We start from the raw sequence: 110,829 nt of genomic DNA, 5'->3' as shown, positions 1-110,829 counted from the left end.
AGTATGTCCTAATAGTTCGGATCCGTTAGATTATATAGTGTAAAATGGCAACAAAATGGCATGGCAATTCGCAACTGTTTTACAATATCTGATGAAAATCTTTGACTTGTTGTTCACTGTTTTGTTCCAGGTGTGTCTGGTGTTTATAAAGATGAAACTGAATTGATATCAGTGATGGAGGGAGAATCTGTCACTTTAAACACTGATAGTGAAATACAGAGAGATGATCTGATAATGTGGACATTTAGACATAAAAATTCTGAGACTCGTGTCGCTGAAATCTAAACAGATCATCTCTATTTATGATAGTGGTGAGAAGGAGAGATTCAGAGGCAGATTAAAGATAGATGAGAAGACAGGATCTCTGACCATCACAAACATCAACAGATTACACTCTGGACTTTATAAAGTACAGGTCATCAATGATGTGTATGTCAAACACAAGACTTTCAACATTGCTGTCTATGGTGAGTAAACTGAATAAATCATTTCAAATTGTGTTTTTTTTATTTCATTTAAATTGGACCATCTGTCAATGCATTTCTTTGATTATTTTTTATATGATTATTGCAGATATTATCATCATATATATATATATATATATATACTTTTTTTAGGTCCTCTAACTGTTCCTGTCATCAGTGATTTATTGCAAAACCCTTCAGTGTCAGAAAGATCATCAAAGCAGAAATGTTCACTGGTGTGTTCAGTGGTGAATGTGAGTGATGTCACTCTCTCCTGGTACGCAGGAATCCGTGTATTGTCCAGCATCAGTGTGTCTGATCTCAGCATCAGTCTCTCTCTACCTCTGGAGATTCAGTGTCTGGATGATTCATACAGCTGTGTAGTGTCTTATTCATTCACCAACAGAACTACACACCTCAACAACACTGATCTCTGTCACACATGTCCAGGTACGTCAGCATTAATGTTAGTACTCTTTACACATCTGGACGAGTTAAAGTGCACTATTGTTCTTCTGTTTCTTCCCTCAGACTCTGTCCACTGTTGTGGTTTCACTGAAGCTGTGATCCGATTGGTCATCTCTGCTCTGGTGGGCGTGGCTACTGTAGCTGTGCTGGTTTATGACATCAAATCTGGAAGCATTCAATATGACAGGACCAGGGGGTGATGCTTTTAAATCTTTCCACACATTTAAGGAGAACTATGCTTTTTTTATTGTATTGCATGTCTTGGGGTGTGTTGCATGTAAACAATCTGTGAAGTAACAAAGCACATGTCCATGACAAAAGGGAGTTAACAAACCTAATATTTTCAACAGCAGGCTACAGTCTATCTTGTTTTTGCATTTTGTTTTTGTTGTCCATTGCTGTTTTTTTATAGCAACTTGTCGTCTTTGAAATGTCAAATAAATTAAACTTTAAAAAATGCGTCTCAAGACCTTGCATGTTTATTCATTCCACTCTACGGCACTGCTTCTCATGTTATAAAGAGCAAAAAAGCATTTTGTGTGAGCTACATTCATTCAGCTCACTGCGATTCATTATGTGTGAACAACTGACAGAAACGCTAAATGATTTATATATATATATTACACATAATATACAGTCCTTGAGGCTCTTGCATTGCTGTTTATGTTCATTTAATGAGTTAATTTGCCCATAAAATCTTAAAGATATTAGGTTAAACTTATTTGGCTTGCTCTCCACTGATAAGGGGCTCGATGAAGCATCTTCAACTCGAGCTCTGATATACCCCCAAAAAGTGCATAATGAATAAGGGACAGCAAGTTAGATTAAGCATGATCAAAGTTATTAAGGTCTTAAGTATACAGGATGCCTAAAAGCTTGAACACTGCTGCGGCAGTGATATTTAACGGGGCTCCTGTAGGAGCCGGGCTGGAACTCGTCTCCCTACTATGTCCACCATGTGGAGCTATAAACGGTGCTCCGGTGGGAGCTGTGTTTGAAAGAGAGTGCCTGCATTCGTTGCTGAGTGAACAACATGAGGCTTGTGGAAGTTTGACTGGGGTACATCTCACCGCTGCACTGCTGCGGCAGTGACATTCAGAAATTACTCCTGCGGGAGCATCTTGGGACTGGAGGTTTGAGCATCAATGACATGGAGCCCCATGAAGTCAAAGGAACATGGGGCCCCCAGATGTCATGGACGGGGAATGAGGTCCTCGTCCCTAAAGGCAAACGGGCCACTGATATCCAAAGCGAACCTCCCTACGGCAGAAAGAGGGAGCCTACAGTATACAGAGAAAATGCAGAACTACTGTCCTTCTAACGCCCGCTGCGCCCAAGGGACCGACGATCCTTGGTACCTCCAGTCCGCTTGTTCGGATAGGAGGGCCCACACTGCAATCCTAACAGTAGAGCCTCCATGGTTAAAAACATGAAGGATCACATAGCAATTCGGAAAGGGAGAGCCCCCATGGCGCCCGAACGGAAAGCTCGCACTGTGACTCGACTGGGAGAGTTCCCGCTGCGTTTCGAAGGAGAGAGTTCCCCCGATATGTATAAATGGGAAGTTCACTCTGCGGTCAAAACGGGAGTTTACACAGAGATGATAAAGTTTAAAAGTTTGCATTCTCAGGCCGCCAAAATGCTGTAGTCGTGTAAATGAACGACCAGAATGTATAAAGTTTACGTGTAAACGGCCCCTAAATTAATAAAGATTTTTTCAACGGAAATTAATAAACCCTGAACTTACTTAAACTGGACAATGACTTTCTTCTAGAGCTGCTGTACAGCCCAAAAATAGATATGCTGCATTAATGTCCTGTTATCACTGTAAAGCTGCTTTGAAACAATCTGTATTGTAAAAAGCGCTATAAATAAAGGTGACTTGACTTGACTAAACTTTGTTTAATTCAAGTAAAATAAATATAGGCCATGTTTTTTACCTTGTATGTTTTATAAATATATGCAAGTGATTCTTGTCACAGCAAGTGTTTTTGATCACAGCCCCAACTTCTCCCAAAAGGGTGTGGTGTCATGTAACCAGAAAAATGATAACAATTTCCTCATACCCCCAAGTTTAATAACCTGCCTAACTGTATCTGCTGCAAACATGGAAAACACACTTTCCCCAGCTCAATGGAGACTTTAATTATCAGATATGTTCGGAAATATTTTGAAGAATATGCTTTCAGACACTGCTTTCATCTGCTTGTGCATTCTGATCACAAATGGTAAGTTGGATTTAATTTCATGAAATGCTGTCAAAACCAGACCTACATAACATGCAAGTAATTGTTTAAATATCAAAATTGTTTTTCAGTTAGACACAGCAACTGTTTTCTTAAAACTCATTTATTAGAACACTTCAACACACTAAAAATGTCTGGGTTAATAAAAACAACTAAAGTAGGTAAAACGATATGGCTCTATGTCAGTATGCCTGTGACAACCTGATCCGTATCGCACGACTGTGAGTGATATTGTGTTTATAAAAGCTGTAAAGGCGATTATAAAGATGTCCAAAGGCAATTATGGTTTGTGGTTTTACTGAAACATGGCACAGGAACAATTGAAGCAAAATAAAGAGTTTTATTACAGAACTGCAACCGCGTCACACTTTTACTCGAAAAACCGTTCATCTTCTGAACACAAATGAAGATATTTCTGATGAAATCCGAGAGCTCTGCAGTGTCGTCGCTTCTTATAAGGGTCAGAAACCTCTCAGATTTCATCTAAAAGTTCTTCATTTGTGTTTTCTGAAAATGAAGGAAGGTCTTACGATTTTGGACCAACATGAGGCTGAATAATTAATGACAAAATGTTTATTTTTGGGTGACCTAACCTTTTAACATAGTATTCATGTAATCTTAACAGCAAAAAATTAAAATTCTTGAATACACACCCCAAGTTCGACGGCACGCACAAGTGAGTGAAACAACAACGGAGTGTCTCTAAAACCACTCTTTTGTGCGGAACTACTTCCTTCATCCATGGATTCAACTCTCGTTTGGCAGTTCAGCCCAAGCCTTCATTACAAATGCTAAAACGTCACTTAAGAACTAGTAAAGAATTCCGAGTCGCTTCATTGAAGTTCATTGTGTTACGGAGTGGGGGATTATGAGAGAGAGATTGACTAAGCTAGTATTACCTGCATCTGAGACTTCTGTTTTCAAACTGGGGTCCAGGGACCCCTAGGGGGACTAAAGAGAGTGACAAGGGGTTTATGAAAAAGAGAGAAAAGCTGTAAAAATGTAATTTAGTTGTTTATGAGAAGGTGCATAATTTCTACTATCAGTGAAAAAATTATTGCAGCAGTGGGTATCAGTGTGAATATAACCCAACAAAATGTCCTATTAGGCTGAAAATTTGGCCTTTAATAACATTTTGGTTTCTCATATGTATTCATTACAAAATGTATTTGTTCCTCGTTATTGGGCATAAATTGTATTAAAATCTCTGTTTCAGGAGTGTTTTATGCTGATACAGATGGCGTGAATTCAATATCAGTGACTGAGGGAGATTCTGTCACTCTAAACACTGAGGTTACTGGAATACAGGGAAATAATTATATATTATGGATGTTTGGACCTCAAGAGACTCGTATAGCTGAATGGACCATTAATATGTTTGACAGTATTGAGACATTTGGAGCAAGACTTCAGATGGACAGTCAAACTGGATCTCTGACCATCAGAAACATCAGAACTGAACACACTGGACTTTATAAAGTACAGATCATCAGAAACACAGAAAATTTATTCAAGAGATTTAGGGTTACTGTCTATGGTGAGTAAACTGCATGAATCATGTCAGAAATGCTATAATTATTAATTAACTTTTAATTTTAGTCTGAACTCAACTCAGTGTGCTATACGTTTTTCCAATAAAACAATAAAGTGATAATTAAAATGCACAATTTGCTGCTAAAATTACTTACCAAATACTGAAATGACAAATCAAATATGTAAAAAAACTGATTAAATAGTTGCTTAAATGCAATTTCATGTTCTCAGTGGGTGAAGCATAAGAATACATTTCAAAACAAATAGAAAAATAAACGTATTATGCACAATCTGCTAAATGTTTTTAGTTATTGATTGTACTTACTAATACTTTTACTTTTACTTTAATGTTTTGCAGCTCGTCTACCTGTTCCTGTCATCACGAGAGACTCTTCAGACTGTTCTTCATCATCATCATCAAGATCATCAGAGTCCAGATGTTCACTGGTGTGTTCAGTGATGGATGTGAGTCATGTGACTCTCTCCTGGTACAAAGGAATCAGTGTATTGTCCAGCATCAGTGTGTCTGATCTCAGCATCAGTCTCTCTCTACCTCTGGAGGTGGAATATCAGGATAAAAACACTTACAGATGTGTGATCAACAATCCCATCACACACCAGACCACACATCTGGACATCAGTCGACTCTGCCAGACATGTCCAAGTACGTCAGCATTATTAGTCCATTCACTGAACTGCCTGTGTCTTTTAATGAAAACATATGAAACACATTTTTTTCCTTGATTTTAAAGTGCAGTAAGCGATTTCTGAGAATCTTTGAACGTTGTTGCTATATGAAATCAACCCAAACAAACACACCCCTCCATTCATTGCTCTTCCCCCAAAGTTCTCTAATGTGTTAGCTGGTGTTGCATAGCATGTTTGTTATTTTGAGGGGCTGAGCAGTGAAAGGAGGGGTGTGTTTGTGTGTGTAACCAGTCTGACCCGCTCAGAGCAGGATTCGAACCGTGGTCTCTGGCGTGGGAGGTGGACGCTCTAACAAGGCTAAAGACCACAGCTTCTAACATCAGTCGCTAGCGCGCCTCTTGAGATCAAGGGAGTGAGGTTTAAATGCACAGCTCTTACTGGCCTACGACAGTTACACTCACCCCCCCCAAACCCCACTCCCATCCGGGTCACGGCACCAGGTGTAACTGGTTGTTGTCTGCGTTGTGTGTTTTGTGTAATTAGACACATGACAGCAAGCGGCAGTTTTGCTGGAACTTTTATTCCTCTCCTCTCTGTTACAAAAGAACAATTAAGCAGCCTCTTAGTGAATTTCCCTGAATGTTCTCTCTTCCCTTCAGTTACAAATCAAAATGAGTAAAAAAAGGAGCAAGAAAAATTAAATAAATAGAAAAATAGTATAAAAAGAAAAACATACCTGAGGCAAGAGAACAAATAAGCCGCCTCTGGGTGAATTATCCTTAACGTTTTCTATTAAATAAATAAATATGACGTACACATCACCATGTGCTCTCGTTTCCACATATTTAGCAGGAGACAAGGTAAGTAAAATAACATTATACAAGTAAATTGGGATGAAATATAGATATAAAACCAATAATTACAATGAAGATTAAATAAAATGATCAGAAACCAAATTAAACTTACCTCTTCCATGCAAAAGGAAAGAGGAGACAGAACAGTACAATTATTTTGTTTCATGACATCACAACAATTAAAGGGGAAAGCACTCAATTTGATCAGGCAGCCACGTCAGGTAAATTAACAATTTTGTGTGAATTCTACTTAATGATGCATATATTTAAAAGTATAATTTTTATACCTGTTACATTTCGGTGTCGATTTCAAATAACAAGAGTGTTTCTCAGAAATCACTTAATGCTAATTTTAAGCTTTAAGAATATTTCATGTTTGTTGATGTGTGGTGACACTTGTTTACACTGATTTGTGTTTTTGCCTTGTCCATTGCAGAACTCCACCAACATGTACTTGGGATACTGCTGATAACAGCTGCATTTCTGCTACTGGCAGTCCAAATTGTAGTCGTGTTTAAGTTCTGTGGCTGTATATTTAAGAAACTAGCAAAACGTAAAGGCAAGTATTACTGACAACCGATACATTTATGGGTAGCACTTAATTTTACAATCCTGTTCTGATAGTGTTCAAACGTGATACAGTCTTGTAACCTCCCTTTCAAATTCATAAAAGCCTTTTTAATTGTATAAATTGAATTGTATTCAAGAGCCCAGACCGAAGAAAAGAAAGATTGTGATACACACAAACCTACGGTAAGACCTGTTATTTCATAATTTCTGACACCTGTAAATGGTTTGTTTTAAACAGATTGTAAAATGTTTTTCATCTTGTCTAAAGGAGTTCAGATACTCAGTGTGTTGGGTGTAACATCTCTGTTTTTAATGCATAGCTTGTGACTTTTGGCTTCAGTCAGTTATTCTTCATCTGGTGCATTTATTTACATGATCATTTCATTGCATAGATGTTGGAACCTATTGTTATTGATTTGTTGAATTCTCTAAGACATTTTATTCCCCGATTTAACGTGAACTGTGTTTTTGTTTTTTGTGAATTTCCTGCTTTTCTTTTCCTAATCTTTCTGCTTAAACCGTGTGTTGTATCAACACTGGTCTCTCTGACTTCCAAATGCGTTTCTTTACTTACAGGAGGCTGATCAGGGCCATGAATAAGAGGAGGACAACTGTGCATTTTGGCGTGAGAAATACCCATAGTGAACCCCTCGTAAATACAAAAGCGAAAGCAAACTCGCTCCATCCCCTTAGGGGGAACACCTAAATGTATTCATTTGTGATTTCAATCTTGACTGCACCTGTCCAACTTCATTCCAACTCCTAAAACATAATCATGTCTAAACTTGAGTTGAGCTGGTTTGTGTGTTTAATATTCTTAGTTATTTACACAGTTGTGAACTGTGTATGAATTTACGCATTAAACACTTTAACAATAATAAATAAAGCAAGAACAAGTTTTAGCTAAAAATTATCCAGTAAGTAGTGAAAGCTTCAATCCAAGCATGTATTAAGATTTAATATTGCAGCCAGTTAATGGGCGTCAGGGTTACGGGCACCCGAGGCTTATTTATGCACAAGGAAGAGATAGAAGAACACAGTGCATCGCAGATCATAGAAGGAGACCAGTCAGAATGTTCATGATAACCCCTGCCCATCATCGAAAGCGCCTACAAATGGCATGTGAGTGCAGCTAAGCCGCATCTCTGGGTCTCATCAAAAAATATTCAGACTCATAATACCATGCATACACCAGAACCTTTATAAATCCCAGTCAGAGGAAAATTGTTCACATGCGTCTCCACCCCGAAATAACCATACATGGAGCTTACAACGCCTAGTTTTACTATGCATATCCTCATCTGCATATCATTTGCAAATGATTATTCATCCACGTGATAACATGTTTAACGGTACAAAACATTAGGAAAATATGAGATAGGCTACGGATGTGTCCTCACATTACATGCTAAAAATCATTTAGTAGCCTATCCTTGCCTTGTTTTTGAATAAATAAATAAAATAGTAGAATACATTTCAGAAATTTCTTTTAAAAATCTTTTTCACTGGCCAAATAGTATTTTTAATTGCTTTGTATTTTTAATGGAAACAGATAAGCCTCATTGTGCACGCCGTCACCGTTTTCACAGATTCACATTTTTGAAGTTTACATGGAGATAAGTTTTTTTTTTTTTTTTATCTAATTTTGGAACCTATTTCAGAGTTTGCGTTCTCGAGCCACCAAACACTGTTGCCGTGGCGTGTAAATGAACAATCTATATTGTTAAAAGCGCTATAGGTAAATGAAGGTGACTTGATTTGACATTATTGATCATTATTTGCGTGAAAACATTTTCTCCGGCCATGAGTGCTATGCGCTAAGCCATCCTCTCTGTAGTTAAAACATTAAAACACAGCATGGCACAGGAAAAGTGTTCAAAAGCATCGCATCCACTACAATTATTTATATTTATTAGATTAGAAACATTTTTGTAACTTCTTGGTAATGATTTCAAGTAATTTACGTGCTTAGGCTATCATTTAAACCATTTAAAGTGGTTTCCTTCATCTGCCGTCAGTCAATCAGCTCACCATCGGTTCCGTCTCCAAAATGTTTGTACACATGAGTCAGAGTTTACGCGCAGGTACGAGTTTGTTTTTAAATTATAAATCACAATTTATGCGTCGGAAGTTGTAATGTATTTGAGTTGATGTTACAATGCCCGACGGCCACTAGAGGGCACTCGCGTGTCATGTGTCTTTGCTGTTGAGATGTGCCGAATAAATCAGTCTATAAACAATGCAGTCATGTCTCCCTCGTGTATGTTCTGAAAAGCAACAGAGTATTATATGTATGTCAACTAGTGATGGCAAAATGAGGCTTCCTGAACCACTGAGACCTCGCAGCCCATTGCTTCACCCAAAGCTTCATTCATTATTGCTCACTAGTGACACCTAGCTACTGTGCAACGATGTAGCAGACAAATTAAGTAATTCTGAACCAATGACCTGACCAGACTTATGATGTCCGTATCCCCCCCCCCCCACCCCCTCCCTCCCCTATTTCATTTATTTATATATTTTCTTCTCACTGTAATATCTGTAACCTTTCATTTGCAATAATAAAAGTACATGAGCAGACATTTGTCCATTGCCTGGGTATAAAATACAATATCTATCTTTCTTTGACTGAATTTACTTCTGCAGAAACAACTGTCACGTCGGAAAGAAGCGATCAATGTCCTTTTCGTGCGAAGAAGAAAGCGACATAGTAAACTTTTTTTCTTTTCTTTTTTTTTTTTTTGAGAAGGCTCTCAGATTATTCTGAAAATATTTTGATGAGAATCACATATTTCCACCTATTATTATGCCAGCTCAGGAGGTGGTGTACATGTACGCACGTTTTGAGTTAGTGCTGAAATGCGCAGAAAAACTATTCCTAACACACAAAATGCACTGACAAACTAAATATATGATATATTATGACCCACTGTAAAAAAAACAACAACATAGAAATTATAAACTTCAGTGTTTATTTTTGTGAGTTAAGCCCGGCAGGTGCGCACGGACTGGGTTCAGTAGGCTAATGATAGGCTTTCAATGACCAAAAAATAATTCAGACTGACAAAATAATTAAAAGGACATTCTTCTTCTTTTAAATAGCCTATAATACAAATAATTCAGACTGACAAAATAATTAAAATGACATTCTTCTTCTTTTAAATAATAATAATACAAATAATAATAATAACAAAGACATTCTTCTTCTAAATAACAATAAGCGTCATTAATAATCAACATCATAATACTAATAAGAATATTACAAATTGTCATGCAATTATTCACATCATCATCGCTATTGTGATAATTAGCTACCCCATTACATGTGACGTCATGCGAAATTAAACGCTAATAGTTTCAAAACACGTGCTGTAAAATAATGCATTGTGATAGGTAATTTGCTCAACCAACCAGCGATTTAAACTGGAATTCCACCGGAGAAGTTTCTCCTCTTTGCCGTCTTCCGTGTGTCCATGGCGTAAAATGAGGGCGTGGGGGAGGCGGAGACGTGAATATAAAGGTGTTAATCTAATGACGATCATTTTCAGCCGCGGCATTTATCAAGGGCAGGTATTGCGTACACCTGAATTTCAAAGGTACGCACAGCTTCGTAAATCAGACGGTGAGATGAGTGTAAGGCCTTTTTATGCTTCTGCGTCAACTCCACGCCGTAGCTACGCCGTCACTCCTACGGCGTCGTGGCCGTTTTATGGTTCTGCGTCGGGTTGTGTTGCCCCAGCTAGCAGGGAACGTTCTTAGAACTTTGGCTAACATTCCCTACAAGTTTGGTTAACGTTCTGAAGAAAACATTTGAATATAATGTTTAACGAATATTTTAAGGATGTTTTCTCATTTTAAAAAATGTTCCTATAACGTTAAATGTAAACTAAGATATAACATTTTAACTGCAACATTCAAAGGATGTTTTGGGAATGTTTCTGCAGGTAAGAAGTTGTACAATGATCTCAATAAAACATTGTTCCAATGTTTTATGATAACAAAAGAAGAACATTCTCTCTGTCACATTAGGAAAATGTTTTGAGGATATCATTGAGAGATGAGATGTTCAATGTTCTTTATAAAACGTTCTGCTAATGTGACGAGTTAACACAATTAGAACATTCTACTTGCAACATTTTGAGCATATTTTGGGAATGTTGTTAAAGTTAAAATTTGTACAATGATCTCAATATAACATTGTCCCAATGTTTCATGATAACAAAAGAAGAACGTTCTCTCTGTCACATTAGGAAAATGTTTTGAGGATATCATTGAGAGATGAGATGTTCAATGTTCTTTATAAAACGTTCTGCTAATGTGACGAGTTAACACAATTAGAACATTCTACTTGCAACATTTTGAGCATATTTTGGGAATGTTGTTAAAGTTAAAATTTGTACAATGATCTCAATATAACATTGTCCCAATGTTTCATAAAAACAAAAGAAGAACATTTTACTTGGAACATTTTGAACATATTTTGGGAATGTTGTTAAAGTTAAAGTTTGTACAATGATCTCAATATAACATTTTCCCAATGTTTCATGATAACAAAAGAAGAACATTTTACTTGGAACATTTTGAACATATTTTGGGAATGTTGTTAAAGTTAAAGTTTGTACAATGATCTCAATATAACATTTTCCCAATGTTTCATGATAACAAAAGAAGAACATTTTACTTGGAACATTTTGAGCATATTTTGGGAATGTTGTTAAAGTTCAAATTTGTACAATGATCTCAATATAACATTGTCCCAATGTTTCATAAAAACAAAAGAAGAACATTTTACTTGGAACATTTTGAACATATTTTGGGAATGTTGTTAAAGTTAAAGTTTGTACAATGATCTCAATATAACATTTTCCCAATGTTTCATGATAACAAAAGAAGAACATTCTCTCTGTCACATTAGGAAAATGTTTTGAGGATATCATTGAGAGATGAGATGTTCAATGTTCTTTATAAAACGTTCTGCTAATGTGACGAGTTAACACAATTAGAACATTCTACTTGCAACATTTTGAGCATATTTTGGGAATGTTGTTAAAGTTAAAATTTGTACAATGATCTCAATATAACATTGTCCCAATGTTTCATGATAACAAAAGAAGAACGTTCTCTCTGTCACATTAGGAAAATGTTTTGAGGATATCATTGAGAGATGAGATGTTCAATGTTCTTTATAAAACGTTCTGCTAATGTGACGAGTTAACACAATTAGAACATTCTACTTGCAACATTTTGAGCATATTTTGGGAATGTTGTTAAAGTTAAAATTTGTACAATGATCTCAATATAACATTGTCCCAATGTTTCATTAAAACAAAAGAAGAACATTTTACTTGCAACATTTTGAGCATATTTTGGGAATGTTGTTAAAGTTAAAGTTTGTACAATGATCTCAATATAACATTGTCCCAATGTTTCATAAAAACAAAAGAAGAACGTTCTCTCTGTCACATTAGGAAAATGTTTTGAGGATATCATTGAGAGATGAGATGTTGAATGTTCTTTATAAAACGTTCATTCTAATGTGACGAGTTAACACAATTAGAACATTTCAAATGAAACATTTTGAGGATGTTTTGAGGATGTTGTTGAGATAACAGATTATATAATATTCTCAGTAAAACATTGGCACAATGTTCCATAATAACATAGGAGGAACATTATCAAATCAACGTTTGTAAAATGTTTTGAGGATATCACTGAGACCTGAGATGATGAGTGTTTTTTATAAAACGTTCTTGTAATGCGACTTGTTAACAAAACTAGAACATTTTAAATGTAACATTTAGTAATTAAACTACACAATTATTGTTAAATTGAGCTTGCTGGTCAGACAGCAGGCCAACGGGGTTCACGATGGAACATATGGTGCTTTTAAGTCCTCCTGGGAAGTTTGTATTCATGAGGTTTTACAATTTTTTTTAATGTTTTAAATTAATGAAGCCACTGTAAACTTTATCATCACATATTATATTGTTATATTATAATGCTATCATATTTTGTGCAAGCATTAGCTTACTTCATTGTCACTGCTGAATATCTAAGTATAGTGGTATCCCACAATGTTTCTCTCTGACACACCCCTAACTCTTCAAGATCGGGGTTAAAGAAAATCCTGAGCTTCCTACTCATATTCTCATCATTGTGTTGGCGTTCAACTTGTAAATACGATCTTTATGACATGACTTGAATGCACCAATAGCTCTAGCTTAATTAGGGACAATCCATACAAACACTCTTGGCTAAAATACATTACAGACTGTCACAGAGAGAAGTTATTCATCATGTATCAACGCTAAAGGCCTAACCACTGCAATCAACACCTTGGAGTCTATCTATGCTGTTAAATAAAAGTCTGTAGACAAGGGTTAGGGTTAGAGTTAGGGTTAACCTTAACCCTTAATTTTTTAACCCAGACCCGGTTTCACAGAGTTTAGATTAAGCCAGGATTAGGCCTTAGTGCATTTAATTAGCTTTTAAAAATGTGCCTTAGAAAGAAAAAAAAATAAACATTACTGGTGTGCATCTTGAGACAAAACAATGGCACTGACACATTTTAATATATGTCAGTGCAAGTTGCTTTCAGGTAAAACAGCTCAAACGTGCATTTTAGTCTGGACTAGGCTTAAACCTTGCCTGTGAAACCCAGGGTGTATGTTGCAACTTGTATAGAATTATGCCAATGTTAGCAAAGTGTTGCGTTGGACAGAGGATTAACCCTAAACCAACAGGTTGTGTAACAGTGCCACACAGGGTGAAAAGCAAGTTGACATTATTAGGCATAAGAGTGTTTCTAAGGAAAGGTCAATATTTTGTTAAAGTGCAAAAGGATCATTATGGGTCACATGAATGTCCCTCTAATGTCACCATGATACCAATCCATTAGTTTTTCATATACAGAATTGTATATGAATAGCCTACATATGCAATGTTTGCTCTGTTTAATATATAATATGTTTGCTCTTTTAAATTGCTGTTTGGCAGAGCAGTGGTAAATATATGTTGTTATATGGTATATATTATTTATGTTATTTATTATTATTATTATTTATATGTTATTTGTATGTTTTTGTAATTTTTTTTATCATGCACTGCAATGAAGACACCATTTAACCAATTGATTAAATATAACAGCCAGCTTACAAATACAACTAAATAAATAGCACGTGTACATTTTTTTCATATTCTTTCTTTTAAAACATGTCATCTTTTCCTGTAATTGCAATGTTACCACATTATTGGCTGTCTCTTCGAGTTGTTTTGAGCATGATTGGTTATTCAGACTGTCATCCAGGAATCTGGCCAATGACAGCTATGCGCGCCTTTTACAGGTCAAGTTTGAATATTCGTCTGTTGGAGTGAGTGAGCGAGCGAGTGAGTGTGTGTGTGTGCTGCTCGGGATCTTCAGTAGGCCTCCTTCGATTCTGTGGCTTTTACATTGTTTAAAACATGGATTATTTTGCATCGTGCTGTTACATTTGTATTTTGAGCGAGTTGCGGGATGTAAATGGACAACGAATTTTAACAACGTGTGTAACGGACATATTGCAATGCAATCTGCGGAAGGTAAATAACTTTATTTTATATAAAAATACATTCTGCTATCAAAATATAGTGTGTTAAATTGAGAATCTAATGTTAAATGCGATTAGAGCAATATCGATATTATGTCAATGTTGATCAGGCTATGTGTTGTCAGCTAACTTAGTTTTTGATAAAAAAAATAAAATAAAACTCAGCATAGGAGCTTTGCAATGAGTGAACTGAGAACATTGTGTCTTTATACAGAGAGGAACTCGAACCACATGCAGACGTTAGGCTTTTGAATATTGTTGATCGTGGGATATCGGCCTAACGTTACCGATCCGTCAAAATGATGTGTCATCATAATATGTTTTTGAGCTGGTGAGTAAAATTTTGCACGCTTTTGCAAATGTCTCTTTTAGTAAGTAAATACAAATAGCTAATAATATTGCTGTATGTCTGTGTTTCCCTCATTATCCAGGAATTTTGGGAATAAATATTATCCAGCCACACGATCTTCAGTTGGTGAGTATTGTCATAGTAAAATGCACGTGAAATAGAGGCAGAACATATAAACTATGCTCAAAGGCACACTGGTCCAAACCCTCCAGACAGTATTTTACCTGTCTTCTTGATATGAGTTTACGGGCCTAGCTGACCCAAACATAAATGTCCTTTCAAAATGAAATTAATTTCAAACCTGTATGACTTACTTCTCTGAAACACAAGAATGTTGGGAATAAAACAACACTGGAACCCAAAACATTGGAACCCATTGATTTTATTAAAAAAAAAAAAAAAAAAAAAAAGTGAATGCATTTCTCAAGATATCTTAATTAAGGTTATACAAAATAAATTCATACAGTTTTGGAACATCATGGAGTAGCCTTAAATAACGAGAGAACTCTATTTTTTGGATGAGCTGTTCTTTTTAGGACATGTTCCTAGGGTCCTTTGCTAAATTAACCATGGTTTTTATTATAGTAAAAGTGTAGAAACCATGTTTTTATGGTGGATAATTTATTACCATTTAGTTAGTGTAGCAAAACCATGGTTAATGTTTGTAAGGGTTCTCCAGATATAACACTTAAGGAACACATCAAAAATGGTCCTGTGACCCAGATCAATAGTCTGTTAACACACATTAACACACTTTTTACATTTTCTTAAGATCAAGCATGGGAACAATGTTTACGGAGCAGAACAGGCACCAACAAGAAACAAGTCCATCACTAGTAAGTATCCACTGCAGTTTATAAAACCGTAGTCAATTTTAAAGGCACAATGCACTCCAAAATGATCTCTTTTTTCTCCCTCGTGCCATCCCAGATGTATATCTGACTTTCTTTCCACGGAGATTTTTAGAAAAATTATCATTAAAGAGAATCATATAAAGAGAAATGTGGGAGGAGCTTGAATTTATTGCCTAGCCCTGTTAGTTTGAACCGCGAGAGCCATCAAAGCTTATGCTACTCCTACGTCGTACATTGACAAGAGTTACTCTTTGGGCGTAATTTGACTTGCATATGGCTGTCTGCCGGAAGCTAGTTATTTAAGTTGATAAAGTTATATGGGAGGGCTGGGGAAATGAACGCGTTAATTTGAGATGCTTAACTCGTTTAAAAAAATAACGCAATTAACGCAGCACTTTTTTTGCCTCGTTTTAATGACTTCCTGTTGCGGAAAAGGCTGAAAATATGCCATCCCGCCCCTCCGTGTTCGGAGATCAGGTTTCATTCTCGCGCAGCTTTCATGAGCGGGTCTTTTCCGCGCCGCGCTCTTCATTCCGTGTGTGTGTGTCGCACTGACACACACAATGTTGTGTCACACAACATTGAGCTCTTTGCTCAATGTTCTGCTCCGTGTTTGCGCTGCGCGTTCTGCTCTGTCGTTAACGGCCCAAACACTCCAATCATGTACCGATCACGCACTGGAAAAGCAAAGTCAAATAACGTGAAATTTCTCAGTAGTAGTCTTCTGTGAAATAGCCCTACTGAGCTGGTATAGTCATGCTGGCAACAATGGTAAAATTACCTGCTTTGTATGACTATGTTTTCAGCCCTAAAATATGGATATGTTTCTTACACGAACGCATCACTTCGCTTCACCTTTCGCCTTGATTAACCTACCAGAGATGTGTGGAGTGCTTTTATCATGGATGGATGCATTTTTATGGACTTATCAAAAAAATCCCACAGGGAGCTACAGAATAAGAAATCTTTAAAGTCCACTTTTTTAATGTCTGTTTCCATCAGTAAAATTACAGGGTTTTTTTTTCTCAGAATTGTGAGGCAGGAACACACAATTGCAAGAAAATATCAGAATTGTGAGCTGGCTTTTTTACTCCCCTCAGAATTCACCCTTCGAGGGAGTTTGATTGACAGGTATTTATTTTTTACATTCTATTTTTACAAAAAAACTTTTTTACAAAAATTACACAAATTAAACGTTGAGACTTTGTTTCATATAAAAAGTAACCTGCTCTGTCTTGTCTCGGCGTTGAGACGTTTCAGCGTTTTTTCTTTGATCCGCAATGTATTTTTCATTGCATGACAACATGATGTGTGACGTGAGAGCGCTATGGCTTGTTGGACATAGCAACAGTAACTAAAGGGCAAATTGCAAGTTTTGCAAATTGCATTAACCATGGCTGTCTTTTAATTATCACTGGACTACTTCGCTCTCGCATCTCCCAAAAGTTATTTTTTGTTTTGTTTTCTTGATTCCATTTTAATGGTTTAATTAAATTGCTATAACCAATTATTTAAAATGTAACGATTTAAGCAAAACTTTCTTCAAAGGTTAAACCAAACTTTTATTTTGACGGATTGCCGTGTAGACCTTTGAGTCTCTCTGTGTTTTATGATATGATGATCGTTTTTCTCAAATGAAGCTAAAATGCTGCTGAAGGGACTCTCAGAGCGGCTGTATTGATGAAGTGCATTAATGTCCTCATATAGGCTAAAAACATCGCAAGCGTCATGCGTGCCTCAGTGTGTGTGTGGTAAATGAAACAGCGCGTCTGTGCCATTCATTCACAGAGACACAGAACATGCACGATTCCTATTTAAATGGTCATTATGCGGTTTAATATTGACAGACACTGGTCTATATCGCGATTTTATTTAAGTTTACTGACCTACTTTTCATCTAAAGATGTAACTAAGTAACCACCGGAAGTGAGTGCACTGCTTGGCGATTTTGAATGTTCCAAAACCAGGAAATGAGATAAGGGCCTATTGGACTTGATAACTTGCAATTGTACCTTTATATCTCACAATTCTGAGAAAAGACAGCAAAAAAAAAAAAAAGCCAGAATTGCTTTTTTTTCTCAGGTTTTACTAATTTATCCTGTGATTCTGACTTTCAAACAGCCAATTGTGAGTTTATCTCGCACTTCTGAGAAAAAAAAGTTTGAATTGTGAGTCGCATTTACCTTTAAAAAAAATTGTATTCCATGGCGGAAACAAGCTTTCATATGCACAGACAGTAGCTCACATTTAACGTGCAGATTGTGCGCACACAGAAACCTACTGAAGCACAGAAAGTTAGTGTCAACACTGTCCTGTGATTTCTAAATAAGAAACTGCGTAGAAACAGAAGTTATAGCATTTCTTCATGCTTTTGAAGTAACTAAAACTTACAGCTTAGCTAATAGTAAAGAGACGATACACAGGTATGATTAAATCACACTAGAAATTGTTCTATCGCCAATGCATTCAAATGCAGTGCTACTTTATCTGTATCTGATTTAAAACAAGCAGAAATCTGCAAGAAATGTAACAATCCATAGACAGTATATCTGATGAAAATGAGCTGTTACGTCAGAGCAAAAGCCTCGTGGGCAGTGCTGTGACATGCTGCAGCTGTGCTCAAGGCGACCTGAGTTCAAGGTCCACACTTCTCAAGCCAAGTTTGTAGTTTGTTCACATAATTTAGCCTCTAGTTGTGTTATTAACATGTATATAATGGATTAAATATATGTTTTAAATAAACATATCTACAAAATAGATATAAGGTATTATATTTATACTTTTAAATAAATTAATCTTTACATAATTTCTGATTAATAATTAGGCTGGCTAATTTTGAAAGTTTTCAAAGTCAATATTGCTTGTGTTCTTAATATGTAATATGTATTTGTATTCTTTCTGTTTACACTGTTGCATGATCTTCTTTTATAGGCTATGAGGAAAAACTCTACCATGCACACAGAGAAAGGAGCTCAATTCTGCTAACTGGGAGAGCAGCTGAAAAACAAGAAGAGAAGAACAGTAGAACACCTATTAATGCAGATGACTCTATTATTTTTCTGCAAGAACCAGCAAAGACTGATTATGAGCGCTCTGAGCAAACAGCAGTCAAGACGTGTGATTGCACATTGGACTTTACTGAGTTCTTCATGTAATGTTGGGCATCTATTGTACGCAGAACTTCAAATAATTTATGTGGATGCCATTCATAAACCTGTTAGATTTTTGTGTTTTATTTTTGAGATTAATAAAATTTTATGTTTTAACAATGTTATTGCTAAGCATTTTTTATGTTTAAGAGAACATTTTGGGAACAAAAATAAAACTTCCCACTAAAAACTTTATAAGAATGTTAAGTAGTATTTTTAGGAGTATTTTTAGAGAATGTTATCCTAACTTTTAGAAGAACATTCTAAGAATAAAAATAAAACTTCCTGTTAAAACTTTATGAGAATGTAAAGGGATAATGTTCTAAAAATGTTATGATTAAACCTTTATAGAAGGTCATCACAAAACATTTTTAGAGTGTTCTTAGAGAATGTTATCCTACCTTTTAGGAGAACATTCTGGGAACTTTAATAAAACGACTCAATGAAAATGTTATAAGAACATTAGGGAATAATGTTCCAACAATGTTATCATTAAACATTTTTAGAATGTTTTTAGAGAATGTTATCCCACCTTTTAGGAGAACATTCTGGGAACTTAATGAAAATGTTATAAGAATATTAGGGAATAATGTTCCAACAATGTTATCATTAAACATTTTTAGGGTGTTCTTAGAGAATGTTTTCCTACCTTTTAGGAGAACATTCTGGGAACTTAAATAAAACTACCCGCTAAAAATGTTATAAGAACATTAGGGAATAATGTTCCAACAATGTTATCATTAAACATTTTTAGAGTGTTCTTAGAGAATGTTATCCCACCTTTTAGGAGAACATTCTGGGAACTTTAATAAAACGACTCAATGAAAATGTTATAAGAACATTAGGGAATAATGTTCCAACAATGTTATCATTAAACATTTTTAGAATGTTTTTAAAGAATGTTTTCCTACCTTTTAGGAGAACATTCTGGGAACTTAAATAAAACTACCCGCTAAAAATGTTATAAGAACATTAGGGAATAATGTTCCAACAATGTTGTCATTAAACATTTTTAGAATGTTTTTAAAGAATGTTTTCCTACCTTTTAGGAGAACATTCTGGGAACTTAAATAAAACTACCCGCTAAAAATGTTATAAGAACATTAGGGAATAATGTTCCAACAATGTTATCATTAAACATTTTTAGAATGTTTTTAGAGAATGTTTTCCTACCTTTTACAAGAACATTCTGGGAACTAAAATAAAACTACCCGCTGAAAACATTATTATAACATTTCAAGATAATGTTCTCAGAACAGTTTTAGAACAAAAAAATTCTAGCTGGGGCATTTCACCGCCAGAACGCTAGGGGGGTGGGGGTGTGACCAATCACAGCCCTTGTGGTCTGCGTCGCCTCGACGCGTAGTTACAATTTTTTGGAGGTGCACGTCGAGCTACGGCGGAGGGGTTCGCGTCGACGCAGAAAGGCCTTTTTATGCTTCTCTATGGCGGCAAATCAATGACAATAATAAACGAGCGCACAGCTGATGCTGGCGCGCGCGGTAAATGACTTTCGCGAGCGAATAACAGATCTACACGCGAGGAAACGGGAACTCGCGAGCTCATTCAAGCCCTGCGCGCGCGTAGACATCTCCTCTGCACGCAATTCAAGCCCTCGCGTGCGCGCAGACTTCTCCTTTGCACGCAATACAAGCAATCGCGCGCGCGCATGATCATTCCCCACGCTCTCGCGCTCGATCTGCTCTCGCCTGCTGATTTTGCTCGCTCGAACACGTTTATTTTTGGCAGTCGAGGGGCGGGGCTTACTGTTTTAATAACCTCAAATGTCATTGGTTACATCCCTTTTCCCGGAAGTCACTTGTGATTGGACACCTGTGATTGTCAATCAAGAGCGGCAAAGGCACGACCCAAAAGCTGGTTGTCAACCACCGTTAAAAACAAAGAAGAAGAAGACAATCACTTAAGACATGGCTTCATTAACAGAGCAGATGCATGCGAGTTATCACTTAATTTGTTTTTATTTTATTTATTTATTGTTGTTTATTAATGTGTAATGTGATTTAATGCATTGTTAATATAGAATAGATTCTTACCAGAAACTACACTAGTCTTAGGGGTAGTGATTGCATTCTTGTGTTGTTAAGAGATATTTACAGACTGTAATGACACATTTCCATGGTTATTCGCATTGTAAATCTACCAAAATGTTTACAATTTTCTACATTTTATATTTATAACACTATTATTTGTGTTATTTGTATTAAAATATTTTTTAAAAATTGGAGGAAAATGGCAAAGATATATATGCTGTTGAAAATGAGTAAAAATTACAAAATTACAAAAAAACTGCTTGTTAACATCAGGTGTCTTCAATGTTGGCAATAACATATATTTTGTAATTTTTACTCATTTTAAATGGTTAACATTTAAGGAATTAATTTAATTAATTATTACTCAATTCTAATTTGTTAAATTTAATTAATAATATTGCTTGTAATCTGTTGCCTCATTTTTATTAATTAGATATAAATAAAATCTATGTTTTCATTTTTACAGTGCTTATTGATATAAACACATAATTTATCTTTCATCCAAAGCCCTTGTTAGATTTACAACTATTTAATGGACACTTTTTACATTTCTGAGGTTCTCAGAACCAATATCATTTTGGTTGGGTAAACGTATGGTGGTGAATGGGAGGGAGTATAGTTGTTATGTAGTGGTGAACTACAGCATATATCTTTGCATTCCCATTTTGCTCCAATTTTAAAAAAAATATTTAATACAAATAACACAATTAATAGTGTTATAAATATAAAATGTAAAAAATTGTAAACATTTTGGTAGATTTGCAATGCGAATAACCATGGAAATGTGTCATTACAGTCTGTAAATATCTCTTAACAACACAAGAATGCAATCACTACCCCTAAGACCAGTGTAGTTTCTGGTAAGAATCTATTCTATATTAACAATGCATTAAATCACATTACACATTAATAAACAACAATAAATAAATAAAATAAAAACAAATTAAGTGATAACTCGCATGCATCTGCTCTGTTAATGAAGCCATGTCTTAAGTCAAGTGATTGTCTTCTTCTTCTTTGTTTTTAACGGTGGTTGACAACCAGCTTTTGGGTCGTGCCTTTGCCGCTCTTGATTGACAATCACAGGCGTCCAATCACAAGTGACTTCCGGGAAAAGGGATGTAACCAATGACATTTGAGGTTATTAAAACAGTAAGCCCCGCCCCTCGACTGCCAAAAATAAAAGTGTTCGAGCGAGCAAAATCAGCAGATCGAGCGCGAGAGCGTGGGGAATGATCGTGCGCTGCGCGCGATTGCTTGTATTGCGTGCAGAGGAGATGTCTGCGCGCGTGCGAGGGCTTGAATTGCGTGCAGAGGAGATGTCTACGCGTGCGCAGGGCTTGAATGAGCTCGCGAGTTCCCGTTTCCTCGCGTGTAGATCTGTTATTCGCTCGCGAAAGTCATTTACCGCGCGCGCCAGCATCAGCTGTGCGCTCGTTTATTATTGTCATTGATTTGCCGCCATACTTCTCCGTCAACTCCACGCCGTAGCTACGCCGTCACTCCTACGGCGTCGTGGTCGTTTTATGGTTCTGCGTCGGGTTGTGTTGCATCGCGGTGCATTTCACCGCCAGAACGCTAGGGGGGTGGGGGTGTGACCAATCACAGCCCTTGTGGTCTGCGTCGCCTCGACGCGTAGTTACAATTTTTTGGAGGTGCACGTCGAGCTACGGCGGAGGGGTTCGCGTCGACGCAGAAGGGTCTGCGGGGGTACGCCGTCGATATGACGCAGAAGCATAAAAAGGCCTTATCTTCTGCGGGGGTACGCCGTCGATATGACGCAGAAGCATAAAAAGGCCTTAAGCATAATCTTACGCCAACATATACGCCCGTTTTGACGCAAGATTGATAAATGAGGGCCATTGTGATTATTATTTTGGGACAAAAAATACCTTATGTTGCAGCCTGACCAACAGTTTGTCAGTTTAAATGATGGATGTAGAATGTGAAATTGCCAAAGTTTACATGAGGATGCATGTCTTACCTGTATCTCTTTTTTTTGTTTTTCCAGCAATTTCAGCATTAGACCATCCTTTTTGGCCGCATCTCTTGCACTTGCTGTTTGGAAGTCATTGCTTGCATCTGATTCAGCATCATTCTCTGTTTTCATTTGCTTTGCTTACATTTTGAACCCTTGGCAATAATAAACGTTTTCTATTTGGGGTATAGTTGTACATTCAAGTTTGTTTTTCCTTGATTTAATGTATTTGTGTGGATATTTGTTATGCAACAATTATTTATTTCACAGTACTTCATAATTGGAAGTATGCAAAGACTCTGAATGAAAAAACACATTAACATTGCCATATTTTTTTATTTATTAGTTAATCTATAACTGCACAATGGTGAAAACTTCCACTATTGCCTTAGATTATGCAACACATTAAATTGACAGTATTTAAAAGTCACATATGGTTGGGGAAATTATTTAATGAAAACAATTACAATGTATCATATATTTTTTATTCATTTTAAATACAGTAGAATCATTACAAATCTGGTTCAGTTGGTTCCTTGTAATACAATCAGTAAAGGATCAATATTAAAGCCATGTTTGACAAAATATTGAGTAGTTTCCAATCTTAAGAAACATGGTTTGTTCTATAGAACTTATTTTTTTATTAGTAAAACCATATCCACAAATAAACACAAAGCCATATCCACAAGTAAACACAAAGCTGCTCTGCACATCCCAAACACTCAAATTGGGCTCAGGTGCAGGACAACTGAGTGATATAAACAAAAATAAAGAAGTGTGAAGTCCGCACACTGATATTAACTGCTTCCAAAATGGATTTTATTATTTAAAAAAGCAACGTTTCGACCCTCAGGTCTTCATCAGGCACAAGCAAAAGATAATAATCTCAACAAAACCTATTTTTGTGAGTGTCAAAACTACAATACTGAACACATTTTCTCTTTCTGTTGCTGTCTCCTTTGAGTCATCTGCGTTCTAGGTCTCTCTGGTGTTTGTGTTGTATCTTCTTCTGGTAGTGATGAGACTGTTTGTGATGTTCTTTCACTTTCTTGTACCTGTGATTGCGTAGTTGAGGAGGATCCCACTTGCTCTGTGGCAACACTCTCTTGTCTCCTTTCTTGCATTATTGTATTTACTGATGTGTGTTCTCTTTGCAAAACCAGTGATGACACAGCTGGGGCCAAAAACTCTTGCTCAGAGGCAGTGTTCTCTTCTCTTGTTGGTCTTGTGTTTTGATTGCTGCTCTCTCTTGCTACTGCAATATTGACACACAAGCAAAGAATCAGGACATGTACTTTACTTTTAACTAAATCACAAAATTAAATGCAGCTGCAGTGGTGCCATAAGTCACCTCTTCACCAAAACAAGCAAACTCATACACCAAAGTTTATTTCCAGATAGGTACTAGGCAGTACATCTTTACTCTGAACCATGCATGAACAGCGTTTGGGGTAACTTACTACACATAATGCGAGTAATAAAATCGATTACTTTTTCCAAGTATACATTACTTTTAAATTTACAACAACATATGTGTTTCTTTTTTTAATTAACTAAGTAATTTCCCATTTATTCTCCTGTCCCCATGTTATGATAAATTGGGAGTAAGTGCAGAGGCTGATCAGACATTTACTCATCTCACTTGAAAATAAAAAAACAGATTCAGTATTCCTCAAAATGAATAAAAAACAGTATAGCGCAAACTCAGAATATTACGCAACCATATGATAATTAAATGTTAAAAATAGAAATATACTTTATGTATACTCTTTGACGCATACGCTGACATCGGTGTGATTAGAATGTTCAGTGCATCACATGATAAAGGAATAGAAGGATGCAGCCTTTGAATTGGGACACAGCCTGCATGTAGGTAAATATATTGTTTACTCTGTTCTTCTCCCACTTACTTTCATGTATTTCGGGAGAAGAGGATGCATTACGTGTTGTAAACCTGACAAACAATTCTCTGAACTGCGGTGCAAACTAACATGATGGCATAACATGTTCATTGTGAGGGTTTTCAATGGCAAAACACATTCACTTACACATATTTGAGAAACGGGTAGTTGATGACATAGCTAACAAGTTTGTAAATATTTTTAAGAAAAAAAAAAATAATAATATGTCTGTCATACAGCGCTATTGTGGCTGCAGTGTGCCACGTGACAAGCATAACGCGTCGTCATGGAAATAATAAGGTAATACGTTTTCAAATAACAGTCACCTTAAAAAAAATTCACACTGAGGTGTCAGCTACAACATTTTAAACTTATGTGTGAAAGGGTTAGAAAAGTGTCCGAGTGCATTCCGCCTTGCTCTGATGTCATGCTGACGTATGTCAAAAAACTCTCAGGACCGCAAGGCGCACGTGTCGTATTCTGCAGTTGCGCACAGTTGCTCTCCACCGACTGCGCTGATCAAAAGCATGATGGGCAACGACACAGCATAATGCTCATTGGTTTAAACAACCATAATGTATTGTTCTCTTTTAAAATGTTTGATTTTAAAACTCTGATATCATGTTTTATGTGTATAAATTATGTGTGAATATTCCCAAACTCTCTGACAGTGTGATGTCTTTATGGATTATGTGATTATGTAATTTTTATTTTTTTTTAAATATAAAAACACATGTCTGTATTAAAGAAAAAAATTATTGATAAACACGTATTTGGAATGGGATTAAATAACAGGGCTTTGGGTGTCTTGTTAATTATATTTATTTTCATATAAAAGCAACAGAACTTAAATTACATCCAGTTTATTAGCAACACTGTGCACAAGCGTGAATCCCGTGAATCCCTCGATATCCATCTTTGATCTCACAGGTGTCAGATCCACTGTGAGAAGAGAGAACTGTCCGGCTTGCCTGCGCTTTTTTCACTCCTCCCCTCACTTCAGCCGCCTACTCTCACATACATTTCAGGCGAGGCAAGGCGCATCTCAAACTGGCCTAATCCGTCCACAACTCAGCAGTGACGCTGCTGACATAAGACGCTGTAAACGAAGCTCGGGCGCACAGTCTATATACACTAGATGTCGCCTTGGGGTTCTAAGCTGTTTCTCAATGTCAAGGAAGGATCCTCGGAAGCCGGAATTTCGAGGATGCTACGTCATCGACATACGTTGAAGGACTGTTCCAATGTCCTTCGTTCGGAAAATTTCTCATAAACAGGAAAGGATGCATATGTGTATCCTTCACTCTCCCAAATCACCTACAATCCAATGCATGCAGCTGCTATCTTGTTCAAAACAAGTGGGACAATTTAAAAACCAAGTACAAGGTGGGAGAAAAGTATGGAAATAATTGTTTATGCACATTTTAACCCTTTCATGCATGAATTATGATAACCTCAGTCAGGATTTTTCCCTGTGTTTTTATTGCTCTTAGGGCATGAAAAGCAAGATTTGATTAGATTTTTTTTTTACAAATTTTTCACAGAGGTTTTCAGATGTCCACTTGAGTTCAATTGCTGTACAGCAACCAAATCAGTAGCACTTCAATTTCTGCACCTAAAGCGGACCTTTTCACTGACGTAATGATTGACGTGCACTTGCTAGCCTGTTCCATTTACGTGTTCTCCGAATGCTAAAGAGGAGCCTCGCCTCGCCTCTAAAGGAAATGACTTGGAAGGACCAGTCCTGCCAAGGAAGTATCCTTGACATTGAGAAACAGCACTAGTGTATATACATTAGAACCCCAAGGCGACATCTAGTGTATATATCTATGCGCCCAAGCTTCGTTAACAGCGTCTTATGTCAGCAGCGTCACTGCGGAGTCGTGAACGGATTGACAACAGACCCGGAAGAGAATACAATGCTGAATAAAGTCGTAGTTTTTGTTATTTTTGGAAAAAAATGTATTTTCGATGCTTCAAAAAATTCTAACTAACCCACAGATGTCACATGGACTACTTTGATGATGTCTTTATTACCTTTCTGGACATGGACAGTATACCGTACATACATTTTCAATGGAGGGACAGAAAGCTCTCGGACTTAATCTAAAATATCTTAAACTGTGTTCCGAAGATGAAAGGAGGTCTTACGGGCCTGGATCGACATTAATGACATAATTTTAATTTTTGGGTGAACTAACCCTTTAAATAAACATCAAATTTGGGGTTCATTTTCATTTGTTTTTATTACTGAAGTAAGAGTGTTGAACCAGAGCCCGTGTACGGAGAGCCTGGCCACTCCCTATTAAATCCTATTGTACCGAATTTTGGTTGTAGTTCCACCAGAGTTCCACTGGGGGCGATTGCCAATGAGTGCAAAATGAATGGGAGTCTATGGAGCTAGACGGCTAAATTTGTCTCTTTCACCCGATTGCCGTTGAGAAATCTCAGATTTGATTGTAGGTTTTGCAAGTTCAACATGGGTTAGGTCGAAAGTTGAATGAACGAGTACTTATGTCCTTTCGATTTCTTACAGGTTTAGTTGTTGTTGCCCATAACACGCTAGCATTCTGCTAATAAACGCTGATTGGTCAGTTAAGGACTGATTACGACCAGAGATACCGCTTGATGGCATCATGGCATCCGAAGCGGGACCAGAATGTCTTCTAGCAGAAACTCTTCTAGCACGTGTGTTTACCTGTGTCAGCTGTGCTGTCGATGCCTCGAGAGAAAAGAAAGTGCAAAGCCTGAAAGCACCAAAGTGACTGAAGGATTGCCGTAAAGCAGTATCTCTGGTCGTACGATGTGTATGACGTCATTGACATTTTAAAAGACTTTTTAAAGCAAATAAGTGACTCTAAAAATCTAACACCAAGCAATGTGTAATTTCTTTGCATCTCCTTTCGAATACAACATTCAAATTACTAGACAAAAAATTATATCCTGAGAAAATTGGATTTATTTTGAGGGGTATAGCTCCATAGACCTCCATTCATTCTGCACTCGTCCTGTGAGCGCCCTCATATGGAACCAGAGCGGAACTGCAACCAGTTCAGAAGCCGGAAGTTTACTGAGAGTGGCAGTTCTCCCCATATTAGACATTCTCTGGTTGAACTCATCTCCTGCATCCTATTCTTCTGTAATCTAGAATGGCAGCACAGTTGAAAGGTTTGTTTGAGTGGCGCCCTCTACTGTGAGGCTTATTCATTTGACTTTGAAATAGACCTTTATGTACGTTTTCACACAAAAAAACAAGGAAGCCCAGCCCAGGAAAGGAAAGGTAACACAAAAGTAACATACATAACACATTACATTCCATAAAAAGTAACTAACGCAATATTTTTTTTAACAAACGCAATTGTAACACAATACTTTTAAAAGTAACTTTCCACCACACTCTGAGTGAATACTAAAAAGATGAACTAAAACTCCTTTCTAATCCAGCTAAAGTGTAATAAAAGACAAAAAACAGCAATTGCATATCCACTCATATTTTTAAGTCAATGAATATGCTAGAATTCATTTCATGAATGTGACTTATTTCATGAGCTGTTCTCTGGGATCTCTCCCATATTCCATTTTGTGTCCCATCATACATTGAAAACAATCGCAATATATGAATCTAATAATACATCTCAGTGACACACACACACACACACACAATGAGCATTTAAAGTGATATCTTACTGAGTGGAGGAAGTCCTTCCAAGCTACCTCTACTCCGTATTGTATGACCTAAAATTGAAAACAGGTAAATTAATCAGAGGAGGAAATCTCTAAATTCTAAATAATATCTTACTACTACTGGCATTTAATACAATGTATGTTATATATTTTGTTCCACTATGTTATGTAGGAAATGTCTTCACATCTCTCACCTTCCATTAACTCTGTCTCTGTTGTGCTTTCATCTCCCACTGAAGAGAAAAAAATATGTAATTTAGTATGTAAACACAAATTAAATTAAAGATTAATTGACAGTTAATGACAGTTACAGTAATATAATAGAATTATCTAATAATTCAACCTCAAAAATTCAGATGGCAATTAAGCACAAACATACACTTTTTTTTTTTCATGGTGGAGAATTTATGGCGCTTTTCCACTGCACAGTACCAGCTCGCCTTGGCTCGCCTCGCCTCGACTCGACTCGCCTCTGTTTGGTTTTCCACTGTGTAAAAGTTGTACCGGTATCTGCTTCCGGGTACTTTTTTTCGTATCACCTTCAGCGAGGTTCTAAGCGAGCTGAGGCGATACTAAAACGTGACGTGACACACGGCAGACTGCTGATTGGTCAGCGAGAATCGTCACTATTCACTGCGCCATCATTGCACGCGCCAGACGGAGTATCCTGAATAACCCCGGCATTTTTAAATAGTTTTGCCAGAGATTGCGTGATATACCCATTACTAATATTATGTAAAACAGCATACACTCGATTTCCTCCATTGTCCTGTGTGTGTGGGTAGCGGGTGTGTGTTGCGTCGCTATGACGACCAGGTACTATTGTGGAAGTACTATATGCAATGGAAAACGGAGCGAAACGCGAGCCGAGCCGACACGAGCTGAGATGAGCTGAGTCGAGTCGAGCTGGTACTGGTAATGGAAAAGCGCCATTAGATAAACTTGTGGGACTGTGGAAACCAGGCAGCCTCTCCCCACAATTATGTAAAACCTGAACACACACACACACACGTTGGTGCAACTACATTATGAGGACTCTCCATACACTCTTAGAAAAAAAGGTACAGTGAATGTACAATTTTGTTCAAATGGGTACAAATAGGGCTGCACGATTAAGGCCAAAATGATAATCACGATTATTTTGATCAATATTGAGATCACGATTATTTATCACGATTATTTGTTGATTTGAACCAAAACAAATTTTATTGTCACGGCTAATTATAACTGCTTTCTCATCCATATTGTGCAACATTTCCTGCTAATGTACAAATATGTGCATCTAAATAAAATAGGTCCTCTTATTCACTAAAATTCATAAAAATAAATAAAAATGCATAATTGATTATTATTTTATTTTATATTGTATTTATATTTTATATATATTGTATTTATAATTAATTGAAATTACATTGAAAACAATCGCAATATATTAATCTAATAATACATCTCAGTGACACACACACACACACACAATGAGCATTTCACGAGTTCACCTCTACATAAAATTAATACAATAAAGGTTATGCGTATTTGGCGTGCTGTCTGGGGGGTGTTGTAACGTTTTCTTTCATCGAAGCAAGGACCAGGAGACTTTTGGATCACGTTCAAATTAGGAGTTCTTTATTGAGCGCGGCTGCAATTCTTTCAAAAAAGTATCCTGGTCCTTGCTTCGATGAAAGAAAACGTTACAACAGATGGTGCCGTGAGACCCGGATATAGTTCCAGCTTCCTCACCTGAATGCAGACTGAATTCCAGACTGAATTTCAACAAAGATCTCAACTGACTGAGTTCCAGACTGAATCTTGAAACCTCTCAACTAAGGGTTGTGGGTGAGTGCTGCTCTATACAAAAGAACCTTTTCCAGACCAGTACAAAAGTGTGATCCTCTGCGCCGTCAGAGAAGCGTTAACAAACAGCTGCAAGTTTTGTTAACTAAGTTATCCTCTAAAGTTTTTATTTTAGAGATGAAAGTTATCCTCTGTTTTTAGGCAGGGAAGTTTAGCTTTACGCTAATATTTTGGTATCCTTTGTTTCAGGCAGGGAAGATTAGCATTACGTGCTAGTTATTTTGTTTATCCTTTGTTTCACAGAGAAGATTAGCATTACGTGCTAATATTTTGTTCTCCTCTACGGTTGCTAGGGACGGTTCATCCTCTTTAAAGTTAGGGAATGTTTATTCTTTGCTTTACCAGAGAAGTTGATTTATCATAGAAGTTTAATCCTCTTTTCAGGCAGAGAAGATTAGCATAAATTGCTAGTAATTTGTGTATCCTCTGTTTTCTTGTTAGACAGGGAAGTTAAGTGTGAAGTGTTGGTAATTTGGAAACAATAGTTCACAAGTGTACCCTCTTGATCAGAGAAGTTTAAGTGTTTGTTTGTGTGGTAACATAGAAATTCACAATGTTTAGTAAAAGTACTAGACAGACAACAGCTTTATGGACAGATAGTGAATTCAAGTCTTTGTTATCAGAGCACATGGACTCCATCGTGACTGAGCCAGTCAGATTGAATTTAACAAAGAAATTTGCCATTGATGCAGACAAAGTATGGTCAATTGAAGATTGCAAGAAAGTGTTGGGTGCATGTATCAGAAAGAAAAACGTGAAAGGTATTATCTTATGTCACAGAGAGTTTAGCTTATCCATTGTACAAGAACAAGCTTGTTGTATTGATAAGTTAAAAGAACAGAACAAACAATTTCACACTTGAATGTCCTGTCTCACAGACAAGGTGGGCCATAACAAGGCCTCAACCAAATGTGACTCAGAAGACCAACAGTCAGATGAAAGCTATCCTGATTTACAGTCTTTTGATAGAATAGAGGACAATGTCAATGCAGATGTAAATGCAGTTGAAGTGTGCGTAGCTAGACAAAAGCCTCAGGGAAAAGGTGTTGATACAGTTTCATTTGCAACCCCCATATTGCAGCCACAAGCAGTCAAAATATATTTAGGTCCTAAAGATATTGAGAGAATTGCTGAAAGTTTGCCATCAGTGCAAATACATTTTTCTGAGTTTAGGAGAGAGTTGTCCAAAAAGATGCGGCTCTATGATATGACTCTAGCTGAAATCACCCAGCTAATATCACAGATCTTGACTGAGTCAGAATTCAATGATTTTGAAAGTGCTGTAAACAATTCTGAACTGCAACAGGCCAGTAAAGATGAATTGAGAGAAGGTGTCTTGAAAATTCTAAAGAACATTGTTGGACCACACATGGACTGGTCAAAGCTCACTAGTTGTTTACAGAAGAAGGATGAAACTGTTTGTGAGTACACAGAAAGATTTTGCCAGACCGCTGCATCTTACAGCGGAATTGCTGACACGTCAGAGAAGGTGCTAGGTGATAATGGTCCCCTAGTTCGCACATGGTTTCAGGGTCTTCTGTCAGAACATAAAAATGCATTGCCTTACTTAGAATTTACATGGTCCAGTAGAACCCTGGAAGACAACCTGGACAGTTTAGTCACTTGGGAAAGAGACTCTGATGTCAGAGAGAGAGTAAGAATTGCAGCAGTTACTGTTAAGGTCAACTCAGAGAATCAATAGAAACGCAAATGTCATAAGAGAGAGGGCAGTTGTTATTGCTGTGGTAAGCACGGACATTGGAGAAGAGAGTGTAGAAAAAACAAAAAGAATTTTAGAGACGTAACCAATATTGCTCAGCTTTTACTCAGTCTGTTTGCTACTCTGAAGCAGCCGCTCCCCTCGTCATTAAACTTGTGGGGCAACTTGTTGAGGTGTTAGCCATTTGGGCTGTGAGTGCTTAATTTCCCCAGTAACTTACAACAAAGATGAAAGAACAAAAGGAAAGTGACTGTCTCAGTTTTCCTTTGGGGGACACTGGTTAAGTAAACTCACAGCCTAAAATGTTATGCTACAGCACAGGCTTCATCAGTAATGGTGTTAGGTCAGACTGTAAATGTAAAATGCCCTGACTAATGAATCAAGCAAAAGAAATTGGTTAACTACCCTCACACCTCTGAAAATTGTATTACAGCATGCACCAGTAACGAACCCATCCTCATCATGTATGAAGTCTGCAATGACTGAAGTTGTGTTAGAGGATGAAGGTGAAATGACTCATAATTGTGTTACGCTTACTTACGCAGCGACAAGTGAAATAGCAGAAACTCCCATAGAGAACTCAGAATCGGAGTTGTTTGTTGATGGTTCCGCTCAAGTTATTGAAGGTAACAGAAGAGCAGGATATGCAGTAACTTCAACTGAAGTTAACAACACTGAAGTAGTTGTTTCAGGTCGTCTTCCAGATCATTTTTCAGCTCAAGCTGCAGAACTAGTAGCCTTAACAAGAGCATGCACGCTAGCTTCAGGATCGGTTGCAAATATCTACACAGATTCCAGGTATGCTTTTCCAACTTCTGCTGGATCCCCCATTAAGCATGCTGGATTAGTGAAAGATCTAATGTTTGCCATGAAACTTCCAAAGAAATTAGCAGTGATCAAAGTAAAAGCACATCTTACAACTAACACTGAGGAAGCTAAAGGTAATAATCTTGCAGATGTAGCAGCTAAACAGGCTTGTTCCTATGAGACTGTGCAAGTGTGTTCAGGTAATGCAGCACAGAAGACAATTCTGCCTCCTGAATCAATCATTGATCTGTACAAAGACGCTCCTTTATATGAAGCATGGACATGGTTAGACAAAGGAGCCACAGTGAATCCATCCGGTTGCTGGACCAAAGGGGGGAAGTATGTCGCTCCCGAATCACTGTTGCCATATTTGGCTCAACAAATACACAATTTGGGTCACAGTGGTCCAGCAACTATGAATCACAGGTTCTCAAATCAATGGTGAAATCCAAAATTCAGAAATGTAGCCACCGAAACAGCCAAAAGATGTGTTACATGTCAGAAAAAGAATGATGTACCAGCAGCCACTACACCAGCAGCACATACCCCAGCTCCACCAGGACCATTTCGTCACCTGCAAGTTGATTACATATCGTTGCCTCGTTGTAAGGGAAAAACTGACGTTTTGGTAGTAATAGACAAGTTCTCAAGATGGGTAGAAGCTTATCCAACAGGGCGTGCTACAGCTACACATACTGCTAAATGTCTTGTCACTGATTTCATTCCCAGATGGGGATTACCAGACAGCATTGACTCAGATCAAGGTACACACTTCACAGGACAGGTAGTCAAGGAAGTGTCTAGAATGTTGAAGATTAAGTGGAATCTACATTGCCCATATAGGCCACAAGCATCAGGACAGGTTGAACGGGCAAACAAAACAATCAAAACCAGGCTAAGCAAAATGCATCAGGAAGGAGTATCGTGGGTTGAAGCACTGCCAGCTGTACTGTGTAGTAGGGCTGTCACTTTTTATTCGATATTCGAATATGCATTCGAACATGACGTGAAATATCCGTAATCGAACTTCAAATAAACTATTCGGTTTTTAAAGTGCCATGTCTAGCGCATTTTTTACAGTCTATGATTAGACCGTTTGCTTTTTATTTTAAAAAAGCGTGTTACAGGCTATATAGGCTATGTTATAGTCAGATATGACGGCGCGCTGCAACACGTATCACCGCAGATGATCTATTCATCAAGCACCAAGCCAATGTGCAAACTATCGCAAATCAAAGTGAAAGTAAGTCGCAGACGCTTTAACACACAATAATAATAATCTTCATTAAAAGTAAAGAAACGAAATTATCTTACCAGGGCTGCCGCTCTCTCTTATTGCAGTCTTTGATGTTAGCTGATGATCAATAAAATGCAGCTATCTGTTGCTTTCGGTGACATTAAATCCATTAAATCTGCATAGCGTGGGAATTGAAGATCGGATTTATATCCGGTTTAAACCACATTTAGGCCTATGTGACCAGGTGTAAATGGAATCGTTTTGATAGCTATCCGATCTGAGAAAACGCATGAAGTGAACAGGTTTAAACAGCCCCAGAAACGCAGCAGACGGCCAGAGCATCGCCAGGCGTCCAACATCGTATGACTGCATAACTTACTTTCCTGCACAAGCGGTCGGCACCGTGCAGATGCACATGTAAAGGCAAGGTTTATTTGCAGATATGAGTCCTATAAGTGTAATTTTGGGAGTCCTGTTTATGACTGTCAAACTGTTAGTAAAGTTTCGATTGACGTTTTTTTTTTTTTTTTTTGCGCGCGCGCGTGGGGTGGGGTGTGGGGGATGGGATGGGAATAGATATTCGAATACATAGGCTGGTATTTGATATCCGTTCGAATTAGATTTTTCTCAAAAGTGACAGCCCTACTGTGTAGTATGAGAGCGTCACCTAACAGGTCAGTAGGATTGAGCCCTCATGAGATTATTACAGGACGCCCAATGCAGATGCCAGGTGTGATTGATCTTAGAAATGCTGATGTTCACATTGCCTCAGATGCCCTGATCTCTTACTGTGAACACCTTACAAAGGCAGTACACAGTGCCAGAGAGAGAGTTGAGTTGTGTTGGCCGACTCCACCAGAGGGTGGACTCACAATCATCCCAGGTCAGTGGGTCATGATAAAATCATTCAGACAAAAGCCGTTAGAACCTAAGTGGCACGGACCACATCAAGTAATGTTGATTACAGCAGCTGCAGTATTGTGTCAGGGAAAGAAAACATGGACTCATGTGTCACACTGCAAAGTGGTTCCTCCCCCTACAGGGATAGGATAGGACACATGGACCAGTGAGGAGCCCAGGGAAGAACTGGAAGCAACAGGCTTCTGGGGGCCAAACCTGCGGTGAAGACTCCCTTATAGGCCCTCCCCCTCCACTAGTCCATCCTCACCTCACTGTTTCTTTAGGTGTCTCATGAATTAAGAATTAGGGAAAGAAGGAACCACAAATAGCAGACTCAGATTGAACAGAGGATACAACCCTAATGTTTGCAGTCTTTACAACAAATACTGCTCTGTTGCCGTTTTCTCTTTTTGTTTTCTCTCTTCCTCTGTGCAGATACCACATGGCTGTCCTGAGACCCATATGCACCGACCTCCTCACCTGTTTATGAAGCCACAAATTTCCAGAAAACGACTCGACCCACTGCCGAGCCAACTATCACAAAGAAAAAAATACACAACGCAGAGACTCACCTACGGGAACTTCAGTCATCCCTACAACATGATCAAGATTGTCGTACTACTAACCATCATGGACATCGCACAAAGTGTGGACTCCAAAAACAACATATTCTTAGAGCTGATGAATATGTCAAAGAACGCCTTGTTTGCTGGAAAGAACGTTTGCATGCCACACGCACCTTCAGTAGGAGCAGGAATCCCATGGGTGGCACACCCTATCTCCAAATGTGACACGTGTACCTTATTCGATCATCATACCAGTGGATTATACCACAGGGATACATGTCACAACGTAACAATTCCTCCAGCTTCTCCGTGTTGCATTCCTGGACTACCATCCTGCAACCTAACTTCAGCTACTCCCATCATGACAGATCTACTCCTGCCAATGATGTTCTATTGGTGCATGGAAAATTATGCCCCAGCATCGACTCCACTGGGTGAAATTCCTCGTGAACGTTGCAGCTTTGTGATTGAAAGAGGAACAGAATCCCATGTGTACGTTACTACAACAGATAAGAAAGAGGAAGAGGACTTAAACGAGTGTCTCTCCAGGAACCCATCCCTACCAAATTTCTTTGCAATACATCAGTTGTGTATGATTCCTCCACCAACTGGCACTTTTTGGTTATGTGGAACTTCTGTCTACAGCATCCTACCCAGCCAATTCAACGGCAGGTGCACCCTGGTTTATGTTCTACCAGCTATCAGAGAAAATACACACTCCACCCCAAGCTCTCCACAGTTAGATAATTCAGCTCCTTCTACCAACCAAGAAGATGGCTGCATTCCCGGACTCACTTGTGCACAAACATGGTGGTCACGAACTCTTGGAGCATTAATCCCATCGTATGGTGTCATGCAGGCTCTCGATCAAGTCAGAAGCCTGTCGGATTCTGTACAGAAATTGGCCAATGATACGGCTTTGGCCCTAGGCAACATCACGGACACTCTCTCTTCGCACAAGATAATGATCTTACAGAACAGAGTGGCCTTGGATTATATTCTTGCAACACAAGGGGGAGCCTGCACCATTATCGGCCCTGAATGCTGCACAGGTTTAATGGATCCAACAGAGAACTTGAACAAAATCCAACTAGACATTCTTGATCTTTCAGATAAATTACACAAGATGACTGAAGATAATTCTTCATGGTTCGGAAACTTGTTAGGTAAACCCTGGCTGTGGATTAAGGAACTACACAGATCATGTGCTATGTGCCTGTAACTTACACCAGTTACAAGAATTAACTTTTAAGTGTCTAAATGTGTATATTATGTGAGAGTTATTAGAACTCTCAAACGGGGGACTGTAGGATTACAAATTTATTAAATGTTTAATTTAGTTTTTCCACTGCAATAGTATATAAACTGATAAAGTTTAGTAGACTGATTTCAGATGATTATTGAGTCTCCAGCAAGAGTCTCCTTTCCTGCCAGCCCTGTTTTTCTCTATTGTATTTTAAATGAGTCAGATCACTGGGATTCTCACCTTTCAGCCTAGCTGAAGGGGAGACTTTCACCTTTTGTCTTTACTGGCTCTGAGATGGCCCTTGGAACTGGAGTTCCTGGCCAGCATCAGCATGTGAATAGTTATGCTGATTCCTAGCTCAGACGTTGAAGAATTAGACTGATTAGATTGGCAATACAATAGAGTGAATATGCTGATTTTGCTCGGTTTCTCTAGATAACCTGCCATACCGGTTTTTGCTGGATAAGAATTGTTGTGGCAAAACAATATTTAACAAACGCAGCATTCCCAGGCAAAAGAGACGTCAATATTCAAATTGTATTTAAAAGAAAATATACATTTATTCTGCAGAATAGTTCCCAGTCTAGCCACACAGGCCAGCTGCAGGGTGAGGGTGAAACCCACCAACCCTAACAGCCCAGTATGCAGGCAGAGTGAGACCCAGACAGGTGTTTTTCTGGTAGTCTTATAATGTTCTCATCAAAGCATTCTATAAACACCCTCCCCAGAGGGCAGGACCTGAGGAACCCCCATGGTTGCCTCAACCCCTCCCTAGCCATAGGGTCTTCTGTCTCAGTGTCATAATCACAGCTGTATCAACGTTACAACATAAAGCTCAAAATACAGAACACATGGCATTCATATATTATCATTGAGAAAACAAAATAAACAAAGAAAAGATTAAAACTGCCACTACAGAATCAACTCCTCCCCTGCTTTCGTATGATTTGTTTGAATTTGTCTCCACCCCCAGAAGTCTCCACCTCTATGTAATCCCTCCCCCTTGGAATGTATAAATTACAATGTATACTGTTTAGATGTAGACTGATTTTGGACGAATTAGCTCAATAAAAAATAACTTCTGAACGCGATCCCAACTGTCTCACTGGTCTTTGCTTCGATCAAAGAAAGCTTTACAACAGGGGAGGGCTCCGAGCTCGGAGTTCGGCCCGACCCCAGAGTACTCCCCCCGGTTGTGGTAAGAGTAGATGGAACTAGAAGTGAGGAGGGTGGAGGAGGGATGCTGATAAACTGTCAATGAACAGAGGTAGGTCTGCTGTGTATTTATACCCTGTCATTGAGTTGATTACTGATTGATCTCCACTTGTGCTAATTGGGTTAATTATCTGAACCTGCTCCTCCCGAACTTTGTTACATAAAACATAATTTAAAGTGACATCTTACTGAGTGGAGGAAGTCCTTCCAAGCTACCTCTACTCCGTATTGTATGACCTAAAATTGAAAACAGGTAAATTAATCAGAGGAGGAAATCTCTACATTCTAAATAATATCTTACTACTACTGGCATTTAATACAATGTATGTTATATATTTTTTTCCACTATGTTATGTAGGAAATGTCTTCACATCTCTCACCTTCCATTAACTCTGTCTCTGTTGTGCTATCATCTCCCACTGAAGAGAAAAAAATATGTAATTTAGTATGTAAACACAAATTAAATTAAAGATTAATTGACAGTTAATGACAGTTACAGTAATATTATAGAATTATCTAATAATTCAACCTCAAAAATTCAGATGGCAATTAAGCACAAACATACACTTTTTTTGTTTGTTTTTTTAAATCATGGTGGAGAATTTAGATCAACTTGTGGGACTGTGGAAACCAGGCAGCCTCTGCCCACAATTATGTAAAACCTGAACACACACACACACACACACACATGTTGGTGCAAATACATTATGAGGACTCTCCATACACTCTTAGAAAAAAAGGTACAGTGAATGTACAATTTTTTTCCTATGGGTACCGTACAAAATATATAAGTGTTTCTTTAAAGGTACACAATCCTCAGGGTACAATTTTGTTCTCAAAACGACTTATAAAGGTACAACTTTTTAGTTTTGGATGTGAAAGGGCCATTTTTGTACCTTTTGAAAAAAAAAATTTAAACAGGCTTTTCACAAGGATTCTTCTTGGTGTGACAACGGCCTTTATCAATGGACTATAAACTTTCATACCTTTTTTTATTTTATTTTTATAAAAACTGGCAAACACTTTTATTTATATATACATATATATATTTCCAGGGCTAGTCGTTGTAATTTGTGGTTATCTCAGTTTTTACATTTTGAGACCAAAAATGTCCTGCTATTGGGATTGCAACATTTTGTTAGGCCGCACGGGACTTCCCCAACGCAACGCTCCGACTCATATTATAAACGGCCATCAAACGGAAGATCAAGTGATTACTAATTAAAGTAAAATGGACAGCACAGAAGCGGTACGAATATTTAATGCATTGTTACAAACACACTTGATGATATTAAAAATAATAAATATTACTTTTTGATTTTAAAAGTCCACCACTGCAAAATGATGTCCAAAAGCCGTCTTTTCAACATCTTTGGCACAAAATTCTTACGTTGAAAAGACGTCCACTGAGGAGCCAGATCTAAAGTCCGATATAGACGTTCATGGACCCTTCGTACGAGGTTAAAAAAATGTGGCCATTGTGGACATACTTTCAACATCATTTATTAAAACTCGCGTTTACTTCAATGTAATTTCCTTACATTGTTTAGATGAGGTTTAGATATTGATATTTGTTTCATTTTAAGTCACCATTGTGGAGATAAGTGTTTGCTTTAGTTGGGCTTTTGTTCCTCGTTCTTCTTGCGTTAGCCTTTCCTTGGCTGCTGTAACTGTATTTGTAAAACATAATTGTTGTTGCAGAGATAGCAAAGATAAAGCAAGATTAGCTGTCATCAGCTCCTTGTTTTTTTCATTTATTTTTTTAATTTTTTTATTACAGAGTAAAATGACAAGACAAGCTTCAAACCCCCCACCCACCTCTCCATGCATTCATACCACAATCATCCACACATTCATAGTGTTATCACAAAAACAAAAAACAAATACAAGGAAGCACAAGGCAAACCGAATAACATAAGTTTTTTTTTTTTTAAAAGTAAGTAAATCAATAATACCAATCAAAAATCAATAAACAAAATACCACAGAATTAGCAAAACATGTATGTCATGACACATGGCGCATCTTTAAGAAAGTACACATAATATTTATATCTCTAACTCAAGTAAGCAGACATTCCATTTATTTATTCTCATGCTCAGTTATTCTGTTGTTATTTCCTGCTATAATTGTTTCCAGCATATACTGATGAAATACTCTATTCCTAAAATGTTTTATACATAAATTTGATAAAGCTCCTTGTTTGTGAGCACTTAATGTTGTGTTTAAAATTTTGACTGTATATTTGGCATTTATAAGTATAACCACTAACTGTCATGAAACTGCTCCGAGACTCGAAGGTGAGATCCAAATGTAGCTTTATTTGCTCAGAGATGCAGTGTGACACAAACAAAACTTTGCAGTGAGTGAATGGGTGAAGCAGGCTTATATGGGGATGAGCTAAACAAGATAATGAGACACATGTAAATGTGATCAGTGATGATGAGTCCGGGCAGTGAGTAATGGGAAATGTAGTTTGTGAGGGAGTGATAATAGTCTGATGTGGAATGGTCTCTTGTGGTTCTCAAGGGCACTCCAGTTACACTAACCATGTGGAGCTATAATATTGGCACCAAATTATCAAATTATCAATTATCATTAAAATTATCACTTATTTGAAGGTGGATAAAAAGCATGTGTACACAATGTTTTGAAAAAATATATCATGTTGTCACACACAGACATCAAGATTTTGGATATGAATCACAACAACGATGACAACCAAAACAAAAAAGCTTGGGAATCAAGGATGAGTTTTGTACTATGAAAGCTACCCATCATGCATTGCAGCATGACACTTTTTTATTGTCACCATTGTTGTGAATAATATGCAAAATCTTGATGTCTGTGTGTGACTACATGATACTCTTGCTCAAAACAATGTGTATACATCCTTTAGATTCACCTCTAAGTAAGTTATAATTGAAATGTTATTAGTGCCAATAATGCAGTTTCATACCAATGTAAATACTATAAAACTAGTATATACTATAAAATAATGCGGCTATAAATACCAATGCATCTGACAACATTAGATGCTTGTTTTGTGATGACAACAAGGACCTGATGACAGCTGATCTCAATTTTTCTTGACTATCTCTGCCACAAAAATTGTGTTTTACAAACACAAAGTTAAATCAGTCAAAGAAAAAGCTAACGCAAAGGGAATGGGGACCAAGAGCCCAACTAAAGCAAACACTGATCACCACAATAGTGACTTCAAATGAAACAAATATCAGCATCTAAACCTCTGATAATTTTCACTAAGATCTTCTGTAGATGTCTGACAGAAATAGTCAAAATATCTGTATTTTATGTCTGTGATTAAGTTCAGCACAAGTGTCTGAGCCAGAAAGTCTTTCCTTCAGATCTGGTTTCTCTCATGATCCAAAGATGTGTGATTTACAGAAGTGTCTTTTATGTTCATAATGTTTGGACAAACAAAAACTGTCTGTGAGTTGCTTTGCAATTACAAAAGGAAACTAGATTAAAAAGTTCGTCGAGACAAACTTTAAGTTGGGTTGAGAAAGCCGGACCAGATAGTTTGAAGAAGTTTAAAGTTCAAAGTAGTTTAAAGTTTAAATTAGTTTAAAGTTTAAAGTAGTTTGAAGTTTAAATTAGTTTATAGTTTAAATTAGATTACATTTAAATTAGTTTAAAGTAGTTTAAAGTTTAAAGTAGTTTAAAGTTTAAAGTAGTTTACAGTTTTAAATAGTTTGAAGTTTAAATTAGTTTGAAGTTTAAATTAAAGTTTAAAGTAGTTTGAAGTTTAAAGTAGTTTAAAGTTTAAAATAGTTTAAAGTTTTAAGTATAGTTTGAAGTAGTTTAAAGTTGCTAGGGTGTTTCTATAGGGTTGCTAAGGTGTTCTGGGTAGTTGCTAGGCTGTTGCTAGGGTGTTCTGGGTGGTTGCTATGGTGTTGCTAGGCGGGTTCTAGGGTATTTTGGGTGGTTGCTAGGGTGTTCTGGGTGGTTGCTAGGTGGTTGCTAAGGTATTTTGGGTGGTTGCTATGGTGTTGCTAGGGTGTTCTAAGGTATTTTGGGTGGTTGCTAGGGTGTTGTGGGTGGTTGTTAGGCAGTTCCTAGGGTGTTCTGGGTGGTTGCTATGGTGTTGCTATGGTGTTGCTAGGGTGTTCTAAGGTATTTTGAGTGATTGCTAGGGTGTTATGGGTGGTTGCTATGGTGTTACTAGGTGGTGGGTAGTTGACACAGATGGTTACTATGGAGATTTTATAGAGTTCTTAGCATGTTCTTGGCATGATTTAGCACTTAACTAATTGCTATTCGCTCCGTGCACAAAATGGCGACCGTTGACGTTCGAACCCTGACTGTGCGGGCCAGTACTTCCGGTGATTTGACAGCAAGAGCGGGAGACAGCGAGAGCAAGAGACAACAGTGACCGAGTTCCATTACTAGAGAGATAATTTTTCACGAGTGTTTTTAGGATTCAAGAGAGGGGCCTTTCCTTTCGTAGGGCTGTAGTCAACCAAAGAAATGCTTAGTCGACCAAAGTCCTGTCCTGAGCAACGATCAGTCGACTAAAAAAAAAAAAAAAAAAAAAAAAACCCGATGTTTTGCATTTTGATTGAACATTATTAAACAATTGTCAGAGCATTTATAAAACGAAAACGAAAAACATCAATAATACATAAAAAATATATAATAATAATACAATTCTTTGAAAATTAAAAAAGCAGGAAAATATACTGAGACACCCCAAGTATCTGTACTTCTACTTGAGTAGGCCTACGAGAAGTGAGACGGACTATTTTCTTTAGCGGAAGCAATATAAATCGTTTTTAAATCCATAAACTCCTTTTAAAATCAATATTTTGTGTCAAATTATTTATTTATTTGTTAGGTAGTCATGTAATAAGCGGTATAATGTAGAGTTTGTCTTACATGTAATTCATGAGTGTTGTGGGATGTGCCTCCAGTGTGTTTAGTTTAGGACAGCTCAGTGTGTGTGAATGAGATTGAGTGAGTGCGCGTGTCCGAGATGCGCCCCTCCCCCCTGTATGACGCCCGTGAAACAGCGGATGAGAGTGGTGTGGGAATAATACGGTGACCAGTGCAGGTAGTTAGCTATGTGCAGTGTATTTCAGTGCAGCCAGAAAAATAAAGACACCCAAACTCTTCGGCAAGACGGCCTCTTTGTTTTTGTATGCTACCATCACACTAAACAGCGTGAAGTTTAGGGAATTAACCCCGGGAGGAAAACTTCCGGCCCTGGAGAAGACGGATCTCCCCTGTCTCTCCCAACCACGGTTAGGAGACAGAAGCAGGAAAGGTTAACATTGGCGACCACGAAGGGACATTTCATGTTGTTAAAAGACTGGTGAGCATCGAAAATAAAAGGACAATAAAAAGTAAAGCCGAGTGACTGTGTAATACAACAGGGCGGCCGCTCGCTATCCCTCCGATGTTTACGGACGAGAAACGAACTACTCAAACCCGTTCATGTCACTAACCAATGTTGAGGACAACAGTCAAGGTACTGTGAAAGCTTATGAACGAAAGGCTGAGAGAAAACGCGAACATTATAACCCATTCCTGTGTGATGAAAGTAGCACTAACACACTTGTTAATGGAGAAGATCTGTTCGCGCCGTTCGAAAGCCCCGCCCCCTTTTCGCCCACAAATCCCTTTTGCAGAGGCAACAGGCAAAGCCACGGCTACGTGGGAAGGCCAGACATTCACATTTTCACATATCCTGCTCCAGACATGCCATTTAAGGGGCACTATGAAGTCACAAATCCCTTTGCCGATGCTCACATGGGAAGTTTTGTACATAGCACACCTGCTATATCCAAACCTGAAGCCAGTACGCTTCCCATGCCCTATTCTTTTATTAATCCAGACATGACTGGAAAACATAGACATTTCCCATTGCGCCAGCCCTGTCCCTCATCTCCAACACGTAAGAGCCGCTCTGCGCCCCGTCAGCCTCCTCTGTCGGACAGTGATGAGGACTATAACCCCAAAGAGAGAGTCCCCACTCTACGTCCCGGCCAGTACGATGGCAGCACACCATGGAGGGAGTTTCTGCACAGGTTTGAGAGCTGCGCGGAGGCAAATCACTGGTCAGTCAAAACAATGGTCATTCAGCTGAAATTCTGCCTCACCGGAGCTGCAGGCGCCATCGTCCACAGAAACCCTCGTTCATCCAAATGGGACTACCGCCGCCTGCTGGAGGAACTCGAAACTGCTTATGGCCCTTCTTCAGATCATGCAGCGGCTGTAGCAGTAGAGCTGAGGCAAAGAGTGCGTAAACATGGTGAGGCGCTTCATGTGTTCAGGGATGACATTTATGGAAAAGTAGCTATAGCTTATGGTGATTGGTCAGAGGCTGAGCAAGACGCTATAGCTGTGGAAGTTTTCACAAACGGCCTGGGTGATGCAGAGCTAGTTCAAAGACTGTTGGAAAAACGTCCAGCTACACTAGCCAAAGCTTATGAGATAGCCCATCGTCATGACACTACCAAAAGAGCTGCTTCCTATATCACCAGCATCATGCACCCAGGGGCCCGCAACATCACTGAACGCAGGCCCCGGGCTGCTGTTGTCAGAGAAAAAGACAAAAATGAGACTGTGACTACCACGACCTCTGCAGTTAGCCCAGCACCCAATCACTTTGTTCCACGCGCATCTGCAAAAACATTTAAGCAGCACAAGAACTTTAAAAAGGGTGATATTCGCTGCTATAACTGTAATGGTTGGGGTCACAAACAGAGCCAGTGCTCGTCCCTGCAAAGAAATACAAAGACTTTCTTTTCAAGCGCCGCCAAAGAAAGCCTGCTGACCAATGTGTTCCACCTTAAAAGCCAGAATCGTGAAATGAACATTCGCATGCGCATAACTGAGCTGGAGGTATGTGCGGTCCTGGACAGTGGAGCGCGGAGGAGCGTGCTGCCCCTTCACCAATACAACGCCATTCACCAAGACGTGAGACCACCGCTTCAGTCATCCATCGTAGAGACTTTGCTCGGGGTGGGACCGGGAGACGTGCCAGTGCTTGGTGAGGCCAAGGTACCGGTCAGTATCAACAACCGTCAAGTTGAAGTGGACTTCCTTGTAGCGGACATAGAGGGCAATGAGGTGCTGCTTGGCCATCCTTTCCTCACCCAAGCTGAGGCCCGCCTTGATTTTGGTAAGCACCGCATAATTCTGTTTGGGGAGGAAGTGCCCTACTTTCACCCAGAGGCTGTTCCGAAGTCACACGCTGTAAGAGTAGCCAGAACTGTTGTGGTTGAAGCGGGACCAGAGTACCTAGTCAAGGGCAACGTGCACGTTTGCAGAGAAGCTCAGGGAGACATGGTGCTTAGCCCCACAAAAGGCTTCGTTGAAAAGCACAAAATACTCATTGCCAGAGCCCTAGATCGTTCCATTACGCCTCTTTAACCCTGGCAACAAGGCTGTGACTATTAAAGAAGGTGCCATTGCAGGCCTCCTCCAGCCAGCTGAAGCTCTGTCTTCATCCAGTGTCCCCACAGCGGCAGACTTTCCAGCCAGCCCCCCTGCAGTTCAAGAGCACCTCCAGGAGCTCTATGCCCAGAGTTCCACTGACTTTAATGACAGTGAAAAACTTGAACTATTTAACCTGTTGTGCGCCTATGAAAGTGTCTTTTCCAGGGGACCTGGTGATCTGGGCCGGACCAGTCTTGTGCGGCATGACATCATGACCCGGCCGGGACCTCCAGTGAAGCAGCCTCCTCGTCGTATGGCTGGGGAAAAGCAGCAAAGCGCAGAACGGCAGATCAGTGACGGCCTCCAGAGCGGCATCGCCACACGCAGCCACAGCAGTTGGGCCTCACCGATTGTTATGGTGCGTAAAAAGGATGGGACTTATCGCCTTTGTGTAGACTATAGGGCACTCAACAGCCACACCATCACCGACGCGTACCCGCTACCTCGCATCCAAGACACGCTGGACACTCTTGCCACCGCCAAATGGTTCAGCACTTTGGATCTTGCGTCAGGTTATTGGCAAGTTGAGCTAACACCAAGAGCCCGCCGTGCAGCCGCCTTTTGCAACCGTAACGGACTATTTGAATGGAATGTTATGCCGTTTGGCTTATGTAACGCGCCGGCGACTTTCCAATGTCTTATGGACCGCGTCCTTGCCGGCATGCAGTGGGAGACCTGCCTCGTCTACCTGGACGACATCATCGTGCTGGCCAAGGATGTGCCTGAGATGCTGCAGCGACTGAGCCAAGTGTTCCAGAGACTTAAACAAGCAAATCTCAAACTGAAACCTGCCAAATGCTGCCTGTTCCGCCGCCAAGTTACCTATCTAGGTCATATTGTGTCTGAGCACGGTGTGGCCACTGACCCCAATAAAGTCAACAAAGTTCAAGCCTGGCCCACTCCCACATCAGTCCAAGAGGTCAGACGTTTCATTGGCCTCGCCTCCTACTATCGCAGGTTTGTGAAAGACTTTGCCTCCATTGCCGAACCGTTACATAACCTGACGAAGAAGAATGCACACTTCCAGTGGCACGCTGAACACCAAGCCGCCTTCGACACGCTCAAGCACTGCCTCACCACAGCCCCTGTCTTAGGCTATCCACTGGACCATGGTGAAATGATCCTGGACACCGATGCCAGCGACACAGGTATCGGCGCTGTCCTGTCGCAAATGCAGGGTGGCACCGAACGTGTGTTGGCATTCGGCAGCCGCAAACTAGCCAAAGCTGAACAGAATTCAGTGTGATTTGGACTCTGACACCAGCTCCCTATTGCTGAGTCCGGTGGGGGTAAGCGCTGTCAATGTTACCAACACAGACACTTTAAAACACACAGCGATTATTAATGTGACAAACACAAACGAGACCAGACTGTTTCCTGGCTGGAGTATGGAGGAGTTGCGCCAGGCTCAAGCTGCTGATACAGACATTGCACCAATCAGAGCTTGGTTAGAGGTCAGCAGCGAGCGGCCCCCGTGGGTCACAGTCTCCCCATGCAGCCCAGCCACCAAAACGTGCTGAAGTCAATGGAGAAGACTTTACTTCAGAGATGGAGTACTGGTCCGCCGCTTTTATTGTTTAGACGACACACAGTTCTATCCTCAAATCGTTCTCCCACGCAAAATGCAACCCAATGTTATGCGCCAAATGCATGAAGGGCCAGTAGGTGGACATTTTGGTATTGAAAGGACTGTGGCCAGACTTCAAACCAGATACTACTGGTACCACATGAGAGAAGATGTGGCTCTCTGGTGCCGGACTTGTACAAACTGCGCATGCAGAGCCAGACCCCACAAGACTCCACAAGCGCCCATGGGAACTGTCAGAGTTGGAGCCCCCATGGAGCGCATTGCACAGGACATTATGGGCCCACTCAATGAGACAGAACGTAAAAAAAAAGTTATATACTCGTAATACAGGAGTATTTCACAAAATGGACTGAAGTATTCGCAATACCTGACGAAAATGCTGTGACAGTGGCAAACGTTGTTGCAACTGAATGGGTGTGCCGCTTTGGAATGCCTCACTCTCTGCACAGCGATCAAGGACGCAATTTTGAATCAGAGGTATTCCAAGAAATGTGCCGTTTGTTTGGCATCGACAAAACCCACACTACACCATTCAGACCGCAGTCCGACAGCCAAGTTGAACGTTTCAACGCCACACTCCAACGGATCCTGGCCTCCACTGCAGAACACTGTCACTGGGATTGGGACCTGATGATCCCATATGCAGTTATGGCCTACAGAGCAACCAAGCACAGCGCTACTGGTTTCACCCCAAACTTCATGATGTTCGGCCGCGAAATAAGTGAGCCAGTGGACCTTGTGGCTGGTTTGCCCCCGGACTCTGACCATGCACCTTCAGCCCCCGAGTATGTGCAACAAATGCGTGAGCGGTTGGAACTGGCTCACAACATCACCCGAGAAGCCCTTGGTGAGTCAGTCACACGTGCAAAAAGACAATACGACAAAAACGCTTGCCACACACAGTACAAAGTCGGTGATGCGGTGTGGTATCTCATCAAAGGAACACGTCATGTCAAAAACAAAGTCAAAAAGTTCCTCCCCTCCTACGAAGGACCTTACTTTGTTATGGGACATTTAGATGATCTAGTCTACCGGATCCAAAAGGGCCCCAGAGCTAAGGTCAAAGTCGTCCACCATGATCAACTCAAATGCTACCGCAGCCGTGAGCCCCTGGATAACACCTGGGTCCTGGACCAATCCCAGAACTGGACGCCTTCTGAGATCCTGCCACCCGCTGTGGACGGGCACCCAGCAGACCGGGAGGATCTCGGCTTACACAGCCTCTACTCTATTGCCTCGAGTGATAGCCCCAGTGACTCCTGGCCGTCCACTCCACCTGCTACTAATTCTCACATGATCGGGTCTCTTCCATCCACTCCTTCCCATGTGATACTTGACCATGGTGGGGGTGCGGTAGGAGAGCCAGACCACCAGGCTCCGCGCGAACCTCGGCCCCAACGTCAGCGCCGAGGACCGTGCCGTTATGGGGACTGGGTCACTGAGTGAGTCACCTATGACAGTTCATATTTGCACTAGAGACTTTACAGTTTACGTTTTTGGACGTTTTTGGAGTCTAGTTTGTTCTATGCTTTTTCTACAAAAAGCACCCTTTTCACGTAAAAAAAAAAAAAGCGAAGAGCTTTTCAATGCTTTTACATGCTTGCACTTTATTGCATCCAATGTATGTTTTGATTATTACCGGAATAGTCAGGCAGTATTACCTCTGGTCACCGAAGAATAGGATTTAATAGGTGATGTACTCTTATGTTTTATTTGAGACTATTTCATTTCTATTAATTTTTCACTCCTGTGTTCACTGTTGAATGAGCTTTAGAACTTTTAGCACTGTTTAGGCACTTGTTAAATTAGTATAACCTACCTATTTGGATTTACATACTATTTGGGACACAGCTATCTCTTCACATTTTAGGCCTACAGATATAGAGAGTGTGTGCTAAGTATATTTAGATGGAATGGAATTAGTGTTAATTGCCAGTCCATGGTGGGGGTAGTGTTGTGGGATGTGCCTCCAGTGTGTTTAGTTTAGGACAGCTCAGTGTGTGTGAATGAGAGTGAATGAGTGCGCGTGTCCGAGATGCGCCCCTCCCCCCTGTATGACGCCCGCGAAACAGCGGATGAGAGTGGTGTGGGAATGATACGGTGACCAGTGCAGGTAATTAGCTATGTGCAGTGTATTTCAGTGCAGCCAGAAAAATAAAGACACCCAAACTCTTCGGCAAGACGGCCTCTTTGTTTTTGTATGCTACCATCACACTAAACAGCGTGAAGTTTAGGGAATTAACCCCGGGAGGAAAACTTCCGGCCCTGGAGAAGACGGATCTCCCCTGTCTCTCCCAACCACGGTTAGGAGACAGAAGCAGGAAAGGTTAACATGAGGCACACACGCGCGCGGTCTCTTGCTCTCTCTCCCTCTGTCATGCACGCGCTACGCGGTTTGGAGCACAGTCTCTGTCTCGCGGGCGCGCTCGCTCGCTCTAGATTCCGGGAGAAACTTTTTGCGGGCATCAGTGAGCTATATATTTAATATAATCATTAAAATATAATTATTGATTTTTCATTAGACTATTTTTTGCTGCCCCCTCAGAACTCGGCACCCTACGCACAGTGCGTGATGTGATGCGCGTGGTGGGAGTGGCAGCGCTGAATGAACCTTGTTGAAAAGTGTCTGCATGATTCACGTAGGTCACATTTTCAGGTCGGAAAATCCGGAATTCTGATTAGAAGTGGAAGTAGCGTTCTAACTGAGTGAATACAGCAAAACTACCTCTATTCCTTAGTGAGCGCAAGCAGCAGTGCAGCCAGCCACAGGTGCGGTTACCGAGTGTTGTGTTGTTCTATGGTGCGCTAAACTGTGGCGCTGTTACAAAATAGCCTAAATTAAAGCATTTAAAGTTGGGGATAAAACATATGCTAATTATATTTAGAATACAGTAATATATAAATGCTTATAAAGGAATAAATATCAAGGATTAAATCAATGAAAATTTCTTTATTGGTGAAAAAAAAAAAAAATGCAACTGGTCGACCAATGAGAATGTCAGTCGACCAAGACGGCATCGACCGATTAGTCGACTAAACGACTAAAGTTGACAGCCCTAATTATTACCGAACAGAACGAGCTAATGCCTATCAGCTAGCCAACACTGTTTTCTTTAAACAACAACGTTCGTTGTTTCGCAGTTAAGAGATAACGTTCGTTACAAAACTTTTATTTTTAATGTTACATATGAGTTGATATGATGTAATATTTGTTGGCTGCTAGCTACTGTTAACAAGTGTACAGGTCTCAACTTGTCCATGTAACTTTAATATTAATAATATAGATTGACCATAGTTCATCACTAATGTTAAATTCTGTGTTGATTTTGCAGGGGGCTGATGAACACACCCGTGCTCTTATAGAGTGGCTAATGAAAGGGAGGAAAGAAAAGGAGATCGACGAGAGCTTGAGGAGAGACAAGAACAGGAGGCCAGAGAAAAAGAGAGAGAAAGGGAGACGAAAGAGCAAAGATTCCTTCAGCTTTTAGAAATAATTTCTAAAAGAAATATTAATAAAGAAAACTAATTTTATGCACTCTCTTTCCATTTATTTGTTAGTAAGTTAATTGTGTCATGCCGTTTTAGCCAGTTTTATTACAAAACACTTAATTCCCAGGGACTCACAGTAGCTAGATTGTCAGTAAAGTGTTTAATATGTGGCATTGAGTAATTCATATGTGTAAAGTTTGTTGTCTGTGCACTTATTTTGTGGCAGATTCCAGATGGTTTTTGAAACAAGCAAATTGCAAGTATATCTGGAAATTGTTGTCTGAATATGAGTGCCGCACTGTAGAGAAATACCCACACACTCTAGACACCTTTAAAATGTATTTGCTTTATTTTTGTGTATATAACTTTTAAATGGATACAGAATACAAAGCTTAACACTTTGGCACAAAGTAGTAATAGAGTTTAAAGCACCACCAAAAGTTTTAAAACATTCTTATGTCATCTTGAGTGAAGAAAATGATCTTCAGCAGCTTCAGTAAGGTAACCTCCACAGGTTTCTAAAGGGACTTTAATACTAGCTGTCTCATTTGTAGGACATAGCTTTAAAATAATTCAAAATCTGTTTCTTTCAAAGCATGTGTACAAGATGAGGACTTTACACCTTTGGTAATTTTTGGATTTTCAATTGAATTTTTTCTACCCAAATTGAATTTAAATTATTTGTAAAAATTAAGCTCAAATATGTGATATGTAGCTGGAACACCAGCACTTCAATGTCCTTTTTTCACCACCCATGGTCGCAAACAGCTGACTGGATGGACTGGCATAAACGTCGGAGGTTGGGGCGGAGGTCAGCTCCATCTTTAAAATATAGATGAAGAATTAGCACAGCAGCATTGAGGTGGCAGTAGGTTGTAGGGCTCACAATCTGTAAACGTGTATATAGTTTATATTAGAATACAATTTGAATCGACAAGACATTTGTATGTTTTCTGCGTTGGCTTATTTATAAATATATGTATTTGATCCATTTCTTATGTATTTTTGACACAGAGATGTAAAAGCCTCTATGTGACATCTGAAATTTTCTTCTTGTATGTTTATGTTCAGTTATTTCACAATGGCAATGAAAAGGACCTATTGATTGTCATTAAAGTTAAATTACTGAACCTAAATACACAAGCTTGGTAAATTATTTTAGAAATAAATTTCTTCATTTACATCTGAAGTCTTCGTGTGTGTGCGCGCGTGTGTGTGTGTGAGACACACACACACACACACACACACACACACACACTGCTTGTGATATTACCACCAATGAATGAATTAACAGAGATACACGCATGCATACATCTCTATTGATTCATTCATGTTTATTCATTGACGGTAATATCACAAGCAAATAAATTACTTTTTCCTTACCAAAAATCAACATTGTTTTTTTCTGACTGAGGTAAAATGTATTAGCCAAATAATGATACTTACGTTATTTGAGAAATTACACAACTCGACGAAGGCGTGATCTGCGAGCAGCTGACCGACGACTCCTCTGACTTGTGAGCAGGAACGACGTAAAAACGCAGACGAAAGCAGAACTAAAAACAAAGTGCAGTCAGTGGAATGGGCTCTTTAAATTTTCACATGTCACGTGACAATGCCAACATGGCGCATGTAGTACGTCCGGACTCCACAGGGGGGCAGTGTTCCGGAAGACACTGAAGCATCCCTGGGTGCCGCCATTGGCTAGCGGACCCCCACCTGCTGTTAGCATTCCATTTACTCCCATTCATTTTGGCGTCACTTTAACAGCGAATAACTTTACATCTGAGGCGTTTAAAGACTCCGTTTGTCCATTGTTTATTTCTAAAGAAACACGAAAATGTATAAAAGGCTCCATTACCTTGTATCTTACGTCATGTCACGTCAGAGACTGTTCACGTCACGTCTGCCCAGCCAGAGATGGTTCAAGCCACGTCTGCCCAGTCCGAGACAGATCGGGAGATGCCCATTCTCATGGCCGGGGGGTGACTGATCGGTTATTTAGAGCGTTTAGCTCGGATCCTGGAGACGCCCTTCAGACCTTCAGTGTCTGCTGTTCCAGAGCCGGAGCCAGTGTCTGCTGTTCCAGAGCCGGAGCCAGTGTCTGCTGTTCCAGAGCCGGAGCCAGTGTCGTCTGTTCCTGAGTCGGGTCTGGTGGTTCCGATTTCGGTGGTCCGGAGACGGAAGAGGAGAAGGAGAAAGGCCTCTTCGACGGATCGTCTGGTGGTTCCTAACCCAGAGACCAGCCCGGAGGTAACTGCCATCCCTGCCGCGTCGCCCAGGTGTCTTGCCCTGCCGGCCCCGCCCGAGCTGCTCGCCCTGGTTCCTGAGCTGGTCTCTGTTGCTGTTCCTGAGCCGGTGTCTGTTGCTGTTCCTGAGCCGGTGTCTGTTGCTGTTCCTGAGCCGGTGTCTGTTGCTGTTCCTGAGCCGGTGTCTGTTGCTGTTCCTGAGCCGGTGTCTGTTGCTGTTCTTGAGCCGGTGTCTGTTGCTGTTCCTGAGCCGGTGACCGTTCCTGAGCCGGTGACCGTTCCTGAGCCGGTGACCTCTCCGCCCTGGCCCCCCGAGGGGTCGTCTCCGCCCTGGCCCCCGAGGGGTCGTCTCCGCCCTGGCCGGCCAAGGGGTCGTCTCCGCCCTGGCCGCCCGAGGGGTCGTCTCCGCCCTGGCCGCCCGAGGGGTCGTCTCCGCCCTGGCCGCCCGAGGGGTCGTCTCCGCCCTGGCCGCCCGATGGGTCGTCTGCTTCGCCCTGGCCGCCCGATGGGTCGTCTGCTTCGCCTGGGCCGCCCGATGAACTGTCTGTTTCCCCTGTTCCCCTTCATGGACCTGGCCCCCCATCCCTCCCCCTGATCCTCCACCGTTCCACCTCCCTCCTGAACTCTTGTGTTGCGTTGTAGGTACGTTAATGGAGCGTCTGGTAGCCGCTCCGTAGAGAGGGGGTACTGTCACAGTGTCTGGTTGTGTTTCCCTGGGTTGTCACTAGAGGTCCTCGTTCTCACGGTGTCTTTCACATTTGACTTCAATTCCCAGCATTCTGTCTGTCACTCATCAGTTCATTACACTCAGCTGTTTCCCATCACCTTGTTAGATCTGTGTGTGTATATATACCCTGGCTGTTTCTGTGTTAGTTGTCGAGTCCTTGTTTAATGTCCCCACACTTCCGTTCCTGTTACTTGTTCTTGTCTTGTCGGATTGAATTACTGGATTTTGACCATTTGCCTGGCTGGATTGTGAGTACGGATTTCCCAAATAAATATCTAACTGCACTTGGATCTGCTGTCTCTCCATTGTGTGTGTCGTGACACTTTAATTCTGGCTCCTCAGTGGACGTCTTTTCAAAGTACGACAGGCGTTACTGTTTTAAAGGACTTTTTCATAACTCTGATTATATTTGGTGAGTGTGCGATTAACAATTATTGTCTCGACTCACACCTGCTGCTTTAATAAGGTACAATTTTGTGCTTTTATTGCAGTATGCACAATCGTTCCTTGGGGTACAAAATTGCCCCTTAAATGGTACAAAGTTATAAGGTACAATTTTGTACCTCGCAATAAAAGTACAAAGCTGTACCCTTCAGGGTACCACCCCAGTGACGGCCACTTGTACCTTAAAAGGTACAGTTTTGTACTTTTTTTCTGAGAGTGTAGGCATAAGGGTTTTTATACTGTACAAACTGTATATTCTATCCCAGTGGTTCTCAACTCCAGTCCTCGGAACCCGCTGCTCTGCACATTTTGTATGTCTCTCATATCTGACACACTCAGTTCAGTTCATGGAGTCTAACGAGCTGATGATGTGATTCCGGTGTGTTTAATAAGGGAGACATACAAATTGTGCAGAGCAGTGGGTCCCGAGGACTGGAGTTGAGAACCACTGTTCTATCCCATTACACTGCCCCTATCCCTAAACCCAGTGGTTCTCAACTCCAGTCCTCGGGACCCACTGCTCTGCACAATTTGTATGTCTTCCTTATTAAACACACCTGAATCACATCATCAACTCGTTAGGAGAGACTCCATGAACTGAACTGAGTGTGTCAGATATGAGAGACATACAAAATGTGCAGAGCAGCGGGTCCCGAGGACTGGAGTTGAGAACCACTGCCTAAACCAACCCCATCACAGGAAACATTCTGTATTTTTACATTTTTAATAAAACATTGTTTTTTATGTTTTTTAAGCTATTTGAATTACGAGGACTCATGAAATGTCCTCATGAATAAAACCATGTTTAAGTTTTAATACCAGTGTAATACACGTCATTATACAAATTTGTGTCCTCATAGCACACATACACACACACACACACACACACACACACACACACACACACACACACACACACACACACGAGCATTTAAAGTGATATCTTACTGAGTGGAGGAAGTCCTTCCAAGCTACCTCTACTCCTTAATGTAAGACCTACAATTGAAAACAGGTAAACTGAATTAATTAGAGGAAGTCTCTAAATGTTTTATTTAGTTTTAGACTACATTTTATTACTATCTTGATAATAATAGAGGAAGCTTTCAAAGTACATTTTTGCTTCTCACGGTCTGTTTGAAGGTGAAGGTGAACTGTATACGGTAAACACTGAAAATTAACTGAAGGTTGATAACCACTGCAGAGCTAGATCTATCAATCTATATGATAAGCCAAGACAGCATAGACGTGAAAGCCGGACAAAAAAAATTTTTTTTGTACATCTAGATGATGGATTTAAATGTAAATAATGTAAAAAAAAAAGTTTTTTTTTTTTTAAAGTTAGTTAAGTTTTAGAACTTCCCAATTTACTTTATTCATAGCCATTTCATAGTAGCTTTCAAAAGTCAGATTAAACACTCACAAACATGCACATTCACGTAAGCCCCTTTCACACAGAGATTCCAGAAAATACATGGATAATGTGTCCCGGGATTTGTCCCAGGATCGTTTGATTTTGGTTCATTCACACTGCCAGTGATTTTCCGGGATCTGTGAGTGTGTTCACACACATCCCGGTAAGATCCTGTAAAGACACGTGACGTCAGGATGAGACGTGTAACGTACGCGACGAAAACATGACACTAACTCATCGCATGCCGTTCCACAAAGCTGGCGAACGATCTCAGCTTCAGCGCGGATATTAAGGAGCTCCTGGTCTCTGCTTCATTCCAGTTTGCAGACATTTCTTTCTTTGTTGATGATGAACACAAACTTTCTTCTAAGAGCAACAGAGTCGGGCGATGGCACATGCATCATCACTACGACACACCCCTTACGGCATTGATCCTAGCTTTTGTACACACAGGGCACGTTCCGGGACTGATCCCGGCAATGTATAGGTCTCCAACCTAGTGTTTGCGTTCACACAGAAGGCACTCTGGCAATTTCACGGGATCAACGCGCTGTGTGAAAGGGGCTTTATTGTCTCTCAGACTTACCAACAGATGGCTTTTTCTTTCTCTTTTTGTCCTTGTCATCATTATCTAGTGCTTCTTGGAGCAGTTTTAGAGTTTGCTCTGCATGGTCTATTTTTCGTTGCAGGATATCATCTTGTAATTTTCTTAAAATGCCATGAAGAACCTCTCTCTTCCGGAGTTCTAAAATGTAAATGTTAAGCTCATTATAACTTCATTGCAAGCATAATTGAAGGAATAGTATGTAACATTCAACCCATGCACTTGATCTTGTGAAAACTTGGTATGACATATGAGAGACATGAAAGTAGCACAGATGCTGGTGCTATACGTAACCAATCAAAAATAGATTGTGTTTCTGGAACATCTCTGATTGGTAGATCTCACATCGGGTCCCGGCAGGAGGTAATACACACAATTCTACGTTATATTTAGCATTAAAACAACCTCACACAAAAACTTGTGCTTTCTGTTTTTTGCATGATGATAAATAGCGTTTTTTTAATAATAAACGAGCGAGAGAGCAACTCGTGACAACACTTATGGAAAGACTATGTTTTTGTTTGGTTGGTAATGTATTTGCAGTCTATGTGTTTCTCTTCGCGAGACACAAATAACTTTTGTGTAATGAATTCATCAAGCGCACCATCACACGTACTGTACTCATGGAAAACTAACACCATAAGTATGATTAATTATTGAGTCATTAGCATGTTATAATGTTTTAAGGGGCATTTGCTGCGTATGTGTATGTGTCACCTTGCTTAGCCTAGTTATCATTTGCTCATGGAAACACAGGTGAATAAAGATTTGTTTATGTTTATATTTATATGCTCAAATATATAGCAGTCACTAAACAAATACAGCGGGTGAAATAAGTATTGAATATGTTACCTTTTTTCTCAGTAGCTAAATATATTTCCAAAGGTGCTATTGACATGAAATTTTCACCAGATGTTGGTAACAACCCTAGTAATCCATATATACAAAGAAACCAAAACAAATAAGTTCAGAAATGAAGTTATGTGTAATAATGTGAAATGACACAGGGGAAAAGTATTGAACACATGAAGAACGGGAGGTGCAAAAAGGCATGGAAAGCTAAGATAACAGCTGACAACTATCAGTAATTAAAAAGCAATCCAGCCCCCTGTCAGTGCAAATTAATATCAGCTGTTTCAGTCCCAACTGATGGCCTACAAAAAGGTCTCATTGCCAAGGTGTCACACAAGACACATCTCATGATGGATAAAAGCAAAGAGCGGTCTCAAGACCTTCGCAACCTAATTGTTGCAAAACATGATGGCATTCTTCTGAATGTTCCAGTGAGCACTGTTGGGGCCATAATATGGAAGTGGAAAGACAATCATTTCACCATGAATTTGCCTCGACCAGGTGCTCCTCGCAAGATTTCTGACAGAGGAGTGAAAAGAATAATCAAAAAGACCTGCAATTAGCAGGTACTGTTGTCTCAAAGAAAACAGTAAGTAATGCACTCCACCGCCATGGCCTGTATGCACGCTCACCAAGCAAAAGTCCATTGCTGAAAAAAAGCATGTTGAAGCTCTTTTAAAGTTTGCTGCACAACATTTGGAAAAGCCAGTAAAATACTGGGAGAATATAGTGTGGTCAGATGAGAGCAAAATTGAACTGTTTGGATGCCATAATACACACCATGTTTGGAGGAGAAATGGCACTGCACATCACCCTAAACACCATACAACTTGGTGTTGGCTCTTGGACAACTCTTCTGACTATTCTTTTCACTCCTCTGTCAGAAATATTGCGAGGAGCACCTTCGAGGAGCACCTTCGAGGCATTTGCCACCCTCGAGGCAAATTCATGGTGAAATGATTGTCTTTCCACTTCCATATTATGGCCCCAACAGCAACACTGCTCACTGGAACATTCAGAAGCTTAGAAATGCGCCTATAACCAATGCCATCATTATGTTTTGCAACAATTAGGTTGCGAAGGTCTTGAGACAGCTCTTTGCTTTTATCCATCATGAGATGTGTCTTGTGTGACACCTTGGCAATGAGACCTTTTTGTAGGCCATCAGTTGGGACTGAAACAGCTGATATTAATTTGCACTGACAGGGGGCTGGATTGCTTTTTAATTACTGATAGTTTTCAGCTGTTATCTTAGCTTTCCATGCCTTTTTGCACCTCCCGTTCTTCATGTGTTCAATACTTTTCCCCTGTGTCATTTCATATTATTACACATAACTTAATTTCTGAACTTATTTTTTTTTGGTTTCTTTGTATATATGGATTACTAGGGTTGTTACCAACATCTGGTGAAAAATTCATGTCAATAGCACCTTTGGAAATATATTTACTGAGAAAAAAGGTAACGTATTCAATACTTATTTCACCCGCTGTATGTGATCGCTCAATGCAGAAACTGTTTTTTCTACGAATGAACAAAGAAATGAACTGTATGTAGTGATGAAATGTAGAAGCTGCAGTTTTAATAATGCCTTACCTCTCACTTGTAGGTGAACTGTTCCTGTCTGCAGGCATCCATGATGATATACGTTGCATGTATAGCCTCCTGAATTTGAAGGTTGAACATTTCTCAAAGTCAGAGAAAGATTTCCTCTCTCCAGCTCCTGGGTGAACATACTCACTCTGTTCTCATCACTGTATTTTATCTCCACTCCATACATATACTGATAAATGAGAACTGACTCTCTATACCAGCCGATGTTCATGGACACAGCACTGATTTCAGGTGAGAGATGAACAGGTAAGATGACGTCTGCTCCAGGGTCAGCAGACACAGTGGCAGTAGGAACCACAAGACTAAAGTCTTTAGGTAGACAGAAAGAACAATTTATTGTCAATGACATTAAGTCACTGCCACACCTAGTCAACACTTTAAATCACAATTTTAGGTTACACTTTATTTTAATGTGTCCCTGTTACAGTGTAATTATACATTTTAGTACTGAATAATATTAATGAACTACATGTACCTACTATAGTGTTAGGGTAGGAATAGAGTTTGGTTTAGGGTTAGTTGCATGTACTTATGGCCAATTTACAGCTAGGCTATTACTAGTAAATACATGTAATGTGTAACAATGACATTAAAATAAAGTGTTACCCAATTTTATTTTATTTTTAATTAAAAGTTTAACTACTATAGATTGAAACTTGGTGTCAAAATAAAACAAATCAATCAAGTATGACACAATTTTGTTTTTATATTTACACATAGTATAACAGACACTTTTCCCAAAGCAACTTACAGTGCAAGAATGCAATGTCTTAACCAGTAAATCTGCATAATACTTACGGCTGATACAGAGAAAAATATATTCTTTCATCGTTTGCCGTTCATGGATGACTTCACAAATATAGAGACCCCTCTGTGATGTTCTGACATCTCTGAGAATTAAAGACACATTTCCATTGTGTAGATCCTGCAATGAGAGACTCACTCGACCCTCACAGTCTTCGCTCACAGTCATCTGCCCGTCCTTATAATGGCAGACCAGATCAGCCCTATTATGCCACTTAATTTCCATTGAAGCAGCACTGATGACTGGCTTAAGATGACATAACAAAATAACATCATCTCCAAAATCACAAAATACAATGTCAGATGGACAAACAAGAGACAAATCTGAAGAAGAGAAAGAAAAAAATTAAACATTATTCATGTGTCAATTTGTACTAGTGTTTAAAGTACAGAGCATGTGACAGTCAAAACAGTTTTGTTTTTTAAACTTGCCTTGCCAAGTTTCTGACATTTTGGTAGTTTCAGCCATTTTTATAATTGATTTGAGATGGAAAATCCACTGTAGGCCTAGAACATAAATGGAAAATATGAATGAATCCACTTGCATTTTATGTTGATGTTTGCCATATATAAAAAAGTGTCAATAGAAAATGTGAGACAAAACAAACAAAAGAGCTTTTTTATCAATTAGAACAATCCATCAATTTAAAGTTTGAAAGTGGATTACCACAACATCAGTCCCTCCAGGGAGTATCTCTTGTGTTGTGGCAATCTTTCCAAAACTTTCTTCAAAACTCCCTACATATTAAAAAAAATCTTCTTTATTATTCTAATGAATTTAATTCCCAGCAAAGAGTTCAGCTGTGAAATAATGCTTATTATTCACCTATTACATCCACCATCTTCTCTTTCTGTTCCTGCTAGTCTTACAAAGTCTTGCAACCAAAAGTAACTAATTACATAATTTATAACATAATATTACATAGCATAGTACACAAAATCATTTGTCAAAGTGATATGTAAAAAAAATTTGAATACATTTTGTAATGTATTATGAAATGTATTGTACATTACATGCTTACCTTTTAAATTATTAAGTTTTAAAAAATCCATAACACTAAGAAATAGTGTTACTGACCCATACGGGAACCACAGACTGTGAGTAGAACAGTATACTAACAAGAATACTAACAATACTAATAACAAATAAAGCTTGATATATATTAGGCTAATAATCGACGAGGTATTTAAAAAGTTTTACTTTCACAAGCTTATATCCATCACATACACTGAAAACCCTAATAAGTTGATAAAACTCAATTGATTTGAGTAAACTCGTTCCCTCAATTTAATTGAGTAATGGGTTCTCCCAAAATGTGCATATTTAAGTTTACTTAACTTGGTGCTTATGTAGACTTGACTTAAATTGTTTAGTTCACCAAACTTGACGATTATTTAATGTACTTAGACAATAAAGTTCACTTAACTTAGTGTTCATTTCCACTCTTAACCCAAATTAGTTGACTTTACTCGCAAATCGCGTGGAAACCCGTTGCCCTATACCACTTTAGTTTTTACACAAGCTGAAACTAAACATGTTGAGTTGTATTAACATGGAACCCTAACTTTTTACACAAGCTGAAACTAAACTTTTCATTTGAGTGTCACTATTGTTGAGATTCATATGCTGATTGTTGATGTCTATGTGTGACAAAATAACATGGCATTTAAAAAAAAAATCTACATAATGTTTGTTACAACTGTTCAAATTATAACAATTCTGTTGGATTTCCTGGTGAAAAAAATCACAGGTCTTTCATATCAATCATATGGAAAGATCCAGACAATAATAGATTAAACTCTAGATGACATGAGGTGCTACTGACTTATAATCTTTATTGATGACAACATCAATACGCAGTCGCAGTCATAGTCACTGCATCACTTACTCTTGGCTTTTTTGCTATACCAATTGTGCCTTTTAAACACACAAGTAATGCAGCCAGAGAAAAACTAATGTTCAAATGTCAAGGGCCCAAAGCCAACACTTGTCACCATTATGGTGACTACAAATTAAACAATAATTCATCAACATCTAAACCTAAACTTAATTCTCAATACCGTCTGCTGCCAAGGCCTGTGCTCGTATACCGCCTTGGACGCACGTTAGACGCAGGTCTTTTCACGTGACCAGGAAGGTTTTAGCCCCCTCCCCTTCCTTATTAAACTAAACATACTAAGTTATCTCTGCTAAACCTGATTAGTGCAATGAATCTTTCAGCTAAATAGTTTAATCAACTAATGTTGTTTAGTAATGATAGCAGGTTTTTACTAAACATAAAAGAATAAGTAATGATCACTCGTAAGTTTAATTAGAAACAAAATCTGGGTTTACAGTGTAGCAGACACAAGGCCTAACTCAATTGCACTGACGCATCGAACTTTCGAACGAAAGAAAGAAAGAAAGAAAGAAAAAAAGAAAGAAAGAAAGAACGAAAAAAAAAGAGAGAGAAAGAACTTTTACAACTTTTGCACCAAGTTAGTTCCGTGCTGTTTCTAAAGAAAAAATATTTACTTTCGCTTTCACTTGGCTAGGCTCCGAAGAGGTTTTGTTCCGTTGTGGTGAAGAAATTAGTCCCAGCGAAGTGAGTCCCAGCTTATGACCCCAGTAGTAGCCTACTATGCCTGATCTAAAGCTGTTTTCGCGATTCTTAATGTAATTAATCAAACTTTAGGCTTGTTTGAGTTGCGCATTGCCTCGCCTCACCTCAGTCGTCATACTGTGTTACGTTCGTGAACGATTCGTTCTTTCTTTTTGAACGAATCTTTAAGGTGAACGTAATCCATTGACTCACATTTCTCGTTCACTCGACTGCACTTGATTTAAATGTACACTACTCTTTAGCTGCTTTTCTTATATTTTGTGTGTGTTTTAGACTTAGTTTTGTGGTAGGCTATTTTGCATTTTGAACAATTTACCTGACTCGACCTGCTGGCGTATTATGCAATGAACGAATGAACGAATCAGTGAACGAATCTTCACGAATCATTTTGGTGAACGAACTGAAAATGAACGAGTCTCTGGAAAGAATCATAATTTCCACAACGAGGCGGCTGCAGTAAGGGGAGGAGTGAAAAAAGGCAGACTTGTTAAACATATGTTTGTACATTTATTGAACTTCAATGATCAACAATCTTTTAAAAAAAATATGATCAATAGCCTAAGGTTGTCCTTGTCCTAAATTAATAAACGGATTATTAGTTTCCCTCATGTTTATGTCTGCCTGATGTCACCTTCGGCAGAGACTCTTCACAATGTTCTTCTTCATCATCAAGATAATCCGTTTCTAATGTGTGCTGTTGTGTTCAATTTTGAATGTGAGTCACGTTACAAAAATGCCTCTAACATCTGACCCTATCAAATCTGCGCTTTCGAAACGCCAATGATTCGTAAATCTTCTAATCGTTTGCGAATAATTTGCTTCAAACCAGTGATTCGGAGCGTGTATAAAATAAACTGCAAAAGTTTGGCTACAGGATTTCAGTGAACAAAACTGTTTCGAAACGAGCTGAAATGTCAATGGTTATACATAAAACCTACTATATAGACATTTCATATTATTAAGGGGTTTGTAAATTACATTTAATAGATTACACTTTGAATAAAACGTTTGTAAAAGCTGTAATGGATGTTTTCGTTGCATTTACACTGTTTGTCCAGTAGAGGTCACTAGCGTGTGTTGCGTTTCGAGCGCTGTGAAACAGTGAATCATTTTCCGAAGCAATTGGTTTAAATTCATACGGTCTATGGTTACATTGATTCAAGTTTCAAAAAGCTTCGTTTAGGGAGGATCCAGGAAATCTGGGGTTGTACACTGAATCGGAAACACGAAAGGGGGGGGAACGGAGGAGTGGCGTCGAGGAGATCGGCGTGGGGAGACAATTTGGATGGTGATTGGTGATCAAGGGATGAATTATCAAGAAGTGAGATATAATAAAAGGAAAAAGAAAAGCAGCATGGGTGATGTATCTGATTGTGAGCAAACAATTAATAAAATGAGAAATATAAGTGAAGCCAGTAAGGAGATTGTGGAAAGAGAAATCAAAGTGATTATTGCCTCTAGCCATACCTTATTGCTTACATATATCCCGAGAATTATGACAAAAATAAGTCTAAGAATAACTGATAAACTGTCTGTATATTCCACAGAGCTAATTGCAATAATAGAAGGGCTAGATTGAACAGACTACGCCAAAGGACTGTGATCTGTTCAGATTCATCGTCAGCTCTTAAACGTATATAATGTCTACAAGAAGTGACAGAGAAGATTTAATGATGGAATTGTACAGATTATACATTATTGTACAGATTGAAAACAGAGGGTATAACAGTGTATGTCTGTTGGATACCGGCACACACTGGGATAGTAGGAAATGAAACCGCTGACAAATTAGCAAAAAAAAAGGCATTAACAAAAACCTTAATGGATATAAAAGTCCCACTGGGGAAAAGAGAGGTAAAATCAGTGATTAAAAAGAAACTAGTAAATAAATGGCAACAGAGGTGGGAAAATAGCTGAACAGGGAGATGGTATTATAATATTGAAAAATTAGTAGGAAAAGAAAAGTGTTATGGAAGGTACAGAAAGGAAGAAGTAATGATTAAGATTAGGACACACAGGATTAAATTCAACACTTGCAATAATGGGAAAGCATGAAAGGCTATGTGTGATAATTTTATGTTTTAGAAAGAGTAGAGCATGTATTTTTTTAAATGTAATAAATATGACATTTATTACATTTAGTAATTTATTTAATAATATAAAGGATAGACCAGTAAATGTCACGGGAAAGGGATTGAGAGATTCTCAGATATATGGGGCTGATTTAAACAATTTTAAGAATACTAGAGCATTGGATATAATGTATGGGGATTGTGATGCTTCTGCCCATCTTGAAGGCTGAGGATCCCAGGGCGGAAGTTGGAGGAGCTGAACACGCAGCGCCAGCAGAAGGTGGGTGAGTCATTACATCCACAAATAAAAGGAGAGAAGAGGGAAAGAATGTATATAAAATAAAAAGAATATACAGAAGCATCACCCATGTAGAATGCACACAAGGTGGCGGTGGCCAGTAACAAGAAGAAGAAAGCTTAGTTTATCTTGAAGAGTTCAGTGAGACAGCACATCCGAAAGAGCCGTACCTACCAGCTGGTGTTATCGTTGCCGAAGTGACTCAGAAATTGCCGTAAAGCAGCACCTCTGGCAGTATGAAAATATGTGACGTCATCACATTTTTTTAACAGATTTTTAGAACAGATAACTTAAAAATGAAATTTTCAGCTGAGTGTATTATCTTAGCCCGCCCTTTTGAATGCAACTTTCAAATTACTTGACAAAAAATGACATCCTGAGAAAAGTGGATTCTGGGGGTGAAACCCCATAGACTCCCATTCATTCTGCACTAGCCTGCGAGCGCCCCCGCATGGACAGAGACGTGTTACTGCAGCCAGTCCAGAAACCGGAAGTAACCAGAGAGTGCCAATTCTCTTCCTATTATGGCGGTTTCCCACTACACAGTACCAGCTCGCCTCGCCTTTGTTTGGTTTTCCACTGTGTAAAAGTTGTACCGGTACCTGCTTCCAGATACTTTTTTTCGTAGCACCTCCGGCGAGTTTCTGAGCGAGCTGAGGCGATACTAAAATGTGACGTAAAAACACGGCAGACAAATAAAAAACAGATATAATACGGATGAGCAAATGATAAAGCTTGGGTTGCTGAATATTCGATCTCTTACTTCAAAAGCGCTAATAGTTAATGATATGATTACAGATTATAACCTAGATGTGCTGTGTTTAACAGAAACCTGGCTAAAACCAAACGATTACATTGCTTTAAATGAGTCAACCCCACAAGATTACGGTTATAAACATGAACCTCGTCTGAAACGCAAAGGAGGAGGTGTTGCTGTAATTTATAGTAATATTTTCAAAACCACTAAGAAATCTAGTTGTAAATATAATTCTTTTGAAGTGTTGGTGCTTAATGTAAAAATATATAGTGTAAACGATAAATCACGTTTGAAAATTCTGCTGGCTACTGTATACAGGCCACCAGGGCACCATACAGACTTTATAAAAGAATTTGCGGACTTTCTATCAGAATTAGTATTGGCTGCAGATAAAGTACTAATTGTTGGTGATTTTAATATACACATAGATAATGAAAAAGATGCATTGGGATTGGCATTTAAAGACATTATAAACTCAATTGGAGTTAGACAACACGTGTCAGGACCGACTCATTGTCGTAATCATACTCTAGATCTAATACTATCACATGGAATAGATGTTGATGCCGTTGAAATACTGCAACAGAGCGATGACATCTCAGATCATTATCTAGTCTCGTGTAAATTACATTTAGCCAAGGCTGCAAAGCCGACTCCGTGTTATAAATATGTTAGACCGATCACTTCTGCCACTAAAGATTGCTTTATCAATAATCTTCCTAATCAGTTTCATCATCTCAGCATCCCGGATAGCTTAGAAGAACTTGATATTGCAACAGAAACTTTTAACTCTCTCTTTTCCAGCACTTAAGACACAGTTGCTCCACTGCGCTTAAAGAAGATTAAAGAACATAGTCCAACGCCGTGGCACAACGAGCACACTCAGGCCCTTAAGAGAGCAGCCAGAAAAATGGAGCGCAACTGGAAGAAAACAAAACTAGAGGTGTTTCGGATTTCATGGAAGGAGAGCTCGATTGCTTACAGAGAGGCTTTAAAAGCTGCTAGATCTGCTTATTTTTCAACCCTATTAGAAGAAAATAAACATAATCCTAGGTATTTATTTGAAACAGTGGCTAAACTAACGAAAAAGAAAGCTTCAAGCCCAGAAGTTTCCAAGCAACACAGCAGTAATGACTTTATGAACTTCTTCACTTATAAGATCGATAATATCAGGGACAAAATTATAACTATGCAACCGTCTAATACAGTATCGCATCAGGAAGTGCATTGTAGTCTCCCTGAGGGAAAATTTGATTCATTCATTGCTATAGGAGAGGAAGAATTTTGCAAACTTGTCAAATCATCTAAATCGACAACGTGCATGTTAGACCCTATACCGACTAAGCTGCTGAAAGAGATGCTTCCAGATGTCATAGATCCTCTTCTTAATATCATTAATTCATCTTTGTCTCTGGGATACGTACCAAAAACCTTTAAGCTAGCTATGATTAAACCGCTTGTTAAAAAACAGCAACTTGATCGTACAAAACTAGTCAATTACAGGCCGATCTCTAATCTGCCATTTCTGTCAAAGATATTAGAAAAAGCAGTATCCTCACAACTGTGTTCCTTTCTAGAAAGAAATGATATCTGCGAGGATTTTCAGTCCGGATTTAGACCGTACCATAGTACCGAGACAGCTCTCGTTAGAGTCACAAATGATTTGCTCTTATCATCCGATCGTGGTTGTATCTCTCTATTAGTTTTACTGGATCTTAGTGCTGCATTTGACACCATTGACCACAACATCCTTTTAAATAGACTCGAACATTATGTTGGCATTAGTGGAATTGCACTAGCATGGTTTAAATCATACTTATCTGACCGTTATCAGTTTGTAGCAGTAAATGAAGAGATGTCTTATCAATCACAAGTTCAGTATGGCGTACCACAAGGCTCAGTACTAGGACCGCTGCTGTTCACTCTGTATATGCTACCATTAGGAGATATCATTAGGAAACATGGAATTAGCTTTCACTGTTATGCCGACGATACTCAGCTGTATATTTCTTCAAAACCTAACGAAACCTACCAATTCACAAAATTAACGGAATGCATAGCTGATATAAAAAATTGGATGACTAGTAATTTTCTACTACTAAATTCAGAAAAAACAGAGATTCTAATTATTGGACAAAAAACTTCCACACGTAATAACCTAGAGTACTGTCTAACACTTGATGGCTGCTCTGTTAAGTCTTCGTCGTCGGTTAGGAACCTGGGTGTGCTCTTTGATACCAATCTTTCATTTGAAAGTCATGTGTCTAATATCTGTAAAACCGCTTTCTTCCATCTTAAAAATATATATCTAAATTACGTCATATGCTCTCAATGAATAATGCAGAACAATTAGTTCATGCGTTTATGACCTCAGGGCTAGATTATTGTAATGCTCTACTGGGTGGTTGCCCTGCACGCTTAATAAACAAACTACAGCTAGTTCAAAACGCAGCAGCTCGAGTTCTTACTAGAACCAGGAAGTATGACCATATTAGCCCTGTTCTGTCAACACTGCATTGGCTGCCTATTAAACATCGTATAAATTTAAAAATATTGCTGATCACTTACAAAGCACTAAATGGTTTAGCTCCGCAGTACTTGAGCGAGCTCTTAACGCATTATAGTCATCACATGCGAGTATCCTGAATAACCCCGTCATTTTTAAATAGTTTGTCCAGAGATTGCGTGATATACCCATTACTAATATTATGTAAAACAGCATACACTCGATTTCCTCCATTGTCCTGTGTGTGTGGGTAGCGGTTGTGTGTCGCGTCGCTATGACGACCAGGTACTCTTGTGGAGGTACTATCTGCAATGGAAAACGGAGCGAAAAGCGAGTCGAGACGAGACGAGCTGGTACTGGTAATGGAAAAGCGCCATTAGACATTATCTGGCCTTGCTTTCATTCCAGTCACGTGATGCTGCACTTTGCATGTCGGATGTTTGAACCCAGACCACTACTCGACTGGTTTATGGAAGTTCAAGTCCATTTACTAACATATATTGCATGACCATATTTTATGCCATATAAGCAGTATGAAACCATAAAATAATTAGACCAGCATTTACTTATTATTATTGTTAATATAATTATTATTACATTTAATTCACTTTAATATGTGAATTTTATTATCTGAAAACTGAACATTTAATGTCTGGGAATGTGGGAAATGTAGTCCATGGTGTGAGTGAGGAAGGAGAAGCGACAGAAGTAGTCATGCATTCACATTGCCTTTGTCATTATGAATAACTAATATAAAAAAATATATATATTATAATTTATATTGTCATGGTTTTAAGTTAGTCACTTTATACCATGGTGGAACTATATAGTTATTTTAGTAAAAGACAGCATGGTTACATTTCTTAATGGCTGTTTTTGTCTTGTAGGAAGTCTTCATCTGCTCGTTCATGAATTTTTACCTGTATGTTTTTGTTGAGAATTTGCATTTGGAATTAGTTTAGATTGCAGATTTAGATTTTATGACATGCTTTTTTTTAATGGTTGTTTTGCATAAACTTTGCATAACCGCTTACGTGTAACTTTGCTGAACTTTGCACAGCAAATTTTGATTTGTGCCATCACCCTGGGAACCCAACATTTTAGTTAGATCAAAGTCTGATTTGCATGTTTTTTGTTTTTTATTTTATATACTGTAGCTTAAATGTTTGCTTGACCTTGTGTTAACACTGTAGTATATAATGTTGCATACATAGACTAATGTTAAAATAGTGCCCGCTTAGAGGCGGAGGGATTTGGAGTGTGTTGTTGTTGTTGGTTTTCTTGACTCTGAACTCAGCATTTGTTTTATGGATTGACCTCAGGCCGTTTCCATTTATGTTTAGTAATTCATGGTGTGTCTATTCAGTGTTTGACCTAAAGCTAATTTGTGTAAACTTAAAAACATGTTCAATATTTGAGTTTAACATAGCAACAAATACTATTTTCATAAAAATGTCCAAAGAAAACACCTTGATTTTATTTTTTTGTTATTTTTAGCTTATTCTATTGCTTGTTTTGTCTTACTCAAAATATATTAAGACATATTTCCCAAGGCATTATTATATAGGCTAATCTAACTTGTTTTTTTAATATGAAACGGTTTATATTATTTGTGATTTCAATATGTAAATGTTGTCAAATGCATGAAAAAACACTAAAATGTCTTTTTTCTACACTAAAATTGACTTTATTTTTACTTGTTTTAATTTTGTTTAATGTTAGTTTTTAAAAAAAGTATAGTTTATTGTTGTATATGTTTTTGTAAAGACAACATAGGTTCAAGATAGGATTATGTTTTTTCTTGGTTCTTCATAACATGAGTTTCACAGGATGTGGTTTGTGTGGAAGTGAGAGACAGAGGAAATGCCAGCCTCACAACACAGACATTTGTTTCCATTCTCTCATTATTTTCATGTAATCACCCTCATGCCGTTATAAACCTTATGGCTTTCTTAATAAGGAGATTTTACATAAATGTCTCTGTGTTTGTGTCCGTAAAATTAAAGTCAAAGGGCTTTAAAGTTTTGGATCCCTTTTACTTTCTTTGTATGGACCAGAACAGTTGTACATCACAAATGTAAATGCAAATGGAATAAATGTTCTTAAATTCAGTGTGCAAATGTAAATTCACTGTCAGTTTCAATACTCTGCAATGCATAATTTTTTCAGATTTGTGCATTTTGTGTTGCACATTTCTTCAACACAGTACATTTTTCGTTTGTTTGCATGTTTGCAGCGATCAAAATAAAGATGCTTTTCATGGACAGTGACACTTTCCAACTAAGTTAAAGTCAAAGTGAGATGTTCTGTGGTCTAACCTATAAGGAGGCTATTGGCAAGGGTACATGCGTAGAGTGTGTGGTTTGGTGGGTTAAGGTGCAGGGTGGATTGTCCCTTAACTTTAGCATCTGAGTAAACAGCCTAACTGCAAACTACTGTTGAAAATATAAATACAACAATGTTTATAGGAGCCAAATCGGCTTGGCCGGTCATGATCTTCATCTTTCACGTGGAATGAACTGCACGTTTTTTTTATTCATGCACTCATTGCACTGCATCTCGTGTTTCTAAGATTGAAAAAGCATTCTGTGTTGAACTGCGTTCATTCAGCTCACTGCATTTCGTACTACAAACACCAAAGGCCCGTTCACATCAAGGATGATAACTATAAGGCTAACGATAAAAAATTTGTTGTAAAAAAAAACTTCTAAATGGAAAAGATTAGCCCAAACACTACAACTAGGAACGATATCACTGAAATCGCTTTCAGAATTCAGTTCACACAAATGAAACGTTAAATAACTGCTAGTTTACAGCAAATCTCTTGTATTCATATGCAGGGAATCTCTCTCAGTGTGTTTCTCCCACTCAGGCAAAATCAGGCAAAGAGGTTGAAAAACGCCTAGTTTGAAAACGCCCCAAAATTTGGAAACGCCCTGTGAACAGTAAACCCGCCATTTCAATTGCTTTTGGTTGGCCATCGTTTTGTGATTGTCGAGCGCTGTTAGACTGCTGAGGCAAACCAGCCTAAAATGTACTTTTTTAGACTGTCATCCTAACAACAAACTGAGCCGTGCGTAATGCAATTTCAAACCAATTCCAGTCCGATTCAGACCCTGACAATGTTGACGCACAAGAGGATCATGCAGAACAGATTTCACAGGAAAGTTACTTATGCATCATACAATGTTATCCACCATTTAATCGTGATATTTGTCAGAAAACTAAGGCAATACAAACAGCATCACAAAACCGTGGTTAATTTTCCCAAGGAGCAGTGAACAGAAGTGAGAGCTTACATAAGCAAGAGAAAACAAGCTGGCCTCCATCAAATGTGCAGTGCACAGATAAACGATGGGGTCATAAGGTTCAGGAACAATGTTTCAACTAAATTTTAACCCCTGTAAGTTTGTCATAGCACTTAAACTTTTGCTATAACTTTAAAGTGCTTTAACTTTTGTTATAGCACTTAACACGGAAAAGGTCAGATTTTCATGTTATGTCCCCTTTAAAAAAGCGAAGACAGTTTTTGATGGTCATAGTAGGAGAAGTCACACTGCAGCAGGACTGTGAGTCAAATCTCCTGACAGCCAGAATTTCAAAAATTGATCGCAATGGTCATTAATCGGCTGTTGGTGAACACTTCAAACTAACGATCAAAGACAACTGATTTTAGCCTAGGATCAGAAGAATCTTTTAGGATTTGCTAAATTTATCTCAGACGACTAAACCATGGCCAAAACCGTATTGTGCACCCGTCTTTAAAGCAGGATGGGAAACGACTTTCTGGAGACACAGCTTAATGCTTTTGTGTGTTTTCTTTTTTAATTGATTTTTTATCTATTTTCAAATGTTTTATTTTAAAACTCTATTAAATATTCCCAAACTCTCTGGCAATGCTAGGCTATCTAATAAGTGATTGTTGTCATATTTCTAATATATATATATATATATATATATATATATATATATATATAATATATCTGTATTTAAGTAAAAAATGATTGACAAACATGTCTTTCGAATGTAGTTAAATACTTTTGGTGTCTTGTAAGTTGTTCGTCATGCAGCCTATTTTCATCTAAAATCAACATAACCTAAATTACACCCAGTGTATTAGTAACACGATATTAGCAGCGACATGTGACTGCCTTTGATGGAGGTCGTCCGTCTTGCCTGCAGTTTCACTGCTCCCCTCACTGCAGACTCTCGCATACATTTCAGACGAGGCTCATCTCAAACGAGCCTATTATTCGGATCTTACCCTGAACGGAGTAGCTCTGACCTGAAGTGTCCCTAAGAATTTTCTGCCAAAATAAAGGGTCCATAACCATTTAAATGAGCGCTCTTTGCCACGAAATAAATAACGGGTTTCCGCGAAATTTGTTCAGCTCTGAATGATTTAATTTGCGTATGGTGAGTCCCTTGGAAGTAGTACGCGTTTTTTTTTTTTTCTCAGAAAAGCCAACCTCTTTTCTTACCGTCTATAGAAAAGACAACTAGTGTTGCATAATGTTGCGTTTTATGCTTACAAACGGTTTGAGCTGTTAAAGAAGATGGTTTACACATCTTAATGTTTTTGCTCATTACTTTTAGGAGGTAAGTTTATGCATTTTTGTTTATGTCTTTATAGTTCTAGAATGGTCATAATTCTTGGAAATTAAGTTTTTTTTTAGCCAGATGACAAACGTGTCTGTTGTTGTTCATTGCAGTGTGCTTTTGTGTCAATTACACACTTTTAATCCTCTAGTATGCCTACGCAATAGGCTATAATATAAATGGGGAAAAAAAATTGTGCTGTTTTTCCTGCCTAATATTGGACACTAATAACAAAAACAATATCAATAAACATTTTCATAAATTTTATAGAAAATGCAGATCATAATATGTGTAGATATATTAGGTGAATTACTATTAAGTGCATAACAAAATCATGCAAAATTGCAAATATTTAGATAATTCTAACTCTTTTCCTTACACATATAATGTGTTTGTATTCCAGCCTATGACCTTATGCTATCTAAAAGGTCCTCTAAAACATTTGATATATGTAAAGTTCTTGAAAATACTTCTTTATTTACCAGTGAAGGTGACTCGTATTTTTTGTAATTAACTGGACACATAACACATATTGATTTTTTTTTTAAATGGATTAATTTTACTGCATGTATATTTTTTATTGATTAAATGTTAATATGATGTTATATCAGTATACATTCTAGATGTTCAACTATGTTGCGAACCCTAATAAAGCTGTTGATGTGAAAAACAAGACTTTAAGATTATTAATTAAGATTAATAATTTATTCAATACAAGTAAACAACAAAATATAAACTGTGAAGTTTGATTTTGGTCTATTTTTGAAGTTTGAATGTAGTCTATATGTAGCCTACTTAAACGTTAAAGTTAATTCAATGAAAATACCACATTAGGTCAAATTAAATAAAAGGAGTTGTTAATTTCCCCCATTATTCAGTTGAACTGAGGGAATCACTTTCCTCAAATCATTTGAGTAGTCTCAACTTATTAGGGTTTTACAGTATCATTATATTATTTATGTAACTTTTTAGCTGTTTCATTAAACTGTTAAAGTCTTTTGCAGTTTTAAAGTTGACACAGCAGCAACTACATTCAAATACTGTTGCCAACTCAACAGCAAATGGTAAGATGATCGATCTTATTTAATTATGGGTGCAGCTTGTGTAGACATGTCCGGATGAAGCTTTATGCTTTGTTGTTGTTGTTGTTGTTGTATCTTTAGCTTTTGTGTACTTTGTTTAAAATCTTAGGTTTAAGAAATAATTTTGGTGTTTTATTCGGTCTTTCTCCAAATAAACTCTGAAAGATATCTGATAATCTGTGTCTGTTGTGCTGACTCTTTTGTTCCAGGTGTGTCTGGTGTTTATACAGATGAACCTGAGACGATATCAGTGATGGAGGGAGATTCTGTCACTTTAAACACTGGTGTTACTGAAATACAGAGAGATGACCAGATACTGTGGACATTTCGATTTCACAATTCAGAGACTCGTGTCGCTGAAATCTATAAACGGATCATCTCTATATATTATAGTGGTGAGAAGGAGAGATTCAGAGACAGATTAAAGATAGATGAGAAGACAGGATCTCTGACCATCACAGACATCAACAGATTACACTCTGGACTTTATAAACTACAGGTCATCAATGGAGGGGTCAAACACAGGAGTTTTAATGTTGCTGTCTATGGTGAGTAAATCATAAATTGTTTATTTTGGTCTAGTATGTGGATGATTGAAGGCTGTTAGTGTCAGGAATTATTCTTAATAAAAATGAAAAATGTATATTATTTTGTATAATCGAAAAACTTCTGTCAAGTTGCCCTTGTTCATGCCTTATAGTAGTTTTAGAGCATATTAAGATGCATTGGTATTTTTATATTCATAATCTTTAGAGACATCTCAATGACTGATTCTTCCTAAAAAAATGTCTTAATTTTTTTTAGCGCTTTTAACGGTTCCTGTCATCAGTGATTCTCCACAAAAACCTTCAGTGTCAGAAAGATCATCAGAGCAGAATTGTTCACTGGTGTGTTCAGCATTGAATGTGAGTCATGTGACTCTCTCCTGGTACAAAGGAAATAGTGTATTGTCCAGCATCAGTGTGTCTGATCTCAGCATCAGTCTCTCTCTACCTCTGGAGATTCAGTGTCTGGATGATTCATACAGCTGTGTAGTGTCTTATTCATTCAGCAACCAGACTAAACGCCTCAACACCACTGATCTCTGTCACACATGTCCAGGTACGTCAGCATTCAACAAACTGCATCTTTTAGTTGAGCATTGCACACATTCACATGCAATTTACACATTTAAGCATTTTACTAATCACACCCTTCGGTGCATTTGACTAGCGTTTTCCCCACTATAACATACATTTTATGGATATATTCTTATTGTCACAACCAAGTTTGATCATTTCTGCTCTGAGATTTTCAAGTTTTTCTTATTTCTGTCATTTCTGAGTTTGAGTTTCCTGTGTTTTAGTTATGTTTGTTTCCATGGTGTCTATTAATTATTTGTTTCCATAGTTACCCATTGTTTTTACCTGTATCCAGTTCAGTTGCTCGTCCCCCTTGTGTATTTATACTCCTCATTTTTATACTTATTTACAGTAATGTATGTTGTTGTCTTGTGCATTGCAGGAGCCAGACAACATTTATTTCCTACACTAATAATTGTTGTATTGCTGATAGTGATCATAGCGGGGATTGTGTTGATGTATTATTGCCATAAAAACTACAAACATGCAAAACAAGAAGGCAAGTAGCGACTTGTTGCCATGTATAATTTTTGCAGAAGTATAGTGCAAACACATTTCTAAATGTCTAAATTGATTATTAAACAGCTCAGACGACCGAGGAAGGGGTCATTTATACTGATGCGACATTTACCAAACGCAGAGCTTCAGATACGGTAAGATACATTTGTTATTTACCTAAATCTCTTTGTCTGGTGGTAGAAAAACACTGAGTCTGTTTTTTGTTTTTTTTGTTTTTTGCGTATCTGCTTGTGGCTGATTTTTATATGCATGATGTTGCATAATTTAACACTCAGGCGCCATGAATAATTGTTCTTATTGCGTTGATGCTTGTGGCCTAAGTAATAACAATTCAATTTTACCATGTTTTTATGTTCTCACATCACCCTCATGATATGCTGTTGGTTTTGCATATGCGTGACTCGGCATCAGTCCAGTTCTTCTGTGGATTTTGTGCATGTCCTTACATGATAGTGAAGCTCTCATTTTATTTACCCTTTCGCACGTACGATCACACCGGTGTGATCAGTCTTGGCTGGTCCCTGGAGCGTATGATCACACCGGTGTGATTAGAACGCTCAGTGCATCACGTGATCAACTGCTAAATTCAAACGTGCTTTGGCGCGTTGGCTGGCGCTGAGCCGGAGACAGACGCGCTCAGTGCTTGTCATATATCACAACTAATCAGTGTTTCCAACCACATAATGTTTATTTTACGTTTCAGACATTTCAGAATCACATTTTTTTTAGTTTGTAAAATACACACTGATGTCTAAGAAAGCGGCAATAATAATCCTTTATATTATAAAAACTAAGACGACACGTTTTATTCATATCAGATACACGTTGTGTAAGTAGTTTTACATTTTACCCTATTCTTCTCCCAGTTCACCAGCCACTTACTTTCATGTATTTCGGGAGAAGTGGATGAATTGACGTGTTGTAAATCCAACAGATCCGATTCTCTGACCTGTACAAACTAACATGGCGCCGACCATCGCGCATAGCCTACAGCTCAACTAACGCAATCGCTTTATACAACAAAACACATCCACATGCACATATTTGACAATCGGAATATCAGTGTTTCATACTATAGCTAATAAATGTGTGAATATTTAGAATAAAAAAGGAAAAATTAAATAAAAGCAGATTCAGCATTCATTCAGCGCTGTGTTGTGGTTGCGCTGTGTCACGTGACAAGCAGTGACACGTCACCATGGAAACAATAAAGTGACAGATTCGAAATAACGGTCGCCTTGAAAAACTCACGCTGGGGGGTCAATTCGAATATTTTAAACTTACGTGTGAAAGGGTTAACTAGATGGGATTTTATTGATAGTGATACATTGAATTCTCTAATATATTTAACTTCCCATTTTAACAGCTTTTGTGGAACATTTTTGCTACATTTTCTTTACAGCTGATGTTATTTTGTGAATTTGCTCTTTCATCTTTCTGCTTTAAGCGTGTACTAGTATCAGCTCTATCTCTTGATTTTCTTTCTTTTCTTACAGGAGACTAATAGACGGGAGCAGACAGAGTATTCAAGTGTTGTTTTGAGATTATAAGCACAGTCTGTTATTGTACGGCTCATTTTTTTTAAAGGACAGACAGAGCATGTTGGAGCACACCTGCAATGTTTCATTACTCGGTCATGTCTAGACGTGAGTACAGCTGCTTTGCGTGCTTAGTTGTCAGTATTATTATACACCCATCTACACGATCCTATTCCAAGAGTCAGGACAAAAAGGGATAAAGAGAAAGAAGTAAACTCAGAAAAGTAGATGCAACCATCAAGATTTCGCTTAGGAAGTATGTGTAATGAGAGCAACATGCGTTTAGTAGCCTGTTGAATATAGTATAGCCAAGGCCTCCCTCTGCTGACCGTGAGAGAGACTTACAAGAATCACTGTGATGGATTTGGCTGGTTATCATGGATCATGGTCAAGTTAGTCTCTGCTGGTACTGTACACTGTAACTGCACAACCTGAGGAGCAAAAGCATATTTCTCCATTAATGACAAGATCTGAGGAAAATATCTTATAATGGTAATCTGATATCTTGATTATTGTCATGTCAGTGTATATGGTACACACTGTGTGTGTGTTTACACATTAAACGTTGTGATGTAATCACCAGGCAAGAAGATTTTGCAAAGAGACATTCTCTACTGAATGCTTCCATGCCATTAAGTGATGTTAAATAGTGGGCTGATGTAATGTCATGCTAAAGTGTTGTTGTTGTTGTTGTTGTTTTTTTTACAAACGCTTTCAGTGCACAGTACTGTACTTTATAACAGTGTTGTAATCAGTATGCTGTGTTTTGTGTATTTGCTGTGAAATAAAGATTTCTAAACTTCCACTCTGTACTGATTGTGTTTGCCTCCACTAAACTTATAAGTAAGTTGGACACGCTGAGGTGAGATGAAATGAGATGAGATGAGATGAGATGAGATGAGATGAGATGAGATGAGATGAGATGGGTAATGCAGTGGCCTTTATAGAGTGCATGCAAGACTATTCAAGGCCATTGTATTTTATTTTTTTATGAATCCCAGCATCAGACAATACAGACATTAGTTTCGATTGTGTGATCCTGTGGTTTACATGTTAACTTGACAGGGTTGAAGATCTGTTGATTTCACGGGAAGGTTTTTTTGTATGCAAGAGAAGCAGAAACACACTGAAGATCCTTGAGATCGCTTATTAAAATACACATTATATTATGTATTATTTTAAACCTCTAACATCAGAAAAGTATCTGTTGTCTTGTTTGTTTGTTTTTTCACTTGAAGTTCCATGCTCCGACGCTAACAGCTGCGGTAAAACCTTTGGTCTGTTTTTTAGGTCAGTATAACCTTTTACTCTACAAACCTTTTTGTGTCTCATTAGACATTTGCAGTTGTTCAGTGTGTTCTACTTTGTTCAGGATTTAGAAGGATTTTACAATTTCCTTTGAGAGTTTTAGAAAGTGGAGTGTGTAGTTGGATATTTCATGAATTTCTGTTGTTCATCACACCACAGCACTACGAAGAGTTTGTTGCTTTCAGAGACATTTTGAATATGATGACAAACGCTGCCGTCTTCTGTCTATGTGTGTGTGTAACAAATTGTAAGTGGATTTCATTTAATTTGATGTATTTTGGATATTTTAATTTTCAAATATGTTATGTGTTTGACTTGTTTAATTTGAGTTAAACTATTTTAATTCAAACTGCACTCTTTAGATATTTTTTTATATAGTTTCAGGAGTGTTTGGTGATACGGATGAAGTGAAGTCAGTGTCAGTGACTGAGGGAGATTCTGTCTCTCTAAACACTGATGTTCAAGTACAGAGAGATGATCAGATACTGTGGACGTTTGGAACTCAAAACACTCGAATAGCTGAAATCTTTAAAAGAGACCAAATAAACATTATATTTGTCAGTAATTATGGAATATTCAGAGACAAAGTCCAGATGGACAATCAGACTGGATCTCTGACCATCAGAAACCTCAGATCTGAACACACTGGACTTTATGAACTGACCATCATTAGAAGTAGAAAAACACTGAAGAGATTCAATGTTACTTTGTATGGTGAGTGAAGTGTTCAGTCGTAAATATAATTAGTGTTCAATTATAATACGTTCTATGTTATTGACTTACTGTCTTTAAAAAAAATTACATTCAGACAATGCATTGCATTATTTTCATTTGAGTTGTCATTAATGTCATTTGACATTCATTGTTTTTATATTTTTTAGCTTGTCTGCCCATTCCTGTAATCACCAGTAACTCTTCACAGTGTTCTTCGTCTTCATCATCATCATCATCATCAGGATCATCAAGACAGAAATGTTCACTGGTGTGTTCAGTGTTGAATGTGAGTCATGTGACTCTCTCCTGGTACGCAGGAATCAGTGTATTGTCCAGCATCAGTGTGTGTGATCTCAGCATCAGTCTCTCTCTACCTCTGGAGGTGGAATATCAGGATAAAAACACATACAGCTGTGTGATCTACAATCCCATCACACACCAGACCACACATCTGGACATCACGCAACTCTGTCACACATGTGAAGGTACGTCAGCGCTCATATTACTGATTTGTTTGGACTGATATTTTCTATTTATAGACCTTTTTTTGTCTGAATTCATAATGGAAAGACTGAAAGTTTTTTTTCTCTGTGTTCATTACAGAACAGAACAAGCATTCATATTTTATTCTGATAATAATAATCAGTGTGTGTCTGTTGGTGTTCATGTCAGCTGTTATACTCATATACTGTTGCTCCAGGAAATTCAGTCGAGCGCAACAAAAAGGCAAGTATTACCAACAACTGACAAAGTTCGCCATATGGCGTTATATTGATATTATATTAATATACGTTTTGTTTATATATTAAAATGATTAAATAAATACAATTAAATAATAGAAAACATTTAATTGAATTCATAAAATGGTTTATGTTTATATAAATGCATTCTTGTATTTTTGGTGGGAAAACAGAAAAATGTATTAGAAGTTCTCAATATCTCGACAGTTCATCACTGTCATGTTGTAAACTCTATTGTCTATTGTCATGTGATCGTGTTCCACTAGATGGCAGGAAACTGTGTAACTTTTCTTTTTCAAAATTGACAAATTTGAAAAAAATAACAAAATGAGTCAATAGTATACACCATCAATCCTTCTTCCAAGACGTGTTTTGTATTACAATTGATTCACTGGTTAACCCGTTACAAGTGTTTATATATTAGACCTGTCAGGATGGTTTTCACAGGAAATTGCAGACATGCATCACTCACTCGCGAGCGGGTCTCATCAAATCTATAAAAAGAGAAAAGTTGCTCCGCCTACTTTGACGCATGTATGGTGTGCGAGTGGAAGAGATTAGATGTCACAACTGCTGGCAAAAAGAGAACGTGACAGAGCTCCTAATAAAACAAGAATCAACAATGCTTGGCTTTTTAGAGATGCGAGAACTGAGGGATTTGAAATGTTGTAAAAGTGTGGTAATGTGTTTGTGTTTGCAGACCTGACAATCACAGAACAGCAAAACATGTCAGAATACACACAGATCATCTACTGTCTTCAGACGAGAGATCTGCCACAGGTCCGCACACACTTTTACTGATTTTACTTAAAATATTTCACATTCATGAATAGATGAAGGTCTGAAGGCCTACTGTCAGCACAGAGGTTTACTAATAGTGAATGTTTCTTCCTTATAGAAATCCTTACTGAGTGTGGACAGAACAGTGACAGCAGTGAACTATAGACAACAGTGAAACTCAATATATGAACTGAACGTCTCAGGAGAATGATTGTCTAATTTGAATTCACATTAAAAGTGGATTGAAGAAAAGCCGAACAATAATCATTGTAAGATTACCTGAGCATTGGTTGTGATCATTTTGCACCTGTAGAGGTTTCGAGTTTAATGAAATAATGCAGAATAGAGTTCCCACCATTCAGGCGGTTTTTTATTTTATTTTATTTTTTTATTTTATTATAGCTGAAACCTCAATGGAAGGCTCTATTGAGCTGCACGGCAGCTGGTCTGCCCTTTGGACTTTGTTCTTTATTGTAGATTCAGTTTGTGCTGTGTTTTGGAAATAAACTCCTCCTCTCCTCTCCTCTTCTTTCCTCTCCTCCTGTTTCTGTTGATTGTATCATCATAAACCACAGACCAGATGGTGATGTTTGATGTGTGTGTGTATGGATTCAGGCCAGTAAATAAACTCCATGTGTGCGCACATATCACTTTTCAGACCTGGTACTTTGCCCTGTGGGAAGAAACACGACAAGGGATCAACATCTTTGTTGATCCTAACATTCCAACCAATCAGATTTGAGAGACAAGTTTAGGCTTACAATCAGGGTTTGCTGCTTCTACATCTGTGTTCCTATCATTTCCCTCCGATTTTATGGATAAGTTATGGGTAGGGTTAGATTTAGGGATAGGGTTAGGACTAATTTTCGGACAGGAATGTTATTCCAGGATCCACAAAGTATGTTAATCCAGGAACATGTCTTGGGAAAATCACGGTGACCTGCTAGTGTCCCTAAATTATCAATTGAAATATATGTTCATGTAAATGCACCATATCACAGACAAAAAACAATTTTTTCCATTAATGATGACATCATTCAAATGTAGCCATGTATTGTGATGCATTACATGTTTAGCAAATGTCTAGAACACTGCCAGTAGAGGAAGCAGAACTGTGCGGCCTCTCGTAAAGCCATCAGCGCGTACACAAGTCTGTTTTTAATGTCTAAGTTAAAGTATTCTGTGTAAGTTATTGTTATATATATATATATATATATATATATATATATATATATTAAAATATATGAAAAAATGCATTAAAATATTGACGTTCCACGTCCCTATAGCTAGTTTCCGTGTCCAGGGATCGGGTTGTCGAGGCCCCCGCCTTCGACTGCTGCCCGATCCTCTCAGCACCGGCCCCTTAAGGTCCCTCCTGTAGGTGGGCCAAGCGAACTGCAGCCCGGGTGGTTGTGGAGGCAAAAACTCGGGCCTGGGAGGAGTTCGGTGAGGCCATGGAAAAGGACTATCGGCTGGCCTCGAAGAGATTCTGGCAAACCGTCCGGTGCCTCAGGAGAGGAAAGCAGTGCCCTACCACCGCTGTTTACAGTGGAGGTGGGCAGCTGTTGACCTCAACTGGGGATGTCGTCGGACGGTGGAAGGAATACTTCGAGGATCTCCTCAATCCCGCCGTCACGTCTTCCATTGAGGAAGCAGAGGGTGAGGGCTCAGGGGTGGACTCGTCCATCACCCAAGCTGAAGTCACCGAGGTAGTCAAGAAACTCCTCGGTGGCAAGGCGCCGAGGGTGGATGAGATCCGTCCCGAGTACCTCAAGTCTCTGGATGTTGTGGGGCTGTCTTGGTTGACACGCCTCTGCAGCATCGCGTGGCGGTCGGGGACAGTCCCTCTGGGATGGCAGACCGGGGTGGTGGTCCCTCTTTTTAAGAAGGGGGACCGGAGGGTGTGTTCCAATTACAGGGGGATCACACTTCTCAGCCTCCCTGGGAAAGTCTATGCCAGGGTACTGGAGAGGAGAATACGGCCGATAGTAGAACCTCGGATTCAGGAGGAACAGTGCGGTCTTCGTCCAGGCCGTGGAACACTGGACCAGCTCTATACCCTCTACAGGGTGCTGGAGGGTTCATGGGAGTTTGCCCAACCAATCCACATGTGCTTTGTGGATTTGGAGAAGGCATTCGACTGTGTCCCTCGTGGCGGCCTGTGGAGGGTGCTCCGGGAGTATGGGGTCCGGGGTCCTTTGCTAAGGGCTGTCCGGTCCCTGTACGACCGAAGCAGGAGCTTGGTTCGCATTGCCGGCAGTAAGTCAGACTTCTTCCCGGTGCATGTTGGACTCCGGCAGGGCTGCCCTTTGTCGCCGGTTCTGTTCATAATTTTTATGGACAGAATTTCTAGGCGCAGCCAGGGGCCGGAGGGTGTCGGGTTTGGGAACAACACGATTTCGTCTCTGCTCTTTCCAGATGATGTTGTCGTGTTGGCCCCTTCAGACCAGGACCTTCAGCATGCACTAGGACGGTTTGCAGCCGAGTGTGAAGCGGCTGGGATGAGAATCAACACCTCCAAATCCGAGGCCATGGTCCTCAGTCGGAAAAAGGTGGCTTGCCTACTTCAGGTTGGTGGAGAGTTCCTGCCTCAAGTGGAGGAGTTTAAGTATCTTGGGATTTTGTTCACGAGTGAGGGAAGGATGGAACGGGAGATTGACAGACGGATCGGTGCAGCTTCTGCAGTAATGCGGTCGATGTACCGGTCTGTCGTGGTGAAGAAAGAGCTGAGCCGCAAGGCGAAGCTCTCGATTTACCGGTCAATCTACGTTCCTACTCTCACCTATGGTCATGAGCTTTGGGTCATGACCGAAAGAACAAGATCAGGCGGCCGAAATGAGCTTTCTCCGCAGGGTGGCTGGGCGATCCCTTAGAGATAGGGTGAGGAGCTCGGTCACTCGGGAGGAGCTCAGAGTAGAGCCGCTGCTTCTCCACATCGAGAGGGGTCAGCTGAGGTGGCTCGGGCATCTGTTCCGGATGCCTCCTGGACGCCTTCCCGGGAAGGTGTTCCGGGCGCGTCCCACCGGGAGGAGACCCCGGGGAAGACCTAGGACACGCTGGAGAGACTATGTCTCCCGGCTGGCCTGGGAACGCCTCGGAGTCCCCCCGGAAGAGCTAGAGGAAGTGGCTAGGGAGAGGGAAGTCTGGGCATCTCTGCTTAGACTGCTGCCCCCGCGACCCGGCCCCGGATAAGCCGAAGAAGATGGATGGATGGATGGATGGACATTAAAATATTGTTTAATATTTAAAATACGGGTTTTCATTTGAATTATATATAATTTTTAGTCACGTGCGGATTCTGTTTCTCTTGACAGTGTGGTCAGGATGTGGTTTGTAAGTGAGAGATGGAGAGATGCAGAAACTGAAATAGAAGGAGGGAGTTTGTGAATTCCTCAGAGCTGAAGTTGCAGAGTTTGTCTGTTTGTTTGACTAACTAGAATTTTATATAGGCCTACAAATCTTTCTTATTCATTTTAACAAATGAAGCCATTTCTTTGATTTAAAGGGGTCATGACATGTTTTTTTATTTTTTATTATTATGTTCCCTTAGGTGCAATTATAGTATTACCATAGTTTTTTTTTACACAATTTTTTTTAAATGTATTGATTTATGACCCTTTCCCACACTGTTTCTCATCCTCTGATTCAAACAGTCTGTTTTGGGGGTGTTTCCCCTTTAAGAGTTCAGTGTTAACGCCCACTGTTATGATTGGCTAACGTCAGTGCCTATGCATCAATTATTAACGCCCCCAGCCAGAACATTTGCGGATTCAGCGTATTTAAAAAGTAGTTTAAAGTTTTAAATACATTACTTACAGTTTGCGTCGTTGTTGTTGAGCCCAGAATAGTCGGCACGGACTTATCTTTGAGCAACAGTTTTCTGGCAAAGCCAGCATCATTTTGGGATTTGTTCTCAAAACAGTCATCCTTCAAATGGACTGGGACGTCCGCAAAAAAATAAAGTGCATCCACTGGATCTTTCGCAGCGTATTCAAAGATGTTGTTTGTCCACAGCCAGGAACAGCACATCTGCGTGGCATCGTAATTTCCCTGTACACAGACCCACTCGCTGTCCGTCGACTGAACACTTGTGAGGCGCGCGGCGCGCGGGCGCGACAATGATACGAAATGAGCGTAGTTGTCTTGCACTTTAAGCGTAGTTGTCTTGTTCTGGAGGCAGTCATATGCAAACGCTGGTACGTCACTTCGTACCGTGAAGTCACTTCTTACCATGGATCCAGAACGAGCTGAATTTAGAGCTTGATTAAATAAATGATTCGTTTATAATGGGGAGGACGTCTTAAGCTATGAAACTTGCAGGACGTTTTAATGGTACAAAGACCTCTTATATACCAAAAGATCAAGGCAAATTTGGTTTCTCATGTCATGATCCCTTTAACAACTCCTGAAGAGTATGCTGTGGTGTTTATTCCAACTGTCAACGTCATGAAAATACTTAGCGAACTCGTGGATTTTAGAGAACTCAAATCTAAAACGGGGAACTTCCACTATCATGATCAGAGACGAGAAGTCCAGTCAGCAGGAAGTAATGGAGCCCTGTGATCGTCTGTGGAGAGCGTTAATCTGAGTGCAATAAAAGCTGCCATTCGGATAATGCATTACGGGAAAGACCAAAGAGAGAAAAAAGATATCTGTTTTTTCATTATGATAAAACGGTTAACATGTTGTTTTTTGAAAGTTGTGGTGTACAAAGGCAGTGTAAAAAATGTACAAGACATATAGAGAGTTGAAATAACCAAGCGTCAATGGAAAAAACAGCTAATTGCAGTTAAAGCACGAGTCCACATGGTAACCTGCTGAAGCTGACTTCTGTATATTTAGAGTAAATCGTTTTTTTTTTTACTCCAGGCCAGCCAGCAACAGATTTTAATCCATGCTTTGAATAAATTATTCTCACAACTTTGTAACCTGAACATGGAGGTCTATGACAGGAGTAATGTTATGACTAAAAACACAAAAGAGTGACACATGCAATGTACTTAAATGCAATAACCGTCCTTGTGCTTTACTTCATTTTGTAATCAAATTGCTGATACTAAAAAAATGTTTTTAACAGAAGATTTCTCAAGGGCTGAATGAAATTTGAATGTTCCCGAAAGGATTGATTTGCCTCATCACCTTTTCGAATCATTCCCATGCCCTTGATATGCATTTAAAGTTCATTGCTCATACAACTGGAGAAACATGTGCTTTCCGTGAGATATAAGGATAATCTGCAGTCGCAGTGGACTCGCTCAAGGCCTCAGATGGGCTATTTTAACTCTGAGTGGAATCAACATGAGGCTCTTCATGCACTGTGACACACTCAGTTTCAGAGTCAGAGCGAGATCTTCTGTGGTCTGGTTTATATAGGACAGGGGTCTACGCATGCACTGAACCCATGTGGTTTTGTTTTGTTTTTGGTAAACGCACAGCAGTTAAATGGAAGCTTGTCTATTATGGGATGTTTGTGGTTGGTGTTTCTGCATTTGGGCAGTGGGACACTTCTGTTCTCAGGCTCATTGCCTACAAATAAGTTTGAGTAGTCGAAAACGTTAGTACAATTATGTAATTATTTATTTTACATTTTTTAACCTTTTTTTCTGCATTTCTGCATAATTTAAGATTTTCAGGTCAGTTGTATCAATTGTCTAATGCTTCATGCTAAATATATGAATGATGATAAAGATTCATTACATGCTCAGCCCAGATCTCCAAAACATCAGGTGGCAGTATATAAGTACAGATATCCTGGTTCAGAATAGCACACTTTCCTCTTATTTTGACCTTCTATATTTCCTTTTTATATCATAACTGTACATTATGATGATATCTATATTAGAATGGAAATATGGGCAGGATTATTTTAAAGATATTCAGCATTAATCATAAACGAATGTTAATTTTGATGAACATGATAACACTTTGTGTTTGTATTGCTCAACAGGAAATAGTGGCCTACCAGAACCCAATGTGTCAAAACATCTCTAGAAGTGTGAACAGGCCAATAAATAAATGTCATTCTTTCCCCCCAGAATTAATATCTACATAGTTTCATGCAAATAAACTCAACATTGATGCAATATATATATAAAATTATCAATATATTTTGTTATATTTTTATACGTTTTTGATGTTGAAATCAAGTTTTTGATGTTGTTTTAACTATGTTTTTTGAATATGCCTTAAGACAAACCATGTGTAAATTCATGTCTTCATCTTCTTCTTCTTCTTTTGAATAAGTTTCTGGTTCAAGCATAATTAAAACCAATATTTCCACTTGCCATTGTGTAGCGTTTAGTTGACCCAGTGGGTCAGGTAGTCAAAAATAAGCAAGGAAAGGACTCTGATTAGTACGAGTTAGGCTACATTTGAGCTATTTTAAGACATGAAGAAAATATTTTATTTAGCCTACAGGAAACAACTTTAAATATGTAATTTTGATTATCAAAGATGAATTTTAAGGGATCAAATTGATCATATGGGGACTTTAATTAAACAAGCGCATATTCGACAATACGGTGCAACTCGAGAAATTGCACACCTTCTAAACAAAAGCCAATCGCCAATTTGCTGCCGTTAGAAAGAATTTCCATAGAAACAGTCGCTGACCGCACATTAGCTTGTCCAGCCTGATACGCTTTTTCTGCATTAAAAAACATTTAATGGAACTGTTCATGTCAGATTTTGACTAGATTTCTAGATTCTAGTAGATACTGTATTGTAGTGACAAATTTAATTTTATGGTGAAATAAAATAGTTATAAAATAAGAACAAATAACTGTTTCACCAATAAATCAAATACCGGTAATAATCTCTATAAGCGCCCAGACAGGCAATGAGTCATACGTCATCTCGTCTTCCTCTGTGAGCACGAGCAGCAGACAGACAGTAACAGACACATTCAGAGAAACACGAAGTTTTGTAGAGTGCTTGTTTATCCGTTTGAAAACACGTTTTCAACAGCGCAATGACGACTTTATTTATCAGAAATCGTTCGGACATCTTTTGAGGAATATGATTTTAAACACTGCTTTCATCTGTCTATGCATTCTGACCACAAATGGTAAGTCGGATTTAAACGCATGCAAATAGCCTACATTTCTACTTTCCAAATGCGTTGTCATTCAACTTTTTTGGAGGTTTAATTTCAGGTAGAAACACCCATTTTAACTTTTCAACGTAGCCTAATGTAAAACAAAATAGGCTACGTTCCTTCCTACTTTTTTTATTTGTTTGTTTGTTTGTTTGTTATGACAATTGTTTAAAGAATTCATTTGTTTGAATGTGTTTCAGGAGTGTTTGGTGATGCAGAAGAAGTGAAGTCAGTGTCAGTGACTGAGGGAGATTCTGTCTCTCTAAACACTGATGTTCAAGTACAGAAAGATGATCATATTCTGTGGACGTTTGGACCTCAAAACACTCGAATAGCTGAAATCTTTAGAAGAGACCAAATAAACATTATATTTGTCAGTAATGATGGAAGTTTCAGAGACAGACTCCAGATGGACAATCAAACTGGATCTCTGACCATCAGAAACATCATATCTGAACACACTGGACTTTATGAACTGACCATCATCAGAAGTAGAAAAACACTGAAGAGATTCAATGTTACTGTGTATGGTGAGTAAACTGTATGAATCGTATCACAAATTATTTCTGATATGATAAATGATAATTAAAATTCCCAAAATTGCAGCCAAAATTACCTACAAATTGTTGAAATAATTAATAAGATATAAACTATTTTAGTTTAGATGCAGGCATTTCTCTTTTTTAAGCCTTGCATTCTTGGTTTCTTTTACATTAGCCTTGCAAGAAAACATCTGGATCAAGGTTTTTTTTGTTATTGATTTTTGATAATAATTCTTTATTAAGTTTTTTTTTTTTTGTTGTTGTTCTTGAGCCACCCAACACTGCTGTCGTTCAAGTGAAAGGCCAGAACACATTAAAAGTTTTCTGTTTTCGGGGAAAACGGTGTTGTGTAAGCGGCCCTAAGTTAATAACTAATGATCTTTACAATGGAAGTGAATCAATCAAAACTAACTCTAGCTGGATAATAACTTTATCCTAGCTGCTGTAAAGCCTAAACAATCTCTGTTACTATTATCCATGTTAAGCTGCTTTGAAACTATCTATACTGTTAAAAGCACTTTATAAATGAAGGTGACTTGACTTGACTTCATGTTCTTTCATGTTTTCCAGCTCCTCTACCCATTCTTGTCATTTCCGTTAACTCTTTAAACTGTTCATCATCATCATCAAGATCATCATCATCATCATCATCAAGATCATCAGAGTCCAGATGTTCACTGGTGTGTTCAGTGTTGAATGTGAGTGATGTGACTCTCTCCTGGTACAAAGGAATCAGTGTATTGTCCAGCATCAGTGTGTGTGATCTCAGCATCAGTCTCTCTCTACCTCTGGAGGTGGAATATCAGGATAAAAACACATACAGATGTGTGATCAACAATCCCATCAGCAACCAGACCACACATCTGGACAACATCAGTGAACGCTGTCACACATGTGAAGGTATGTCAACGGTGAGATTACAGTCTTCTGAACTGTTGATTGGAATATTTTGTAGTTTCATCTTTGTGAGTTATAACCTCAACACAATATCAGTATATCTGAGTATGGGTTACATATTAGGTTTTACATTACTTTAAACACCTGAGGCCAGTTGCATAAACATATTATGTTAACTCCGTGTCTCTAGGATGAGCCACTAGCAGTTAGTCAACGGGCAGTCAATCTTACTTTTTGGTATCAAATTAGGCCAATCTATGTTTTTATGTAACATACTTACATAAGTTGTGAACAATCTTAAAGAGTCTTAACAGTTCATGCAACCGGCCCTGGTGTTAAAAACTCTCTGAACAAAGGCTGGTCGGCATCAAGAGTTTCTCTAGTTATGTAATATATATATATTATCTCCCTGATCTGCTGGTATCTCAGGTTTGAAGTCAGACTTGCAGGAGTAATATATACTACACTACACAATGTTTTCTGTTTGTTCATTACAGAACAGAGTCACCGTTCGTATTTGATATCAGTGGTAGTTGGTGTATTGTTATCGCTGGCCATAATTGCAGTTTCTGGAGGGATTGTGATCTGGTACATCAAGAACCGTAAATCAGCAACACCAAGTTGTAAGTATTACTCCAGTTGAATGAGTCTTTTGTGTTTCACCATTTCAGGTTCATGTATCATTTTTATAGTTAAAATGTGATTATTGTTAAAACAGTTGAAACTGAAGAAATACATTATGCTACAACAACATTCTGTGCACGTCATTTACAGAATACGGTAAGAGACAGTGTTGCTGTGTGCGTTGTGTCTCGCTGTCTGTAAAGCTCCGCACCGGTGCATTGATCGATCATTCATGATCATTCACAAATCAAATCTCAGTGCCTGTCTGTGCTTGCTTGTTTCTTATCACAGCCTAAGCAAATATTCTGCTCTATGTTAAGATGAATAATAGATGATTTTAGATTTAATGCTAGTGATTCATATAAAAACGTCATCTGTATTATACGCATCCGGACACCCCTTTATTAACAGGGTTTGGCTATTTCAACAGGTGCGCAAATCTCCACAAATCCTACAGGAACAACATAGATTAAAATGACAAATTGTTCAAAAGCAACAGACCGAAAAGACGCCAGTTTGTCAGTTAACAGTTAAGAAACTTGTTCTACATGTGATTAAATGAGTCCAAAAAAGAAAGAAAAACAGCCAAATATAAAATAATCATGCAGTTTGTCAATAGGTTTTGGCATTGTTGTAAATTTTCCTGTAAATTAAAAACACCTGCTGTTCGCACTTGCCAAACAAAGACACAGAATGGCGGCAATTTTTTTTTTCTTTTGCTGTTTATATTTACTTGCAAATAGATGTTTAGTGAAGATCTGAAAGGACACAATTATTGTAATCACTATTATCTAACAGAAATATAATATTATAAAGCTTCATAGATATTGATATCATATTATACGTACCTTACAATGATGCTGTTTTACTCCCTTTGATTGAACATCAAGAGAGACTTTATTGCTGTTGTCTTTTGCTGCTTTACTGTCATGTCTAAAATCTTGTGATTTGTGAGTTTCTTTGAATGTTCGTAGTGTGCATAAACTTGCATGATCACATGTCTGTGTGTGCAGATCATGTCACGTATGTTCCAGATTGACTAGATGCATGAAAACATAGTTAATTTTTCATAGACATCTTAGTTGTAAGATGTTCTGCTACCATTTTTTCTTTCTCATTCTCATTCAGGGATTTGGATTCTGATTTTATACGAAACACAATTCGCCTTTGGCTAAGCCACGCCCTAGAATGTAGATTGACCAATCACAGCGCAGCCACGAACGAGCTCCCACAGAGGCTCCGACACTTTTTCACGGCGCTCCATTGACTTCAACGCAGGCGGCTCATATTTTTGGTCTCGGCAGGTTATTACGTCGTCGTTTTATAAAAAATATGGTTAAACGTTGTGCCTGGGGCATTTGTAACACAGATACGCGTTTCCCAGAGAGGTTGGAGGGGGTGTCCGTTTTTCCCCCTTCCCAAAACCGAAGTTAAATACTGACAAGTGTCGTCTTTGGATTAAACTGTATGGACGTCCTCTCAGTCAGCGAAACCCCTCAAGATCAACAAGCTCACCTTTGCTCTAAGACACATTTACCTTTTAACCTTACTGTGTGTGAAGTTACACTAGTTAGACAGTTTTATGCTGGTTTAGATTTATGATTTCGGTTCTCTACCCTAATTGTTGATACGCTAGCACACGCTGCTAATAAATACAACTTTATACTCGCGTAGTCCGTTTGCTTTGTAAATAATAACGATTATAGAAGTGAATAGAGACCTACCCAGCTTTGTATGAACAGTGTTTCTCCTGATATTGTTAGTCACAGCCTCCGTCTCGATTAGGATATTCGGTGGTTCATTTTTTGACTGTGACCGTTATGCTTTTCCCTCTATTTGGATGCCTTGTTGCTGCTTGCGTTTCACCGGTATGTCTTGAATAAAGCCTTCAAACGCACACTGCAGACACTTTTGCCTACTTCTATCGGACACTTTATTTGCTGCTTTATAAAAGTTTGATAAAATTCCAGCAGGAAGAGCCGTCACAGCATAAGCCATGTTGATACCAAACCAGAGCCCAGATGAAGTTGTCGGAGGTAGCAACAGTAACTAAGGGGGGCGGGGCTTAGCCAAAGGTGAATTGTTAGGCACGATGTCACTTTCAGAACTTCCTCTCAGTATAAAAGGACCATTCATTCACACTGAGCCACAAAAACTTGTTCTGAAGTCTTGTTCTGAACTTCTGCATTTGTGTCACACAAAAGAATGCATTGAAGTAGATTTACACACTAATCAAAAGTTGCTCTGGATAAGATTACAGGAACGGATGAACATCATCTTTGGTTTTATAGAGCGGACGTCACTGTTCTTGAAAGAGAAATTTCAGGCAAAATTACAGTTTGGGTTCAGAACATCTTACTTTCAACTTTATTAATCATGATAGACCAATGTTTCTGATGGATTTCTTGTAATTTGTTATTCTCTGAAATATTAACCTCTTTTTTCCAGTTTTGCATCTGTTCATCAACACTGTTCCTGATTTTACTTTTGTGTTTTCTTACAGAAACTCAATGAAGATGATGAAATAGTGTACTCAAGTGTTAAGATGAGCTAAAGAGCTAAATTACTTTTAATATTTTGTCAACAAGAATTCAGTCTCATTTCAGTATAGAGCAGTGATTCTCAACTAGTGGCTCACGACTCAAATATTGTTCAGAGGGAAGCAATGCTGCATGCAAATATAAAAATACTTCTAACTTTACTGTAATCATAAATACTGTTAGTGCAACAGTTTGGAAGAAAACCCATGGGCACATTGGTTTGGAAAATGGATGAATTTAGAAACTAAAACGGTTTCATATTCAGCCAATTTAATGTTAATAATTAATATGCTGCTCACTGTAGTACTATAACTTAAGTAGCTTATTAGTATTAGTAGGTAGAAGTATTTCTAGGGAGTACTACTTTCACTTTAGTATTATTAACAATTTCTAATGTAAAATCTGGGTCTGGTAATTCAAATAGTTGAGATTTACTGAAGCAGAATGTAAAAATTTTATTATTTTTTTAGTTATTTATTTGCACACTGCCATTTCATTGTGTTATTGTCAGTTATGACCTGTAAAAAAAGTGGATTGAATAACAGCTTCATAATCCCACAAGAACACCCGACGAAGCGTAAAAACCTGTCTAGACCTGAAATGATACTTGAGCTTGTGCTACAGCTGCCTTAAAAACAACTGTCATTGTTTGTGTATTTGACCATATTTCAGCATTATTTCATGAACGTTGTACTGAATGGAATGCAACAGAATAAACTATTTCACTTCACTTTATGAAGCTTTTATTTATTAAATCACTTTTCTTATACTATTTTCTCAAACCTAAAACAATCTAGTCCCTGAAAGCTTTTAACATAAGAAACCCTAAATTAGCCTACACAAAGAAAATATTAATCGAGTTCTTCCATCCAGTTAACGCTGACACTGTTTTTCATGTTTAATACGGTAAAGCTGCTGGTTTAGCCCTCGGTGCTCTTCGTGTGTCGGTCAAAAATGACACTTTTTTTTCTCTTTTTTTTCAAAGAAATTAATACTATATTTTAGTTTGATAATGTTTTGTTATTTTCCTGTACTGGCGTATGCCTGTGACGTAAATGCATCCGCGACGAGAGCCACCGTGAGCAGATCGGTGCCTTCACTGTCTAGTAGGGAGAACCGGGGCGAAAGTAACGCGGGACGAAAGTAACAAAGTTAATAGAGTTTTTCAGTATAAAACTAAATTGGGTTTAAATGTCAAGAGTTCCTGTCGGGACGAAAGTAACACTTGTTACTTTTGTCCCGCTACAGTGAAAACAAGTGTTTATTTTGTCCCTCTGCTAATGTGGTGACTTTCTGTGTGTTGCAGCATTCATAAAAACATGTTTATGTCATATTATACCAACAGAATATGGCAGATATTTATGAGAGGGCGTTTAAAGCTTAAGTCACATTTAAATCAGCTGATTTCTGTGTCACTATTTATTTTCACTCAATCTGTTTCCATTTACCCTAGTCACATTTAGGTTTTAGCCATACCCTTATAGCTTTTCCACCTCCACCTATGCATTTGCAGGGTTTCCATCCAAATGTTTTTATGCACATTTTAAATGTATGCATAAAAACAGCTGGATGGAAACAGGAATATTGTTATGTTTTGAATTTATATTATGCTAATTTAATAAAATTTTCATATTTTTCATGTTGAAAAAAACATTTTATAAAATGGATTGACATTGCCAATACAAAAATATTCTAAACAATTCAAGTTTGTAATGTTTTGTTACTTTTGAAACATTTGATGAAACTGTTAATTTACATTTTCATTTTAAAAATTAATTTTTTTGCAAAGATAAAGGCCCAAATATGTTTGCAATTACATGTTAACAAGGTCATACTCAAGTATATTTAGGCTAAAAAAAAAAAAAAAACAAGAGTAACACAAAAAATCTACCTTGTATATGTTGTTTAACCCACCTGTGTGTTACTTTCGTCCCAACTGAGCATGAGCAGTCTTAAGTTCAAAGTGAAATTATACTGAAGTCATTCAACATTTTTACAAAATAACACCTGGTATTGATAGACCACAGTTGTGAGTGACTGACCACAGCAAAAATATATCTCTGTCTAAACCATCATCTTTTAAAATGAGGTTTTTCTGAAAAATGGTACTTTCGCCCCTGCTCTCCCCTAGACTTTTGCGTTTTTACCCTTAGGGGAACGCGACGGTGGAGCGTTTTTAAGATTTCCACTCTGGAGGGTGGTTTCACTTTTTTGCGCTTTTAAGCCCCAAAAACGCCGTCGCCATCTAAACGAAGGCATATCTGATCAAATATTTTTACGTTTTCACCTGCGAGCGTTCTCGTGTAAACAGGGCCTTAGTTAGGCTACTGAAGATTTCCTGCATGATAGGACATGTTTCTACAGGTTTGGCTCTTCTCCAAGGCGGGAACCCTGAAATGTTTTCCTTCCCCATTCTATATCACTGCAGCCCATGTGGATGGAGCGTGAAGTCCAGCTCCCCCTAAATATGAGAATAATAGGTGTTGTAGGAGTGGTGTGCCAACCAGACGCTAACCCTCCCCAAAACTTCCTCCACCTATTACATCCAGAGAGGTGGAGCTGGACGTCATTTGGCTCTGCACTGAGCACCACGTGTCCAAATGGGTTCTATAAAAAGGTCCATACCCAACCACACCTTTAAACTGAACCCCACTAACTTGAGGCACAGGCTCCTCTCACTTGGGTGTCTCTGGGCTTCAGCGATACATGTATTCTTGGCATTCTCTGCTTTTCATGCTGGGGAACTGTACAGAATAATTTTTGTGTTTTAATTGAATAAAATTATGGTTTACATATTTTTTTACCGTGTTATTTTGCTCTAGTTTAGAGTAGAATCACTATTTCACAGAGATGCATTGTTGTAGCCACAGAACAAATGAGTTACACACCTTACTTACCAGTGAATGTCATAGCAAAACCAATCCATCATTCAGAACAATAAAAACACCCAGCATAATAGTGATGGCAGAAAAGGAGTTGATTGAAAAAAGAAATGCTTCGGATTTCGAAGAGCCCCAAACACTGTACAGTAGCGACACCTGTTGGTCAAAATTGTAAATGCAACGAGAACACAGCCATACCAGAGCCACTGGCAAGCCTGCAACTTTTACTAAAATAAAATCCTTTTTTTTTTACATGGCTATCAATGGAGGAGAGCCAATACTTTCGTTGGGAACTATATGTAGATTTGTCCTTGATAAAATGCTATTTTTAAGAAAAGGCAGAGTAGAGAATGTCACAACAGGACTCACCGGCATTACCACCAGCAAATGTGTAATATTATTTAATAGTAGGCGTTGTGTAATATTGAGTGATATTGTATATTGTCTAAATAAAATAAACAATATTGATGTTGGCTTTCAAGTTTTCCCAATTATAATAAAACTTGAATGACTGTGACTGCAATGCACTATGCGAAAAGAGAAAACAAATAATTTAATTATATATATATATATATAGTCTTTATTTACAACATATATAAAATAATTATGTGTGATCTCTGTGGCTTCCAGGTTTCAACAAATAATTTTAATGATATATGATTGATGTGTATACCTAATAATGATAACACTTTTTAAATGAATTAAGGTAAACAAAATATAAAGCTTGTAATAAATGTATTCTTTTCTATGGTTTCCAAGTTTCTACAATTAAATAATACAAATTTTAGTGACTTGTATCAGTGCAATGTATACCCAATAAATCTGTCTTAAATAAAGATCCAAATCGAATCTTAAATGTGGTTGTAACAAGGTTAGATATTATGGCAAGGAGGAGGCGGGAACCGGCGAACAATCAACAATTTTAATACAAAAACAAATACAGAAACGAAAGTAAAGAAGGGAAGTAAAGTCCCTCACGGTCGACTGACGCCACACATAATAAAACAAAATATCAAATAGAATCCAGGCCTGGCCTTTCTCAATCTTCACTGTCGTCGCTCCTCCTTTTATGCTTCCGCTCCTCCGTGAGAGATACGAGACCGGTGCGTCGTGCAGGTGTCATTCATTAGTTGTCTAATCACGCCACCGGCCTCGCGCCGTCCTCTCACGGCCCTCGGCCTCGTCCTGCTCGCCACAGTGGTTTTATGCGCACTGTAGTAACCAGTAATCTGCAGTTAAAGCTACACTGTGTAGGAATTACTCCCATCTAGCGGTGAAATTGTATATGACTAAATATTACTTTCTAGCCCCTCCCATTCCGAGGGCGGTTTAACTCCTACGGTGGCCGTATTATTTCAAATCTGCCGGCAGTCGCGAGTAATCTCCCCCACGCATTCGTCACGGTGCCACTGAGTGTAAAAACGCGAAAGGCGAAGCTTGAATTTCCAGGGATGTCCCTCTTTGGCTAATGTATTTTCAAGATGGAGACGCAACATGGCTTCCGCCATTCGAGCAGCACACCCGCATGTATTATAAATGGCAGATTCTACACCTGCGACCTGCGGCCGTATGTCTTGGACACTCGGGTAAAGAGAGGGGCGGAGCTGTCAACTGATCACCACCTGGTGGTGAGTTGGATCCGATGGCGGAAGAGGAAGCTGGACAGACTCGGCAGACCCAAGCGTACTGTAAGGGTCTGCTGGGAACGTTTGGCCGAGTCTCCTGTCAGAGAGATCTTCAACTCCCACCTCCGGCGGAGCTTCGACCGGATCCCGAGGGAGGCTGGAGATATTGAGTCCGAGTGGACCATGTTCTCCACCTCCATTGTCGAAGCGGCCACTCGGAGCTGTGGCCGTAAGGTCTCCGGTGCCTGTCGAGGCGGCAATCCCCGAACCCGGTGGTGGACACCGGAAGTAAGGGATGCCGTCAAGCTGAAGAAGGAGTCCTATCGGGCCTGGTTGGCTTGTGGGACTCCTGAGGCAGCTGACGGGTACCGGCAGGCCAAGCGAACTGCAGCCCGGGTGGTTGTGGAGGCAAAAACTCGGGCCTGGGAGGAGTTCGGAGAGGCCATGGAAAATGACTATCGGCTGGCCTCGAAGAGATTCTGGCAAACCGTCCGGCGACTCAGGAGAGGGAAGCAGTGCCCCACCAACGCTGTTTACAGTGGAGGTGGGCAGCTGTTGACCTCAACTGGGGATGTCGTCGGACGGTGGAAGGAATACTTCGAGGATCTCCTCAATCCCGCCGTCACGTCTTCCATTGAGGAAGCAGAGGCTGAGGGCTCGGAGGTTGACTCGTCCATCTCCCAAGCTGAAGTCACCGAGGTAGTCAAGAAACTCCTCGGTGGCAAGGCGCCGGGGGTGGATGAGATCCGCCCTGAGTACCTCAAGTCTCTGGATGTTGCGGGGCTGTCTTGGCTGACACGCCTCTGCAGCATCGCGTGGCGGTCGGGGACAGTACCTCTGGGATGGCAGACTGGGGTGGTGGTCCCTCTTTTTAAGAAGGGGGACCGGAGAGTGTGTTCCAACTACAGGGGGATCACACTTCTCAGCCTCCCCGGGAAAGTCTATGCTAGGGTACTGGAGAGGAGATTACGGCCGATAGTAGAACCTCGGATTCAGGAGGAACAGTGCGGTTTTCGTCCCGGCCGTGGAACACTGGACCAGCTCTATACCCTCTACAGGGTGCTGGAGGGTTCATGGGAGTTTGCCCAACCAATCCACATGTGTTTTGTGGATTTGGAGAAGGCATTCGACTGTGTCCCTCGAGGCGGCCTGTGGAGGGTGCTCCGGGAGTATGGGGTCCGGGGTCCTTTGCTAAGGGCTGTCCGGTCCCTATACGACCGGAGCAGGAGCTTGGTTCGCATTGCCGGCAGTAAGTCAGACTTCTTCCCGGTGCATGTTGGACTTCGGCAGGGCTGCCCTTTGTCGCCGGTTCTGTTCATAATATTTATGGACAGAATTTCTAGGCGCAGCCAGGGGCCGGAGGGTGTCAGGTTCGGGGACCACACGATTTCGTCTCTGCTCTTTGCGGATGATGTTGTCGTGTTGGCCCCTACAGACCAGGACCTTCAGCATGCACTGGGACGGTTTGCAGCCGAGTGTGAAGCGGCTGGGATGAGAATCAGCACCTCCAAATCCAAGGCCATGGTCCTCAGTCGGAAAAGGGTGGCTTGCTCACTTCAGGTTGGTGGAGAGTTCCTGCCTCAAGTGGAGGAGTTCAAGTATCTTGGGGTCTTGTTCACGAGTGAGGGAAGGATGGAACGGGAGATTGACAGACGGATCGGTGCAGCTTCCGCAGTAATGCGGTCGATGTACCGGTCTGTCGTGGTGAAGAAAGAGCTGAGCCGCAAGGCGAAGCTCTCGATTTACCGGTCAATCTACGTTCCTACTCTCACCTATGGTCATGAGCTTTGGGTCATGACCGAAAGGACAAGATCCCGGATACAGGCGGCCGAAATGAGCTTTCTCCGCAGGGTGGCTGGGCGATCCCTTAGAGATAGGGTGAGGAGCTCGGTCACTCGGGAGGAGCTCAGAGTAGAGCCGCTGCTCCTCCACATCGAGAGGGGTCAGCTGAGGTGGCTTGGGCATCTGTTCCGGATGCCTCCTGGACGCCTTCCCGGGAAGGTGTTCCGGGCACGTCCCACCGGGAGGAGACCCCGGGGAAGACCTAGGACACACTGGAGAGACTATGTCTCTCGGCTGGCCTGGGAACGCCTCGGTGTCCCCCCGGAAGAGCTAGAGGAAGTGGCTAGGGAAAGGGAAGTCTGGGCATCTCTGCTTAGACTGCTGCCCCCGCGACCCGGCCCCGGATAAGCGGAAGAAGATGGATGGATGGATGGAGATTCTACACCTACGAGAATACTTGATTAGTTGGCAGAAGTAATTATACATTAATGAGCACATTATTTTGAAAGAACAAAGTGTTTTTTGCTAAGAGTCAACTTAAAAAATTAGTGTAGCTTTAACAAGCAATTCGCGTGACAATATTACAGCTCGGCGAAGCACATTCTATTGAATCACTGCATAAAAGATAATACTGATTAACAAATGCTGATTAAACATGGAGTAAAACGATATGATAAGAAGGCAAAGGGAAGGCTATTGGAGTATAAAAATCCACTCCCGTTCGCTATTATAAAATGTTTAAATATAAATTGAACTAAATACAAAAATCATAATAAAGCATGATTTGGTATTATATCATGAAATCAATATTTATACAAGAACGTCTTGAAGATTAACTGTTCACTGTAATAACTTTGAATGTGTCATTGTCCTGTCACTTGTTGTGGCTGGTTTGGGCAGATTTATAGAAGAGATAGATTGGATTTCTTAGTTTTATTGTTAGGTGAGGACAGTGTCACATTTGAATGTGAAAGATCCGAAGATGAATTCAGACATGATTTAATTATTTCAAACATTTGTTTTTTATGACTGTGTAAAGACGATATATGACTGAAACTCTTCCCACACGGAGGGCAGTGATACGGTTTCTCTCTGGTGTGGATCCTCTCGTGTGATTTCAGATATAATGGACATGCATCTCTTGTCGCAGTGTGAACACTTGAAAGGTTTTTCTTCACTGTGAGTTCTCTGGTGCAGTTTCAGTTCAGCATCTCTAACAAAAGTCTTTCCACAATTAAAGCACATATGATTCTTCACACCGTTGTGTCTTTTCTGGTGTAACTTTAGAGTACTCATCTGACTACTAGAAAACTATTTCCACACAAAGAACATGTGTAAGGCTTCTTTTGTTCGGACACTTTTCTAACTAGCATGCATCTCGCGCTGATCACCGGTGATCGGTTCTGCGCAGATTTTGCTCATCTCAAACAAGCCTTCTGTCGCACAGTCGAGAAATTACCGTATAGGCAGGCGGAGAAGCTCGCAGGCAATCGGGGGGACGTGAAGGCATAAAGTCTGATAGGCCGTGTGTCCACCAAAGCGTTTTTTCACGCGGCTGGCTTTATTTTTCAATTGTTTTCAATGGGAACGCCGCGTTTTAGAACGCCAGGAGCGTAACGAGGTGCTGAGCGAGTATTTAACGCATAATGTTCAACTTTGGGTAAAACGCAGCGCTCATCACTATCACTTTTTAGCCAACCGTCCAATGACAGTGGAGGAGGGGCGGGACTAATACCACACGGACCAACGGATATTCTGTATCATAGCAACGATGCGTCTCAACTGAAAAAAAAAAATGGCGCTGCCAAAACGCTCTCAAGCGCCTGCAGCTCGGCGTTTTCAGCAGAGCACCTTTGGTGGACACACGGCCATAAAGTCAAGGGAGAAGCCATAGAGACTCATAAAGTTCATTGGACCGCTAAGTCTCTGCGAGATTCAGAAGGGAATAGGTTTGTTTGAGATGAGCCTTGCCTTGCCTTGCCTCGCCTGAAATGTATGCGAGAGTAGGCGGCTGAAGTGAGGGGAGGAGTGAAAAAAGAGCAGGCAAGCCGGACAGTTCTCTCTTCTCGCAGTGGATCTGACACCTGTGAGATCAAAGATGGATATATCGCGGGATTCACGCTCGGCGCAACTGCAGAATCCGACACGTGCGCCTTGCGATCGCAAGTTTTTTTGACATACGTCAGCATGACATCAGAGCCAGGCGGACCGCACTCGGACACTTTTCTAACCGGCATGCATCTCGCGCTGATCACCGGTGATTATAGACAGTATATAAGATGGACACAGCGACCCCATAGATTTCAATGGAGAAAAGTGAAGCCCATTTGAAGCACTCACTTCCTGATCGCCAGGCGTACTGCGCAGGCTCAAACTGAGCTTGGTGACGTGAGCAACGTGTCTGACAGCTGTCAGTCTTCTAGTAGCTGTGCCGAGAGAAATCTGAACCATTCCCTTCCGAATCTCGCTGAGACGGAGAGCGTGAGTATTAGCTGTCCATGAGCTAGCAGCGGGAGACACTTTATCACTCTCTGTGGGCTTCTCCCTTGACTTTATGCCTCCACGTCCTCCCGATTGCTTGGGAGCTTCTCCGCCGGTCTGGTTATGTGGTTATGACGCAATTGTTAGCCTATTTTTACAAAACCGGCTTCTATGGGGCCATAACGTAAGGTACAAGGTAATGGAGCCTTTTATACATTGTCGGGTTTCTTTAGAAATAAATAATAGACAAATGGAGTCTTTGGACGCCTCAGATGTAAAGTTATTCGCTGTCAAAGTGCCGCCAAAATGAATGGGAGTCAAAGGGATGCTAACAGCAGGTGAAGTTCTGCTACAATGGCGGCTCCCGGGGAACTTCAGTTTCCGGCAGATGGATTACCCCCTTGCCGGTGAACGGTTCTGCGCAGATTTTGCTCATCTCAAACAAGCCTAATGATTCAGATTTCTCTCAGCACAGCTACTAGAAGACTGACAGCTTTCAGACAAGTTGCTCATGCACGTCACAAACGTTGTCAAGCTCAGTTTGAGGCTGCGCACTACGCCTGGCGATCAGGAAGCGAGTGCTTCTATTTGACTTCACTTTTCTCCGTTGAAACCTGTGTTGAAACCTGTGAAACGCTGTGTCCAGTTTATATACAGTCTATGGTGAAAACCCTCTACACTTTTTTTTATGGTCTATTTTTTTTTCAATATCATGTACAAACAATATTGCAACAAAAATATATAATTACAATATGAAGAGAGGAACAGTTGCAAAAGTGTATTACAGAAAAGAAAAAGAGGCAAGGCACATCTCAAACAAGCCTGGCCTATTATGTGAGGAGTACTGATTTACTCCAGCAGGTGGCAGTAATGTGTTGTATAAGATGAAGTGCATTTGCTAAGGAAGAGAGTTGGCGCGACTTCCTGTTGGACTGAGTTTACGCGGGAGCAGGAGGGTGACGCAGCAGCGTCCCACGTAAAGAGTGAATGAGCGGCTAAATATTGCTGAAGAGGAAGGTTTTTCTTTTTTCTTTGTTGCAATAAGTTTATTTAGTTTGTTTTGTTTGCGGGTTCATGGCATAATCTGATTTGTGACTGGATCAGAATGGCAAACTATAGTGGATGTTCAGAGGATGAAGATATGCAGATGGGTTGGGAAAAGAGTACGAGTAGGAAAGGAGGAGGGAAAAAGGAGTATAGGAATAGTCAGATGATAAATAAAAGCGCATTGGAAGAGGATGAAGAAAGTCGAGAAGTAAGGAAAAAGATTATGATGGAAGAGTTTAAGATCATTCTTAAATTTAAAGTGGGGAATGAAATTACACAGTTAGCCCGATCACTCTGACAACTGGATTGAAGAAAGCAATTGGGGAAATAGAAATGGCGAAGGTGTTGCGTGATGGGAGTCTATTGGTGAAATGCAAAAATGCTGAGCAGAAAAATAAAGCTATGAAACTGCAATCAGTATGTAAAAAAGAAATAGTGGAGAAAAAGAATAATCGGTGAGAAGAGAGGATCTAGGGGAGTGATAACAGGAATTCCCATAGAAGAGAATCTAGAAGAACTAAGGAAAGTGATTAAATGTAACAATAAAGTGTTGCAACTGTGGAGGGAACCACACAGCAGCATATGGGGGATGTGAAGTCCGGAAAAAGGCAGCAGAGGTTCAAAAAGTAAAATCAAATCAGAAAGTAACATACGCAGAGGCTGTGAAAATATGTAATAATGAAAGAGGAAAAGAAGATATTAGTACAATTAAAGAAGCGGGGTCAGAGAAGAAAAATACAGGAATATCAATGGATAGGATAGTGCTTTTTGTAGCATATGTCATCAACTGCTCAGAACAACCAAAAACAAAAACAGAGAAGATTAAAATCATAGTTGTGGCAGCAGCTAAATTCCTAAACATGAAAGATTTGTCGTGGGAAAAGATACATGCTGACCTTAACCATGAAGAAGGGAACGCAGATACAGCTTCTCAAAGCATAACTCAATGTTGGTAATTCAATGGAATGCTAGAAGTTTGTTAGCAAATGGATTTGAGTTTAAGGGATATGTTGATAAAGTAGGAAAGAAACCGGATATCATATGCATTCAGGAAACATGGCTCAAACCTAATCTGGATTTCATTATTAAAGGATATAATACCATACGTGAAGATAGAAGAAATGGAATTGGAGGAGGGTGTGCAATATTTATTAAAGAGGGTATACTATATAGGAGGTTAAAAACATTACAAGAATTAGAGGTAATAGTTATTGAAATATGGAACAAGAAAGAAAAGATTAAAGTGATTAACTTCTATAACCCATGTCAAAAACTAGAGAGAGTACAACTAGAATCAATACTGGAGGAGTGGAGAGGAAAAATTATTTGGTGCGGGGATTTTAATGCACACAGTAAGGTGTGGGGTGAAAAAGAAGATTGGAATGGAGAAATTTTAGAAGAGATAATGGATGAAAAGGAATTAGTATGTCTGAATGATGGATCTGGCACAAGGATAAATTTAAGTAAGGGTACAGAAACCGCAATAGATCTTACGTTAGTGTCCCAGTCTTTGGTAGGGATAAGTAGTTGGGAAGTAAATAAAGAGAGCACTATAGGGAGTGATCATTATCCTATATTTACAGAAATTGGAATAGAAAGGGACATGCAAAAGAAAGAGAAAGTAAGTAGGTGGAAATTTGAGGAAGCAGATTGGAACAAGTTTAGAATATTGTCCAAAGAAAAATTAAAGGAGGTTAGTATAAATCAGGGAATTGAAGATCTGAATGAAGAATTAAGTAGTATTATTTTAGGTGCAGCAAAAGAGTCGATACCAAAAAGAGGAGGCAGTAATAGAAAGAAAATAGTTCCGTGGTGGACGCAAGAATGCACAAAGGTAATTAAAGAGAGAAATAAGGCATTTAAAATCCTGAAAAGAACACATAACTTTCCGAATTTAATTGGATATAAGAGGAAGCAGGCTGTAGTAAGGAAGACAATAAAGAGAGTTAAGAAAAACTTTTGGGGGAAGTATTGTGAATCTCTTGGAAGAAGTACGTCATTAGGTACAGTATGGGGTATGATTAAGAGAATGTCAGGAAATAAAAGAGAGTATGGTTATCCTATAATGAAAGATGGAGAGAAAGTAATAATAGAGAGCAAAGGTAAAGCAGAGTTGCTGGAAAGGACATTGTTAAAATACATAGTAATGGTAATTTGAGTAATGAGGAAAAGATACAGAGGGAGAAAACAATAAGAGATAATGTTGAAGTAATGCAGGATGATGGGGACAATGGAAGTACCATAAATGCGATGTTTACAATGGGTGAATTGAATAATGCCTTAAGAAAATCGAGAAAAACAACACCAGGGAATGATCAAATAAGTTATTGTATGATAAAAAAAATTAAATGATGAGAGTAAAGAAATGTTATTAAAGTTATATAATAAGGTTTGGGAAGTGGGATGTTTGCCAAAACAGAGGAAAGAATCAATTATTGTCCCTATATGTAAACCAGGTAAGGATCCGAGTTTGGCAGAAAGTTACAGACTGATTGCTTTAACTTCACATATAGGGAAAATTATGGAAAAAAATGATAAATGAAAGATTAAAGTATTATTTGGAGACAAAAGAACTAATAAAGGAATACCAGAGTGGGTTTAGAAAGGGACGAAGCACAATAGATCCGGCTATATGTTTAGAGAGTGAAATTAGAAAAGCTCAAATTAATAAAGAAAGTATAGTATCTGTATTTTTTGATGTTGAGAAGGCGTACGATATGTTGTGGAAGCAAGGACTAATGATTAAGATTTTTCAAATGGGAATAAGAGGTAGAATGTATAGTTGGATCAAAAACGTTTTAACGGATAGGTGGATCGCAATAAGAATAGGGAAAGAATTGAGTACAAAATATTTAGTGGAAAATGGAACTCCTCAAGGGAGTATAGTTAGTCCAGTTTTGTTTTCAGTTATGATAAATGAAGTGTTTAGTAGAGTTGATAGATCTATAAGTGTTTCTTTATTTGCAGATGATGGTGTAATGTGGAAAAACGGAAGAAATATAAAATATATAGTGAGGAAGATGCAAGAGGCAATTGGGAAAGTAGAGTGTTGGGGAATGGAATGGGGTTTTAGGTTTTCAGTGGCAAAGACCAAAGTAGTCTGTTTTTCACAAAGTAAAAATCAAGAACAGATTCAACTTAAAACTTTATGACAAAAATTTAGAGATAGTGGAATGTTTTAAATATCTCGGGATATGGTTTGACAAAAAACTTAACTGGAAGATACATATTGAGAATGTTTTTGAAAAATTTAAAAGAATACTAAATTTAGTAAGATGTCTGATAGGTAGAGAGTGGGGAGCAAGTAGGACCTCATTGAAAACAGTATATATTGGATTAGTTAGGGCAGTTATTGATTATGGATGTACAGTTTACCAGTCTGCTTCGAGAACATTATTAAAAAAGTTGGATGTTATTCAAAGTCAGGCGTTGAGACTCTGTTGTGGTGCTTTTAAAACAACCCCAGTAGCAGCATTACAAGTGGAAATGGATGAGATGCCATTGGATATTAGAAGAAATCAGATAGCATTAACGTACTGGGCTAATTTAAAAGGGCATAAGGAAAGACACCCGACTCAGAAGGTGCTACAACCTTGTCAAGAAAAGGAAAGGCGACAGAGTAAGAGCTTTGGTTGGATAATAAGCGATGCTGTAAATGAGATAGGGATAGGAAATATTATGGTAAGCCCCACTGTGCCATTATCCAATGTTCCACCTTGGCTATTAGGGGAATTAGAGGTAGATTTGCACCTTTTAGAGTGGAAAAAAGAGAATAGTATTGACAGGAGTCAGGTTAGCAGATACCTAGAGGAGAATTATTCTGTTTACTAAGATATATACAGATGCATCAAAAACAGATGATAATAGAGTAGGAGCTGCGTTCATTATACCAGAAATTAATGTTATGTTAAATAAGAGAGTAAATGATAAATTGTCAGTGTTTACAGGAGAAATGTTGGCCATTCTCTTGAGTGGGTAGAACATAGTAAGCCAATAAAAGCGTTAATAGGGTCAGATTCAAGCAGTGCGTTAACCAGTATTAAGAACATGCAATCAGAAGCAAGACAGGATATTATGTTGGAAATAGCCCAAACTGTTTTCAGAGTTAATAGAGTAGGGGTAATAGTAAAATTCATATGGATTCCAGCCCATGTAGGAGTAGATGGAAATTAATTGGCAGACAAATATGCAAAAAATGCAACCAAAAAAGTAGAGAGATATGGTAGTAAGATATAGTAAGGCGGAAGTTAAAAGTATAATCAAAGCAGAAATGAGAAAGAAGTGGCAAGAGGAGTGGAATATGGAAACAAAAGCGAGAATGTACTACAGCATCCAAAAGAGGAGGCATGAGAGAAAGTAATAGGAATAAAAAGGAAGAAGACATTATTTCGAGAATGAGATTTGGGCATACTGGATTAAGTAGTACGCTAAAAATAATAGGGAAACATGAAACTGGGATGTGTGAGGTCTGTAATATTAATGAAACAGTAGAACATGTAATTATTGATTGTCAAAGGTATAAGGAGGAAAGGATGAGGCTGAAAGACTGGTTAAGTAAAGAAAAAATTAGATTTGAAATGAAGGAAATATTACAAATGAATTCAGGGAGTGTAGGGTATAGAGCAATAAATCTCTTGGAAAAATAAAAGACGTAAATTACATTTGTATGTATTCTAAATAAATAACACGGGTTGTGAATGTCAGCTTGCTTATTTAGCTAAAGGTAAGGATTTATTCAGTCTACATCTCATGTTAACTAGAAACTATGCTTCTAACCACAGCTCGAGGGCTGTCGTTCCAACCACACAAGTTTGCGATGCTGTTTGCGAACGTTCGTTGGAACGATGGTTTCGGGAAACACCAAATCGTTGAACTATGCTGATAACGACGGAACTTGCGACCATAGTTGGCTAACGATGCTTTCGGGAAACGCACCCCAGGTCATCAGGATTACTACTTCCAGACTATAGCTTATGCTTGTTTTGCATACCTTTACAATCTTATATGTTTTATTGAATATGTAATCTATTAAATGCAATTACTAAATCCTACCATCAAGTATGAGACAGCAGTCAAGTGAGCTGATTTTCTTTGTTTTTTAAGTACACACGTATTACTGATTACTTTCCGAAACAGCAATAGGCTTTCAGAGTGCTTTTCATAGTGGTTAGAATTGTGAGATAACATAAGATGTCATGATAGAGATTTTTTGTACTTTGTTATCCTTGTTATTTACACGTGCATTGTCTTTGACAGTGGTGTTGTATTAATCTGAATGTATTTTTCCATTAAATGCACATTTTGAAGTCATTGTTTTATGTAGATGTTTGCATATGTGCTAAAAGCAGACAAAATGATGTATACTCTTTCAAAATACCTATTTTTTGTTTGTCATTTGTTTTACTGTACTGGAACGACAGTTACTCTTGCATGCACGTGTTACTCTCTTACTGGATATCTGGATTACTGACTCGTCACATTCATGCTGCCTTATTTTAAGTTTAGTCAACTCAAATATCCAAGTTGTCACTTAGTACAACTTCACATTTCCAGTTGATTAAACTTAAAAAAAATTAAGGCAGCACAAACACTTACTTTTTAAAGTTTAAACAACACTTTTTTAACAGTGTACACCCTTGCTTATTTTAGTAAATGAGGATCCATGAATATGCAAATGAGTCCCTGCCTCCACTCAATGACACCAGCTCGGACTTCTTACACAGTGTGTCAATAAACGCTACACAATGGTAAGTGGACATATTGGTTTAATTCATATGCTTGAACCAGAAACGGATTCTTTTTCACAGTGTAGAGTTACATTGAGGGTATTTTAAGGGATGAAGACAATATTTTCTTTACATATTGAATATAGGGGGACTTTAAATAAACAAGTGCATATTCAAAGACTTTAGATAGAAAGAGCAATGCGAAATATCGCGGAATAAGTCCCAAAATAAAATAACCAGTCGCCAAGCTCCGTTGCCATAGACACAGTAGCTTAAGACCGCACATTAGCTGGTCCAGCCTAAAATATACGCTTTTTAATGCTATTTCTGCATTCAAAATCATTTATTGGAACAGTTCATGTCAGATTTTGACTAGATTTCTAGATTCTAGTAGAGACTGTATTGTAGTGATATATTGATCAAAGATGCTTTTTCAACACATGTAATTTTATGGTGAAATGAATTAGTTCTAAAATAAGAACAAATAACTGTTTCACCAATAATTAAAATAATAAACTAAATAAACACTGTCTATAAGCGCTGTGTTGCTGCAGGCTATAGCGTCATTTCGTCATGTTCCTCTTCCTCAGTGTGTGAGCAATAGACGGTATATGTCATGTCATCTCTGTATGTTTGGCAAAAAAAATAAAAATACAAAAAATAACAAAAAAAGTAGACTCTGATCTATAAGTACGTCCCAGTTGTGTACGCCCCAACATTTCCATTGTGAGCAAAGCGCAGACAGAGAACAGAGACTAAAACTAGTTTCCTTTTGATTTAGCAATCCATACTTCAAAAATTCTGCTATTTCTTAATCAGGAAGTTGCTCTTCTGTGTCTGAAATGTCTCTCGGCCGGACCTTTGTTTCTGTCACGATGTCTTCTCATCTGTGTGTTCTGATCCTGTTTGTCCTGAGTGGTGAGAAACTCTCAACACTTTTAATCAGCAGATCGGTTATTTAAACATTCATTTTTACAAGAGATAAAAAAAAAAAAAAAATTAGAAGTGGATGATTAAACAGGAAATGAGATTATATAGTCTCTGTCTGATAATGATATTTTTATATCTTGTTTAGGAGTGTTTGGTGAAACAGAAGAAGTGAAGTCAGTGTCAGTGACTGAGGGAGAGTCTGTCACTCTAAACACTGATGTTCAAGTACAGAGAGATGATCATATACTGTGGAGGTTTGGACCTCAAGACACTCGAATAGCTGAAATCTTTAAAAGAGACATTATATTTGTCAGTAATGATGGAATATTCAGAGACAAACTCCAGATGGACAATCAGACTGGATCTCTGACCATCAGAAACATCAGAACTGAACACACTGGACTTTATGAACTGACCATCATGAACAGCAGAAAAACACTGAAGAGATTCAATGTTACTGTCTATGGTGAGTAAAGTGAATAAAATTGTACTTTTTCTCTGAAGTATATGTTTAATATTTGGCAAAGACAGTAAAATATGACCGATGGTCCTTTTTATTTTTTGGTTATAGGGAAATAAAATAAATGATGTTATGTTATTTTGTCGTATTTTAATTGTTTAATTAAAAAATTATTTAATTATTTTAATGTGATAGTGTTTTAGAAAGTGATCAAATTAAATGCATCAGGAAACTCGCCTCCTTGTGTTACTATTGGATTTTTCTGAAACATTCTCCAAACTTTACAAAACAATATAACTTTGAAAATAACATTATCATCCGATTATCTTTTTTATCTTGTTGAAGTTATTGTGGCACATCTGTGCATATTTTCCCATTTATTGATCTGCAATTATTAAAAATCTTCCGATACTTCATCAATAATAAATAAAAAAATATATGGATTTGATTTATAGTAATAACGTAAATACGTCAGCAGCAACATTTTCAACATATTTTTTTTGATAAATGTGCATTTCATACTGTGTCTATATGAAGTCCGACTGAAAGGATTGACCATTTTCTCTTTCTTTAGGAACTACAGCATCGACAATGACTTCATTTCCTTTGACATTCATCATAACAGTAGTTTGTGCGCTGATGCTGCTGGCGTTCATTTCTGCGTGTGTGTTTTACTGTTGCTGCAGGAAATGCAACCGAGAAAAACCAGAGGGCAAGTATTACAATATTACTAACTGAAAAGACAAAAAAACACTCTTTTTATGCAAATTAGTTTTACAAGCCTAAATAAAATGTTGAACATTTAATTGTTCTAAAATGAAAAGTATTCTTATTATAGAATAGAAAATATATCAGTGTGAAATGTCACCTGATGAAATATATACTAATGTTAAAAACACTGAAAATCTCCATGTGTGTGTTTTAGATCAGGAAAGCATGTCAGAATACACAGAGATCATCTACCGTCTGCAGATCTGACACCAGTCACTGATCATCATCACTCAGATCATATTCATAACAGTAATGTGAAATTCAAAAACAGACTCCAGATGGACAGTCAAACTGGATCTCTGACCATCAGAAACATCAGAACTGAACACACTGGACTTTATGAACTGACCATCATCAGCAGAGGAACTTCATACAAGAGATTCAATGTTACTGTTTATGATTTAAAGATTTTTAAGATATTTACTAAAATAAGAGATGAAATGAATTGGAAAATACAAAACAAGTATTGGCCTTTTATTATGCATTTAATACCCTATTTTTATATAATTTAGTGTGCTTATACTTTTTAATTTCCATTATCATTTATATCATGTTTGATTGCCTATTGATTATTGCATTATGTAAGTGTCTGCTTCATATTAGATGTTAATGTATCACCCTTGGTTTGATTATTTTCTTGTTTTGTGGAGGTGTAAAAGTATTTGACTGAATCAGAACGAAGGTCAAAGGTAGGCTACACACTTGACCTTCCGAGCAAGGCCCATATCTATCTTTAACTTGTTTGTTATCTTGCAGTCCTCGCTATAACGCTTGTGACGTGTAGAAACCACGTGCAGATGCTGAACTTAGAATGACGATACACTTGTCATTCACTCACCCGAATGATTTTTAGGGGCCAAGCACTGAAGGTGCGGGCACCTATTGTATCTGTTCTGGTTCTTATTCTTCTTTTTAGGGGCCAAGCACTGAAAGTGCGGAGGCACCTATTGTTTTTGTTGGCGTTCTTATTATTATTAGGGGCCAAGCACTGAAGGTGCGGGCACCTATTGTATCTGTTCCCGTTCTTATTCTTCTTTTTCTTTTTTTTCTTTTTCTTCCGACTGGGCGTCTATGGCAGCCTATAGAACCGTTTGCGGGAAACTTATGAAAATTGGCACAGTGATAGAGGACAGCCTGAACTATCACCATAGCAAATTTGGAGTCTCTAACTCATTCCCTCTAGCGCCACCAACTGTCCAAAGTTGCACTCATGTTTATGCTGATAACTTTTAAACCACAAGGGCTAGAAACAAAATAATTTTGTCCTCTGATTCCTGAGCTCACGACGATTCGACTGCACCCTATGACGTCATTTTCCGTCATAATAGTTTTCCCGCCATTTTGAATTTTCCGAAAAACCTACTTTTTCGAACTCCTCCTAGGCCGTTGCTCCGAATTTCACGAAAAATGAACCAGATCATCTCCAGACCGTGACGACCAAAAGTTATGGAATTCAAGTTGATTCGAATTATCGTTCTCGAATACCGCGCAAATAAATTTTACGTAGCGCTTGCGAAAACAGACGTAAGGCCGTATCTCCACAACGCTTTATCGGATTCAGACCAAATTTGGTACATGTCATCACAAGCATGACCTGAGGCTACAAGCTGCGTTTCGGCGCAGCACCACCTACTGGTCCGGAGATATGAAGAATTTATGTTTTTGCTTAT

At 38.9% G+C, this 110,829-nt stretch overlaps 5 protein-coding genes and 1 long non-coding RNA gene across 13 annotated transcripts; 5 read left to right on the top strand and 1 right to left on the bottom strand.

Annotated features, from left to right (window-relative positions):
* The first annotated feature begins 3,002 nt into the window (after positions 1-3,002).
* LOC306988446 (CD48 antigen-like) lies at positions 3,003-7,995 on the top strand. The gene is made up of 6 exons (XM_079593450.1): positions 3,003-3,160; positions 4,395-4,715; positions 5,070-5,375; positions 6,650-6,772; positions 6,923-6,966; positions 7,360-7,995. Exons 1-6 carry the CDS (start codon positions 3,088-3,090, stop codon positions 7,381-7,383), a joined length of 891 nt encoding a protein of 296 aa, XP_079449576.1. The 5' UTR covers positions 3,003-3,087; the 3' UTR covers positions 7,384-7,995.
* Positions 7,996-14,147: 6,152 nt separating this feature from the next.
* Positions 14,148-18,836, top strand: LOC306988449. Its single transcript, XR_013795401.1, has 6 exons — positions 14,148-14,361; positions 14,584-14,700; positions 14,801-14,844; positions 15,491-15,554; positions 16,602-16,703; positions 18,504-18,836. It is a non-coding gene; the product is annotated as an uncharacterized lncRNA (long non-coding RNA).
* Positions 18,837-23,068: 4,232 nt separating this feature from the next.
* LOC306988443 (uncharacterized protein) lies at positions 23,069-61,874 on the bottom strand. 2 transcript variants are annotated; one of them, XM_079593446.1, is made up of 11 exons: positions 61,635-61,874; positions 59,552-59,626; positions 59,114-59,443; positions 58,298-58,624; positions 55,834-55,992; positions 54,785-54,832; positions 38,258-38,296; positions 38,067-38,114; positions 28,530-28,568; positions 28,339-28,386; positions 23,069-24,005 (listed from the first exon to the last, which is right to left on the bottom strand). In XM_079593446.1, exons 2-11 carry the CDS (start codon positions 59,586-59,588, stop codon positions 23,668-23,670), a joined length of 1,413 nt encoding a protein of 470 aa, XP_079449572.1. In that variant the 5' UTR covers positions 59,589-59,626; positions 61,635-61,874; the 3' UTR covers positions 23,069-23,667. The 2 variants fall into 2 exon arrangements, with proteins under 2 accessions (XP_079449572.1, XP_079449573.1); XM_079593447.1 differs by lacking the exon at positions 54,785-54,832 and having other exon boundaries at positions 61,635-61,868.
* Positions 61,875-63,998: 2,124 nt separating this feature from the next.
* LOC306988225 (uncharacterized protein) lies at positions 63,999-80,402 on the top strand (the record flags this gene model as incomplete). The annotated part of the gene is made up of 12 exons (XM_079593032.1): positions 63,999-64,074; positions 71,952-71,954; positions 73,153-73,584; positions 73,841-74,137; positions 74,540-74,656; positions 74,743-74,810; positions 77,550-77,769; positions 77,901-78,236; positions 78,404-78,721; positions 78,840-78,962; positions 79,677-79,756; positions 79,875-80,402. 12 exons carry the CDS (start codon positions 63,999-64,001, stop codon positions 79,929-79,931), a joined length of 2,127 nt encoding a protein of 708 aa, XP_079449158.1. The 3' UTR covers positions 79,932-80,402.
* Positions 80,403-86,583: 6,181 nt separating this feature from the next.
* Positions 86,584-93,301, top strand: LOC306988430 (uncharacterized protein). Of its 7 annotated transcripts, XM_079593428.1 has the most exons (7): positions 86,640-86,822; positions 87,053-87,382; positions 87,965-88,092; positions 88,189-88,294; positions 88,789-88,914; positions 89,010-89,071; positions 91,419-93,301. In XM_079593428.1, the coding sequence occupies exons 1-7, from the start codon at positions 86,774-86,776 to the stop codon at positions 91,467-91,469; spliced, it is 852 nt and encodes a 283-aa protein (XP_079449554.1). In that variant the 5' UTR covers positions 86,640-86,773; the 3' UTR covers positions 91,470-93,301. The 7 variants fall into 7 exon arrangements, 5 of the variants coding, with proteins under 5 accessions (XP_079449558.1, XP_079449555.1, XP_079449554.1 ...); XM_079593432.1 differs by having other exon boundaries at positions 86,584-86,822; positions 87,965-88,294; XR_013795398.1 differs by having other exon boundaries at positions 86,600-86,822; positions 87,965-88,305; positions 91,419-92,184.
* A 14,460-nt stretch (positions 93,302-107,761) lies between these two features.
* LOC306988439 (uncharacterized protein) lies at positions 107,762-109,783 on the top strand. Its single transcript, XM_079593442.1, has 4 exons — positions 107,762-107,916; positions 108,074-108,394; positions 108,963-109,100; positions 109,314-109,783. Exons 1-4 carry the CDS (start codon positions 107,841-107,843, stop codon positions 109,364-109,366), a joined length of 588 nt encoding a protein of 195 aa, XP_079449568.1. The 5' UTR covers positions 107,762-107,840; the 3' UTR covers positions 109,367-109,783.
* The last annotated feature ends 1,046 nt before the right edge of the window (positions 109,784-110,829 follow it).

This window comes from Phoxinus phoxinus (assembly GCF_949152265.1).
Source record: "Phoxinus phoxinus genome assembly, chromosome: 20".
NCBI lineage: Eukaryota > Metazoa > Chordata > Actinopteri > Cypriniformes > Leuciscidae > Phoxinus > Phoxinus phoxinus.
Note: the sequence above shows the minus strand (reverse complement) of the source record. Positions and strands in the feature narration are given on the sequence as shown.

What these genes read in the sequence shown, in the direction of transcription:
- LOC306988446 (XM_079593450.1), top strand. Translation starts at nt 3,088, where the DNA reads ATGTTCGGAAATATTTTGAAGAATATGCTTTCAGACACTGCTTTCATC. An exon ending in ATTTAGGGTTACTGTCTATG is followed by an intron (nt 4,716 to 5,069) that starts GTGAGTAAACTG and finishes AATGTTTTGCAG; the next exon opens with CTCGTCTACCTGTTCCTGTC. An exon ending in GAAACTAGCAAAACGTAAAG is followed by an intron (nt 6,773 to 6,922) that starts GCAAGTATTACT and finishes TGTATTCAAGAG; the next exon opens with CCCAGACCGAAGAAAAGAAA.
- LOC306988443 (XM_079593446.1), bottom strand. Translation starts at nt 59,588, where the DNA reads ATGGCTGAAACTACCAAAATGTCAGAAACTTGGCAAG. An exon ending in AAAGAAAAAGCCATCTGTTG is followed by an intron (nt 54,833 to 55,833) that starts GTAAGTCTGAGA and finishes TTTCAATTGTAG; the next exon opens with GTCTTACATTAAGGAGTAGA. An exon ending in GGAAGGACTTCCTCCACTCA is followed by an intron (nt 38,297 to 54,784) that starts GTAAGATATCAC and finishes TTTTCTCTTCAG; the next exon opens with TGGGAGATGATAGCACAACA.
- LOC306988430 (XM_079593432.1), top strand. Translation starts at nt 86,774, where the DNA reads ATGATTTTAAACACTGCTTTCATCTGTCTATGCATTCTGACCACAAAT. An exon ending in ATTCAATGTTACTGTGTATG is followed by an intron (nt 87,383 to 87,964) that starts GTGAGTAAACTG and finishes CATGTTTTCCAG; the next exon opens with CTCCTCTACCCATTCTTGTC. An exon ending in TAAATCAGCAACACCAAGTT is followed by an intron (nt 88,915 to 89,009) that starts GTAAGTATTACT and finishes TTGTTAAAACAG; the next exon opens with TTGAAACTGAAGAAATACAT.
- LOC306988439 (XM_079593442.1), top strand. Translation starts at nt 107,841, where the DNA reads ATGTCTCTCGGCCGGACCTTTGTTTCTGTCACGATGTCTTCTCATCTG. An exon ending in ATTCAATGTTACTGTCTATG is followed by an intron (nt 108,395 to 108,962) that starts GTGAGTAAAGTG and finishes CTCTTTCTTTAG; the next exon opens with GAACTACAGCATCGACAATG. An exon ending in CAACCGAGAAAAACCAGAGG is followed by an intron (nt 109,101 to 109,313) that starts GCAAGTATTACA and finishes TGTGTGTTTTAG; the next exon opens with ATCAGGAAAGCATGTCAGAA.